This window comes from Mustela putorius, unplaced genomic scaffold (assembly GCF_011764305.1).
Source record: "Mustela putorius furo isolate JIRA1106 unplaced genomic scaffold, ASM1176430v1.1 tig00003834_pilon_pilon_pilon, whole genome shotgun sequence".
Lineage (NCBI taxonomy): Eukaryota > Metazoa > Chordata > Mammalia > Carnivora > Mustelidae > Mustela > Mustela putorius.
The window spans coordinates 45271667-45415845 of record NW_025421987.1 but is presented as its reverse complement, the minus strand read 5'-3'; the positions used below and the strand labels follow the sequence as shown (position 1 = coordinate 45415845).

Below are 144179 nucleotides of genomic sequence, written 5' to 3'. Positions count from 1 at the left end.
TTCTATTTTCAATGACAGCCCAGCTGTATATAGTATTCTTGGCTGCATATTTTTCTCGTTTAGTGTTCTGAATGTATCATGCCAATCCTTTCTGGCCTGCCAGGACTCTGTGGGTAGGTCTGCTGCCAATCTAATATTTCTACCATTGTAGGTTACAGACCTCTTGTCCTGAGCTTCTTTCAGGATTTTCTCTTTGTCTCTGAGACTTATAAGTTTTACCATTAGATAATGGAGTGTGGACCTATTTTTATTGATTTTGATGGGGGTTCTCTGTGCCTCCTGAATTTTGATGCCTGTTTCCTTCCCCAAATTAGGGAAGTTCTCTGCTATAACTTGCCCCTGTATACCTTCTGCCCTTCTTTATCTTTCTGCTTTTTGAGGGATCCCAATTTTTCTAATATTGTTTCATCTTATGGTATCACTTATCTCTCAAATTATCCCTTCATGATCCAGTAGTTGTTTATCTCTCTTTTTCTCAGTTTATGTATTCTCCATCATTTGGTCTTCTATATCACTAATTCTCTCTTCTACATCATTTATCCTAGCAGTAAGAGCCTCCATTTTTTATTGCACCACATTAATAGCTTTTTCTTAATATCAACTAGGTTAGATTTTAGTTTTTTTGTTTCTCCAAAAAGGGATTCTTTAGTATCTTCTATGCTTTTTTCAAGCTCAGCTAGTATCTTTATAATTATCATTCTGAACTCTACTTCTGACATCTTACTAATGTCCATATTAATTAGGTTTCTAGAAGTTGGTAGGACATCTTTTTCTTTTTCTTTTCTTTTTCTTTCTTTCTTCTCCCCCGCCCCCCAAGGTGAGATTTTATGTTTTGTCAAAAGAAGAATAGATGAACGAGAGAACAAAATGTTAAAAGGGCAACAATGGCCCCAGGAAAATATACACTAAATAAATCGGAAAAGAACTTCCAGAAAGTGGTTGCTTTTCTGTTCATAGAATCACTGCTATTCTTTTCTTCAATCTCCTATTGAGTTTGTAGGTGTTCAGAGTGGTTTGACAACTATCTAACTGAATTCCTGGGACCAGATGAAACTTAGATCTCCTACTCCTCTGCTGTCTTTGTCCTCCTGGAAAACTAATTTAAAAAAAAAGAAAACTTGGATGGTATGTTTGGGGTTTTGGGGAAGGAATGCTAATGGGGTTTATTTTGTCTAACCCACCTAAATCATCATTTTATACTGTTTCTCTTCTTTCTAAAAGCTACCCCATGCAACCCCACCTGATTCCTTTACTCTGAATTTCCTTAATCATCCTATATGTACCATCATGTATAATATTGGATGCCTATTTGAAGATTGCCTTTCTTAGATGATCACATCCTTTGCTTCCCAAATTAGTTGTGATGGTATTTGAGAGTTGGTACAGCTTTCTATTTGTTTTGTATAGTCCCATGACACCTGATACATACTCTACTCAAGAAATACTTCATGACCGTGTTTCTTGCTTCTTAGATATGTGGAGTGAGGTAGCCCATCATATAGAGGAGTGGAAAGGGAACTTAGACATCTTCTTAGAAGAAATAGATTGTCAAACATCCATGGGGAATATACAGTGGGCACTTCAAAATAGAAAATATGGCTGGGAGAGTAGGAAGGAAATAACCAAGGCAGGTATGGGGACAGAAGTGGTTTGGTTAGAGATACTGCATGAATGGGAAAGGGAATGTGTAATCAGCAAAATGACCATGTCTCTCCTTCAAGTGAAGCTCAGGTACTGCAATAGGAATAGTGCTGGCAGAAACACCATCACTATTATTATTTAGATCTTTAAAATGTGCCCATCACTGAGCCCTGAGGCACATGTACAGAAACAAACACATGTTTCAATATTTACTCTCTAGAGCCTGAATCCATGGTGGTACAGTTGTCGATCCTCCCACAGCCATCAGGCACATGCTTGAATAAACAGATGGCCTTGCCAGAATTTTTACTTGGGTAGGAGGGTGGAGGCTTGTACAGCCAGAATTCTTAATTCAATATGTCTTCCTGAGTATATTCTCTGAAGAGTCTACCATAGAAGTATGGTGTGGAATGAGGAGGGCCCTGAGTGTAAGGGAGAGGCAGCAAGGGAAAAGGGTAGCAACCATTTCATAGCACACACACACACACACACACACACACACAAAAAAAAAACCAACAACAACAGAATTTAAGGAAAGAAAATTCTAGTTTTAAGTCATTTCTTGCTACCAAATTGCTATGAGTATGCAAAACTTTTTTTAGTCTCAGTTTTCTCATCTGTGAAACAGGAATAAGAAAGTTTCTTCATTTAACTCTCATACTTCGTAAAGATTAAGCAAGTTTAATTTGTGTTAAAATACTTTGTGAACTGCAGAAGATGATATCCTCATGTCATGATATCCTAATATCTAAGACAACTCTAAGGGAGAGGCAGCAAGGGAAAAGGGTAGCAACCATTTCATAGCACACACACACACACAAAAAAAAACAAAAACAAAAACAAAAAACCAACAACAACAGAATTTAAGGAAAGAAAATTCTAGTTTTAAGTCATTTCTTGCCACCAAATTGCTATGAGTATGCAAAACTTTTTTTAGTCTCAGTTTTCTCATCTGTGAAACAGGAATAAGAAAGTTTCTTCATTTAACTCTCATACTTCATAAAGATTAAGCAAGTTTAATTTGTGTTAAAATACTTTGCGAACTGCAAAAGATGATATCCTCATGTCATGATATCCTAATATCTAAGACAACTCTTTTAAACATCTTTTTTCCCAAAGGAAAAATATTAATGCGTTCTTATTTTAAAAACTTGGTTAAAAAAAATTTACTTATGTAACAAAACATTTATTTACTACCAAATAGTCTTTAAATTTCCACAATTGTTCAAGATTAAGGAGAAAAATAATTTATTTTTAGAACTTAGGATGATGCTCTGAATATTTTTCAAAAGGAAATAGAACTGGATAAAATTTTGTATAAGACAGAATTTTATTCCTATTTCAATATTTTTTTTTAATTTTTTAAGGTCTTGTTTATGTATTTGGCACATAGAGAGAGCACAGCAGGGGGAGCAGCAGGCAGAAGGAAAGGGAAAAACAGGCTCCCAATGGAGCAGAGAACCCATCGTGGGGCTCAATCCCAGGACCGCAGAATTATGACCTGAGATGAAGGCAGATGCCTATCTGCCTGAGCCACCCAGGCTCCCCCTTACTTCAATATTCTTATAACCTGGCCCTTTAAATTAGTGAAAGGTCTATAGGTAAACATTTTCACCAATGTAATTATTTTTAAATCATCTTTCAGCTGAACATAGAAATGAAAAGATTGAGGGAAGAAAAATAGGTAATGAAAAACTAAATGAAATTGGGAAATATCAGGGAAAAAATTATAGGAGAGAAAATGAAAGACAAAATATCCTTGTAAGAACACATTTTTTTTAAAGAAGCACCTTTTGGGTACCATTTATCCTGCTATGTATACTCACAGTTCTTTGATAATTATACCTAGAATTGTAAAACTGAAAATAGTTTTCTATTGTTCTATTCTGTGCCCTGAACTGAGCTGAAACTAGAGACTTAAAAATAACGTATGACAATGTGCATCACATATTGCCCATGGATGCCCAGCTGGATTGCCCGGGGCTCTAGTTACCAACTCACTTCATCAACTTGAGTGAGTTATTTCACCTCTGTCTCCTCATCTATATAATGAGGAATTGGGCCCCAGTGATTGTTGGAGTTTTTCTACCTAGGACTACTGACAGTGTTTCTTTTGACTTCTCAGAATTTTTTCAGCTAATTGGAAAATAGTAACAACATTTATGTTAATGCTTCATTTCTAGATGGAAAATTGATCATCCAGATGTTTCTGAAGGTTTGGTATTCTGTAGACAAAAGAGCCAGTTGGGCTTTTTCATTTAGAAGCTATAGGCTGACATCCCAGGAATAGACAAGAGCCATTACAAATCAACCTATACATCTCATCCTATACATCAGTGATATCTGGGCTCAAACTATTGAACTCTGTTTTTTATCTGTGGCTTAACTCAGCAACCCCACTCAGGTCAGTTTTTTCAGGCACTCAGAAGAGTCTTATCAGAGAGTCATTTTTAGTTTTATCTCCTGTAGGCCACTGAAATTTTTGAGAATAAAAGCAATTCACTTACATAAATACTGTTTGAAAGAGAGATAAGATAAAATCTGGTAGTGGTATTGGAAGAATAAGTAACTTTAGTGTTATTGCTTATGTTAAGGAATAAATGGAGAACTTGTATCTAGTTTAAATGTATTTGAGTTGAAAACTATAATTAATGCTTTTTATTGAGTGTATTCCCCAAAGTGGCTATTGAACAGTTAAATGATGAGAAAATAGGTACAATTTTCAAAGAGTATACAGGTAATGAGCCTCACTGAAGATGGTGATTTCCTTTTCTTCTTTTTACCCCTTCCTACCCTTCTTTTCTTTTTCTTTAATCCATTCAGCCATGGCTTCCTGACAAAGTTCCCACAATTTGGCTCCTCTATGGTACTGTGTTAGATAAGCTAAGGGAAAAAGGTAGGCTGTCTAAGCAAAAAGGTCTAGTAGCTCAGGTACCAGAAGGGAGTAATAAGAGATGGCACTAAGTGATGGGATTTCTTTTCTCTTTTCTTTCCTTCTCTTTATCTTTCTTCCTTTATTTCCTTAAAAAAAAACAAAACACACACACATACACACACACACACACAAAAAACATACACACAAAAAAACTTTCTTTGATTCTCACTCTTTTCATTTGCATTTGGCCATTTAAATCACTGTTTCTTGTTCCTCTTTTCTCTTTTAAATTTTCAAGATAACAACCAAAATGGTTGAAAGCAGAAGGAAAAGAGAGTAATAATTTGGTAGTTGGGAAAATAGAGCACCCTTAGTCCGCAAAGAGAACTACCTTTTAAAAACTTATATATAATATATAGAAAAGTGCATATACTTTTCACAAATTGAATACACCATTTAAACAATAACCGGATCAAGAAACAGAATATTAGCAGCATTCTAGAAACCCTAAACCCCAGTGCTCCTCTCCAGTCTTTTCTCTTCAAGCATGACTGCTATCCTGATTTCTAACAGCATAGATTTGCCTGTATTCATATTTTATATCATTGAATCATATCATATATACTCTTGGTGTCTGTTTTCTTTTGCTCATTATTACATTTGTGAAGTCTTATATTGTCATGTACAGTTTTAGATCTTAATTCTCCAGCGCAGGATAGTATTTGTTTATTTTTTTCATTCTATTTTTTTGTTAAGATATTTGGGTAGTTTCCAGTTTGAGACTACTATAAGTAGTGCTTCTATATACATTTCAATACATGTTTTTTGGTGGATATACATATGCCTTTCTATTGGATATATTCTATAAATGGGATTGCTGAGTCATATGGCATGTACATACTTGGCTTTAGTTCAAGAATCTCTTTTGAAGTTGTAATGGTTTCACAGTCCAGGAAAAGAACGACCTTATTTTTCTATGACAGAAAAAAAACGACATTCTTCTTCCTCCCCTCTTATAGTCATATTTACCCACATTCATATATGTGTCATTCTTTTACATGGAGCTTATTTGCCTCTCCTGGGTTTAATAAAGTTGAACAGTCTAATCCTACTGGAGCTATCTTCTGAGAACAGAGTTTGAGAATGCTACCTATAAGCCTTCACTATGTTCCTGTTTTCCTTTTTCACAACCATGACTGAAAAGTGGTTTAATTTTTTTCAGTGCTATTTTCAGGGAACTCTAACCATTTACTTAACTTTTCTAAAATTATGCAGAGTTTCATTCCTTAATCATACCATGTCGTACTTCTCTCCATTCACTTCTTGATTCACCTAGAGACTTCAAATCTGTTTCTTTAAATGTACTGAAAAAAAAAAAAAACCTCTAAAAATCAATAGGGGATAAACTTTTCATATACAGGAACTATAACAAATAATTTAAGGGCAGAGAAAAAAGAAGAATCTTTCAAGGGACAGACTAAAAATATAAAATATAAATGTCTTATATCAGCTTTCAAACCATTTGAACAAGGAGGCACCATTAATCCTTTGTCTGTTAATCCACTAATTGATCATGTTTGATGGTCTCAGGGGGGATTTCAGTAAAAACTAGGTCAAGAGACCAGATGTACTTGATTGCTTAGTCTTGAAATCTGTCTGGAATCTCTAGAATTATAGAACTCCACCTGACTCTACAGCCTTCCCATTCAGCCTTTTTCAACTCAGAGTTTTGGACCTCCATCATCACTGAGAGGCTCTTAAAGCACTTTTTTGGTTGAGTTAATTCAGGCATATTTGTCTTCTACCAAGGTTAGATCCAATTTAAGTATCTATTCATCAAGTATTTATTGAATACCTACAATATAACATGCTGGTTTATATATTTATTTAAATCAGTATGCTGGTAATTTTGGCTAACCAGACTCAGTTCCTGTGTCCCATAGAATTTATAGCCTACCAAATAGATTAAAAAAAAATTAACATGATGAGTAAATATACAAGTTCAGCTTGTGATTAGGCTATGAAAAAGATAAGAAGAATAAAAGATGAAGCAAGAAGTTGTAAACTTCTTAGATAGAACTTTAGGGTCCCTAAAAGTTTATGTTTAAGCTAAGACATAAACGAGAAGAAGAAATGAGCCATATAAAGAGCTGGGGTGGGGGAGAGCATTAAAAGAGAACAGCATATGCAAAGGGGCCAGTGCAGCTGAGGATTAGTGGGTCAACTTTTGAAGAAATGCATATTCCCTCTCAATTTACTTTGAATCTATAATATGAAATTTGGATTTTCCAACATTCTTTAAAGGTAACAAAGACAATTTATTAATAGTCAGTCATGTACAAATGTGAGAGTTGGCCCTAACTACTCTATGCTAAATACTTGTTGTTTGGCAACAGGTCTGTGAACTAGAACGAGAATATGAGGATAGAAACAAGAACTCCAAATTCAATGGCAGAAAATAATCAGTTCAATGGCATGCTCAGGCAGTTGACAAAGTCATAGTGCTAACAAAACTGAGGTCCAAAGTACTTGTCAGGAGCCAGATCTGCAGTCCAGGGGAACAAAGTCAAGTAAGACTGGCAAAGTCAGCATTCTAAAACACCTAGAAGATTGCTGTCAAACCAACAGGGGTTTCCTAGTTCTTTCACTCGGAGGAAGCAAAATGGTGAGTTGGATAGTTTGGAGCAGGAAAAGGACCAGTGTCATGAGAAGGTGGGTCAGATATTGGAGAGCAAACAAGAAGGGAGATCACAAAACCAAACAGGGAGAGGTGATTGGCAGGAAGTACCCAGAATAAAGTAGGACTTTGATAACAGAGGGAAGGGATTTTAGACATTCATTTTACCATCTCATGAGAGTTACAGTTCCAAAACAGGGACCAGGATTTTAAGAGTTTAAATCTCTGTAACTTCCTTATGTTTATAATTTCTTTCTACAAACATAGTAGAAAAACAAAACAAAACTGTTTTACCAAAACAGAAAGAACATCCTAAAACCAATAGTGCCTGTGGACCTTAAGAGACTGTGAGACTAAGGAGCTAAGAAGTCTGTGTCCCAACCTGTAGCCAAGCTAGGAGTGAAACAGATGTCCAAGGATGGCAATAGCTACAGAAAAAAAAAAAAAACCAGGAAGACATAGAGAGCTGCTTTGGAAACCTTGGAGGGGAGTGGTAGAAGCACTTATGTGAAGTTCCCTGACATTTGGTGACCAGACATGAGGTTAACTGCACTTGAACCCATGTTGAGTCCCCCAAGAGGTGTAGCTGGAAGATCAGGGATCCAGGAATGCAGTGAAAGGAAGTATAACTAGGGCAGGCAGATGCAGTGGTGACCACCATTTCATTTTCAAATGAGGTAGCTTACTTAGACCAGAGCTAGGGTAGATCCCAAGAAGTAAGTCTTCGGAACCCTACTACTTAGAGTGTGATCCATGGACCAATGGCTTCACCTAGGATACTGTTAGCAATTCAGAATCTCAGCCCCCAGATCTACTAAATTAAAATCTGTGTTTTAACATGACCCCCAGATGATTCCTATGTAATTTAAAGTACAAAAAGCACTGGTCTAGGATATCTCTGGAGAATTGAAAAGAGCATTATCAACTACATAAAAACAAGACAAGAGAAAGGGGTTAATCTAAGGAACAGGAGGCAGATAATGAGTTGCAGTTTGAAACAAAGATAGACTTGGGAAAACCTGAAAATAGAGAGCCAACACTACTGCAGGGGGCAGGATGGCACCTCTTGGGGAGAGAACTGATTCCTTTCCTCTGCCAGCAAAGCAAGCAAAAGTTAAAAAAGATCAGGCAGCTCTAAGGACCCTCTCAGGAGAAAGTTCCAGAACAGTGATCAAGCCTAAAAGTAGAGGACTAGGAAATTACATGCCTATGAAGAACGCGAGAGAAACTGGTGACAGACTCTGTTACCAGACAAAAAAGATGAGAAACAGAAAGATGGAGAATCCAAAAAAAGCAAATGGCAGCATTTCACACACACACACACACACACACAACAAACAAACAAACAAACAAACAAAACCTGCCAGTTCAAACCAAAAGATTTCCAAGTGTGCAGAAGAACAAAGAGATTTTTTTGTTTTCATTCTTCCTCTGAACAAAGTTCTGTGGAATATTCCTATGAAGACTAGGTCACGTTTTATAAAAGCAAATTATGAAGAAATCTTACAGAGGCCAGAGAGATCCACTATGAATATTTGACTTCTTGTTTGTTCAGCTTTATATCCTACTAGGCTTCACTCCATACTTTATATTCTAGCAATACTGAAGTAGATTTAGATCCAGGATTTTCCACATACCCTAGTATATAAAAGCAATGCCATGTGATAACTGAGAGAAAACATGTGGCCCTTCTAAGGGATCCTAAACTATCTTGGAGGATTTTGAAAAGGCTGGGTTTTCTGCTAAGTAGATTGAAGACAGAGTTAGAGACAGTTTCATGATGAATTTTGTACCCTAAATTTTACCCTCAAACAAGGATAAAAGTAAGGTTTCATTAGGTTTCACTGGTAATTATATTTTTTATAACTATTTGTTTGGATAACTACTAAGAGGCCATCTTTTTGTCTTTGTGTTTATAGCACTCAGCATTATTTCTAACACAGAGAAGGTACACAGTTCATATCATTTGGATAAATGAATAAATGAAAGAATAGCCTTGGCTGAGAGGCTCATACAGGTTTCCTATAAAGATAGAGGTCAGTCTACAATTTAGTCCCAAGCCAAAACATAAAACAAACAAACAAATAAACAGAAAATCATTCCTAGAGTAGAGAAGCAATCAGGCTGAGAGGAAGGAAGACTCATTAGTCAGCTACTTCTAGTTGTATTTATTTTAATGACACTAAAACTTAACAGGTCACTTTAAAATATTACATTTTCCTAAGTTCTCCTTTATCATTAATGACACATGTATTCTCAATCTCCCCTTACTCAGCTCAAATTTACTATTTTTTTTTCCTTGCTTTGTTCCATATATACATCCTGGTACGAAGTTCTGTGGTTTGTTTTACTAAACATCTTCCATTTTTCTTTTCCTATTTGAGCCTGTAGTCATCCCTTACAAGCCCTAATCACTGCACCTTTATATCATTACAGTATCCTCCCAGCTGGACTTTTACCTCTGGTCCTCAATTCTTCTTGGCACAATGTTTTAAAACAAAACAAAACAAAACAAAGCAAAAAACTTTTCTTCTTGTAATTCTCTTGCTCAAGAACCAATTTCTTCTAATTGCCTATTGACTCAAATATAAAGGGATATGTAGATAGGGGTATGTATTAATATTTCATCATTTCTTAGTATTCTCTGCTTGGTGTAAGTCAAATTGATAGTCTAACTATTTTCCTTCCCACTCTAGTTAATTCTTATTTTTGTTCACTTTTTAATAATTTTCCCTTTGCCTAGGTGGCTCTCAATATCTCTCCATCAGTTCACAGCCATCATTCAGTTAAAATCAGATTCAAGATTTACTTGCTACAGTTAAACCTAAGTGACACTAATGATAACTGTGATTTTCATTTTCATGTATGATCACCTATATACATATATATATACACACCTCTATATCTAAATGAATATATATAATGTATTATATATATCTCTTTTTACATATTAATATTATTTATCTTTCAGACTAACTTACATAAAATTAGGGGGCTTTACTACTTTAATGTTTCATCAGTATAGACTGGAATAATACATAAACTATGTTATTATTCATATATTTGGAAGAACTAAGTGAATAATTTTGCTTTGAAATATTGGTATTGCTACTTGGTTTTTTTTGTGATTAAATAGATGACTTTATTCATTCATCTGTGGATCCATACATTCACTCAACAGTTACTTATTGAATACCTTTTGTTCTGAGCCCTGAAGTTAGACCAAGAGATCCCAAAATGAAAAAGACATAATCACTACCATCAAGGAGTTTATACACTTGTGATGAAGACAGTGAAAAAAACTAGGTAACAGCAATTTTATCAAACACCTGGAATTGTCATCCACTTTTGTAGCAATTCTCCCCTTTCCCACCCACACAGTCAAAAAAGACAGTATTATCTACTGTCTACTCCCAAGATAATTGATCCATCAGTAAGCAATTAACTCAGGAGCATTTTACATTTTTATTGAGGCAATGATTCTTTAGATTAATGGAAAAAGTTATCTTTCTCTCAGAACTTTTATTTTGTTTTATTTTATTTTATTTATGTTTAGAGAGGGGTGGGCAGAGGGAGAGGGAGAGAGAATCTTAGGCAGGCTCCATGCTCAGTGCAAAACTCGAGGTGGAGCTCAATCTCAACGACTCTGACATCATGACCTGAGCCAAAACTAAGAGTCAGATGTTTAACTGATTGAGCCACCCAGATGCCCCTCAGTTAGAGTTTTATTTGGTGCCCAGCAAAACAACAGCAGTTAGAATGAGTAACTCACTAGTGGTGATATTGGTCTACAAAGAATTACTAGAATTTAGAACCTAAACAAGGTTTATTCTCCATTGATCTCAAAGAACAGTGCTCTAAATAAAATCACATAAACTGAATTGTTTTAAATTGGATGAGCAGGGGATTTCTAAATAGCCTGTTAATTGAGATAATCCAGATTATATAATTTAACCCTGGCTACTTAAGAATCATTTTATTTTCAGTAAATTCGTCTTTTCCTCTTCCCTGGTGCTCTGTGATAAATGGCTCCTCTATGTTTTTCAATTACTGAAATTCTCATATCACCTTCTTTGTTCTTTCTCATCTATGTTTTTCAGTAGAACCTAGTTTCTCTTGGTTCCCTTTTGGAACATATATTTTAGTAGTGCCATTGTTTATGACCTTCTCATACTATAGATTCAGGTATACATCTATTTGGTAAGATGAGGTGAAGAAAAAAAAATTCATAGTGACCTTGATAAATGAGAAAATAGAACAACAGGATTAAATCCAATTTTAAAAATTCAAGTTGGTTTATAAGACAGAGCCACAAAAATATAAATGTAAGGTAGGGAACAATACTGTGCAACTGTGTAGAACTTTGCAGCTAATATAATGATTCTGAAGGGAAGAAGAAAAGAGGAATTAATTGCATTCAAACTATTTATATACTTGAAAATTTTTAAGAGACTAGTTGTTCTCCACTGACAGAAGAAAGAAAGAAATGAAGAAAGAGAGAGAGAGATAGAGAGAGAGGAAGGAAGGAAGGAAAGAATGAAAAGAAAAGAAAAGAAAAAAAGGAAGGAAGGAAGGAAGGACGGGCTCAGATTAAAGAATATTATATTTGGTTATATACCATCAAAGCTCTTTACTATCAGATTAAATACTAAGATGGGTTCCTAAGGGAGACTAGGGAATCTCTAGTCATTCAACAACTGTGGCTATCCCTGGGGAATCGTCCTAAAAAGAACAGAAGATTTCCTATGTTGGAGAATTTAGTTCTTTGCCTCCTTAAATAAAGATAACTGAACAAACTTTCAGCATTCTCCCTGGGTCTAAAACACTTCCAAAAACATGATTAAGGGAAGCTCGGCATTTTAGAAATAAACCGTTCAGAGCTGTATATTGATTTGACTCCCATCTATAAACTTGCTTTCTAAACAAACAAACAAAATAAAAAACAAAAGAACACAAAACAAGAGGTACCTGTATTTTATATAGGCCTTTCTTCTAATTTCAAGTTTAATTCTCAGTGGCTTATTGACCTCTGAGGCTAGCTGTGATTTGTAGAAATGGTTTCTATTTTATACAAGCACTCCTCTCATTCACCACTCATGACCGCCATCTTTTTCTATCATTAAGCTCAGAATGAAGATTAAAGATAGAAATAATTCTTTCTAATTAGTATAACAACCAAATCAAAATAGCCTGTATTATAGTTGCTCAGACTTGCCTTTGTATACCATGTTCTATCCCAGAATCTAAATCCTTTTTCTCTCCTGCTTCTACCACATTGAATCTTGATTATGGTCCTGAAGTATTCTGAATTCTAGAAATGTGAAACCTGTGATTGCATTCCTTGACCCAGAAGCCACAAAGGGAAAACTTTTGAGGAATGCCAAAGGAAAGACATTCAGCAAAAAGAGAGATGACTTACCTAGCAAAGCAAGACTGACATTTACTCTAACAGCAAACTCCCCATGTTCCACCTATGAGTTTCCCAATATAAATGTAATGTGAACAATATGCATTATTTTTAAAATTGCTGATAGCTACACTAAAAAAAGTAAAATGCAATTTTAAAATATATTTTATTTAACCCAACATACACAATATTATTATTTCAACTTGCAATCAATGCAAAACATTAATGAGCTATTTTACACTCCTCAAAATCTGTTTTGTATTTTGTACTGACAGAATATCTCAATTTGGACTAACTGCATTGCAAGAGTTCAACAGCCACATGGAGCTACTGGCTACTCCTATATAGGACAGAGAAGTTCTAAGTCATATATCTAACTTTGGCTAGGAAGGAAGGAAAAGAAGCAAAGGAAAGAAAGGTTGAACCATCTCTGTGGTGTTTGCTAGCACTTTTCTAATTCTTTCCCTTCTAACCACATAGGAAAGAATACTTTGAGAGAGCATTGGACAGGGCATTGTCAAGTCTTTGTTTAAATGGCATTTTCTCAGTCCCACCTGATCATTCTGTGTAGAATTACAACTTCTCCCCATTCCACATTCCTGATTATACCATAGCATTACAACCTCCTAATATACTATATTATTCATTTATCATATTCATTGTCTGTCTTTCTCCCATATAGAATGTCAGAGAAAAAGAAGGCAGAAACATGTGTCTGTTGATGTCACTAAGGTAGCCTAAGTAACTTAAACAGTGCCTCACATACAGTAGGTCTTTTAAGAATAGCTGATGAGTGTTAGAGGAATGAGTAGAACTCTAATGCTTGGAATGTTACAAATGAGAATACTGGAGCCTAGAGAAATAAACTACTTGTCAAGGTCCAAGAGACTGGTCAATGGCAGAGCCAGTCTCAAGACCCAAGTTTTTGAACCACTTGTCTAAACCTTGAAGTTTAGAAAAAAAAAAGCAAAGCAAAAAAAAAAAAAAATCGGTTATTAGATATGAAATACAAACTATGGAATTGATAGTGTAAGAAATTTTTTTGGATTATGAGTTCCTTAGATAACAGAGACTGTCTTATTCAGTTTTGAGCTTTCTTTCCCACCCCCATAATTACAAAGAAGGTTTTATACTCTGTAGGTGTTAAATTAATAAAAGAATGGTCTGATATATGGCTTGTGATATAATGTGTGGTTTTTCTTTTATTGGGAAGACAGTGGAAAGGAGTTACTGTATTCACAAGATTATTAGCTTTTGATCATGGCTTGAAGAGGAGGTTAGCATCTTCTGCTACTATTAGCAACTAGCCTCTGATACTCAAACACTAAAATCCAAGAAAAGAGAAGAATATTCTGAGGTAGATTTTCACAACTGCCTAGTTTCTAATTCTCCTCAAAGTTCTGTCAGGGCCATCAGTATTGCTAGTTTGAATCAACTTTGATATATATGTTTCTGAGAAATTGAATCAACTTGATATTTATGTTTCTGAGAATCTGACTTTTCAAACTGATATAAATGTGGTGGTGATGACAAAATGCAGCTGACTAAATGAGTAACAAAAACTGCTCATTGTATACACAATGTAATAAAATTCATCTATTGCCATAATGTGATTATATTCATGAGATTTTTATGTAATAAAATATAACCTCTTTTTTAATGATGTTCACAATATCCTTAATCCTTTGATACCCCTGGGAGAATGGAAAGAGACAAGTGTTAGTTTCCTTCATTAGAAAAGGAAATGAAGATGGAGGAAGACATCTGTTGGTTATTCAGCAAGCTTGCATCTTACAGCCAGATCACAAATACAGATCTCTGCATTTTAGGGACACCTAAGAAAGACTTCGGATAAGAGTCTAGTAATCTTTGATATCTGTTTAAACTAAGAGGTCATGTCTCGATCTAAAAGCAACACTAACCAGAACTCTGAGAAATCCTATTTGCATAGGAAATCTACAATCGAAAGTTTACAGAAACATACTATTGGCATCCTAGTAGCTTGCTCAGCTTGAACATATGCTATCTGATCCTTTTTTAGACTCATAAAAAAAAAAAAAAAAACAGTGCTGGAACTTTGGGTGCAGCTTAAAGTACAAACCTAGGACAACTAGGAGCAATGCCCCTAATGATTTAATATAAATTTGGAGAATTTCAGTAACTTTGAAAAACATCGTGAGCAACCCACAATCATTTTTTTAATGTTAAGTTTTAAGTTTTCTTTAAGGGATGAAAAGCTATTAAAATTAATTTTTCAGAATAATTTGGCTGGGTATGTCAAAATGTCTTCATTTGCCATGGCTAGGGTCCAGTATAAGGGAGACAGTCTTCAGAGGCTAATGTCCTGAGCTGGTAGTGTTTTATTATCAGGCAGACACCACAAATGTATTTTGGATTTCCATCTATGGATTTTATCCTGTATTAATCTGATTCTGAAGCCAGCAGTTGGGGTTAAGGAAAGAAAAGACTATCCTGAGGATCAGAAGAATAGGTTTAAATCCACTCAGTCACTTGCAGTACAACCTCAAGAAAATCATTAAACTTCTCTGAGGCTTGGCTTTTTCATTAAAAAAACAAGGCGGGGTGAGAAAATTCTAGATGAAGAGAACCTTATGAACAGAAATGTAGGGGTAAAGTGACAGAAGATCCTGGGCTTGATTAGGGCAGAGACAACATATAGGAAAAGGGGGGTAGTATGGATAAAGTTAGATAAGTAGAGCCTGAATAAAAATGTGGACTTAATTCAGTGGACCATTAACAGTCAGAATAATATGAGAAAAGGGTGTGTAAAAGGTTGGCCAAGGGTGGTAGCAGAATGAATCAGAGAGAAAAATGCTTGGAATTGAGATGCTTCCCCAGAAGTGAGGTGCATTAATTTGTATGTGAGATGAGGAGATCTGAAATAGCATTATGGTGGAGGCAATAAAGGGAAGAAAATCAGTAGGACTTGGTGAGTCTTCTTCATGTTTATATATGAAAGGAAGAGAAGGATGAGTCAAAGATGACTGCAAATTTTAAACCGGGGTGGTGGCAAAGACAATGATGTAATGCACAGAGAAAGAAGATGGGAGAGGAGAAAAGAAAGGGTTTCCAAGATATTGAATTAGAAAGTGGTGATGGCAAGTCATCCATGGGGAAATATTGATTTAGCTTTTGGAATGTGAACCTGGTGATGTGGACATATCCAAATTAAGTGTGATGGCGAAAGTTGAAGCCATTGAAACAGATGAGCTCCCCTGGTAAATAGAGAAAAGAGAAGCATAACTCAGGATTTAGGATGGAAACTTGGATAATTAAATGTGAAAAAATATGTAAAATACTTAGCACAGTTGATGGCATATAGTAAGAGATCAATAAATGACAGGTTTTACTATACTTCAGAACCCACAGATTTGAAAGATAGGGCAAGCGAGGAAGGCACTTTTAAAGGAGAGAAGCTTGCATAGTGAACCATACTAGCCTGGATTTATGATTGAAAGTAGTCTTCATGGTAAGGGAGCCAGGGCTCACTGCAAGTGTACTCCAAGGCTCCCAAGGATCATCTTCCACAAAACTCTTTACCAACTATAAAAGAGAATTGAATATTAATAGCTTTGTTAGTGGGTTGAATTCTGGAGAAATATATTACTTGATGATTCAGGCATTAGCTGGAAGTGATATAAAATATGACCTTCAGATCTATTCTTTTTGTTTTGTTTTGTTTTGTTTTGTTTTGTTTAAGCAAGAGTTTCTAAGAGTCTTCCACTACTCTTCTCCTAATCAGTTAAGTATAGCTCAAACTATTCTTGTTTGGGTTGAATCTGTGGGCACTTAGCATCACCTGAAACAGGGACTTCCACTTTGTAGTATCTCTCAAACTTCATGATCACTTGACTTCTGCTCTGTACACCTGAACATCTCTCTAATCAAGCAGCTCTAACCTGAGCCCTCTTGAATACCATAGCACACATGGCAGATATTCTAGAAAATCATCGATTTATTGACTCTGATCCATGCATAATGTCACTTATATTCAAAAAAAGGAGGTTCTAAAAAAGAGTAAGTCAACGAACAGTAGAGGAGTGGTCGAAAAATGAAAAGTGAGGACTAAAGAGATATGGGCTGTTAATAAAATGCCACAAAACATTTGACTCTTCACCAATCTTCATAAACTCTCTCCACATTATAGCATAGAAGATAATTAGATGAGCAGGCTACTCAATCCTAATTTCTGAATTCAAGAAGAAATTAATGTATCCCAAAAGAGAAGTTTTTCTACTTTTCTTGTATCAATCCAGCATGAGCACAAATGTATCTCTGTTAAGGCTGGAGGGATAAAGTGAGAGAGAATATGATTACTGCCAGAGCAAGCTCAACAGACAGGAACAGAAAAGAATTTTACTGGCAGAAATTAGAAATTGTTCTTTCTCACTCCACCAACACATAAGTAATAAACGCAGAACTACCTTCTGCTGCCTTTATAAGCTGTGTTACAAAAATGATGCCTCAAGAGATACAAGTAGAATCTGCCATGTGACAGAACTGCACCACCCCACCTAGCACACCTGAAACTATTCTAAAAATATTTAATTTTTGTTCATACTATTTTTTATGGACCCAATAGTCTAAGTTAGTTCACAAATGAGGATAAAACTTTTTGGCCATGGGCCTTTGCAACCTCTCCAGAACAGATTGAAAAGTGTATGATGCAATCTTTAGAATAAAAACTATCACACACACACACAAGTTAAGTGAGTATTTCATGCATGAGATATGTAATGTTTCAGAGAGTCCCAGACATGTGTAATGAGATGTTAAACTGAGACTCTGTCTGCCTTTGGCTAAAGCCACTAGGGTAATAAATGCCAGCTATTTCTATATTCCAAAGTGAAGTGCTAGATTTCCTAAGTGGGACTTGCTGTTTTGTAACCATTTGTTGATCACCCATTTTCTGCCCAGAAAAGTAAGTTTGAATATGCTGAGACAGTTTTGGGGAGACTGAGAAAAGGATTTCTTCTAGAGTTAGTTGTAGAATTGTGATAGCCTGCAACTGGTTAGAATAGTGCCCAGGAGGGTTTTCTGTGAGGGACAAGACAACTTTCAGCAGAAGGAAGTTCAGAAATATCAGTGGGTATAGAAATTCTGGAAAGGTGCAGGGAAGGATTGTCAGCAGCCAGGAGAATGGGCTACAGCTCACTATCTACTAGGAGGGATCATCTCTGAAGAGGCAACAAAACACTAGTAGAGAGTGTGCTTGCATCTCTGCCCCAGTCATAAGAAATTAAGATCACTATAGTGGTGCTAGGAAGACTTTTGCTGTTCCACATCTCTCCTGCTTCCCCACACTTCAGTAGTAAAGGAACCAGAGCAAGCCTAGTGAGTGGGGCAGAAGAAAAGGAAATAATCCACACCCACCTTCATAGCAAGCTTCCAGTTGAAGCAGATCCAAGTTAGGGGAAAGAAGTTGTAACTGAATGAAGTTTAGAATTTTTACTGTTACAGTCCTAGACATACTAATTACTAAATGAAGACGGTTTTAAAAACTCAAATAACCAGAGGAAACAAGACTTTATTATCTAATTGTGAGTGTAAAAACTATAAGATCTTCTTAAGATTTCATTTGGGAACAGAGGAAGGTATAACTGCACAGAGTGTAGGCAGTGAAGGAAAAGTACAAAGTTGTTTTCTGATTTCACCCCAATTTTTTCTATATGTCCACAGCTCCTACTGAAAGGACAGCCCCTAGAGAGTCATGTTTTGCCCCTTTTGACTCCATTTCACTCCCAACTCCTGGCCATGGTTAATTACACCAGGGAAGGATATCCATCTGATCAAACTGGGCCAAGAAATAGCTCATCCAGAAACCTGTGACATGCCTTTGAGCAAAAAGACAAGTCATGAAAAATAGTTTCCTTGCATGGAAATATAAGAAAAAGAATAGTATGAATATACTTAATCATGCAACTTGAAGCTAAAATAGCATTTATTCTTTCAACATATATTTAATAAGGGCACTAAATACTATGTTATAATAAAGAATAAGAAACATAAAATCCTTGTTCTGAAGGACCTAATATTCTAGTGGAGATGCAGAAAAAAAGCAGTTTAAAAAATGAGACTATTACAGATTATTTTGCCACAAAGAAAGTAAATAAGATATTTGAATAAGGAATAACAAGGGAGAGAGATCTAGAGTAGGTCCCTAGATAAGGTGGTCTGAGAAGGCCTTGCTGGGTGTGTTATCTGAACCAAGACCTGAAGAATAATATAGATCCAGATTTGTGAAGAGTCAGGGAAAGTGTTCCAAACAGAGAAAAGCAAATACAAAGACCCTGAGGAAGAAAATTGCTTAACACATTCCCAGGACAAACAGCCAAGGCAACTAGATCAGAGTGAGCAAGAGGGAAAGAAGAGCTCAGGACAGAAGATTGGGTTCAGATTATGCTGAGGTTGGGAGGCCATGATGAGTCAATATGACCTGATGAGACAAAGTTGAGACCAGTGTGGACTGACATGGGAAACAAAAGCAAAAGAAAAAAAATTAAATTTTCTTACTGCCTATAAACTATTGACAAGTCTTTGAGATAGGCAGAGTGACTCCTCTGAGAACTCAACTACCTGGATGTTAATACTTTGCTAAGAGCAAAAGGCAATCTTATCTTAACATTATCCCTATCCCCCATGGTCCTGTAAGTCTACTTTAATATGTAAAAATTCCTTTGAAAACTTCCTTTATCTCTACTCCCAAGATGTATGTTGGCAATCATCCCCCAAGCATATACATATCCACCATTATACATCTGAAAGGTTCTCGTGACTAAGGTTATATTAGACAATAATAAATGACCTTTTCCTAATATCCAGCCCCCTGCAGGTTGGAAACCTTGCTTCCAAAATTCCTTAGAGACTTATGCTATCCCTAACACCCTTCCATCTTGAAAGTGGGCCACTCCTCATGACCCCAGTGCAGGTCTTTGAACCCACAGGTCCTATTCCTGTGCTTTAATAAAGCCACCTGTTTGTACTGAAGACATCTCAAGAATTCTTTCTTGGCCATCAGCTCAAACCCCAACAATTTCCTACACCGAGAACTATGTGAAATGTACTTTTAAAAAAACAGCAGACACTTAACAGTAACTTTGAGCTACCTAGTAAAAATTATAGCTAATGATTATTGAGTTCTTTCATGCCTGACAATGTATTACATTAGAAATCCACAAACTTCCTCAAAATAACTAGATAGTAAGTATTTGAAACTTTCCAGACCATAAAGACTGACCACACTATCAACTCTGCTGTTTTAGTGCAAAAGCAGCCATAGATAATATGTAAATGAATTAGCATAACTATGTATCAATAAAACTTATTTATGGACACTGAAATTTGATTTTCATACAATTTTTATGTGTCAGGAAATATCCTTTTGATTTTAAAAGTATTTAAAAATGTAAAAATCAGGGCATGTGGGTGGTTCAGTTGGTTAAGTGACTGTCTTTCACTCAGGTCATGAACCCGGAGTCCCAGGATCCAATTCCGCAATGGGCTCTCAGCTCCACAGGGAGTCTGCTTCTTGCTCTGCCCTTCTCCCCTCTCATGCTCTCTCTCTCTCTCTACCAAATGGATAAATAAAATCTATTAAAAAAATTTTTTTAATGTAAAAATTTTTTAATGTAAAAATTGAAGAAGACACAAAAAGATGGAAAAGCATTCCATGCTCATGGATAAGAAGAATAAAAATTGTTAAAATGTTTGTCTATATTGCCCAGAGTAATCTATACTTTCAATGCCATCCCAATCAAAATTCCACCGGTATTTTTCAAAGTGCTGGAACAAACAATCCTAAATTTTGCATGGAACCAGAAAAGACCCTGAATTGCTAAGGAAATGTTGAAAAAGAAAAACAAAGCTGGGAGCATCATGTTGCCTGATTTCAAGCTTTATTACAAAGCGGCGATCACCGAGACAGCATGGTACAGGCACAAAAACAGACACATAGATCAATGGAATAGAGTAGAGAGTCCAGTTATGGACCCACAACTCTATATAGGGTCAAATAATCTTCAACAAAGCAGGAAAAAATATCCACTGGGAAAAAGGCAATCTTTATTTTTATTTTATTTTATTTTATTTTACTTTATTTATTTGAGAGAGGGAAAGAGCACATGCACAAATGGGGTGAGGGGCAAAGTGAGAGGGAAAAGCAGATTCCCCACTTAGTAGGGAGCCTAGTGTGAGGCTGAATCCTGGAACTTCAGGATCATGTCCTGAGCCAAAGGCAGCTACTTAACTGACTGAGCCACCCAGGTACCCCCTTAAATTTTTTTTTTAGATTTCCTTATTTGAGAGAGAGGGAGAAAGAGCATAGGGAGAGGGGTAGAGGGAAAGAATCTAAAGCTGACTTCCCACTGAGCACAGAGCCAATGTGGGGTTCGATATCATGACACATGAGATCATGACCTGAGCCAAAATTGAGTCAGATGCTTAACTGACTGAGCCACCCAGGTGCCCCCATTTTTAACTTTTTGAGGAACATCCATACTGTTTACCAGAGTGGCTGCTCCAGTTTTCATTCTCACCAACAGTGTAAGAGGGTTCCCCTTTCTCCACATCCTTGCCAACTGTTGTTTCTTGTGTTCTTATTTTTAGCCATTCTGACAGGTGTGCTATGGTATCTCATCATGGTTTTGATTTGCATTTCCCTAATGATGTGTGGTGTTAAACATTTTCTCATGTGTCTGATAGCCATCTATATGTCTTTGAGAAAATGTCTATTTATGTCTTTTGCACAGTTTTTAACTGGGTTATTTGTTTTTTGGGTTGGGTATTGAGTTTGAAAAGTTCTTTGCAGGTTTTGGATACTAAAAGCCCTTTAACAGATATCTCATTTGCAAATATCTTCTCCGATTCCATAGGCTGACTTTTAGTTTTGTTGATTATTTCCTTTGCTATGCAGAAGCCTTTTATCTTGATGAAGTCCCATAGTTCATTCTTGCTTTTGTTTCCCTTGCCTCTGGAGACATGTCTAATAAGAAGTTGCTATAGCCAAGCTCAAAGAGATTGCTGCTTGTGTTCTCCCCTAGGATTTTGATGGTTTCCTGTCTCACATTTATGTCTTTCATCCCTTTTAAATTTATTTTTGTGTATGGTGTAAAGAATGGTCCAGTTTCATTCTTCTGCATGTTTTTGTCCAGTTTTCCCAACACCATTTGTTGAAGAGACTGTATTTTTCCACCAAATATTATTTCCTGCTTTGTCAAAGATTAGTTGACTATCGCCCTCGGCCCGCAAGGACGACAAGAAGCCCCAGTTCAGATGCATCTTTGCTCTCTTTATTTCCACAAGTCTACACACTTATATACGCTTACATGACCAATCAGCGAGCAGGGTACAGGAGGGTGCGAATCAGGCTGTGCACCTAAACGAACAACTTCGCTAGCAACCAATGCTGTTTACTTCCTCTTTGGGCGTTCCGCTTAGTCTCACGAGGCAATCCTAAACTGGCAACTAGCCAGGCACCATCTTTTAATGGCAGAGGCCACCCTGGCCAGGGGCCTGCCTCCGACAGTTGACCACATAGTTGTGGGTTAATTTTTAGGTTTTCTATTCTGTTCAATTGATAAAGGTGCAGAAATTAAATAGCATGCTCATAAATACCTTGTAAATCAAAGGAGAAATCACAAAGTATATTATTGGTACTTTGAGATAAGCAAAATGAAAACAAAATATACTAAAACTTATGGGATGCAGCTAAAGTAGTATTTAAAGCAAAATTTATAGCTGTATGTGTGTAGGTTAAAAAAGATAGGAGTGACATCACCCAGATGGTAACATAGGAGGTTCTTGAATTTTCTTCCTCCCATGGGTGCACCAAATAGATAGTTATATAAGGATCGATCCTAAGAAAAATTGAGAACCTAGACGAACAACTCCTACACATTAGGTGACTGAGAAAATACACACATCAAAATAGGTAAAAAATGCTGAGACACAATTTTGTCATAAATTGGTATAATACCTTATAACCATGAGGGAATGTCTAACTCTCAGTATCTCCCTGAGGAGTGAAGGGTTTGGACCACACATATCATTCCCTAACTTTTAAGTCACCCTCCCCAAGGGATGGAGCCCAAATCACCTATCTCTGGGACCCAGTGAGGTTTGCATTCATAAGTCTAACAGGACAATAGCAATCAAAGAAAGAGTTATCAAAAAGGCGCATGAACTATCCTCTCAGGCTCAGCACAGAAGGAGCAGACAAAAACACCCACTTCCCAGTTTTCCCCTGGAAGAGATTTGACTGCATAATTTACTGCTGCTACCTGAGAGTCTAGCCTCTAATAAGCCCGCATCATGATGCTGACTGGAATCTTCTCCAGAGCCTGAAAGAACCAGTTGGCATTCCCTCACCTTCTCTCTCTGGCTCTTCCCAACAGCAAAAACCAGCATCAGCTGGAAAGGAGCTAGTCCACACATCTAGCATCCCAACTTTTATGGCTTCCAAGTGAAGGACAGACCCCCGCCCCCACAAATTACCTTGCTCTGATAACCAATAGTGTTTGAATTTAGAGTCCCACAGGATAGATAATAGCAAATAAAGAAGAAGCTTTTAAAAAGGCATATGAGCTCTCCCTGTGGCTTAATACTCAGGCTCAGCATAGAGAGAACAGGCAAAAATGCCATCTCTGTTTCTCCTTAGAAAAGGTTTACTGCATACTTAACTAGCTGTTGCCTGAGGGTCTGACTTCCAATCAGCTTTGCATAAGTGATGACTTGGATTGTCCTGGGAGCCCAAAAGAGCTGGTAATTATCCTACATTCTACCTCTGGCTCACTCCAACAATGGAACAAGTCTCCAGCTTCTCCCTGGAAGAAGTTTGTCCACATACAGCATTTGAACTTTTGCATGTGCCCACCATCCCCCAAAGGGATGAGCTGTCAAACCACCTAGCTCTTTCTGATAGCCAATGGAGTATAGTATTCACAAGACCCATGGGACCAAATTAAACAAACAAACAAACAAAAGTAGTTTTCAAATGGATGTACAGACACTATGCCTTCACACACCCCCAGGATCAGCACAGAGAGAGCAGGGAAAAATGCCTATCTCCCAGTTTATCCCTGGAAGGCTTCTGACTTCATATTTTACCAGATGCTGTCTGAAATTCTGACTTCTAATCACCCTGCATGTAGAAGCTAATTGGAATCCTTCCAGAAGCCTAAGTAGACATGTTTCCCATTGCCTCCCCTGTCTCACTCCAACTAACTCCCACCCGAAGGACTGACTTCCAAATCACCTAGCTGTAGGAGCTAACAGGGTTTAGTATTCATGAGTCCCCCATAATCACCTGCTCCTGATTTCTCCTGCTCCTGATTTCTCCCTGATAGGGGCTAGATTACATATCAAAAACCTGCTCCTGATTTCTCCCTGATAGGGGCTAGATTACATGTCAAATATCCTGATTTTCCAAGCCACTGCATGAAAGAAGGTCAAGCTTCCAATTAGCCTGCATCATGTAGCTGGGTTGGGTGTGGAGGGGAGAAAGGAATAAGTAGTCTTCTGGGAATCAGAACAGGCACGCATATGGGCATTTCCCATGCCATCGGACCACCAACAGGCCTCAGTGCAACCTCATCTACTGGGAACAAAAGAACAAAAATAGCAATGGACAAAGGCTTGATAGGCAATCAGGAATTTGGGCTGGGCTGATTGATGAGGTTCATCTCTTACATTAGAGCAATCTATCAAGGCTAAGAAAGGTGGCTTTATTATTTAATGGGCAAAAACCAACACAGAGTTTCAAGTAAAATGAAGAAATAGAGGAAAATGTCCAAATAAAAGAATAAGATAAATCTCTAAAAACCAACCTTAATGAAATGGAGATAAGTGATTTACATGATCAAGAGCTAAAAATATTGATGAAGATGTTTACTGAGGTCAGGAAAATAAATGAGGATTTCAGCAAACAGAATATATTTAAAAGTACCAAACAGAAATCATAGAACTAAAGAATATAATAACTGAACTGAAAACTTAAGTAGAGGGTTCAACAAAAAAACAGACCAAGTAGAAGAAAGAACTAGTGAATCTGAAGACAGAACAGTGGAGTTATTCAATCAGAAGACCAAAAGAAAAAAGAATGAAGAAGAGTGAAAATACCTTAAGGGACTTATGGGACATCAAGGAGACCAATATATACATTTTAGGTGTCGCAGAGGGCATAATACTATAGAGAGAAAACCCTAAAGACTCCACCATAAAACTACTAGAACTGATAAATGAATTCAGTAAGTGAATACAAAATTAAAACATACAGAAGTCAATTATCTTTCTATACGGTAATAATGAAGTAACAACAAGAGAAATTAAAAACACAATCCCATTTACAATTGCAGCAAAAATAATGAAATACCTAGGAATAAACTTAACCAAAGAGGTGAAAGACTTGTACTCCAAAAACTATAAAACACTGATGAAATTGGAAATTATACAAACAAATGGAAAGATATTCTGTGTTCATGGACTGCAAGAATAAATATTGTTAAATATCCATTCTACACAGAGTGATCTCCAGATTTAATACAATCTTACCAAAATAGCAATGATGTTTTTCACAGTACTAGTACAAATAATGCTAAAATCTGTATGGAACCACAGAAGACCCCCAAATAGGTAAAGCAATCTTGAAAAAGAACAGCAAAACTAGAGATATCACAATCCACAATTTTAAGATATACTACAAAGAGGTAGTAATCAAAATAGTATAGTACTGGCACAAAAACAGACACAAAGATCAATGGAACAGAATAAAGAGAGTCCAGAAATAAACCTATGCTTATATGGTCATGTAATCTATGACAAAAGAGGCAAGATCTCACAATGGGAAAAAGATTAGTCTCTTCAACAAGTGGTGTTGGGAAAACTGGACAGCTACATGCAAAAGAATGAAACCACTTTCACAATACACAAAAATAAACTCAAAATGGATTAAAGACTTAAATGTGAGAGCTGAAACCAGAAAATCCCTAGAAGAAAACAAAGACAGTTATTTCTTTGACATCATCTATAGAAACATTTTTTTTTCTGACAAGAAAAACAAAATCAAATTAAATCAAATTAAACTATTAGTAGACTATCCCCAAATAAAAATCTTTTGCATAGTTAAGAAAGCCATCAAAAAGACATAAAGACAACCTACTGAATGGGACAAGATATTTGCAAATGATATATCGAATAAAGGGTTAATATCCAAAATATGTAAAGAATGTATACAATTCAACACCAAAAAAAAAACAACTAAATAATCCAATTAAAAAATGAGCAGAAGACCTGAATCATATTTTTCCAAAAAAGACATACAGATGGCCAACAGACACATGAAAAGGATGTTCAACATCACTAATCACCAGGGAAATGCAAATAAAAACCACAATGAGGTATCACTTTACACTTAACCAGAATGGCTAAAATTAAAACACACATACACATACACACACAAGAAACTAGTGTTGGCAAGGATGCAGAGAAGAGTGAACTATTATGTGCTAGGTTGGTGGGAATGCAAACTGGTGAAGCCATTCTAGGAAACAGTATGGAGTTTCCTAAAAAACTAAAAATAGAATTACCATACAATCCAGTAATTCCAATATTGGGTATTTACTCAAAGAAAATGAAAACACTAATTCAAAAAGATACATACACCCCTATGTTTATGGCAGTGTTATTAACAAAAACCAAGTTATGGAAGCAAACCAAGTGTCCATCAATCGGTGAATAGATTAAAAAAGATATGGTATATATACACAATGAAATATTACACAACTATAAAAAATAAAATATTATCATTTGCAACAACATGAATGGACCTAGAGAGTATAATGCTAAGTGAAATAAGTCAGTCACAGAAAGAAAAATACCAAATGATTTCATTAACATGTGAAACTCAAGAAACAAAACAAAAAAGTAAAAAGACACAAGCAAAAAACCAGACTCTTAAATACAGATAACAAATTGGTGGTTGCTAGAAAGGAGGTGGTGGAGGGGTGGAGAGCGTAAAATAGGTGAGGGGGAATTAAGAGTATATTTATTGGGATAAGCACTGAAGAATGCATAGAATTGTTAAATCGTTATATTGTATTCCTGAAATTAAAATAAAATTGTATGTTAATTATACTTGAATCTGAATCTAAAAAAAATAAAATAAAAAGACCAAATAAACAAATAAATAAACTGATGGATGTTTTTATTAACTTGATTGTAGGAATTTTTCACAATGTATACATATATCCAACTATCATGTTGTGTACATTAAATATAATACAATTCTACTTCCCAATTATACTTCAATAAACTTGGGAGGAAAAGTTCTAAAAATCATAAATCAGTAATCTAATCTTCTACCTGATGAAATGAGAAAAAGTCTACCTAAATCAAACAGAAAGAAGAATATAATAAATATAATAGAAGAAATAAATGAAATAGAAAAATATCAAGAAAATAAAAATCGATTCTTAAAAAAATTCACCAATTCATATATCTGTTAGACTGACCAAGAAAAGAAAAAGAGAGAATATCCAAATTCCTAAAGTCAAGAATAAAAGAGGGCATTATTAATGACCTCACAGAAATAAAAAGGTTACACAGAAATACTATGAACAGCTGTATGCCAGGAAAATACATAATGTAGATGAAAATGGACAAATTCCTAGAAGGACACAAACTACCAAAATAACTTGAGAAGAAATATAAGATCTGACTACACCTATAACAAGAGTTGAATTATTTATTGACACACTTTCTCCCCAAAAAGCCCAGCTTTCAATATTTCACAAATTCTTCCAAAAAGGAAAAGGGGAGAAACAATTCCTAACTGATTCTATGAGGATATTAGTATCCTAATACAAAAATGAAACAAATAAATTCCAAGGGGGGGATAAAAACTACAGACTAATATCACTTCTTGGTACAGACACAAAATTCCACAGCAGAACACCAGAAAATAGAATTATACAACCCAACCAACTGGGATTCATGCCAGGAATGCATTGGTAGTATGACATACAAAAATAAATGAATGTGATACATCATATTAATAAACTAAAGGACAAGACCACATGAGGTAGTAGAGCATAATGGTAGTAGCATGAGGTGGGACCAACTATCCAGTTTTCTCTAGTTACTCTGGCCATTTGCTATGTGACCCAGGGCAAGTCAAAAACATAATTATGCCTTTTCCCTTGATTATTTTGAGGACTAATTTAATAGAATGTAAATGACTTAGAAGAGTGCTTAGGAGCTAGGAGCTAACAGGGTTTAGTATTCATGAGTCTTCTGCTCATAGTACATAGTGGTAGTAAGTACTGGTCAAATATTTTATGTTATATATTTTATGTTATATATTTTATGTTATAATTATATAGCTACTTTAATTTTTTTTTTTTTTTTTTACTAAACTTGCTAAGGATCATAAAATTTTTGACTTATTTAACTCCAAATTGTATTTTTGGCTGTGCCACAAGTCTCAACTGACATGTTCAATTTACTATCTTTAAATGCTATAGAAATAGTTCTCAAGGAACTAGAAAAAGATGAGCAAAGCTCAGAGGCAGTCGAAGTAAGGAAATAACAAAGATTAGAGCAGAAATAAATGAAATAGGTGTACCTAGGTGGCACAGTCAGCTAAGCTTTGAATACTGGTTTTGGTTGGTTTTGTAATCTCAGAGGGAGTCTGCTTGGGATTCTCTCTCTGTCCTTCCGCCCCTCCTGCTTGTGCTCCCTCACTCTCTAAAATACATAATTAGATCTTGAAAAAGAAAAAAAAAAACAAAATAAAGATTAAATAGACAAAAAAAAAGATCAATGAAGCCAAAAGCTGATTCTTTGAAAAAAATTAAACAAAATTGACAAACCTTTTGCTGGGCTCATCAAAAGGAAAAAAGGGAAAGGACCTAAATAAATAAAGTCAGAAATGTTACAACAGATAACAAAGGATCATAAGAAACTATATAAATAATTTTATGCCAATAATTTGGACAATTTAGAAGAAGTTGATAAATTCCTAGAAACATACAGCCTACCAAGACTTTCATCTTTCTCATGATGAAAGAGAAAATATGAACAGACTGATTACTAGTAAGGAGATCAAATCAGTGATAATAATAATAAAAATTAACAAACAAAATTCTAGGACCAGATGACTTCACTAGTGAATTATACTGAACATTCAAAGAAGAATTAATACCAATCCTTCTCAAACTCTTCCCAAAAAGAAGAGGAAGGAAAGTTTCCAAACTCATTTTACAACACCAGCACTAACCCTGATTGATACCAAAAACAGACAAGGATTTCACAAGAAAAGAAAATTACAGGCCAATATCCCTGAAGAACATAGATCTAAAAATCCTCAACAGAATAGTAGCAAAATAAATTCAACAATATATTAAAAAGATCACACACCATTATAAAGTGGCCTTATTCCAGTGATGCAAGGATGGTTCAACATCCACAAAATCAGTTAATGTGATATATCATATTAACAAAATGAAAGAAAAAATCATATGATCATCTTAATATATATACAAAGGCATTTAACAAAACTCAACATACATTCATGATAAAAACTCTTAATAGAGTGGGTGTGGAGGGAGTATACCTCAACATAACAAAGGCTAGTATATAACAAGCCCACAGCTAACATTATACTTAATGGTAAAAAGCTGAAAGCCTTTACTCTAAGATCAGGAATAAGATAAGAATGCCACACTTGCCAATTTTATTCAAAATAATATTTGAAATCTACCCAGAGCAATTAGGCAAGATAAATAATACATACATACATGCATATATACTATTCAGAAGGGAGAAGTAAAATCATTACTATTTGCAGATAACATGATATTATATATAGAAAACTATAAAGGTGGAATCAGAAGAAAACTGTTAGAACTAATAAAGGAATTCAGTAAAGTTGTAGGATACAAATTCATACATAAAAATCTGTTGTATTTATATATCCTAATAAAGGACTATCAGAAAGAGAAATTAAGAAAACAATCTCATTTACAATTACATCAGAAAGAGTAAAAAACACCTAGGAATAAATTTAACCAAAGAGATGAAAGATCTGTATATTCAAAACTACAGTATATTAGTGAAAGAAGTTGAAAGAGACACAAATAAATGGAAAACTATTCTACACTCATGAATTAATAAAAGAATTAATAATTTTAAAATGTCTATATTACCAAAAGCAATATACAGATTCAGTGCAATCTCCATAAAAATTCTAATGGTAGGGGCACCTGGGTGACTCATTTAGCTTAGCAACCAACTCTTGGTTTCAGCTCAGGTCATGATCTCAGAGTTGTGAGATGGAGTCCTGCTCTGAGCTCCACACCCAGTGTGGAGTCTTCTCAAAATTCTTTCTTCCTCCTTCTCCCTCCCCTTTGCTTCTCCCCCTGCTTGCACTCTCTCTCTCTCTCTCTCAAATAAATAAATAAATAAAATATCTTAAAAAAATAAAAGATTTCTAATTTTAAAAAATTCTAATGATATTTTCCAAAAAACTAGAACAAATGATTCTATAATTTATATGGACCATAAGAGACTCCGATTGCCAAAGTAATCCTGAGAAGAAAGACCAAAGTTGGAGGGATCTTGCTTTCTGATTTCAACCTATATTTTAAAGCTACAGTACTTAAGCAGTGTGGATTAGCATGAAAACAGACATATAAATCAATGGAACAGAATAGAGAGCCCAGAAATAAAACCACACATATATGGTCAATTAATCTTCAACAAAAAAGATAAGAACATATAATGGAGAAACATTAATAAATGTTGCTGAGAAAATTAGCTGTATGCAAAAGAATGAAGCTGGGCAAGTATCTTATACCATACACAAAAATTAACTCAAAATGGATTAAAGACTTGAACAAAAGACCTGAAAGCATAAAACTCCTAGAAGCAAACAGAGGCAGTAAGCACTTTGACAAGCATCTTAGCAATGATTTTTTTAATCTGACATCAAAAAAGCAACAAAAGCAAAAGAAACAAGTGGGGCTACCTCAAACTAAAAAGCATCTCCACAGCAGAGGAAACCATTAACAGAATAAAAAGAATAGGAGAAAATATTTGGAAATGATATACATAATAAGAGGCTAATATCCAAAATATATAAAGGATTCCTACAACTCAATAGCAAAACAGCAACAACAAAATCCAATTAAAAATGGGAAGAATGTCTGAATAGACATTTTTCCAAAGAAGACATACAGATGGCCAACAGGTACATAAAAAGATGCTCTACATCATTAATCATCAGGGAAATGCAAATCAAAACCACAACGAGATACCATCTCATACCTGTTAGAATGGTTATTATTTAAAAAAAAAAAACTAGAAAAAACAAGTATTAGTGAGAATGTGGAAAAAAGAAAACACTTGTGTGCTGTTGGTGAGAATGCAGAGTGGTACAGCCATTATGGAAAACAGAATGGAAGTCCCTCAAAAGTTAAAAAACAGAACTATCATATGTTCCAGAAATTCCACTTCTGGGTATTTATTCAAAGAAAACAAAACCACTAATTTGAAAATATGTATGAGTCCCCATGTTTGTTGCAGCATTACAATAGCCAAGATTTGGAAACAACTTATGTCCATCAATGGATGAATGGATAAAGAAATTGTGGCTATACACTTACACACACACACAAAGGAATATTATTCAGCCATCAGAAAGAATGAACTCCTGTTATTTGTGACAAAATGGAAGGTCCTTAATGGCATTATACTAAGAGAATACATCACAGAGAGAAAGACATACACCAAAAGACCTTTCTTATAAGTGGGATCCAGATAAAGGTGTGTCTCTCCAAGCTCATAGATACAGAGAACTGATTGGTGGTTGCCAGAGGCAAAGGGTAGAGGTAGGAGAAATGGGTGAATTGTTTTGTTTTTTTAGTTTAAATGATTTTTTCAAAGGAATGTTATTGAGAATTAACAAATGCTTTCAGAAATTAAAATAAACTTATCAATATAAAAAAATTACTATAATCAAAACCTTGATATTCCCCTGCTTAAACCTACTTTTCCTCAAATATTTTCCTTCTTAGAAAATGACACCATAGAGTTTCTGAGGCCAAAAATAATTTTAAGATTCTCTCTGATTTCTTTTTATTCTCCCTCATATTCAATAGTCAATGCACAAACTTTTCAAAAAATCATCCCAATCCATCCACTTTCTGCCTCCTCAGTAGCACACTAGTCCAAGCTGTTCTCATCTCTGTTACTACCGTACTAGCCTCCTGACTGGCTTCTCTGCTTTCACTCCAGCTCCCATACATGCTAGACTCCACATGACAGCCAGAATCACACTTTTAAGCTGTAAACCAGATCATGACTGTTTTTTACCATGCCTTACCTCCATAATCTGGTCCTTGACTTCTAATATTAACTTTTCCTACTTTCAAAACCAATGCTGATTTCTGTGTTGATCTTTTAACATGACATCATATTCTTGTTTTAGGGTCTTCTCATGTGCTGTTTCCTGTGCAGGAACACCTTTCCCTCATGGCTCCCTCTCTCAATTCACTCAGATCTGTACTCAAATGTTACTACCTCAGAGAGGATTTCTCTGACCAGTCTATCTAAAATAGGACCCTTCTATTCAATCTTTTTACCCTTGTTCATATTTCTTCATAACATTTACTGCTACTTGACATTGCACATTTATCACTTGTTTATTGTCTGTTTCTTCCCATTCAAGTTTAAACTCCATGATTTTGTTGTTTAGTTTATTGCTGCATTCTTGGTGCTGAGAGAATTAACCAGCATGTGGTAAGTAATCAACAAATACTTGGCAAATGAAGGAAGAAACAGCCAATCAGGAGATCAAAAAGAAAGTAGCAAAGACAATATAATTTAGAGAAGCCATATGTTTCTCAGAGAATTGGAGAAAGCAGCCAGTCTCCAGGACAGCTTTGGCTCCCGCCAGATTTCCAGACTCAATTATAGTCCAAGTATATCCTCAGGATAGCCACCCCTCTTCCTCACTTGTCTCTGTTCCTTACAATCAAAAGAACTTAACCTGAAATTGTTGCTAGGATTGGAGTGTCAAATATTAGGCATGAAGAAGTGTTACGCTGGATTACTGGCTCTGGATTACTACCAGGGTAAGAAACAGGGGCAACTCCCCACCTTAGTATGAGAAAGTGGAAGTGTGAAATTTGGGGAGATAAGGCTGGAAAGATAAGCCATGGGCTGGGATATCTTGGGTCCCTGAAAGACAAATTTTTCAGTAACTTTGTGGTCACTGCCTTAGAGCATTTCTGGGGAATAAAGTAAAGAATAGTAGTTTATTACTTTTCACTTTCTTAAGTAAAGTACAGCAGGAAAGGAGTAATCTTTGTTTCCAGGCTGCCCAGCTAGTTGCATAGGGAGAAAAACAGGAGTAGTGTGTAATCTTTTTGCCTCTGTCTTATGTCTTACAAATCAACATGGTAGGGATAATCCACACCAATGAAAGAAGAGACAAATTATTTTGCCCCACATGGGAGTATCAGGCAGAACAGGTCTGCACTGCAGGGTGTTCCCTTACAGGTAACTCCTGCAATAGTGTGAGAATTCAGGCAGTATGACTGGTATCCAAAGAACAAACTCCTCTCCAGATAATCGAGAGTATAAGCTGATACTTATGGGGACCCTGGTTCTTCTCATGTATTCTGTCATCCATATAAAGATGGCCTTAGAGTGCAAGCTTGTGAGGAGGGAGCAGGCATTGCTATAGATTGACAACCTGGAGTGCAAGTAGGCAATGGATAAACTGTATATATACCCACAGGGTTTTTCCTAGAGGCACTGCTCTCTTCAAGCACCCTGATGCTGTAAATTTAACCTGGTTATAAAGCATAACCTTTGCCCTGTTGCCTTAACAATTGTTGCTGAGCGAACCAGGCAGGCTTCAGATCCCATGATTGTTTAATATGTTAGTAAATGTTTCCCAGTTGCCTCTCTTTGTTATCTCAATTCATAAGAAGAAAAGAAAGTTTACAAGCTATAGTAAAAACTTCAATAAATTCAAATAGACACCTGCGTTCTCTTCTGCCACATTTAACAACTGTGAATATTCAGCTATTTAAATATTAAAATGATCATTTTTTTAAATAGTCATTTTAAACATTACAAAAAGGGGCACCTGGGTGGCTCAGTGGGTTAAAGCCTCTGCTTTCAGCTCAGGTCATGATCCCAGAGTCCTGGGATTGAGCCCCACATTGGGTTCTCTGCTCAGCAGGAAACCTGCTTCCCCCCCCCTCCTCTCTGCCTGCCTCTCTGCCTACCTATGATCTCTGTCAAATAAATTTTTAAATAAATAAATAAATAGACATTACAATGAAACTCATCTTAGTTTTTGTTTCAGAAATTTTTTTCTTATTCAAAATTTGAAACTCCAGATCTATTCATTAGGATTAGGTATGCCAGTCAGTAACAGTGACTTAAACAAGGTAGAACTTTATTTCTCTATCTGGTAAAAGTAAGGTGACCGAGGCTACTATGAGAATTGACAATCCTCAATTTTAATTAGGTATTAATTTTCTTTCCAGCTCACTGTTTTGACATTCTTCTGACAAAGTCTTTGTCTTCAAGGTCCAAGAGACTAGCTAGAGTTCAGTCATCACCTTATTTTTTTCAGATAGAATTATGGCGAAAGGGATGAAGATAAATGGGAGAAAACATTGACCAGATGCCTTTAAAGATGGTTTCCTAGAAGATGCTGTACAATATTTCTTTTTATTTCACATTAGCTAGGATTTAATCACTTGGCCATCTCAGCTACAAGGAGACCTGGAAATATCTATACTCTGACTGGCTATATACATTGATAAATATTGAGAGTTATATTATTAACAAGAGAATAGATTAAATATTGAGGTTAATAACCAGCCGTTTATGCCACTCTTCAGGCTAGAGCTCTGGAAATTCTGTTTTCAGAGCACGTTAGCCACAGTTGTTGCTAAGGATGAGAAGATTAATCCATGTAATTATGAAGATATGCCTAGCTAGAGGTAGAATGTAAGTGGAGGTGAACAAATAGGTTAGAAAGCAGGGATAGAATGTTTTGAGTTTAAAATATAAAAAGGAAATTACTAATAAAAAGTACAAATGGGGGTTGAAAAGGAGGGCTATGCTCTTAATGAATATTTCAACTGCTCTTCATGCTATAGAAGGGAGAGGGTAGCAGGGTTGAGAGAGGGTCATGTTAAAATGATGACTAAAAGCAGGGGTTGACAAATTGTCCATGGACCAATTCCAGCTCACTGTTTTTGTAAATAAAGTTATTAGAACATAGCCACACTTGTCACTTACATTTTTTTTATTATTTTTGTTTTTTTTTATTTAAGTATAATTAACACACAGTATTATATTAGTTTCAGGTATACAATATAATGATTCAACAATTCTATACATTATTAAGTTCATCACCTAATCACTTAATCAGCCTTACCTATTTTACCCATCCCTCCATCAACCTCCCTCTGGCAACCACCAGCTTGTTATCTGTATTTAAGAGTCTGGTTTTCTGTCTCTTTTTTCCATTGTTCATTTGTTCTGTTTCTTAAATTCCACATGAATGAAATCATATAGTATTCATCTTTCCCTGACATATTTCATTTAGCATTTTATCCTCTAGATCCATCCATATTGTTGTAAATGGTAAGATTTCACTTTTTTACAGCTTAATATTCCTGTGTGTGTGTGTATGTGTGTGTGTATTACATCTTTATCCATTCATTTATAAGTGGACAGTTGGGTTGCTTCTATAGGTTGGTTATTGTAAATAATGCTTCAATAAACATAGGTGTTCATATATCTTTCTGAATTAATGTTTTCATTTTCTTTACATAAATAAGCAGTAGAGGAATTACTAGATAATATGGTAATTCTATTTTTAATTTTTTGAGGAAACCCCATACTGTTATCCATAGTGACTGTACCAATTTATGTTCTGTCAATGGTGCATGCAGGTTCCTTTTTCTCCACATCCTTGCCAACACTTCTTATTTCTTGTCTTTTTTATTCTAGCCATTCTAACAAGTGTAAGCTGATATCTCATTATGGTTTTGACTTGCATTTCCCTGATGAGTAATGAGCATTTGAGTAATGAGTAATTGAGCACCTTTTATGTGTCTGTTGCTCATTGTATGCCTATTACAAAACATAGAAAGAACTCTACAAGTAGAGTTCTTTCTATATTTTGGATCTATATCTTATCAGATGTCATTTGCAAATATCTTCTGCCATTTAGTAGGTTGCCTTTTTGTTTTCTTGATGGTTTCCTTGACTATACAAAAGCTTTTTTATTTTGATGTTTAGGCCAAATAGTTTATTCTTTTTTTTTTAATTTTTTATTTTTTATAAACATATATTTTTATCCCCAGGGGTACAGGTCTGTGAATCACCAGGTTTACACACTTCACAGCACTCACCAAAGCACATACCCTCCCCAATGTCCATAATCCCACCCCCTTCTCCTAACCTCCCTCCCCCCAGCAACCCTCAGTTTGTTTTGTGAGATTAAGAGTCACTTATGGTTTGTCTCCCTCCCAATTCCATCTTGTTTCATTGATTCTTCTTCTACCCACTTAAGCCCCCATGTTGCATCACCACTTCCTCATATCAGGGAGATCATATCAAATAGTTTATTCTTGTTTTTGTTTCCCTTGCCTGAGAATATGTATCTAGAAAAAGGTTTCTATGGTTGATGTCAAAGAAATTATTACCTATGTTTTCTTCCAGGAGTGTTAAGGTTACAAGTCTCACACTGAGGTCTTTTAAGTCATTGTAAGGGGAGGGATTGTTTTAAAATTTCTCTTTCTGCTACTTCATTATTAGTGTATAGAAAGGTAACTGATTTCTGTATATTAATTTTATATCTACCAATTCCGTTAGCTTTTTTGGTAGTCTTTGGGGTTTTTCTATGTACACTATCATGTCATCCATAACTACAGAAAATTTTATTTCTTTCTTACCAATTTAGATGCCTTTTCTTTCTTTTTCTTTTTCTTTCTTTTTCTTGTATGGTTGCTACAGTTAGTACTTCCAGTACTATGTTGAATAAAAGTGGTGAGAAAGTACATCTTTGTCTCATTCCTGATCTTAGGGGAAAAGCTCTCAGTTTTTCACAATTGAGTATGATGTTGGCTGTGTGTTTTTCACATATAGCCTTCATTATGTTAAGGTGAGTTTCTTCTAAGCCCACTTTGTTGAGAGTTTTTATCATGAATTAATGGACCAATATAATGGTCAAATGTTTTTTCTGTATCTATTGAGATGATCATATGGTTTTTATCCTTTCTCTTGTTAATATGATATATCACTTGATTGATTTGCAAAGATTAACCACACTTTTATTCCTAGAGTAAATCCCACTTGGTTCTGGTAAGTAACTTTTTAATGTGTCATTTGATTTGCTTTGCTAATATTTTGCTAAGGATTTTTGGATCTGTGTTCATCAGAGATATTGGCCTGTAGTTTCTTAGTTTGGAGGGAATTGGGGGTTGGTTCTGATAGTGTCTTTATTTGGTTTTGGTATCAGGGTAATGCTGGCCTCAAAGACTGAATTTGGAAGCTTTTCTCCCTCTTTTATTTTCTGGAATAGTTTGAGAAAAATAGGTTTTAACTCTTAAAATGTTTGGTAGAATTCACCTGTGAAGCCATCTGGTCCTGGACTTTTGTTTGTTGGGAGGTTTGGTTTTTTTGGTTTTTATTTTTTATTGTAACTGATTGAATTTCATTGCTAGTAATCAGTCTTTTCAAATTTTCTATTTCTTTCTGATTCAATTTTGGAAGATTTTATGTTCCTAGGAGTTTATCTATTTCTTCTAGGTTGTTCAGTCTGTTGGTATATAATTTTTCATAACATTCTCTTATATTGCCTCATATTTCTGTCATGCTGGTTGTTATTTCTCCTTGCCTATGGCTGCTATATAAAGGCTAAGTTGGGTAGCTGCAGCAGAGACCATGTGGTCTGCAAAGCTGAAATGAAAGTATTTGCTATCAGGACTCTTACAGAAAAAGTTTGTTGACCACTAGTTAAAATACCTGAATGAGGCAGCTCAATCTCTGACCTCAATACTTGGTGTATTTTTAAAGCAGTTTCAGTGAATTATAAATAAGATCTGAGCTATTATCATAAGGAGGCAATAGTTGTATATTATTGAAGAATGGGCAGTATTTCTTTTCTTAAATAATGTGTTGTCATTTGCTCTGGAGAAGTTCCTATTTTGTATTGTAGCTTGTGTTCTCTCTGGACTGCACATTCTCTCATTTCCATTAGATTCTTTGAATGGCTATTGGAACAACTGAATATGGACCAAGGCTCTTATATAATAATATCTATATATATTATATAGATATATAATAATAATATCCCCAAGGAGTCATCACACATATTGTTGCAGCTGTTGGTTTAATATAAAATGAAGATATTTAATTTTCTTAAGTTAAAAAATTGACCCAATAAGCAAAATATTAAATAAATAAATTTACCCAAATAAGCAAAAAACCAATGTGCAGAACTTAATTAAATAAAAGGAAATCATCTTTCAAATTCCAGATTAAATGTCACCTCCTCCATGAGGGTTTCATGATCTACTAGATGGAACTAAGCTTAGCCTCCTCCATCTTCACTAGTATGCAGCTTGTACTTCTATTGAATCTGTCACATTATGCTTTGTTTTGATATTGTCAATCTATCTCCTTCTCTAGATGTGAATTCCTTAGTAGTTAGACTTTCATCTTGTTAGCTTGAATGCCCAATGCCTGGTACAATGCCTGGCACCTAATAGGTGCTCAGTAAATGTTGGTTGAGTTAAAATGTGACAAGAGCCTCTATCACATCTCTTCTCTTTCTTCCACATTGTAGAAGTTGTCAGATTTGCCTCCAGCCCATATTGTTTGGTCCATTATATTCTTTTTCCCTTCTCATTTTATTGGCTCATTAATGGATCTACATAAATTACATATTGTGCAAAAATGTGGTTTTCACACAGAAATTTTGAAAATATGGCTTTTCTTCTATCCCTAGAACTTTTCACTCTTTAATACTTTTCTTCTCTGGACAATATCTTACCTCACCTCTTTCCATGTCCTGAAATTATATTTACCTTCACGCACTCTGCCAAGCAATGAAAACAGAAGAAAGAGAAGGGGCTTTATTTTCCTATATTCCCTACCTCCATTACTCTTGCTCTATCAATCCAAAATACTTGGACCTGTCTTGGCAAAAACTGACTGTGGTAAGAAGTACAGCATCTTCCCTGCCCTGAATTTTAAGCTTCATAATAGAGAAAGCTTCTCTCCTTACCTCTACTTCATCAAAACACTGCTTTTGCTACAAAGACATATTATTCCTAAGTTTTAAAAACAAACTTATGAAAAACTAATCATGATGAAAATGGGAATCCACAAGAATAGTTACTGCCATGATGCCTTCTGTAGGCCATGGAATGGCTCTGTCTTTATTAGCAAAGAGCCCATGACAAAGGCCAAAGAATGGGTTCCTTTCCGGCTCTAGTCTACTGTCTGTGAGCTCTTTTGCCTTTTACTGGTGCTGCTGCCAGGGCTGTCTCTTAGTGTTACAGCTTCCTAGGCACCCACCAGATACAGCTGCCAGGCTGAAAGGAAAGAAGAATTGATTTCTGTTTCCAACTTGAGAATGTCCTCACTGCTCTGACCTTGAACAGACTATTTCACTTTCTTGCCAGTCCTCGATACATAGCCAGAATTTTGCCCTCAGCACTGTTTTGATGCATTTCCCCAGGATTTTTTTTCTTTGCTTCTTCTTTGTGGACTCTCATCTTGGCTGGCCCTGTGCCCTGACCCTCTCCAAACCCAGCAGGTCCTCCTCGCCAACCAGGATAATAATGGGCACTAAGAGAGCTGCAGTACTGGCTCTTGGCAGGCTGACAGGCACCAGGGAGGACCAGTGGCTGGGAGAGAACCAGGGTTACCTGGTCCATCTCTCCTAGTCTGAGAATCTCCTTGACCTTTGTAAACAAAGAGAAACTGGTCCTAATATCAAGGTGTTGTGACCTTTGACAGGACCTATTTTTGCCTCCTTTCTTCATTTATGTATAAGATTAAAATAAGACCAGGAAAGCACAAATATTCACCTAGATACAATCAATGTCAGAGTAGTAGCAAGAGCTTCTTGGAAAAAAGCAGGGATTGTTTGGGGGCTAGAACTATTAAAGATTTGAGGATGTAGTGCAGAAGCACTCAAATCCTGCCAGACTTTCCTGCAGTAAGGTCCAAACTGGATTAGGTAGCTATGTAGTCAAGTAATTATGCTTTTCTTTCCAGTGAGGGTATCTTATTTTCAGAAGTCAGACTTCTGAAATACTGATTCTTTCATAGTACTGCTATTCTAGAACGTTTTATGCATATCCACAGTCCATTCCTCTGCCCTTGGACCACATTCCATCAAAAGGTAGCAGGGTGACTTTCTGAAGCAAACTTTAGCCTTACTGCTAGGAAACAAAATGGAGATTCTTAGTTTCCTCTCCAAGCTGGAAGTCAGAAATAAAGAGACATGATCTGGTACCAGTTCTATCTCAGCTACTTGGGCAAGATGCTTTACCTCTCTCAGTCTCTCTTTCTTTTCCCTACAAAGTAAACAGACTAAATCTTTCTCTAAGTTGCCTTTTAGACTCTGCTGCAATAATTCATTCTTAACTGCATCAAGTGTATCACAGCTCTGAGGGCAAGAGGAAAATGACTCTCAGATGCACTGATTTCTCTTCACAACCCAAACAGAACCTTTGCAGAGGACATTCCCAGGTAACCTTAGACATGGGGGGAAGAGAGATATGATTAAAGAAAGTTATACTCCAGAGTCATTGGACATCGATTCCTCTTGAGAATCTGTAGCGTTAACTCACTTTCCTCTACTGGTGCCTACAGAGGCAGCAAGAATCGTCATCATCATCATCTTCTTTTTTTTTTTTTTCCAAAGATTTTATTTATTTATTTGACAGACAGAGATCAGAAGTAGGCAGAGAGGCAGGCAGAGAGAGAGGGAGGAAGCAGGCTCCCCACTGAGCAGAGAGCCTGATGCGGGGCTCGATCCCAGGACCCCAAGACCATGACCTGAGCCGAAAGCAGAGGCTTAACCCACTAAGCCACCCAGGCGCCCCTTCTTTTTTTTTTTTTTAAGAATCATCGTCCTTAAACATCATTCCTGACCTCCACTGTCCCTCTAGTTTAGTACACATGAAATGAGCACTTTATGTGCTGGGCACTATGAGAAATGCAAAAAATAATTAGGTAAGATGTTTTTTTTTTAAAAAAGATTTTATTTATTTATCAGAGGGGGGGGAAGAGTGAGCACAGGCAGACAGAATGGCAGGCAGAGGCAGAGGGAGAAGCAGGCTCCCTGCTGAGCAAGGAGCCCGATGTGGGACTCGATCCCAGGACGCTGGGATCATGACCTGAGCCAAAGGCAGCTGCTTAACCAACTGAGCCACCCAGGCGTCCCTAGGTAAGATGGTTTTTTAAATCAAGCTCATGATATACAGTAGGAACAAGGACCCAGCAAGGCAAAAACCCAAGGGTCCTGGTTGAAGAGTCATTCTGATCCTCTTTTTCACATTCTCAGGAAGGGAATTAAGTAGAGGTACAGAAGGCTTTGACATCACACACACTTGGATTCAAATTTGAACAAATTAATCTCTGTCATTCAGTTTTCTCCATCTTCAAAATGACATAATAATAAAACCTCTCTCAAAAGATTAGTGAGATAATCCATGTAAAAGTTCTTACTGTCTCGCCACAAATGATTTTTGAAGGCTGTTATGTACTTTGGAAGATACTTTGGATATAATTTTGAGTGGACAAGTGGTCTCCTCCCTCATGAATTTTCTGTGTGGGGAAAACACTAATTAGATACTATACAAATATATATGTTTAAATAGTGATAAGTGGTATGTATCATTTGAGTCCTCCAGGGAGCAGATGAGAAGACAGAATTAGAAGCATAAGAGATTTATTGGGGTTAATGCCTGAGGACCATTAAGAGCAGAAGAAGCAGAACTGGGCAGGAAGAGCTTCAGACTGCAATGCAGATCTGTCAAAGGCTTGGCTAGTTTGAGAGGGACTTAGAAGCACAATTGCCTATTTGAGGAATCCCACATTGGACAGAAATGACCAGGACCACCCACTAGGACCACCCACTGTGTCCAGTGGTTAGATTCAGGCTGCCCAGGAAGAATGTGGCCTTCGCTAGAAACCTGAGGCATGGCCAGAAGGCACTAAAAGAAGGCAGTCAGTCAACTGCACACTTTGCAGCTGAATAGCAAATTCTTGGAGGGAGATCCACTTGGTATACCTCCATGAATGCCCATACTATGAAGGAAAGCTGTAAGAAAGGTTAATGTAGATCCTAACTGAGGCTTCCTTGACAGTGTTATTCAAATGGAGATGTTTAGGACAGGCAGTATTAGCCAGACCAAGAAGGGCAGGCAGCAGTTGTCCAGGGTAAGAAAGAACCCCTGTGAACCATGAAGCCAGGAGAAGAGACCAAAATAAGGACACCTGGGCAGCTCAGTTGGTTAAGCAGCCAATACTTGATTTTGGCTCAGATAATGATCTCAGGGTCCTGGAAATGAACCCCATATTGAGCCCCCCATTGAGTCCCATATTGAGCTCCTCACTCAGCAGGGAGTCTGTCTGAGGATTCTCTTCCTCCCCCTCCCCCAACTCATGTGTGTGCACATGATCTCTCTCTCAAATAAATAAATCTATTTTTTTTTTTTTTTAAAGAGTGACTAAAGAGAATAAGACTTGAAGCTTAAGAGGTTTGAGCAAGATCTGGCAGGACCTAGAAGGTAAAGTTAAGGATTTGGTCTTTATCATAAGAGCAAAGAAAAGCTGGTGAATGGGTGCCTGGGTGGCTCAGCGGGTTAAAGCCTCTGCCTTCGGCTCAGGTCATGGTCCCAGGGTCCTGGGATCAAGCCCCACATTAGGCTCTCTGCTCATCAGGGAGCCTGCTTCCTCCTCTCTGCCTGCCTCTCTGCCTACTTGTGATCTTTGTCTGTTAAATAAATAAATAAAATCTTTAAAAAAAATAAAGAAAAGCTGGTGAAGGATTTTAAGAAGGGTAAGGGAGAAGCCAATAACATGATCAGATTTGCATTTTTAAAAACTACTGTGCCTGCTATATTGAGGAAAGAATTAGCAGAACAAGAGGAAATAGAGGGAGACCATTTAAGAGGTTCTTGAACAATACCTTGTATATAGTAAGCCCTCAAAAAATAAGACTGATCATCATTGTTAATAATTACAAGTCTCAAAGGCATAGTATTACTTTTGCTCCTTGCATTAAATCTAGACATTTTTTCATTTCCTTTAAGCTCTCTACCAATTACCTTTGGCCTAGTCTTCATTCATCACAAATCGTATGATTTAATAACCTCACGTTTTATTGCTTTGTTTTAAACATTCTGCTTCTTTATAATGACCTTACTCTTGCCTTAAACAACTTATACATTTTTATTCCAAATCAGAGTTCATGCCCATCTGAATGCCCTTCCCCATTCTCTGCCAAAAATTATTATTTTTTTCTTCCCAATTCTGATAAAGTCTTCCCAGTGCACTCTGCCTAGCTTGATATTCGTCCCATTGCACCATCCTTCTGGCACTAACAGAGCTCTCTGTGAGGCCATGGTACATGTATTACAATGCATTCATTTCATACTGTTTTTACCTCTTTTCAACTCCTAGGAACCAAAGACTTTAGGAGATTTTATGTACTTAGAATAAGAAAATGTAGAATATCTTATCTTTCCAGAAGCTTATCATTTAAAATTTTTTTTTAAAAAGGAAAGAATAGTTATAAATTGTTGATATAGATTGTTTTTGATAGGGAATAGGAGCAAATGGGAAATAAAAAACTGCCAGAAAAGGAAAAATAAGTGACATGCCAGGAAAAAGTAGCTAATAATAATAGAAACAAATTGTATTTAGCACTTACCTTGTACCAGTCACTATTCTAAGAACTTATATATATCATCTCATTTAATTTCTCACAACAACTATATGAAGCATGATTCTTGTTCCTATTTATAAGGTCGAATGATGAAGATCATCCAGTATCCTGAGCTCTGAAGAGAAAGAACATTTTCTTCAGCAAATTGTTATTGAGCTTTAGTTGTACCATGTGGTGTGGAGGAGAGAGGGTCGCTGGAAAAGCTGATGGAATCCAAATGACTTCAGAGATGAAGTTGAAGAGGGAAAGAAGGGTTGTAGGAAGCACAAGGAGAAGATGCAGATAAAAAGGAAGTAGGAATTGGAAAGGAGAAGAGTTCACAAGATATTTTAAAGATGTTTTGCTTATCTCTTCTTCAACTCCTTAGGAAACTTTAGGGAAGATCTACATTGCCCTTTACAATTTTCTGCCTCAGGTTTTCTTGAGTCTCTATGAATGTGCTAAGTCTGGCCTTGTTGAGAGCCTGATAGCCCAGCTCCTTCAGATATTGGGAGGTACGGTCTCAAAGAATTTTGAGAAGGTGTGAATTAAAGAAATTAACTTTAGAGAGAGAGGGACTTCTTTCCCTGGATCTGTAGGGTTAGATGAGGAACTAAGGATGGGGAGCATTTTCTCTGTGTCAGTAAAGGAAGATTTTGAAAGAGCAGTTTCATGGAATGACGTCAATGCCATGTGCTAAAAATGAAAGTGGAATCTTGGAGCAGAAACCTTAGAACCTCCAAGTTTATCAAAGCAGTCTGAAGGCTTAGGGAGACCAAAGAATAGAGGTGACATTGAGGCCACAGTGAAGGTGAAGAGCCTAAACTACCACTGATTACGGGCTAAGTCTTCCCTGTTCTGCTTCCTCTTGCTTAACGTTCTGCCCATTGACTTTCCCCCCACCCAGGAAACAGACTTCACCTCTTATCTTCAAGTTGCTGGCAGGAAGAATGAGCAAAGCTTTGCTCAAAGAAGAGCTACGTAACTAAATAATCATAATTAGTGTGATAGTGCAGGGAGAGAAACTCCATTTCTTTTGTAGCATTCAGGACCTTATTTGCATTTGAAAAAATCTCATTAGAGCAATATATTAGATTATAAGATATTTCCCAGGAAAATATTTTGGAACAGCCACAGTAGTCTGCTGCATGTGCTCATGCACATACACACACACACACACACACACACACACACACATACCCTTCATTTTCCAATTAAAATTACATACATACTTTCTCAATTAAAAAGCATTCAGAAAGATAAACTGATCACTAGATGTTCCTAAATTTAAAGAGGGAACGACTTGTGAGGGTTTAAAGAGAAATAGACTGGGAGTTTAGAGGAAAAGACATTAGGGAAAGCTATATGGCAAGGTTAAGAAATTTATAGAAATTAATGCTATTTAAAAATCACCCTGTTAAACATATTTCTAAGGGAATTAGTCCATTTCAATGAGTAGGTGGTTGTAAAAGTAATTTCTTGTTTCAGACATTTTAATTGGATGACCATTGTTCATGGGGATCCTCTCCTGGTGCTGGAGTTGCAATCAGCATGTTCAATTCTTTGACAGGGTCTGGTAAATCCCCCAATCCAAAGGGGTTCCATATAGCTACCATGCACCAAAAATCACCCCCAAAGAGTTTTTACTCTAGGCTAAACCTCTTTCTATCTTAGGCTATTTACTTGGTTTTCATTCTCCCTTACCCTTACCTTGAAATATACTTCATAGTTTTCTCTTTGTTCAACAATCACAGAAAATCAAACTAGGATTGCCAAGAACAATAATGGTCATCTTGTCCTATTCTCTCATTTTATAGGTAAGAAAATGAGAACAAAATAGGTTAATTTCCCTGGGATCATGCAGCGGGTTGAAGGGAGGGGTGGTGAAAGCCCTAGAAACAGGGTCCCCTCCCACAGGCCTCCTGCTATGCTAGCTGCTCTTCAGTAGCTTTCCTGGGGCAGTTCTCTCATCTTCTAATTTTCCCTCCTGGGGGCCTTTGCCAGCTCATTATGGCTCCCCTATGACACGGAACTCACCATGACTCATACACACAATATGTTTATGCAAGGGCAATCTCAAATGCCCTGATTTGTTTCCTAAACACATTTTGTGGCCTTTCGGCCTACTTTGCACATCGGGCATATGTCTCATTTTAAGTAGGCTGGGCCAAATGGCTTCCTTCTACAGGGAGTCTTAAAATAGGAAAAAGGAACTTAACAGAAAATCCTGTCTTTTAAAAGAAAATTTAAAATAAAACAAATGTACAACAGAACACTAGAAAAGTCATGATACTATTATTTTACTGTCCACTGTAAAGATCACTATGATGTACTTCCTCCAGGCTGTCCTCCTAGGCATCATAGTTTAATATCCTTGTACCTAATCTTCAACTTTATTTAGCTCATACAAGTATTGAAAAAAACAGAATACAAACTATCTTTCTCTTCCTCAGGATAGTGAAAGGACATCCAGAGAACACCCATACATCTAGAGCCTCACCCAACACATAACTGGGAGTTAAAATAATTTTTTTCTCTCATCTTATGGTTGGGGGGGTTGTGGCAGAGAATGCTACTTCTTACTTAATATCCATATTTACCTTTTACCTTACACCAATTTTATTTAAGGCAACTAGCTGTCAAGCTTAAAAACTATATTTCTACAGGCTATCTTTCAATTAGGATAGGTCATATGAAACAGATTTGATGAAAAGATGTCGGCAGAAATAACAGGGTATCAAACTGCAGAGAATCCTCTTCAAAGGGGACATTGATAAATGCCTGTGCTCTCCCTTCTTCATCCTACCTGCATTGTAGATACGATGGCTGGAGCTGCAGAAATCGACTGTGAACACGAGGCAATCTTGAAGATGGAAGCTACAGGCTAAGGATGTTGGCATCTGAAAGAATAAGACTGGGACATCAGTGGCATTGTGGTGTTACTATACCAGCTCTGAACTACCAACTTCCCAACTTTATGTTATTTAAGAGAAAGTATATGTCCATCTGGCTTACGTCATACTTTCATCAGATTTCTTTTTTCTTTCTTACCTTCTTTCTTTTTTTAACTTAAAGCTAAACATCACTCGCTGATACAGTGGGCGGGTGGAGGGGGACAGTCAGCAGACAACCGTGGAATGTTTCCAGGGAGAGTTTCCCCTTAAATGCCTTTTTTGGATGCCTTAATGGTTCTTCAAAGTCTGGATCTTTTGGTTACTTGGGATCTCCCAGTCCTCCCTTTGCATCCTTACCACCCACACTGGTGCCTTGGCAAGGCCAGACCCTCATACCTTGGACTCTTTGGACTTGACTCTCTGGACTCGCCTGGCTGGATTCTTTCCCTCTTAACTTCACTATTTTAAGTTGCATTCCCAGAAAGTGTCTGGCTTTACCTGGGAAGCTGCTATTCCCTCTAAACCCCACCTCCCCCTCACTCCTACCTTCTTCTTAATTTAGTTTGTGCACCTGCTACTGGTCATTCTGACCAGCTTTCCACTAAATGCTTAACAGAAGATTTACATGTAGCATTTCTTTGTAGGACATCCTATAAGGTCTTCTTAAATTTTATCTAGAATTTCCAGACTTTTCTTTTCCCTTCCTTACAGTCTCTATCAAACCGACTAGTACCCAAATAATTCCAGCAAGGGGTAGTCATGGCTGATTAGACCCATCTGAAAATCTATCCATAGGTGGTTAATGAAGAAGCTTCTGGCTCTATGAAATTTCCCTCTGAAGGTTAGCCATAGAAATAAGGAGGTCCTTATTTCATTATTTTACCCCTTAATCTTTTTCATTGAGTTATGGTTCTGATACCCCAGGATCTCAATCCTTGGGGTCCAGGTTTACTTAATGGATAGTGAGAACTTTCTTTAAAACCTGTGGCTATAAATAAACAATGTAAAGCAGAGAAGTAAACAGTAACATAGTTGCCTAGATTTTAGTGCTAAGTAAAATTCTTCCCTGAGCTATCACTCAGTAACATTAGCTTGTGATTATAAATTAGTCTGGTCAAGTATTTTCTCCTTGGATTTTCCACCCATAACCCAAGCCCTCAGGGAAGTGATCTTTCTGGTCCAGGTTTCCTACTAATAAAGCACTCACAAGAGTGCTTTATTAACTAATGTGATTTAAATTGGCTCATGTGTGTTCCCATTTCTATAAGAGCATGACTTGAGATAAGGAAATAAAGAGACCTTGTTGGCTGCCCCTGGGGGGAATGAGTCAGAGAAGACTGAATTGGAGGAGGTGGAGGGCTAGAGCAGTGGCTCTCAGCACAGCTGTTTCAGGCTTGGCTCTCAAAAACTTACCATTGCATCATTGATCTCAATGAATTGAGAATTGGTGTAAAAGACATCACAAAGGTAGCACAAGGGCAGTTGTAAAACTTAGGGCCCTCTATGGCTTCCTTCTCTGTCTATAACAGGGACTGCTCAGAAGAGCTAATCCAGAAATTAAATAATTTCTTCCCTGGGGAATGTCATTTACCTCGCTGTATTATGCAGAGTAATTCTACATACACACACACACACACCCAACTTTTAACCCTGCTACCCATCATGACTTGACAAGCAGAGAGCATTCTAGCTACCAGGACCCTCTCTCAGAATTATAAATAGTGGAACATTATTTTCTCTTACACACAGATTAAAAACATGATGAAAATGGCTCCAAACCAATTCAGGTCGTGGAATTATCAGTGGTATCTTTTTTCTTTCATCTTTCTACTTTCAGTTTCATACTTTCTTTGATTATATTACATATTAATGAGCCCTAACATTTCCTGAGTACTGACTTTCCTGAGCCAGGCACTCTGCTAAGCACATTATATATTTTACTTTATTTATTCTTCTTTACAAATCTATGGGTTTACATGTAAAGAAACTAAAGAAATTAAGTAACTTATCAATGGGGAGCCTACACCTGAATTCAGGTTTATCTGATATTAAAGTCAAGTCTCTTAGCTCCTACACTATTACTTTTATAATGGAAAAAGTACACATTTTTTTAAAAAGATTTTATTTATTTATACATTTGAGAGAGAGGAAGAGTAAGAGAATACAAGCAGGGAGAACTGCAGAGGAAGAAGGAGAAGCAGGTTCCTGGATGATCAGGCAGCCCAAGGCAGGGCTCCATCCTAGGACACTGGGTTCATGACCTGAGCCAAAAGCAGATGCTTAACCTATTGAGACACCCAGGCACCCCAAAAGTACACATTTTTAGAATCGTTACAAGATGTTGAAACTAGAAACTTAAGACATGGATTTATCTTCAGGTTTGATAGTATGTATAGTATGGTGGTTAAGAGCGTGGATTCTGGAGCCAGAACTTGTGAACTCCCGGCTTTACATCTTGCTAGCTTTGTGACCCTGAGCAAGTGACATAACTTCTCCATGCCGTATTTTCTCCATCTATTAAATGGAGATAACATAACACCTACCACAGTGTTATTGTGAAAGTTAAATGAATCATATTTGTAAAATGCTTAAATAGTTCCTGGCACATAGTAAGTATTTTGGAAATCATTTGTTATTGTTGTTATTCTTGTTGTTGTTTATTATTACTGGTATTTTATTCCAAAGGATTTTGAAGCCAGGCTTGTATTCTTTTGAAAAGAAATTTGGGCTGTAATTCTCCTAAGCTCCTAGATCAAGGCTTTTAAGAATGAGACTGCCTACCTTTCCCTATGGGATAACTATAAGGTAAGGAATAATGGAGGATGGTGATCAATCTCTTTTGGGGCTGAACAGAAGCACTTGGCAGGAAGAAGTCTCCTGGTATCATTTTAACTACATTTTAACTGATATCATTTAACAGAAACTTCCTGTTCATCTTTTTATTTTTTCCTTTGTGTAATCCATTTAGCTAGTATCAGAATTATATTACAAGAGGTTTATCCATCATTTTTAAAAGCAGAAAAGAAAGTTTCTAGGATTTATCAAATAAAACTCAAAGAAATTAAGGCCCAATTTGTGGAATAGTAAAAATATTTCTGCAACAAGAACGATAATTGCCTAATATAGGCTCAAAAATTAAAGTGAGTCTTTCCATTTTAAGGTAAATGTATGAGTACAAAAGCTGGAGTGCCACTATGGGGAGAATGACTGAGGGGCTCATGCTTTCCAAGGGGGAGGTCCTTACTCAGAAAGTCACAGGCCTTGAATCTTCAGGCCTGCTCCTCCAGCTGATGTCAGGAGCTTCTGTATTGAGGCCCAAGGAAAAATATGAAATATCAGGTGAAATCAGGGAAATGAATCCAACTGGGGAAAAGACAGAGACAATGGTGGCTCCTTTGGTATAGGGAATATAAATTATACAAATAATGCTTCCTCACCACTCACCTGGCCTCCATGGAAGATCTCCTCCCAGGTACCCTTAGCCAGAGTACTTCTAGAATCTGGGAGATCCCTCTCTTTGGGACAATGTCTCAACTGTTGAAAAGCCCCTATGCTAAACTGACACTGTCTCTTTAAGTTTTACTCCTTAGTCTAGCTCTTCATCTTGACAGGGAAGAACAAATTTATTTTGCCTGTCACAGAAAAACCTTTGAAATATTTGCAGACAATGATATGGCGTTTTGCAGGTTTGGGTTTTTTAAAAATTTGTTTATTGTTGTCTTTTTGGTTAACTTTTTTTTTTCTGTCCATACTAACAGCGATCATTTCTATGAACTATCTCTGATTTCCTGACTCTCCTTATCCTATTTGCCTTACTCTGGATGGTCAATATCCCCCAAGAATTGTGGTCCCTACCACAGAACCCAGTATTTGAGTGTGGTCTGACCACAGCCCACTGCAATAGGACCAGGGCTGCCTGTTATCTCTACTTCAATTCCATTCATGCAGTCAAATATTGGGTTGTTTTTTTTCCCAAGAGACACATCATGGTTTAGGCAAATATTCAATTTGTGGTTAAAATTCCCAGTTCTTTCATATAAATACTGTCCAGGTAATCTCCTCCATCCTAATCCTAAATAGCTGGTTTTCTTTCTTTCTTTCTTTCTTTCTTTCTTTCTTTTACTCTAAATATAAAATTCTGCAGTATTTCTGATACACTTCATCTTATTGAGATAGACAAAACACTCCAGACTGTCTAGACAATTTTGAATTCTGATTTAGTTCTGTTACTCTGCTTTCTAGCTTTGTGTCACTTGTAAGCTTAGTAAAAATGCTATAAACTATTGATGCATTGCAAAAGTAAAGAAAACTTTTCTGACATTATTGAAAGTGTAGGCTTGGGTACACCGTGCAGAAAGACTTCTAAATTAGCTTGAGCAATTTATAGACAGTCTTTTTTAATTCTCTCCAGCCCACCTGCATGACATATAATACAAAGAAGAAAAAGAGGTCTTTTTAGTGTGGGTAGTGAGCAAGGAGAATAGGAAAGTAGTAGTGACACTACCTGTACTTTCTTCCCTATTCTCCTATTTTTGTCTCAGGATTGGACATCCTTGTGGTCTGATCCAGGAATACTCCCCTGGAGGTAGATGGGGCCAATGATGAGTTCATAATTCCTCCTAGACCATGGCTCATCCTCGTCACCCTATTTTCCTGTACAGGAAGATCAGAGGCAACAGGTTGGTATCATTTGAAGAGAATGGATGTAAATGTCCTAGCCCCAGTCTGTACAAGATTCAGCCCTCTAATTGGTCCCATCTTCCTGACAGCAATCATCACTTCCTCCTTCTTCCCTTTACTTCCACAAGATTGGTACCAGACAGAAAAGGAATTTTTCCCTCATTGATTTATTTCTTCTTAACTAGACCCAGTCAGAGGAACCGGAGCCTCGCTTTTATTAGCTTAGTGCTAGGAAAACAAAGTGTATTAATAAAGTTAATGAACAGAGCGATTTTATGGCCAGGGACTGCTGACCAGTATGTTTTCTTTGATACTGTTGAAACGAGAACATACTCTGAACCTAAACATACTCAGTCGAACATTTACTCCCCTCCCAAAGAGAAATAATCATAACAATCATCTCTAGGAAGTTCCTTACCTGAGCTGGGCTCCTTTTTCCTCATATTCCAAAGTCAGATAATTCAAATGTCCTCCACATCGGAATGGGAGCCATAAAACAATAGTGTACAGGGAACAGGATGATATTAGGGAGCTGGCCCAGAATCAGGTCTGGATTTCAGTACCAGCTTCTCTATCCACTAGCTATGGGATACTGGGTAGATAAAAATACAGTTGATATGTTAAGACTTATTCGAAAGTTTGTAAATTAGTACAGTCCCTGGAATCTATGAAGTGCTTAATAAATATTAGTTATTTTCTTTTTTTTAAGATTTTATTTTATTTATTTGACAGACAGAGATCACAAGTAGGCAGAGAGGCAAGCAGGAGGAGGGGAGGGGAAGCAGTCTCCCTGCTGAGCAGAGAGCCTGATGCAGGGCTCGATCCCAGGACCCTGGGATCATGACCTGAGCTGGGATTATAACCCACTGAGCCACCCAGGTGCCCCAATATTAGTTATTTTCAAATAGTTTTCTAATATATATGTTCATTTCTTTTTTTAAAAAAGATTTATTTATTTATTTGAAAGAGAGAGAGAGAGAGAGAGACCATGAGCAAGAGGGGCAGAGGGAGAGGGAGAGAGAATCTTAAGTAGACTCTGTGCTGAGCACGAAGCCCAATGTGGGGCTCGATCTCACACCACCAGGATTATGACCAGGATTATGAAACCAAGAGTCAGAGGCTTAACTGACTGTGTCACCCAGGCAACCCCAGCTTGCTCTTTTCTAGTATTCAGTTGCTATGCTTTCATCTAAAATAGTTAAGAAACACAGTAATAGTTGTCACCAGCTCCTTAGAATCCTAGCATATTATTAGAGACCTAGTATGACCCTCCTTTTGCAGATGAAGAAATTGAGGCCCAGGTAGGAAAAAGGACTTTTTCAAAGCACACAGTCAGTGAATAGTAGAGCCAGGCCTCTGAACCAAGTATTCTGGTCCCTGACCCCCAGTCCTATCCCCAGTTATACACTCCTTTTTTTTTTTCTTTTTTCTTTTCAGGAAGGAGTAAGAATTAGCTGTATAACCAAATGCAGATTTAGATACTAGTATATATGATATATAATTATATGTATATAATTCTGTATAGAGAAATTTAAAGTATTATCTACAGTGCTTTAACAAATCATAGCACAGTGAAGTTTATGCTGAAAACTCTCACTTCAAAACCCTGTTCACTAAGTAATATGGAATCATGGAAAGAACATAGAAATGAACTGAGTAGGCTTAGATTCAAATCCCAATTCTACTACTTAACTTCCTGCATGACCTTTAGTGATTTGTTCAGCACCTTTGAATTTAATTTCTTCATCTAGAAAATGGGGATGTTAACCCCTATCAATGGTTTTTGTGAATGTCAAGTACGGGGGCACAATCCCCATCATACATTGGCACCCCTCTTGGTTCCCCTGATTTTGGTGCTCTGCGGGAAGCAAGACACTCTCAGAAGCTTGTGAGATGGGAACTATGTTTGAAAGGAAAGATAGTGATCTATTTTCTTTGCCACTAGTGGAACCGGAACATGGTACTTGGAGTTTCCCCTCAAATTTGCTTGTGAGCCTAAAGTTGTTTTGTAGAAGACATCAGCTCAGGAAGTATGACAAGACCTGGGGTTACTTACCATGGGTTTATTGTATCTAGATCGTTCAATGCTGGGTCTTGGTTTTATTGGCTGGACATAGAGCCACCTATGGACCAGGATTATATATATCCTAATCCTCACAACATTCCCTTGGTAAACCTTCTTATGCATTAAGTATTTATAAATATTTATATTTATAAAGAAGGAAGGGAGGAAGGAGGGAGGGCGGGAAGGAAAAGAAGAGATGAAGGAAAGAAGAAAGGAAGGTTGTTTCAAGGATGCAACAGTGACTGGCTCTTGAGAAGTAGGAAATAATGTTTTGAGAGTTAATCTATACAATCAATCCATAATGGATCAGATCAGTATATGCAAAGTCATCTTAAAGAAATAGTATAGATTCTTAGGCAAATAGAACTTGAATAAAATCAGTTGTTTCCCAACCTGGCTAATGATCCTTGTGAACATTCAGATTCCTAAACCCTTCCACAGACCCAATAACTTAGAATTTCTAGTAGATCCACAAATGAAATTTCTTTATTTCATTATAAGTCTACAAGATGCTTTTGGGGCAATCAGCAGCCAGCAGACTGGCTTTGGGAACTATAGTTCCACTTTAAGAAGTATGAAAATGAGAGGCACCTGGGTGGCTCAGTGGATTAAGCCTCTGCCTTCAGCTCAGGTCATGATCTCAGGGTCCTGGGATTGAGCCCCTTCATCTGGCTCTCTGCTCAGCAGGGGGCCTGCTTCTCCCCTTCTCTCTCTCTGCCTACTTGCGATCTCTCTGTTAAATAAAAATCTTAAAAAAAAAAAAAGTATCAAAATGATTAACACATATAAAGAGCAATGTGTAGGTAAGAAAAGCGTTGTTCAGCAATGGAAATGAAGGGAAAGGGCACACTTGGCACACTCTAAGGCAAGCAAGATCCTGGAATTTGATCCCCTGTCAGAAACATCTAGAACATCTGGAGGGTAGATTCCTGTTAAGAAGATGCAGAGATGAGCAGAGCTTGACATTATTGAACATTCGAATCATCTAAATCCCCTTGTCAAAGTTCCTTGCTCACTGAGCAACCTTCTGTGATCTCTCTTCCCTTGCAACTGGCCTATAGGGAGAAAAGGAGATAAGGTCAAATGTTTCCAACTGTAAATTAATAAACCTGCATTCTGGTTATATATCAGTCTCTTGTGAGTTAGTATGAGTCAGCATCCCTGAGTCTGACCAACTCAGGAGCTCTGCCAAGATTGAGTTTCTTTTTTTTTTTTTTTTTAAGATTTTATTTATTTATTTGACAGACAGAGATCACAAGTAGGCATAGAGGCAGGCAGAGAGAGAAAGAGGAGGAAGCAGGCTCCCTGCTGAGCAGAGAGCCCGATGCGGGACTCGATCCCAGGACCCTGCGATCATGACCCGAGCCGAAGGCAGCAGCTTAACCCACTGAGCCACCCAGGTGCCCCCAAGATTGAGTTTCTGATGCTGCAAAGCTGAGAGCCTGAACTGGGACCCCAGTGGATTCACGAGTAAAAGTATCCCATTCAGGCCCCACGAAGCCAGCTGGCTAGCCTCTCCTGTGGAGAGGGCGTGAAAAGGAGCCCAGTTCCCAGGGAAACACAAGATGAAGGACTTTCTTGATACTGCATGTGCTTTACTGGGTACATGAATTTGAGAGAAAGGGTTAGGTTCTTATAATAAGAATCTGTTTCTCGGAGATGAGGAATCTGAGCATAGTCACTTACCTCAGACCAAAAGTAAATGACACAGCTAGGACCAGAATCTGGATCTTTTGACTCATATTTTCCTCACTTCCTCTCTCATTTAATAAAGAGAATACCCTAAACAGAACCCTAAAGGAGCACTAGAAACACCTGAGTAAGAGTAGGGCTGTGTTTACATGCGTGTATGGGGGCTGGGTTAAAGACACAGATATGCAGGGGCAAGTTGAGAGAAGAGTAGTAGAGAAATCAGATCAGTGGTGATAAGAAAGTGCACCAGATTTTTTTCTTATCCAAGAGGACTGAGAAATGATTTAATTTAATTGAACATATTATTTGTTGAGCACTTATTGTGTACAAGGCCTTTTGTGTTAGGTGCTACCAAGAGGAGCAGAACTCAGGAAAGAACACTTTAACATGTATTTTGGTGTGATGAAGATTGAACCCCAAATCTTTTTTCCTTCTTTATGATAGCATCAAAGAGTACAATCAACCCTGAGGGTGTTTAAAGGGAGGTGGGAGAGGGGAGATTGTGGTAGTTGAGAGGCTGGTAATTGGGACTCTGGCAGCCAAGATCATTTGGAAACCCGGGCTTGATAACATCTCATCAGGGTTGAATGCTTGTGTAAAATCCTTGGGCCTGAGCAGGTGGGGAAGATGCAGCTTCCTCAACACTTTTTCATCATTGTATTTTATCTTAGGTCTTTAAGTCCTTGGTAACTTCACCAGTGACAGTTCCCAAAATAAGTCCTTTTTTTTTTTTTTAAATGCTTTTTATAATCACATGAAAACAAAATCTAGATTTTGGAGGCCCAGGAATTATGCAAGGGGCAAGTCTCTGGGCTCCTCTTTCTCCTGCACTGACCCACAGTTGGGACAAGGTGCTACAGCCAGACCTCTTTTAATGAGCCCACAAACACTGCCCTGTGGCTTGCTTCAGTTCTCATATTTTGCTAACTGGTTGATCCATTTTTCTCTGTATAAATCTGCACATTCTGTGTGAGCAAACATTATGGGGTGGCAAAGGGAGAGAAAGCTGCCTGTTCCCCACCCGATCGGTTCATGTCTGGCTGGATCAGCCTCCCACCTCTCTGGCTGATTCATCAGGCTCAGTCTATTCAAACAGATGGGACTTCTATTTAGGTATTTTAATAGCATGTATTTAAGATACCCTATTGAGAATTTGATCTTACAGAGGTTTGATGAAGTGTTGATGTGTTAGGCTTACTAGGCAAACAACTTCTCAAACCAGATAATTTAAATCAATTCAATCAAGTATGTAACTAAAGGCCTACTGTGTGTCAGTGTTTGCCCAGCATTGAGTTAATAGAGCCAGAAAAGAAATAGAATGCTTAGCAGACAGGCCCTTGGGAGCTTCTTTCTCTGGGGAGAAATAGCGCATACATGGATGTCTTGGTAATTTTATGAACATTTTTGACTACCTACAATGTGCAAGAGGTTTACACAAATAAGCAGCTAAATAGGGTAGTGCCCACACCTCTTTTACATCAAGGTTACATCAAACATTTCAAGGGGGAAATGGCTCTTTTGTGTCATGATGAGAAAAGCACCTAAATTGAAGGTTCTTCAATGCATCATGTTCCTTCTTGACACGATGCTGTTGCTTTTACTGAGCTAACTTTAAGTGATATCCACTCTTTCACACTGTTGTGCTTATCCAAATGTCATCTTGTTTTTTTTTTTTTTTTCTTTTCTTTAGATCAGATCTGACCTTTTCCAAAAACTTCTTACTCCTAAATTTCAGGCAATAATGGTATCTCTTCTTCACAACCTTTGTTAGTAACATGTGTTTTAGGACTTCAAATTTAGTACCTAATAGCTTACACTGTCTTATATTTGTCTCTAATCTTTCAGGTTTGTGAGACTTGGATAATCAATACTATAAGCTCTTTGAGGGTAAAACTCAATTCATACTTATTTAATCAATATTTGTTGAGCAACTACTTTGCCCCAAATCACCACTGTAGGAGAAACAAATATAAATAAGAAAAGTTCTTGCTTTCAAGGAGCTTATATATGTTGGCTACTGTGAAATGGAATCCGAATCTCCTTCTGTAAAGTACTTAGCCTTGTGTCAGATATATAGTAAGTCTACTAAAAATGGACACCATTATTAATTATTTTTTCACTGAGACTGGATGGGAGACTGGAAAGTAGAGATAAGAATGGAGATAGGAAGCTACAACTGTTAGGTTTGGAGGTGTGTAACAGAAAACCCAAATCAAATGGCTTAGGCAGCAAAGGGAATTTATTGGCTTTTCTAACTGAGAAAGACCAGAGTTACAATAATGATTGCTTATGATTCAGTCAGGGCTTTGGCTTCATTTCTTTATGACTCCTTTTGGTACTATCCATGTGTTGGCTTTATCCTGTCTGGTTGCAAGATGACTGTAATAATTCCAGGCTTCATATTTACACATAACATCTAGAGGAAGGGAGTATTCATCTCTTCTGGTGGCTGTCTTAAAAGTGAGGAAACTTCTTTCCTCAAGACCCCAGCAAATCTCCTTTCTTATCTCAGTGTACCAAGTGAGTCACAAGCCCCAACCAGTTCCTTGACCAAGGAGTGTCATGGACTGCTTGGCTTAGGTTAATTAGGTTCCTTGTGCAGACAGGGTGAGATTACTGTGAGTTAGAATGGCCTGCTTATACTGTAGTTAACAGCCAACTCCCAAACCTCAGTGGCTTAATACAGCAAAAATTTATTTCTTGCTCTCTACAGGCCATTGTAGGTCAGCAGGGGGAGCTCTACCATTATGGTCACTCTGGGACCCAGGCTGATGGAGGCTTCACCTTGACAAATGATTTAGCATCACTGTAGCAGGGGGAAAGTGACCTAGTGAAATCCTACACTGGCTCTTAAAAGTCTTCCACCAGGAAATTATGTAGATCACTTCTATTCACATTTTATTGGCCAAAGCAAGTCACATGGCCACACCTAACTAGGAAATGCAATCTTACTAAGTGTCTAGAACTAGAATATTTACAAATAGCCTGAATCATGACTACAAATACTCCTGGCTCAATCAGGATTGCCTGTATGTATGACTGTAGAGTTAGCTTCTCCTTAAGTACATGTACTTCTTTGGAAAGGAGATCCCTTAGCAAAAATCAGGTACTACTAGGAAGGGAGCAATGGATGTTGAATAGGCAACCAGTAATGTTTATCACAGAGGTTATATGCAGGCAAACTGATCTCAGACATCAAAGAAATGGAGAAAGCAAGATAACATATAGTTTGGCAAGGATCAAGGAGAGAAGCAACCACTGTAGGAATGTTGCCATCCAGAGATCTGCACCGCTGGAAGGGCCCAGATGAAAATAAGCAGCATAGCCAGTAGGACATGAGTTAGTATCTTTGCTGCTGCACAGTCAGAAAACTTGAGTTTGAGGTCCAAGGGTGAATATAAATACAATATGGTCAAATCAATTTTTTCAACTTGTTTCCTTAACTGAAGAAAGAAGGTAATAATCTCTCTTCTACCTTCCTGAGAGCTTTATGTGAAGATCAAATGAGATAGGAAAGTGACTTGGTAGACTATAAAGCCCTGGATGGATTGTGTGTATGGGACTATAACACTGATGCGGATCAGTGGGAATAGTTAAGGAGGTTTAGGATTTAGGTGAAATGCTATCTCCAAGTGAATAAGACCCAAAGGGAAGTACAGAGTGAAGGTAGAGATTATCAGTGGGCTGTCAGGCATTGTCTCAGACTTTTTTCTCTTTCAAGATCTTATTTAAATGCAAGATAGTTCACATATAGTGTAGTATTAGTTTTGGGGATAGAATTTAGTGATTCAGCATTTGCATGTAACACCCAGTGCTCATTACATTAAGTGTCCTCCTTCATGCCCATAACCCAGATACCCCATCCCCCCACACAACTCCCCTCCAGCAACCCTGTTTGTTCCCTATATTTGAGTCTCTTATGATTGGCCTCCTTCTGTCTTTATCTTATTTTCCCTTCCCTTCCCCTATGTTCATTTTGTTTCTTAGATCCCACATGAGTGAAATCATAAGGTATTTGTCTTTCTCTGACTTATTTCACCTAGCATTATATACTTTAGTTCCATCCACATCATTGAAATGGCAAGATCTCATTCTTTCTGAAAAAAAAAAAATATATATATATATATATTTTTATATATATATATATATATAAAATCTTTTTTTTAAAGATTTTATTTATTTATTTGACAGAGAGCACAAGCAGGGAGAGCAGGAGAAGGAGAAGCGTGGGGCTCAATCCCAGGACCCTGTGATCATACCTGAGACGAAGGCAGCCACTTAACCAACTGAGCCAACCAGGCTTCCCTCATATCTTTTTCCATTCATCAGTTGATGGACATTTGGGCTCTCCATGTTTTGGTTATTGTGGATAGTGGTGCTATAAACATTTGCGGTGCCTGTGCCCCTTCGAATCAGTATTTTTGTATCCTTTGGATAAATACCTAGCAACGTAATTGCAGGGTAGTTCTATTTTTAACTTTTTGAGGAATCTCCATACTCTTTTCCAGAGTGGCTGCACCAGTTTGCATTCTTACCATATCCTTTCTCTGCATTCCTGCCAACATTTGTTATTTCCTGACTTATTAATTTTAGCCATTCTGACTGGTGTGAGGGGGCATCTCATTGGGGTTTTGATTTGTATTTCCCTGATGATATGTGACTGAGCCAACAAATTAGGAAATCTGGAAGATTATGGATAAATTCCTAGAAACATACAAACTACCAAAACTGAAGCAGGAAGAAATAGAAAATCTAAACAGACCCATAGCCAACAAAGAAACTGAATCAGTAATCAAAAAATCTAAGGCCAGCTAACTTTCCAAGGGAATTCTACCAAACATTTAAAGAGTTAATACTATTCTTCTCAAACTGTTCCAAAAGACAGAAATGGAAAGTAAACTTCTAAACTCATTCTATGAGGCCAGTATTACCTTGATTCTAAAATCACAAACAAATACCCTTGATGAACATGGATGCAAAAATTCTCAACAAGATATAGCTAATCAGAGCCAACAGTATATTAAAAAGGATTATTCACCACAACCAAGTAGAATTTATTCCTGGGCTGCAGGGATGGTTCAATATCTGCAAATCAATCAACATGATATACCACATTAATAAAAGAAAGGATAAGAACCATATGATCCTCTCAATAGATGCAGAAAAAGCATCTGATAAAATACAGCATCCACTCTTGAACAAAAACTTCAAGGAAGCAGGGACAGAGGAAACATACACATCAATGTCATAAAGGCCATATACAAAAGGCCCACAACTAATATCATTCTCAATGGGGAAAAACTGAGAGCTTTCTCCCTAAGGTCGGGAACAAGACAGAGATGGCCACTCTCACCACTGTTGTTCAACATAGTACTAGAAGTCCCGCAGCAGTCAGACCACAAAAAGAAATAAAATGCATTCAAATAGGCAAGGAAGAAGCAACTTTCACTCTTCATAGACATGATACTTTATGTAGAAAACCCAAAAAAAAAACCCACTCAAAAATTGCCAAAACTGATAGACAAATTCAGCAAAGTCACAGGATTTCTATATGCCAATAATGAAGGAGCAGAAAGAAATCAAGGAATCGATTCCATTTAAAATGGCACCAAAGGGGCGCCTGGGTGGCTCAGTGGATTAAGCCGCTGCCTTCGGCTCAGGTCATGATCTCAGTGTCCTGGGATCGAGCCCCGCATCGGGCTCTCTGCTCAGCAGGGAGCCTGCTTCCCCTTCTCTCTCTGCCTAGCTCTCTGCCTACTTGTGATCTCTCTCTGTCAAATAAATAAATAAAATCTAAAAAAAAATTAAAAAATAAAAAATAAATAAAATTGCACCAAAAACCATAAGATGCCTAGGAATAAGCCTAATTAAAAAGGCAAAAGATCTATACTCTGAAAAGTACAGAACACTTCTGAAAGAAACTAAGGAAAACACAAAGAAATGGAAAAACATTCCATGCTCATGGATTGGAAGAACAAATATTGTTAACATGTCCAAACTTCCCAAAGCAATTTACACATTCAATGAAATCCCTATCAAAATAACACTAGCCTTTTTCAGAGTTGAAGCAAACAATTCTAAAATTTGTATGGAACCAGAAAACACCCCGAATAGCCAAAGTAATGTTGAATAAGCTAAGACTTTTAATTGCAAGGGATAGAACGCCAACTAAAATTGACCCGAGAATAAAATGTATCAACCCACATAACAATTACAAGAGTAAAATGGCTTGGAGTGTGGCAGGACTCAAGTGTTACGGTTAGAAGTCTTTCTCCATTTCTAGTGTCTGCCCTCATTTTCAGACAGGTTGTCCTCAATTGGTGACAAAGGTTGTTGCCATCAACTACCAGTTAAGTAACTCTAGTAAAAAAAGAGAGTGCCTTTTTCTCATTTCAACAAAAATCCTGAGGTAACTCTGTCTGGCCTGATCATATGCTCCTCTCTGAATCAATCACTATGACTGGAGTCAATCCCAGCTGAATCACACGGAAGGAGCATGGGGGAGTAAATGAAAACCACCCACTCCTATCATAGGAAATAGGCTAAAAGGCTTGTTCCGGAAGGGATGATTATGGAGACACAGGACAGAGGAAGGAAGAAAAACAAGGGAGAATTCAAGGCAGAGGGAAAAAAGCAAGTTTGATAATGGACTCACCAAGGGCACTTGGGGATGGGTACATAGTTTAATAAGAGCTGCGGAAAAAGAGATCTGTCCACCAAAAGGACGTATTTAAGAATTCCCAAAGTGGCCCATTGCACTCTTTGAGAAAAAGTACTTGAGGAGGCAAAAGTAGGCACTGTTATAGACTTACGGTCAGCTCTTTGCTTAGTAGGTGCTTTTGTCCCTGTTAGGGGTGAGAGAGGGAGGGAGGGAGGGAAAAGATAGTGTCTGTCTTATGGGAGGTAACCTAATGCATGAGGCATGGCCATAGATGCCCATAACACTGCCATAACTTTGTAGCTCAGTAGGAGAAACAGCAAAGAAATTATCACTAAATTTACTAGAAGTTACAGCCTGTCAAAGAGATGTGAAATATGACTGACACACAAAGCACAGTAGGTCCTCTCCACCCACCCACAAAACATAAAGGCCCACCCTGTTGTGCCTTTTTTCCACCCTCCTACATACACATTACACCTGCACACAGGCACGTAACAGCAGGGAAGGATTCTCCTGAAACACTATCAGAATCACTCTTTAGATCTCCCAGGTAGATCACTACCCTGAAATGAAAAGCTGCCAGCCTCCCATTTTTGAAGCCAGTGGAAGAGGGCTGATTAAAGCTGACTTCACACTGAGCAAATATTTGTGAAAGGCAATTTAGTTCTGGATCCCTCATCGGGATCTTAACAATTGTCTCACCACCACCCCTGACTGGTACACTTCCAAGCATGTTCAACAGAAGGACCTCACTTCATGTTTAACCAAATGAAGACATTAGCCCACTTCTGACCCTGGACTTAAGGCTTAACTATGTGACAGAGAATAGGAGCAAAGAGATCACAGTTCTAAGTGATAGTACTGGGAGGCCAGGATAAGTGTCTCTTATGACTTAGAGTCTGAATACCAGAAATGGATGTAAAGAGGAACTCAGAAGCTAATTTCTCCAGGAAAGAAAATCCATGACTCCTGAATTCTTACCTCATATGTAGCCCTTCTATTACTCTGTCCTCTGTAGCTGCTGCCAGGAAAGGCTGTCTGGTTAGAAACCCTAGAATTCTGGTATTCTCTGCTAGCCCTCACATCCAAAACAGACATCTGGGTTATAAGCTTTTCTATATTCCCCAATGAGTGACATTAATTATCACACACAGTTCTGACAAATGTATCACTTTAGAAACAAATGGCACAGAAACACAGAACTATTATATGACCCAGCAATTTCACCCTAGGTATATAACCCCCAAATTGAAAACAGGTACTCAAATGCTTATACACAAATATTCACAGCAGTATTATTCACAACAGACAAAATGAGGAAACAATCTAAATGTCCATCAACAGCTGAATGGATAAACAAATTGTGATATATATATATATACAATGGAATATATTCAGCCATAGAAGAGTGAAGTACTGAAAACATGTATGCCACATGGATAAACCCTGAAAACACAATGCTGGAGAAGGGAAAGACTTTTGCCAGACATAAAGATCACAAACTATACAATTCCATTTATACAAAGTATCCAGAATAGGTAAATCCACAGACAGAAGATTGGCAGTTGCCAAGGACTGCGAGGAGGGGAGAATGTTGACCAACTGCTTGATGGGTATTGAGTTTTCTTCTGGGATGATGAGAATGTTTGGAAACTAGGCTGATATACTGAGAAGGAACTAAATGCCAATGAATTGTACACTTTAAAATGGTTAATTTTATGTCATGTGCATTTTACCACAATAAAGACATCCCATAATAAGGAGTGAGGGATACTGATCAGTTGGTATATACCTTTATCCCCTTACTCCTTCCGTCTTTCTACCTGAAGGTGTAGGTGGATCAGCCATTAGGTGCCCATGAAGCAACAAACATTTGCCAAGAATGGGTCTTCGATATCACGAAGAAAACCACAGTAACATCAATTTTATTATGAGACAAATAATACCCCCAATTGAAGAAATAGCACGTTCTTTGTTCTTACAAACTTCCTCTTCAAAAAATGACCTTAACACAGACTAAGTGAACAAATTCACACGTAAGCCTTAGGTTAGATTTAATTGTCATATGTATTTTTGGTTGGATGGTTTCACCAGTTGCCGGGAAAATTCCCTTTGCTATGCAGATCAGCACTCACCACCTGTAAGCATTGCAAAAGGGAGACAATAAATACAAAACAGCATCACAAACATTAGGTATACAAGTAACAACAGAAACTGAAAATAACTATCTTTTATATAAAGGCCACAGTTTACCCCTGGCCTGAACAAACATAATTGTGTAGTCCTTCAATATGTATTGATGACTACTTACTATGTGCCAGGCACCGAGTCAGAGATGGGAGCCAGAACACTACCATGAGCAAGAAAGATAAATTCTCTGCCCTCACGGAGCTTACATTCTAGCAAGAAGGTGATGCAAACGATAAACACATAAGCAATTTCGCATACACTATATATTAATACAATGCATAGGAAGAAGCATAGTGGGCTTCCAAACCTGACTTAGGACCAGCTCTTAGCTCCTCCATCTCTGGCACAGCTCTGCAGGGTCCTCAGTTCCCTCAGTCCCCTAGGAGTCAGCAGCACTTTCAACACCGCAGCTTTCGTCTCAAGTAGTCAAAAACATCTCAGTTCCCCATTGCTGACATTATCCCCACATTTTATCTAACTTCAAGAAAACAAAACAAAACAAAAAACAAATAAAAAACCATGCCTCACCCCAACCAATCCCAAACCTAAAAGGTGAAAAATTAAACCCAAAGCAAAATCCATTCTTGTTCCCAAGGACAAAGATCCTACAAACAAAACAAAGCTTATCTTTCTGGTAGAGAGCCAGGGAGGAAAGGAGGGTGGACATAGCATTCAGGTAAAAGACTTGTAGATGGGGGTGCCTGGGTGGCTCAGTGGGTTAAAGCCTCTGCCTTCGGCTCAGGTCATGATCCCAGGGTCCTGGGATCAAGCCCCGCATTGGACTCTCTGCTTGGCGGAGAGCCTGTTTCCTCCTCTCTCTCTCTCTGCCTGCCTCTCTGCCTACTTGTGATCTCTGTCTGTCAAATAAATAAAATAAAATCTTAAAAAAAAAAAAACTTGTATATGAGGAAAAATGCAACTAATAACTAAGTACGAAAGATGTAACTCTAGCACCTGAAGAAAATGCCCTTGACCAGTGCTGTCCAATAGAAATATAATGCAAGGTACAAATGAGAGTCATTTTTGCAATTTTAAATCTTCTAAAAGTAAAGAGAGGTAAATTAATTTCAATAGTATATTTCCTCTAACCCAAATATCTACAGTATTATATTTTCAACATATAATCAATATAAACATTATTAATACGGTATTTTACATTCTGTATTCATTCCCATACTGAGCCTTCAAAATTTGGTAAGTATTTTAAATTTATATAAAATTTATATATAGTACATCTCAATCTGGACTAGATACATTTCAAGTACTCAGTAGCCACATGTGGCTAGGGGCCACCTTACTGAACAGTGTAGCCCTAGAAAAAAAAATTACCTTTTCATGAACATTAAAGCTAATGGTTCCCCAGAATTGAAGCTTTTAGCTGTCTTTTTGGCTGTTCCTAAGAAGCTACATACTGGCACCCTCCATTCTTAGTCCTGGGGACATAGTTTTGGTACTATGAATCACAAGTTAACATAATTAACTGATTAAGAGACTATACATATATTTGCAATTCAAGTGAGGAACAAAATGATCAGCCTTGGCGGGGGAAAAAGGATGTGTTCACCTTGCCCATTCATCTGTCTATCCATCCATTCAACATTTATTGGGCCTACAATATGCCAGAATTAATTCTATATGCTAGTATCCTGCCTGCAGGGAGTTTAGCCTTTTAGAGGAAAAGTTGAGAGACATAAATAATTAAATAATAAACAAGTTCATTTCAAATAGTAATTTTTCTAGGAAGAAAATAAAACTGGAAAATAAAACTGGAAAATACCATCATGAATGGAAGAGGAGATTACTTTAACTAATAGGGCAGAGGCTTCTCTGAGAAGGTAGCATTTAACCAGAAAATAAATTAACAGGGACATGAGGGGAGAAGAGTGTTTTACACAAAGAAAATCAGGCAAAGACCTAAGGCAGAAAGAAGCTTGGTATATTTGCAAAACAGAGAGAACGTCAATGTGGTTATAGAGTAGTTAACAAGAAGAAATAGCAGGATGTCATAAAAGTAGCCAAAAGCCAGATCACTTAAGGCCTAAAGAAAAGGGTATGGGCTTTAGACATTATTCTAAGAAAAAATCAATGAGGGGTTCTGAGTGGGGGGAGAATCATCTGACTTACATTTAAAACAAGACTGTGTGGGGGGAATAACCAAATCCTTGCATGTTTGGGGGATGGTTTAAGAGTGAAAGTGGGGAGACCAGTTGGCAGGCTGCTGCAGGAGCCAAGGAGCGGTGACGTGGCATGGAGTAGGCTGGTAGTGGTGGTAGAAGTTGTGAGAAGTCAGATTTAGAATATCCTTTCAATTTACCAGCAGTTCCTGTCAGCTCTACCTTCAAAATTAGATTATATAGATTGTATTTTGAATCTACAGAACATGCTGATAAATTACATGGTGAGATGAAAAAAGGAAAGGCTGGCTAACTATTAGAATTTTGCCTGGAGTATATAGTTGGAATGATGATGTCACTTACGGAGATGGGGAGCTGAAACAGGAGCAAAACATGCCCCTCCTTCTGAATTTCCAATCTCAGTAAATGGAACCACCATCCAGACATCTGAGCTTCATCCAAGGTACTGCCCTATCCAGTCACCATTATCCACTAATTCTGTCTTCCCAGTTTCTCAAATCTGTCCCCTCCTTCCCATCCCTGACTTGGTTCATTAGACCAAATTACCTACCAACACTCTGAAACTGCCTTAACTTAACTGCCACAGTTTTAAATTCCCAACTTAATTTCAGGGCTACAAATTATTCCCCTGCTAACAATTCTCCAACAATCTTTATGAAGAGTAATTTGGCATTACCTATCAAAGTCTAAAATGGACAAGCCCTCTGATTGGCTCTCCTTTATGATTCCATCTTATAGAAATACTCAAAGAACAAAAATATGAGGGCACTTTAATAGTGGAAAACTAGATACTACCTTAATGCCATTCAATAAGGAAACTGTTACATAAACATCACACAACTATATTATAAAATTCTATTTAGTCCTTTATTTATGTATTTATTTAAGTAGACTCCACACTGGGTGGAGCTTGAACTCACCACCAACCCTGAGATCAAGACCTGAGCTGAGATCAAGAGTCTCAAGCCCAACTGACTGCACCATCCAGATGCCCCCTAGTCCTTATTCTTTTAATTGAAGCAGATCTAAATATATTGATATGATAAGATATCCAAGATACTTGAAAAGCAAATGGCAATGTATACATGGTTGCATTTATTGGAAAAGCACCACAGTGTATCTAAAAGTTCGGTGTGTATGTTGTTTCTAAAGGCCTAGAGAAGGTCTAGGATGACACACATCAAATTATCAATAATGGTTTACCTCGGGGTAGTGAGATGGGGATGGGTTGAGGTGGGGGTTCTTTTTTTAAAACTATATATATTTATCATTGGATGGATTTTTAAATATTTATATAACAGCAACAAAACTATACAACCATCCTGTATGCCCTAACGTGATTCAAGGTACTTTAGGACCTTGCACTAGCCTTCTCTTCAGACTAGTTTCTCAAACTTATGTACATTAGGTAGGTGAGAGTATGTTTTTGTGTGATGGGAAATGTGGGTTGATTGTTGAAACTGGTCGTGTACTAAGTCTATCTGCTTTGCACTGGAAGAAGAAAGGCATCCTCTAGCACTCAGTATGAAAAGCTCTTTCTAAAGAGAAGTTAAGGGGTGCCTGGGTGGCTCAGTGGTTAAAGCCTCTGCCTTCAGCTCAGGTCATGATCCCAGAGGTCTTGGGAGGAAGCCCCACATCGGGCTCTCTGCTCAGCAGGGAGCCTACTCTCCCCCTCCACCACCACCACCCCCCGCCTGCCTCTCTGCATACTTGTGATCTCTGTCAAACAAATGAATAAAATCTTTTAAAAAAATAAAATAAAGAGAAGTTAAGGTACTCATATCTCTCCTTGAGGGCACAGCAGAATCAGTTTATTCCTTTAGTTCTTCAAAGGAAGAAATAAAACTTCATGACTCTTTTCTCAACCCATTTGCCTTTACGTGGTTTAAGAGTACCTGTACTTATCTTGTTCAGTTTGCTTCTTTCATAATATAAAAGGCCAACAGAATAGACAGTAAATTGACCGTAACACCAGTTCCTTTCTAAAAATATTCATTTCCCCAAGAGAGTTTTAGGTAATTAAAGAAAAACTGATAGCATTCCAGCTAGTGATCCGCTAGAGATAACACATGTGAAATAGCTTTGGTGGAAACAAAAAAATGCTAAACAAATAGAAGGTGGAATTAGACCTATTTCTAAATTCTAAAGAGTTTCATATTTATTTTTGATTTCCACTTCTTACTTTTTTAGACTTAGGAATAAAGAGAACAAGAAAATATATATTTAAGTCTTTCTATTGTTGTCCTGGCTGGGAATCTAGCCATAGAACCAACTGGTAGAAAGAAAAGGAACTGCTCTTCCCAATCTTGTTACCATTCAGTATCCAATTCTCTCAAAACAGTACCAAAAAGAGTTATGAAATGTTCAATTATTTCTTCCTCAGTCATTCAGATAGAAATGAAGCACCTTGGCAAGATAGGAAAAGAGAAACCTAATTAGCAATTGTTTAGGTGAAGTTTGCTGCCTTACAATCCTAAACCTAAACCTATAAATAATCCTAAACCTAAACCTATAAACCTAAACCACCTACAGCAGTCCTCGAATGAAATATCCTTCACCTGGTTTAAATTGCTATTGCACATCAGAAAACTTGTCAGCTGTGTTGTTATTATTAGGCCGCATTTACCTCCATAAGACATCAGAGCAGAAAGGAATCAGTGTGATTCTAGCATAATCCTCTCCTTATTGACAGCTGAGAAACTGGCCCAGAAAGACTGCATCAGGTGTCATCCTGCAAGTGTCTACTTAACTTGGAACTGGGACCAGAACCTAGTCTTCTGAGCTGGAGGCACGCCAAACTGGATAATTTATTTTTTTAATCATCTAAACTTAACACTCCTTAAGTAGTGGAAATACTCTCTAAGTATTATTTTGGAGAAAGGGGGCAACTAAATGAGAAAAAGTCTTCCACTTCAAGGGCAGATAGAATGAAAGCAGTTTTCCACCAAATATAAGGTTATGTGGATCACCTAAAGGCCTAGACTGTTTATTCATCACCTTACTTTTGGCAAAGGATAATGAATAATATTATTTAGTGGCATGGGAAGAGAAAAAAATTCCTTTTAAAATCCGTTAACCTCTCATGCTGATCCTGTAGAGTGGGAAAATGGCTCTTTGGTTAGGGAAACATCTTGGATAGGTCACTTTGGACATAAGAGCTTTCAAGGTACTACTTGAAATAGAAATAAAATAAAGAAATGTTCTTTCCTCTAGTACATTTATAACTTTCCAAGGTCTTTGGGGAAAAAGGGTGATGAAGAGAAGGAAAAAGGAAGCTGAGGCTGAAGTTTTAGCAAGATTTGAAAGCAGGACTCTACTTGGGATGAAACGTGAGGATGATAGAATAGAAACTCTTTAAGAACAAGGATCTATATGATCTACTTTTGTATTTCTTGACTCTGCAATGCCTAGACAAGATGGCCCATCGCTGCCCACCTCCTCCCCACTACTATAAACACTTCAGTGAATATCTGCTACATGGGTCATGGGAGTTGGAATAGGTGGTGTGGAAGAGGTAGAGAAGCCAGGGAAGCAAGTAGGCAGAGTAGGAGGAGCCCTTTCCACAACTCTCCCCACTAAAGAAAAGAGAAATGAAACTGGAAGAAGTATCCCATGATGTGAAAAGTGTTCTATTTAAATCTTACAGGGGAGTGAAAGATTGAGACACCTGGGCGGCTGATACTTGAATAATAATAACATAGCCAACTTCGGAGATGAGTTCCTGGCCATCCCTTATTACAGGCTGAAAGTAGTAACAATTCCAGCCACCCTGAGATCCACAGACACTGTGATTACATCTACTGACCAACCTCCTGTGTGAGCTTGCCCTTACTAGAGCTTCAGAAGCAGACAATTGGCAGGGTTCCCATTTTTAATCATTTTTGTCACTGACTGGCTTTTCTCAACAGATTATAGTGCCATTCAGTAGACATAAATCTGTCTGATGAAGTAATTTCAAACTCTATTGAGTTCTCAGGTATGTTGTTGAAGTCCAAAATTTTACATACTGAATTATATTTTCCTATTAATTTTGAAAATCAGAGACCTTTCTTTAAGGAAATGATGAACCCAGGGTTTTTAAAAAGTACCTAAGTCACACCTACAAGCCCTAGTATTAATATAAAAAGTTTGCTTTTGTTACCCTATTTCTTTAATGCTACTGCACATTTTCTACATGCACTTCTTCAAATATCTATTGGATCCTTTTTCTAAAACAGGAGTATCTTTTCCATTATAACACATTAAGACTGTAATTGTCATCTCTAATTATATATATCTTTAAATACAAATATCTACCTCACAGTTTTGCTTATACAGGAGTAAATGAGTCAATATATGTAAAGACACATAGTAAGTACTATCAGAAACTTTCTTCTTTACACACACACATGTGGAAAAACAATCCTTCTATACTTAACACATAATGGATATCTTTTCCCATCAATATATTCTTTTTAATAGCTACAGGACTACATGGAAACATAGTTTAATTTCCGATCAATACATATTTAATACATCCATGTATCTATATACCATTTCAAACACTGTTGCAATAAATACTTATTCATACTTGTATCTTCACTCACGACATTCTTCTGTAGCACAAATTCCATACACATACACACACACACAAAAAGAGAACAAACCATGCCTTGAGGTATGCTCATATGTACAGCAGAGGAAGAAATAAAGCCTGAAGACTGAGAAGGAATAGCCAATGAAGTAAGGAGAACCAAGACAGCATAATGGCTAGGATACCAAATGAAAACGTTTCAAAGAGAAAGCATGGATTGATAGCATCAAAAACTGAAAAACAGCCAAAAAGACTGAGGAGTAAAGGTTTGTTACATAGGACACTTATGACTGGAGAAAGCTATTTCAGTGTAGTAATCAGGAAAGACACAAACTGCAAACAGAGAGGAAAGAAATATGCAACTAGTTTATATGATTCTCTGAGAAGCTGGTAGATAACAGAAAAAGAAAAACTAGAACAGTAGCTCTAGGAAGTAGAAGATGCAAGTTGTCAGACTCCAGAAAAAATATCCAGAAACATTTATTGACTAAAATAAAGAGCTTAGAGTTCTTACAACTACTTTTTTTTTCTTTTTTAGGATTACTTATTTGAGAGAGTGAGCAAGCAAGTAGGGGGAAGGGCAGAGGGAGAGAGGGAATCCTGAGCAGACTCCCCACTGAGTGCAGAGCCCAACGTAGAGCCCAACCCTGAGATCATGACCCAAGGTGAAATCAAGAGTCAGAAGCTTAACTGAACTAGCCATCCAGGTGCCCCTGAAACTATGTTTTTAAACACCTGATTCATGTTATTTAAATGAAGTTCTTTCTAGAACTATGAAAGTTTAAAAACAATGTTTAAAAGTTGAATAGGTCCATCCAAACAAGACACATACATAAAGTCTTAAGGCAGCTTATTGCCAGAAAAAAATTACACCATGTAACAACTGCATCTGTTATTTGAAACATGACTATTAGGAGAAAGAAGTCTGAAACATTGCTTTAATGGGAAGAGTATTCATTTTAATTATGCTCCAAGATGTTACAGACCTAGAAATTAACAAATTTCAGTCAGTATAAAATAGATTTATTGTCAATATTCAGTCATGAATACAGCCTAGGTAAATGAAACAATCACTTCATACAAGGATCAGATACTCTAAAATCTATCTTCACACATGTACTATAAAATGATAAATACTTAAAAATGACAATGCAAGGAAAAAATATTATAAAAAATACAATTGCTATAGCCCCTTGCATGAAAGTTCTTTATTTTTAAAGTTCTGCTTTAGGGGATAATACCATGCTACAGATCAGAACCAAAAATAAACTGTTCCTTGAGGTTACAATGTTCAACAATGTACTGGATGCACTCTAAAACATCATGTCTGTCAAGAATCAAAAAGAGAGACAAAGAAGGACTTCAATGATGTTGAGAGAAAAGAGAGAAGTTATCAATTGTTATATGCTGATTTCTGCTGGAATGGCCTCATTAGACAATTTATAGCACTGTAGAAGACAGGAGAAGGAAAGGGACCAGTCTTAGCTTTCAATAAAGGATTTACAAATCAGCACAAACTCAGACGATTCTAAAAGACACTGTTCCCAATGCTCTCCACTCTTCAACCCTGTAGGAACTCCTTGTTCCTATATCCATGTTTTTTTCCTAATTTCTTCATAAGCATTTACCAAGTATACTTTCTGTTTTCTACCATCCAACATCCAAACCAAAAGGCATTAAGCAAAACAACAGACTCTGTCAAGTCAGTTCGAAAGACATAAATTTTGGTTTAGATATTAATCAAGAGATTTAGGCATACCTATCCCTCTTCCTCCCTCACATATTGACTCTGATCCTCAACCATGTGACAATATGCAATTTTAAGATTTTTTTTGTCTCTCATCAATAATTTGTCTGTTGCCAAGCTGCTTGGCAGCAATACTGGGACTTGTTTAGAATGCTTGGTCAGAACAGATTTTTAAAAGGATGTGATCAGTGAATTAGTGATCATAGTGGGCTTCTACAGGGAGACGGGAAGAATTTACTGCACAGATCTCACTCATTTTAGAAGGGAGAAAAATGGGTCTCAAAAAGGAAAAAGATTAGGGTAAATTTGAAATACAGTAAGATATTAATACTGTAGTAACAGCAGGGAAGGAAATGCTTATATAGCCAACCTACCTGTGGGGAAGCTTCTGGCATAAAAATCAAACCTTCTCTCCCATTACTGTTTAGCTGCTTTACTTTGAGAAGGGCAGAATGCCACTTAAACACTTTCCTTCAACAGTAAGGAATTTCTTTTTGAAATGAACATTAGAGAAAGGAAGAAAAGGTAGGGAAAGCTCACTCAAAAAGGTCCTCAAACATGCGTTGTCCCATTGCTATGTATGCTTCCTTCTCCTCTGGTGTCATCTGGGCCACCAGCTCTGGCCGCTGGCTCACTTCACTGTAGGAGAACGGACGGCCAGCCACCATAACAATGGGATCATCTGCTACTTCCTCAAACTCATCGTCCTCCTCCTCATCCTCGTCCCGATGATGCGCTGCCACAGCTGCTGGTCGAGGTGGGGAGTCATCGTCTGACTCACTGGTCTCACTTTCTGAGTCACTGCCATTGGCAGTGGTCACGGGAGCAGCTGCCCCCACTGAGCCTGCTGTGGCTGAGGGGGTCTTCTTCTCATGAATGAGTAGTGCTCGCATGACCTCTTCATTATCATCTGGCCCTGCACGGCCCTCCTCACGCTCTTGAAATGCGTCTATATCTATACCACCTGGAAAGAAAAAAACAGAATGTCAATTTCCTTAAGTAGAAAAGGCATTTCTTTATAACTTATAAGACTTCACTAGTTCCAGTTTTTGAGGAACTGTCCATAAGATATTAAAAATACTTCTCACAAACCGGAACTTAAGTAGCATGGTTTAAACACATGTGTTTTAAGAATAAAAAAGCCTGAATTTGAATCTGGGTCCTTTCAGATATAAGCTGTACTACTTTGGGCAAGTTTTTAGTCTGTGAATTTCAGTACCTTTTCCTATAAAAAGGAGTGGTAAGAACATCTACCTTACAGAGCTCTGGATAAGAACATATGTAATTATGTCTAAGAAGGACCAAGTACTGTAGCTGGTAAAACATGAACTCAAAAAATGGCTCCTCATCTTGCTTCAAGTAAAAGCCAAAAGCTTTACAATGGCTTAGAGAGTCCTATAATATTTGGGACCCCTCTTGCTCACATGCTCACCTTACTTACCTCTGCTCTTTCCCTTTGCTTATTCTTCTCTAGTGACAGTAGCCCCATGGTATTCCCTATGTATATAACATTTACTCCAACCTTAAGGCCTTTGTACTCCCTGTTTCCTCACCTGGGATATTTTTTCTCTATGTTACATAGCTAACTCCCTCACATCCTTTATGTTTTTATTCAAATGTCACCTTCTTATAATTCACCCCACCCTATATTCCCAATGCTCTATTTTTTTCCCCCATAGCACTTACTTTCTAACATAATAATTCTTGTCTACAGTCTCTGTTACCTCCTTTCCCAAGAGGTACATTCTCCACAAGCAGATATTTCTCTTTTTTTTATTCAATGATATATCCCATGTACCAAAATAGTGCCTCCCACTTATTAGGCACCAAATGAATACATGAGTAAACAAATGCAATTTTATTTTCCTGAAACAAATTACACATACTTTGAACTCTTTATAAAAAGGAATCTAGTATCAGGAATGAAGGTTCTCTCACCGCACACCTCCTATCATTTTGCGTATATATCACGCCTGAAAAATTACAGATGAAATTTTAAGAAAAACACTTATATTCTGTATTCTGAGTACCAAGTATACTGCTATTTAAAACATATAAAAGGATTAAAAATGTTGTTTGGAACCTAACTCTTTGATTCAAATCCTGATTCTAACACCTATTAACTATGGTTTTGGCTACGTTACTTCATTTTTCTGCTTCAATTTTCTCAAGTACAAAAAGGTGGGAAAATGAGTACATATGTCACTGGATAATTGTGGGGATTAAGTGAATATCTGTGAAGTGTTTAGAATGAGTCTGGCACTTAGCTTAGTGTTATCTATCATCAACATCGTCACCAAGAAAAGGCTCAGAAATGACCAATTCCAGCCATGAATGAAGTGAGAGCATCTTCTCATTCACATATTAGAATGGATTAGTGTAACACTGCACAATTTAGAAAGTGCAGAACTCCTGAGATATGAGATTGGGCAGCTTAAGAGACAGAAAGGAAACAGGAATTAAGAAGTTAAATGTTCAAGTCAGAGAATATAGGCTTTTGATAACATGGATGTAAAATCAAAGTTTACTACTTTAAAACATTGCTAAAGGCTGAGGCTCCTTCCAAGAGTCCTTACTGCCAATGCAGTATTGCAACAGGGGGTAAAAAAAAAGGAATTGTCTCTAAGGCAATCATCACTCCTCTAAGAATTTTCCAATAAGCTTAATATTATCAACATAGCACTTTGATTAATGTTTAAAGTAAACATAAAATAAGGGGAAAAGCAATTTAGTTTTGTAAACTAAATCATATCTCAAAGATTTATGACAAAGGTCTTGAGAGGTTTGGGGAAAAAAGGAGCTGCTCTGCTACAGATGAAAACACACAACAAAAAATGAGGATAAATGAGCAAATAAAGTAAAGTAGAAACACTAGTTCTAGGAACAGTCTTATTTAAGTTATAAGTTACAAAAAAGACATACATAATGGGAAACTGTCAAGTTCACTGATGATGCTAAGCAATTCTGGATGCTTAAATAAGGCCAAGCTGATGGGGGAAAAAAAAAAAAAAACCACAGGAAGAGCTGAGAGTGGGCAGAAAACTGGCGGATTTATTTCTATACTGGCAAGGGTAAGAAAATCTGCCTATAGAAAAACAATCTAAAACATATTGAAAGACCTGGTCCAAGTTATCTGATACAGAGCAAGGGAGGATCTTTAAAAATCCCTGTACATGGTTCCAAAGTTGTTGGTCTTAAAATATTGCTTCTTGACCCAAAGTAACAAAGTATTAGATAAAAACCAGAAGGATATTTTAAGTAAAACTCAAATCATTTATGATGGATCCATGCATAAACATATATTGTTCTGGTTACTAGATCTAAATAAAGTAAAGTATATTATGCTTGGAGAAGGTCCAGAAAAAGACAATTTAAATAAAACCAAAAAATGTAGATGTAGGTGACTTCAAGAAAGAGGACTATTTGTAAGGAAAGTAGAATGAAAGAGAATTAGAATAGATCACTATGCTTTCAGTATAGTAATGAACACATGATTAAGATCTGTAAAATTCTAAAAATATTAAAATAACTTGAAGTCTGAGGAAAATTAAGTGTAGGACAAACAAGACTCTCTTCACACATTCACTAGAGCCTATCCTATCATAAAACTTAATACAAATTTAGACATGAGAGTATACTATCCTATTTTATACAGAAAGAAAATATTCACAAATCAGAATTAGGTAGACTTGATAACTTTTTAAGGGCCCTTATGATTCAAATTCTATCATTCTAGGAATTGTAAACATTGAATGTTAAGCTTATAAACCTAACTGCATATAACATGGGCTAACAATGGTTTCATTTAATTCAATTTTGTTTCTAAGTTCAAAGAAAAGGTTTGGTAGCTTTAAGAAAAGGCAAGAAGCCAAGTTGGGGAAAACAAGCCTACTAAATAGTTAACACTATCACTCCTATATAAAGTGAAACAATTTGAATCAAATATAACTAAACATCATAGCCAAGCTTTTCAGTGCTAAGGAGGGTGGGTAAAGTAAGATTGCCAAAGAAAATTTTTTTTCTGATTGAAATCAAAACACCAAGAAGAATCCTACTAGAAGTATTACCTGATTTTATCATCACTACCCAACTCCATACTACTACTTAATTCTTAGGATACATAGTTAAAGAAATGCTAATATAAAGGGGGAAGAGGTTAGGAGAAATACCAAAAAACAGGTAGCTTTCAGTTTCAGGGATTAAAGAACCATACTCAGGTGATGTCTTAGAAATGATACCTACCTAACTGGGTGTAGGGCCATGCAGACTCTACTGCCAACAAAACCTAACCAGAAGTACTAACTCCCTTTCATCTCTGCTTCCCAGTTTCCGAGCAATCTCTGTCCAGTCTGAGCCTCACATTTTCTACTTTTTTACTCCCATACATCACCACCCAAAAGTCTTTGAATCCAGTAACTTTACAGGTTTAAAAAGTAAATTGCTGCAGTGCTCAAACTGCTGGTTACTATGTAATTCTTAAGTCTTTGGGGATCACTGAGAGTTCTAAAATCTTCTAATATGGAGTTCTGTCAATCTTCTTGGATGATAAGAATCCTTAATCCTAGGGCGCCTCGGTGGCTCAGTGGGTTAAAGCCTCTGCTTTCGGCTCAGGTCATGATCCTAGGGTCCTGGGATCGAGCCCTGCATCGGGCTCTCTGCTCAGCGGGGAGCCTGCTTCCTCCTCCCTCTCTCTCTGCCTGCCTCTCTGCCTACTTGTGATCTCTATCTGTCAAATAAAAATAAATTAAAAAAAAAAAAAAGAATCCTTAATCCTTTAACCAGGTGGCTCCTTTTTATATATTTCAGGTAGCACAAACACACTGGTATTTATGAGGAGACAATATAAACAAGTTTGGACTGTATATAGTTTTGGTTCCCAATTCAGAGAAATAAAAAGGAATATAAGTTAGGGTAACAGAAGAATAAAGAAGAGGTGAATTTGGCCACTTTGAACATAATAGGACTTTTCCATGAAATTAAGACAAAGAAATGGTAATTTGTTAATTCTAAAAATGGAGATTTAAAATTTACTTATTATTTCAATGAAGTTGAAGGCTAATATAAGTATATATTGGTTAGTTTTTGTTGTTTTTTAAAGATTTTATTTATTTATTTGACAGACAGAGATCACAAGTAGGCAGAGAGGCAGGCAGAGAGAGAGAGAGAGAGAGAGAGGAGGAAGCAGGCTTCCCAGTGAGCAGAGAGCCTGATGCGGGGCTCAATCCCAGGACCCTGAGACCATGACCCGAGCTGAAGGCAGAGGCTTTAACCCACTGAGCCACCCAGGCGCTCCTATATTGGTTAGTTTTAATGCTTATTAATTTCTTACTACCTGGCATAACACAACTGTTTTGTAAAACAGATATAATGAATTACCAATAAAACTAAGAATTGCCCACTAAGTCCATTTTCCACTGAACCCAAAATAAATTCATTTTAATGACTTCTACTCTTACCTTCCTTCATCTCTTCAGAACTATATGCTCCTTGGACAGTGCTCTCTCTCAACCAAATGGGTCTCTCTTTGGCAGATTTCCCCTCCAGTGAGGCTCGATGATCTTCTTGGTCATCCATGTTAATGACAACATTCTGAGTGTATAGGTCCTCATAGGAGGGACCTTTGGTGGCCCATGCTTCCCGGTGGTGCCCACCTGGCAGGCCAGCAGCTCCTGCAGTAGTTGCTGCCCGGTCCTTGCTATAAAAAAGATGAGAAGAGGGCAAGAAGAAGAAAAAGTAAAGTCTTGGTGTTGGAAAAGAAGCACAACTGGGGAGGTGGTTACTGAAGAAATAAATGCTATCTAGCAATCATATACACACGCTTTAGCAATTCTGAGAAATCGCTTATAACACAGGGTATCATATTTGTATTTAAGTTTCTCAAACACTGGGTCCACTGGCACGTATATAAATGAATGAGGTTTCATAATTTAAGATGTCTCAATAAATCTACTTAAGAGGGGAGAATAATAAAGGTGACATAATCCACTTAAAGACACTAGCTTACAAAAATCTCTCAGTCACACCTTTCATGAGTATTCCGTTTAAAAACAAAAAAACCCCAAACAAACAAAACATGTTACCTTTTTAAAAACCTCTCTCATCTCAACCAAGGATTCAGAGTGGTTCTGTGAGCTTTTTTCTCTTTGTGTGCTGAGAAGCTAAAAAAGTATTCTATAAAACCAGGCCTCAACTTAGAATTAATGTTTCTCTCCTGCTATTCACCATACAAGGTATATTGTTATGCACAATTAATCTCCTTTTTACTGAGTTGTATTGTCCCATTTCTGTACTTACACTGACCCTGGTATCTATCCCCAACCATTATTTCCACCCTGCAGTAACCATGATCTATTTTTCAGTCTATTTTGCTTTGCTTTTTATCTCTACCACCCATGATCTACTTGCCTGTTCTAGGCCTGATCATTCCTTATCTTTCCCTAGTTACTTATGTTTCCTCATCTCTGTTAGTTAAGTCAGGTTTTCAGTCTTTGGCAGTTCTGTGTCTTATCTACTTGTTTCACTTTCAATCTGTTCTTCATTCTTTTTTTTTTTTTTTAAGATTTTATTATTTATTTAAGAGAGAAGACAGTGCACTAGAAAGAGAGAGAGCAAGCACAAGTGGGGGGAAGGGGCAGGCGGGAAGCAGTCTCTTGACTGAGCAGGAATCCCACCATACAGCTCCATCCCAGGACCCTGGAATCATGACCTGAGCTGAAGGCCTTGTCTTTCTCTGCCTGCTACTGATGTGTTCTCTACATGAACTTCTATGCATAGCTCTTCCTTAATCTCTATGTTTTATCCCATAAACTATCTCCATGTTTCATGAACTATCTGCTTACTTAGTGCCCGCTCTGTGTCTTTCTTGATACCTTTTGTTATATTCCTTTAAGTGTCTACTAACTCTCTTGGCCCACTTCTCCTTTACTTCCTTCCATTTTTCTCTGAATCTCTTCCATGGATCCTACACTACCTTCTGCATGGAGACCTGTCTCATTGTGCCTAATGAATAAACACTCATTTGGCTTTATGCCCTGTCCAACTCCACTCTCTCAGAAACCATTCACTATTTTCCCTTTTCTTTGGTCCTACTTCATCTCTGCTTACTCCATTGCTCTTCACTTCTTCCTGGGACCACTGTATCTACTTGAGTTTTTGGTCTCATGCTTGGTTGAGGTTTCTCTGAGGTACATCTCTGTCCATGTATCTGACGGGCCAATTACATCTCTCCCTGAGAATACTATGTCTGGTCATCCTCTGGCGGTAATCATGGCTTATCCTATCTCTCCTGTTCTTCCTCTGGATATTTACAAGCCCCCTCCCACTTCTGCTATTTAAAAAAAAAAAAAAAAAAAGTGCTCTTTCCAGTCATCCAAACCACAATGATTTATGCCTCTAGTGGTACCTAGAGCTGCTCTATAAACCATTCTTTCCCATAGCCTTTGTATCATGTCAACTCCTGCCTCTAGCGGTACCCAGGGCTGATTTGTAAACCATTCTGTCACATAGCTTTTGTACCAGTTTATTCTCCCATTCTGAGTCTAGGCCTACTAGGCATCTCTCCATATCCCATCTAGCTATTTGCACATCATATTTTAAAAGTCTTATGTTACAGATGCAAATAACTGGTTTCTCTCTACCTGTTCTTTCTTTCTACAATTATCTAATGTTACTTTTTGCCCTATTACTGTGTCTGTCTCAATTTAATCCCTATCTGTTCCTAGTCACTTTCTATCTCTATCCTGTTCCATGTTGTCTTCTAAAAGGCTGTGTCACTGCCTTCACTAGAGTCTTGCTGTTTGCACTTTGGTATAAATTAGCTTTTTGAATTCAGATCTCCCCTGAGCATTCACTTTTCTTTCTCTTCCTTTCTCTTTCAATCTGATCTGTGTTTGTTTCTGTGCTCACTCAACATTCTGACCCTCTCCTATCTTACCCAGTTTCTCTGACTCCTTTTCATGTCTCTTCCATCCTCAGTCAGCATCCTTATCTTGCTGCATTGAGCCTGTCTGCCCCAAATATGTCTCCCTGAGCTAGCCTTATGCCTTTTCTGTCTCTCTACACCCACTCACTGTTTCTGTAGCTCTGACCTGGCCAACTACATCTGTCCTTATCTTTCTCTCCTTCATCCAGACTCTTAAATGATTTCCTCACTCTTTCTGATGCTAGTTTTTCTCTCTATATAACCTAGAACACACTGTTTTCACCTATGCTCCATCTTTAGCATTAAATCTGAAAACTATATTCTGAAGGTCAACAAGTATTCAGTACTTGAGTAGAGAACAAGAAGAGTAAAGAAAAAGAACAGGACATTTAAAATAAATGTTAACATGGGATTACTTTTAAAAGTTTTAGTTTTCAGTACTCCATTATGGAAACTCAAGATCAGTTTTACTCCAGTTTGAAGCAGGAGGGATTTCACCCCAAGTCAAACAAAAAAAAAAAAGTTTTTTTTAAGATTTGTTTACTTATTTTAGATGGGGGAGGGCAGAAGGAGAAGGAAACAGAGAATCCCAAGCAGACTCCCCGCTGAGCAGAGAGGCGGACACAGGGCTCGATCCCATTACCCCAAGATCACCACCTGAGCTGAAATCAAGAGTTAGATGCTCAACTGACTGACCCACCCAAGTGCCCCCCTAAAAATCTTTAAATGTGGAAGAACTTTTTAAAAAGATAATCCAGATATCAACCCTCAACTCTACGGTCAAATAATCTTTGACAAAGCAGGAAAAAATATCCGGTGGGGGAAAAAAAAGTCTCTTCAATAAATGGTATTGGGAAAATTGGACAACTATGTATAGAAGAATGAAATTCAACCATTCCCTTATACCATACACAAAGATAAACTCGAAATGGATGAAAAACCTCAACGTGAGTCAGGAATCTATCAAAACCCTAGAAGAGAACATAGGCAGTAACTTCTTCGATATCGGCCCCAGCAACTTCTTTCAAGACATGTCTCCAAAGGAAAAGGAAACAAAAGCAAAAATGAACTTGTGGGACTTCATCAAGATCAAAAGCTTCTGCACAGCAAAGGAGTCAACAAAACAAAGAGGCAACCCACAGGAAGGGAGTAGATACTCACAAATGACACTACAGACAAACGGCTAATATCCAAGATCCATAAAGAACTCCTCAAACTCAACACCCAAAAAACATATAATCATGTCAAAAAATGAGCAGAAGACACAGACACTTCACCAAAGTGTATATCTTCACCAAAGAAGATATACAAATGGCTAACAACACATGAAAAAATGTTCATCATCATTAGCCACCAAGGAAAGTCAAATCAAAACCACACTGAGATACCACCTTACACAAATGGCAAAAATTAACAGGAAAGGAAACAAAGTGTTGGAGAGGTTGTGGAGAAAGGGGAACCTTCTTACACTGTTGGTGGGAATACAAGTTGGTGTAGCCCCTTTGGAAAACACTGTGGAGATTCTTCAAAAAAATAAAAATAGAGCTACCCTATGTCCCTGCAATTGCACTACTGGGTATTTACCCCAACAATACAGATGTAGTGAAAAGAAGGGCCATCTGTACCCCAATGTTCATAGCAGCAATGGCCACAATCGCCGAACTGTGGAAAGCGCCAAGGTGCTCTTCAACAGACAAATAGATAAAGAAGATATGGTCCACATATACAATGGACTATTACACAGCCATCAGAAAGGATGAATACCCAAGTTTGTATTAACATGGACAGGACTGGAGGAGATTACGCTGAGTGAAATAAGTCAAGCAGAGAAAGTCAATTATCATATGGTTTCACTTACTTGTGGAGCATAAGGAATAACATGGAGGACATTAGGAAAAGGAAAGGAAAAGTAAACCAGGGAATATTAGAGGGAGAGACAAAGCATGAGAGACTGTGGACTCTCAGAAATAAACTGAGGGATTGGGAGGGAAGTGGGGTGGGAGATGGGTGAGCCTGGTGGTGACTATGAAGGAGGACATGTTTTGCATGGAGCACTGAGTGTGGTGCATAAACAATGAATCTTGGAACTGAAAAAATAAAAAAATAAAATTAAAAATAAATAAAAGGTACTTTTAACTATGGACAGTTGAGTGTACAGATTTCATTTCTACCTTTACAACAGTTACAGACAAATCTAATAGCAAATGTGACACTAAAGATAATCAAGATGAGAGACAGGTAGGTTCACTCCTTCTGCATATTTAAATTTCTTCTATGGAAAGAATGTACACATTCTACTTAAAGATGACAAAAGTGACAATTCAGTTTTGAATTTTTTTACATCATTTAAGAAATTTTAGAACTTTTAAGACCTATAACTCACTCAGGGGTGAGGGAGGAATATTTCAAAATTAAAATTTTAAAGATCTTTAAGGTGAGTTTTAGGTAAGAGATGACAAAAAAGGAAGAGATTGCTGACAAAAAAAAAAAAATTCCATTTAAGAGAGAGACTTTTTAAATATCACCAATGGGTTGACTTGCTGAAAGGCTGGAACTGTCCATCAGCTCTTGAGTTAAGACTACAAAGAGTTCTGCAGAGGCAGCCTCTGGTTTCTAATCTAGGGATTAGCTAGAATTTAATTGGTTACAGATCAGTAACCCAAGTAACAATGAAGCCACTTGTTTCTTTTTTAATCAATTAATTACTATCATCTCTGAACTCTCATGCTATCCTATTTGATGTTTTTCTTCTTATACCAGGAGCAAGACAGCTATTATACAACTGTTATGCTCTGAAGCAGATCCTACAGTGCAGAAAGGCTAAATCAATACCATTTCCAGGATGTCATATCCAAGCAGTGGAGCTTGTCAAATGCTTGGTGAGACCATCTCAGCCAAGGTAACACCTTCTAACCCAGTTCCAATAGTCCTTCTCCTGACCACGTGAAAGCAACTGGACTTACTTCTGGCTGGCAGCTCCAGCTACTCCATTCTAGCTCTCTTGCCTGCCTCCATTTCTGCCTTTCTTCCCTAGTGACCAACCTGTCACCCTTTCCTGATCAGTCTGTTTCCTCTGTTTCCTGATTCTTCTTCATCCCTGGAGTAACCATCATTCCTAATGAGAATCCAGGTGACTAGATACAGAGCTACTGTCATGCCTCTAGCATTGCTATACCACCAAGACTTGTCTCTGGCATGGAGTGAGGGATATTTTTATAAATACAAATCCTTGAATGGGAGATGAACTGTGTAAGGAGGAGAATATTAGAGATGGGATGTTGGTGGTATGCTGAATGAATGCTATTGTAATGGGAAAGCATCTTTATAAACAGAAAAATAACTATATTTAGAGAAGGAAACACAAGAATAATTCACAGATACTATTACATTGTGTAGAAAACAATCAGAGAATGTTGAAGCATATTTCAACATGAAATAACCCAGAGGCTTGGAAAATTATGTTTTTGTAAAATCAATTTCCTCATAGGCTTCTATGTCAGGGTTATGGTATTACTTAAGCCAACAGAGATCTAAAAAATACTTCTTGATAAGAAACCAAATGACCAGTACAAAAATTAGAAGGTATCTGTGATGTGGATGATATTAGTTGCCTACCAATTGTGGTTTCTTTCTTTCTTTGCTTATTGATCTTATTCAAATACCAATGGCTATTTGCTCCAAAAGACTCAGGGGTCTTCTCCAGCCCTAAGAGGTAAACCCTCACTAGAGGGTTTACTGGAGGTAAACCCTCACTAGTCTAAGCAGCAATCATGTGATCTCACTTCCTTTGCCAGATGCTGGTTTAGAAATAAACATATGCAGCAATTCTGATAGACAATGGGGGATAGAATAGGATGAAGGTTGTCCTCTGGGAAAGCCTTCTTCAAACTTCAAAGAGGACAACAGGAAGAAGCAGTTCCCTTTTCTACATTTGGACTTGCAGAAAGAAAGACACAGCCATCATAGGCTAGCCCCTCTTGTGGTCCCAAGAGGAAAACCAATAGGCTGAGTTCATCAGAGCATAAACATGGAACAAATCTAGATCCTTGAGTATGTAACTGAGCTGTGAAATTACTTCTGAACTATACTAACTCAGCATTTCTGGTGATAGCAGGCAGGTTTTTCTTACTGTTTAAGCCACCTCTAGTTTGGTTTTCTGTTATCACAGATAAAGGCATCTAACTAATCCATGACATTAGGCTAGAAAATTCATAACAACTTATATAGACATAAAACTTTCCATACAATTGGATGGTTTTTAACCATCCAAAAGAAACTCAAGTTGCTCAGGACTGCCCAGAATTGGCTTTTCTATAACATCAGTACCACAGCATATACAATACTGAGAGTGCTCCTGAAAACCATACAGTTACAACACTAGGTTCTATGGAAAGGTATAAACTGTAAGCCTCAATGTGGCAACTCTAAGCCTCTGCCCAGAAAATGGGCAGAGTAGAACATTCCCTAACCCAATTCACATTTATGTTTTCCAAAAAGGAATATAAACAACTTTCTATGGCACACCAAAAGCAAGGTTACTTTTGTAATTTAAACTTTAAGGCACACTAATAAAAACAGGGAACCACAGTAAAAAGTATTAACTCATATGTAATAACTACTATACTTTACTTTCAAAGAAGTTGCACTGAAAACTAAGACAAGAAATGTACAGTTAAAGCTTCAAAGTAAAGACAAAAAAGAGAGAGAGAGAGCACACAAATGCTTTATTCCTCAAAGAACTTCGTCCTTCAGGACTTGGCTAAGAAAATTCAAATATCCCCAAGAGGCATTTCCAGTTTAGGATTAGCTAACAATTGGCTGATTTGCAGTGGGTCTAAAGTCAAACTTGACTATTTGAAGATTTTTGCCCAAGGCCCACACCATTCTGCTTTCAGTACAAACAAATTTCATCACAGGCACAAGTTAATAAGACAAATGTGGTAAAACTGAGAAACTCTGTAACACCCGCTTTTAGTGTCGGGGGTATATTATTTAACTCACTACTACTCTCAAAAGTACTGGGAGTTAAAACAAGGGTCAGTTTAAAAGTGTTCTTGGTGAGAGCACAGGTCAACACTAACCTTTGTTTCAAAGCTGGTATTTCTGTGGGTTCTGGCTCAAGTATCTCATAGGCCAAGTTCACATCTTCTGTTTCCCGAAGCAAAGCATAAATGGGTTCAATTTGTTCATTAAATCTTGCCAAAAGTGTGCGTGCATCTTTTTTGGGCATTGCTGATTCATCTTCTTCTACCTCTGTATGGCAAAAAGTACAGCGGAAAGTTCCTACAGAGGAAACAAAAGTCTCAGGTCAGGCAAGAGAAATTCTCAAGACTACTTTTTTACCAAAGAGTTGTATCTTTATCCTCCTCTAACATGTTATTATTGAAACTTCAAACGCAGAAAAGTTCAAAGAATTTTACAGTGAACATCAATGTGCCTGCCAATGAGATTCTACAATCAATACGTATCACATACCTGTCCATCTATCATTTTTAATGCATTTCAAGGTAATTTCACTTCTACCTGCAGCACAGCAAAGTTTTTCATCATATTTCTAACATACTTATATTTAAATATACTTAAAACCAAATTTTTTACAACTTACCACTGAAACCTGTACCCTTCTCCAACTGCTTTGCTTTTTGTACATTACAAATTGGGACCTGCATTATAAGGAAAGCCAAACAATACCTAAAGCCAAGTCCCTAGGCATCCTGTACATTGTCACAAGGCTGTTTTTTCAAACTTAACCATTTATACCTAAACATACTTAACCAATCCATTTCTAAAGTTAAAGTTCAAGAAGTCTTTATTGTTCTTACTTCTATATCCCTCACACTTAACTCATAACTATATTGTAGTAATTCCTTAGAAATATCTCAGATTTTTCACATCTACTGTTCTTTCACTAATCCAGGCCACCATTACTTAGCCTGAAACAGCTGCCTCAATCTGATCTTTGAACCCCTAGGTTCTCCCTCTCCAATTCCAGTTTCCTATGCCACCACTTTTGTCCTCTCATCCCCCTGCTCTTAAGTCTGTCTAGCTGAATTTATTTTTTTCTTTAAGACTTTATTTATTCATTTGACAGAGAGAGAGAAAGAGAGAGAGAGCAAGAGAGCGCACACAGCAGGGTGAGTAGCAGACAGAGGGAGAGGGAGAAGTAAGCTTCCTGCTGAGCAGGGAGCTCAACATGGGGCTTGATATCAGGACCCTGGAATCACGATCTGAGCCAAAGGCAGATGCTTAACCAACTGAGCCACCCAGGCACCTCCGGTGGCTGAATTTCTTAAGTCAACAACATTAAATCTAAACTTCTCAGCCTAATACTCTATAATTTGGCCCAAAAACATCATAACCCAATCACAGTCCTTTACCTGTCAAGTAAATTCAAATACTTGAAAGATAATATCCTAGATATTATATTTATTTGTATAGTGCTTTCTGTTTATAAAATACTTCCATGTATACTTTTTGATCCTTATACCAAACCTATAAAGTGACATCACAACTGAGGCTCTAAGGAGGGGTTTTTTTTTTTTAAAGATTTTATTTATTTATTTGACAGACAGAGATCACAAGTAGGCAGAGAGGCAGGCAGAGAGAGAGAGGAGGAAGCAGGCTCCCTGCGGAGCAGAGAGCCGGATGCGGGGCTCTATCCCAGGACCCTGGGATCATGACCTGAGCCGAAGGCAGAGGCTTTAACACACTGAGCCACCCAGGCACCCCTCCAAGGAGTTTTGTGACTGGTTCAAAGTCACAGAGCCAATAAAAGCAGTTATAGCAGCTATTGTATATCTTGTACTTACTAAGTTATCACTAACCCTCAGAGGTTGGTATAAATACAGAGGTCCTAAGGGGATAAGTAAATTGCTTAAGATCATATAACTAATAACTGTCGGTAGGGAGGAATCAAACCCAAACTCACACTCTTAAACATTACTTAATAGTCCATACCAGTAGCCTCACTTGGATTTCCAGTTTGGTTCCTAATGCCAGAGATATGCACATTTCATTTCTAACCCAATCTACCTGAGGGATTAAAAAAGATAATCTACGTACTTAGTGCCTGGCCCACATTAAGCATGCAAACATTTAGCTTTAAAAAGCTCTATATGTAATTGATACATATGGATGAGACATGCTCTAAACCCCTCTTTTCCTGGTAAGGAGTAAACAGAGTAGGCATCTCTAACTCAAAGTAACACTAGATCCTATTGATACATTTCAAGTAGAGTAAGTTTCACTGCCACTTCTCACATAAATAGCCAATATCATGCAAATTCTTTGCCCATATACCCTGTCTAAAATACTCTTCATTCATCTTCTTGCTGCCAAAATGGTACCTGACATTTTATATCTATTCCAAATAAGTAAGAAAGAGAGAAAAGCAGCCCCTTACAGCAAGGAGGTGGCCCAGCACTCCTAGCTAGGCTGCAGTGTTTTCCTGTCAGACAGAATCTCACAGGTTACCAACATCAGCTGAAGTCTTCTGTGTACATGATGGAAGTGAGGCAAAACCAAGCCTGTCTGAGTCTGAGTCTGACAGAGTACAAGCAAAAGCAAGGTCTCTGTGTAATCACATAAAAAAATCCCACCTGCCATGAGTGATTGTCACTTCTTTACCAATTACAGTCCTAGTCTCACCCTGTCCTCATCCCCTAGATAAGATTTATTAAGACACCCAAATCCTAGAATTATCCCCATTCCTGACAGTACCCAATACAAAACAAACCACCACCATTTCCCTGAATTCTCTCCAAATTACCTATCAAAACCCAAATTCTCTAAGTCTGTAAAGCATGGTCTTCCCAAGAAACTCCATGGTACTCCATGTGGCTTCCTTTGCTGCAGAAAGCATCAATAAACCCAACTTTGTTTACCTATGGGTACAAAGTACCCTATGGTCTTTAACTACTGGACATCAACATAAAAACTCTAGCTTAAACAACTAGATAAGGATATTATTTACCAAAATAGAGAAAGAACAAGTTCTTTTTGCTTTGCAGAGAAAAGATGAAAAGTTGCTTTAGATATCTGAATCCATATTGCCCACTGGCCATCAAAATGGATATGTTAGAAGCCAATTCTTTTTTTTTTTTTCAATTTATTTTCAGCATAACAGTATTCATAATTTTTTGCACCACACCCAGTGTTCCTTGCAATCCGTGCCCTAATTCCCACCACCTGGTTCCCTCAACCTCCCACCCCCCCACCACTTCAAATCCCTCAGATTGTTTTTCAGAGTCCATAGTCTCTCATGATTCACCTCCCCTTCCAATTTCCCTCAACTCCCTTCTCCTAACTCCCCATGTCCTCCATGCTATTTGTTATGCTCCACGAATAAGTGAAACCATATGATAATTGGCTCTCTCTGCTTGACTTATTTCACTCAGCATAATCTCTTCCAGTCCCATCCATGTTGCTACAAAAGTTGGGTATTCATCCTTTCTGATGGAGGCATAATACTCCATAGTGTATATGGACCACTTCTTCCTTATCCATGCGTCCGTTGAAGGGCATCTTGGTTCTTTCCACAGTTTGGCGACCGTGGTCATTGCTGCTATAAACACTGGGGTACAGATGGCCCTTCTTTTCACTACATCTGTATCTTTGGGGTAAATACCCAGGAGTACATACGGAACGTCATAGGGACGTTCTATTTTTAATTTAGAAGCTAATTCTTATAACCACTTAGAGTTCAAGAATGGGATTTACAGAAATTCTGATGGCGAATCAACAATATAGAGGTAACCAAAGCTAAAAAGTAAGTCAGAGTATCTAAAAAGGTAAGAAGAGTGAATAGCACAGGCAATCAAGATATAAACCCAAATAAGAGGAAGCCTTGAGATAAAAGGTACAACCAGAAAAATAGGATGTCTCAAGGAGGAAATGGGATGGTGTTAATTTCCAAGGCCAACAAGAACTGAAAACCAGCTTTTACATTTAGTAACAAAGGATAATTAGAAAACTTGGCTGGAGAGGTTTTAGTTGGTATGCTCTCTTATTCTCTAACTATTCCAGGCTGCCTCAGCCTCTTCTCTTCAACAAAAACATAAAGAATATAATCCACACAAAAGTGAAAAAAATAAATCATATGAAGTCTAAATCAGAGTCCAAATACCTGCTGAATTAAAAAAAAAAAAAAAAAGCCCACACTGATGTGGGATTAGGTTCACTATTGAAAGATGGATGGGCACTTTCAGAGACCATGAATGAAAACTAAAGAATAATGCAGAAAAGTTATCTAATTCGTAGTTTTCAAAATTATTTTTAAAGGAAAAAAATCCCCTTCCTCAAATGAAATACCTAACAGATAAACATAAAAAGCAAAAAGTAAATGTTCTCTTGAGGCACACAGAAAGACAGCTAAGACAAACGGTAACACTATAATCCTCTGAACATAACGTGTTCAAAGCATTACAGCCCAGCCTCCTCAATGTCTTGCACCACACAGAGACTTTGCTGTAGAGCCTTTGTACTGACTATTCACTCTGCTCAGAATGTTTTCCCTTCAGACAGTCAAATGGCTTGTTTCCTTACTTCAGTTCCTCACTCAAACGTCCTCAGTTAGGCTTCCTTAGCCAACAATATCTAAAATTTTAGCATTGTTGTCTTCCCTTTATCCCCCTTAACATTTGTCACCATCCAACATATTATTTCATTTATCAATTTTTCAGGTTATCTATCATTAAAATTGTCATGTTACAACCAAATTAAAAAAAAATCTTCTCAAATATCCCATTTCTCTTTTGAAGACAGCATACATTCCAAACTTCAGCTAAGTAAACAAATCAACATGCTTGTCAGTGTAGTTCCTCCATATAAAATAGCAATGCTTTTATTTTGGAAAAAGAGAGAGAAAAAAGGAGATTACAGTTAACATCATCATTTGACAGAAGGAAATCTCAGAATAACAGTCCTTTAACTTGACTTGATCTGATTTTACGAAAAATAAAAGAAGGGGAAGAGAGAAGATAGTATATAGTCATAAGAATTCTAACCTAATCCCAGTAAGCTTCCAGAGACCCAGGCTTACTTTAGATTTAAGATTTAACAAGTTATTTACAGCAAGGCCTATTTTGCCATTCTGAGAAGAGTAGCTTTTATACTACTGTCAAGAACTATGGAAGATCTGAGATTTTTATCCTACTTGTAAGTTAACAAATTATCCTTGCAGTTTCATGGATGCTAGAGAAAGACATAAGACTCCTAGGTCAAAAATAAAGAACTTTATTACTCATGGCAATAGCTGTAGCCAGTGTCAGCTTTTGTGCCAGTTCTCTGAGCCCCAGTTCCCACTGAGTGATGCAAAGAGGGCTGGGTGACAACTGTACATGCAGTGGGTTACGTTACAGGGGACCCTGAAGTTAAGGAACACAACTTTCTTATAAAGAGCATAAACATGCCTATCTTTGCTCTAGAAGGTAATGTTGTCTTTACGATACTGGACACTAAGAAAACGTGCTCTGGAGGGAAACTCTATTTTTATTATACTGAACAATAAGCAAACTCGCCCTTTGCTCTAGAGAGAATATATCTTCTGAGGCTCCTCGTTAAATAAACATCCATGAAAAAGAACAGTACAGAAAAAAGGCAGTCACTACCTCTGCTTGCAAGACATTCATAACATGTGACAAATCATGAAGTACTGTCTCCCAACAATCATCACGTCTGGGTAACATTATAAAAGGAAAAGACAGCTTGACATCTTAAGTTCTATGTTTATCACAAAAACACAAATTGTAAATAAGAACCATCCTGTCAAAAGAAAGGTCTGATATCCAAGAAGAAAAATAAGAAATTCTACATTTTACAGAAAAAGACTTAAGATGACCTTAATAAACCAGAGCATTTTTTTTTTTTTTTTAAGTTTCAGTGAACATTAAAAAATGAAAATCAGTTTGGGGTGCCTGGGTGGCTCAGTTAGGCATCTGACTCTTGATTTTGGCTCAGGTTATGATCTCAGGGTTGTGAGATCAAGCCCAGTATTAGGCTCTGTGCTGGGGGCGGCGCCTGCTTAGGATTCTCCCTTCCTCTCTGGAAAAAAAAAAAAGGTTTAAAAAATGCAAATAACCTTTCTCAAAATAAGAGGTGGCAGTGGAGAGGGTAGGTGTGGGGGGGGGCTTAGCACACACTATGTACTAAGTTCCCTTCTACTGAGTAGGTGGTGGTAGAACACACAAAGACACAAAATACATCAGCAAGAAGCTTAAAGCTTAGTAGAGATGAAAGGTATCTAGAGACTAATGTGAGATCAGTCCAAAAATAAAGTATGTTAAGTGTTCGGGAGTTCAAAGAAGGAATAAGACTTCTAGCTGAAAGCAACTGTTGTAGAGCTCAAGGAAAGGGAGAGGAGAATAGGACATTCTAGACCATCACAAGAAAAGTAGTTGAAAATAATGCTTAACTGCAGTTTTGGTGTAGTAGGAATAGAGTTATCAAAAAGAATCATAGTTAACAGGATAAACTAGGGTGGTCACGGTGAGGCTTCAATGCCAAGCCTCATTTTGATTTTGATTTTTGAGTAAAAGAAAAGTGATTGAAGGATTCTAGGAAAGAACATGAGGCCATCAAAACTACCATTTGTAAATATTGATCTACCTTAGTGGATTGAGATAATCTTCCAACAAGCCAGTTCTTCACTGAGTGTAAACATAAAAATTACTAGTGGAACTTTTAAATAATACGCAGGCTCCCTTCCAGAGATGCTAATTCAATAGGTCTAGAGTGGGGCTCAGGAATGTAAATTTTAAAAATTCTGCAAGGAATTTTAACAAATACTTCTGGTGGAGAGCTGCTGTTAAATAATCAATATGATAAATATCCCAACTTTTCTTGTAACTAGACCACTCTGTACTATGTAGTGTGCACTGATTATACTACGTAAGTATGAGAGAACAAACAAGCTGAAACTCAGAGGTCTGTAACATCTTTCCTTTCAAGATTAAGAAGGCAAAAACCGGAAACAGTGACCAAGCCACCCAGAGGGGAATGTGCAAATTAGATGTAAGAATGTGGCAGCAGGGAGAAAATGAGTCTACAGAGACTCAGACAAAAAAGGACAAATGATGGGATTAGGAGAAAAAAAGAGTCAAAAAATAACACATCTGTTTGATTATCTACACTCAGAAACCACAAAAGAACTAAGAAAGCTATTCACAAATATTCCCATGTGTTCTTCACAGCCAAGTCTGTACCAACTGTATTATCCAAATCTAACATATGAGGGAATAAAACTCAGAGTTTTAAGTTTACCAGGTCATAACTTAAAAACAAAAATCAATAAGCTTGGATGCAAATATGAATCTTTCTAACTCAAAAACTAAATGCACTTCACTACCCTGAGTTACACATTCTTTTCCCAACCTATCGTCCCTGCCAGCTACAATTTAGCAAACTTCCCCCATGTATATACATAGGTTCTAATTTCTTAAAATATAAAACAGGAGAGAGGATTTGTAACAAGCATTACATGCCTATTACATGCCCAGCATTTATTCAGCTGAGTCTTTATGCATCAGAAGATCAAAATACACCCAGTTGTAGATAACTAATAGGTATTGAAAGTAGGGAGAAAAAATATCTTTTACAAAGAGATATTTCAAACTATATTTTAGGGTTTTCCTTTCAATAGTATATGAATGCCCCAACTCTATGACTTGGGACTCTTGGGACTCTTTTCTCAAAAATGAGAAAAGAAATGGAGACCTAATTGTTGGCATGAGAGTAGGGAGGAAGAAAGAAGTGGTTTATATGATTTTAACTTTCTCCCAAAATTTAAAAAAATGCAAAAACAAAAATGAAACTGAGGGCAGGGGTATGGAGTGGGGAGGGGAGAGAAGGGCTAGGAACAAAAGAATAAAAAAACAGAAAAATTCAACAAAATTCAAACATTTTTCTTTTGCTTAACACAGAAGGAGAAAATTTATTATGCTGGCCAAGGTATTCCACTTCACTCTTTCTAACATGCTATTCATTTTAGCAAACATCACACTTATTTTAATTATCTGCATATTCAGTCAAGGAAAAATAAATATAAATAAAACCAAAGTGAAAAAATGTTTATCTTCCTTACTTTGAGAAAAGGAAAATGTTTTGGAAGTTTATCAAAATTGAGGAAAAGGGCAGAAGATAGGAGTCAACTCCCTAAACAATTAGACATTATTTAAAATTATATTTTTTCCCTTTCTACTCCAGTACATGCAATGAATAGGTCATCAGCTAATGCCCAGAAATTCACTGTCAAAGATTTGCAAAGAGTATTAATTGCAACTGGATTACTCAGCCATTTTCCTACCAAAAAATAAATAAATAAATAAAAATAGGCCCAATTGCTTTGATATGGCACAGGTGCTGTAGTACTGAAGCTAGAGCCATGTTGCAGCCCAAATCCTCAAGGCTAGCCCAGGAAACAGCAAAAGGCAAATGTCTGCTACCACAAAACCCTCACCCTAGTGTAAGGGCCTATTTAGCCAGAGTGATTTCACCTCGGTTGAACAGCCATTTTGTTGTTTATGCAGTAAAACTTAAACTGACCCTGCCCACGCCAATCCCCCCCACCCCCCGACCCCCGCCAAAGGAACTTACTTAGAAACAAGTCTGGGAAACCAGTAAAATATGGCCGACCAGCCCCTGATAAAAGAGCCCATATACCAGGACATGTCAGGTCAGGAAGAGATAACAGAGCCCAGATGCAAGGATCAGTCAGTCAGGCCAGGTAGAGACATCCAATCAGTAAAGCACCATACTATCTCCCTGACTAACAAAGGATGTGGGTCCGGCCTTTTGGGCGCCAATTCTGACCAAGGTGATAGGCTAGTTCAAATAGGTACTATGGGGTGAACTGTAATTCAATTGGCCACCCATGTGTGACCTAGTATGACTGTGCAGCTTTCTCTTTATGTTGCAATTGCATTGGCCACCTGTGTATGGCCAGGCTCAACCACATGGCCTTTGCTCTATAAAAGTTAGTCTGTGAGGTTAGGAGGGGTCCCCTCTCTGAAAGAGGCGGCCCCAGCTAATTGGTTTGGTTCTCGATGCTTGGCACGAAATAAAGCCCTGCTTTACCTTCGCTTTGTATTGGTCTCGTCCTTTTGTCCACAGACTCTTCACTAGCACAGTGCAACTGATGTCCTAAAATTTCCCACCTTCTACGTCTAACCCATCATCTTCTGAGATGTTTTTGTAGAGCTTACTTTCTAGTGGGAATTAGTCAAGACAAAAAAATAACACCAGGTGTTGATAAGTACAATAAAGAAAAAGAGGATAAAGGAGAAGAAGCACAATGGAAAGGGGTATGCTCTATGGTGCAAGAAACTTGGGGAAGGCCCCTCTGATAAAGCAAGTGAGAAGAGACTTGATGGAGTCAGATATTTGGCAAGAAGACAAGGCATGTAAAAAGTCAACTAAGTGAAGATATGCTTGGTGCGGGCAAGGCAAAAGTAAGATGGCCAGTACAATGGTTGTGGAGAGAACACGAGAGAGAGAGAGAGAGAGAGAGAGAGAGAGACTCTCTCCAAAACTGGGGGCAGATAAAAGACCTTATAGGTTCTATTAAAGACTTTGACTTTTTTGAATGATGGGAGAGGCCTCTGGAGGGTTTTGAACAGAAGAGTGAAAGAGTCTAATGTGCTTTTTAAGAAGGGTCACTGGCTACTGTGACAAACAGTCCATATGGGCAGCAAGAGTGAAAGCATGGAGGCTAGTTAAGAGAACAGTGCAAAATCTAAGCAAGAGATAATGGCTAAAATATCTTACCTGGACAATCCTGTGAAAAAACTGAACAAACTCCCCTCACTCAAAAACTTCAGGAAAAACAAAATAAAACAAAAGACAATTGATAGTTCCATGTTAAAACCAAGTAACTAGGACTAGAACTCTGAGGATTTTAATGTGATAAAGAGGAAACTATAAAATTTCAAGACATATCACTAACATATGGGATTAATTTTACCATACTATATAAATCCAACCACCAAATATACCTTAGGAAGCATATTTGGACATTGTTTCCCTTCTCACTGAATATTTCATGCATTACATATACATGGGGAAAGGGAGTGACTGGAATCTTGGGAAAATAAAACTGACAAAAAATTGTAAATATTATTCTCCATTATGCCACAAAGTGTTCCTGAAGATGGCCTAATTAAATAGAGCATAATTCCTACATAAATACTACTACAACCAAGAGTTTCAATTCCTAACCAAGGCTTTCAAATTAACCCCAAATGACTAACATCATCTTCTAAAAGCAGTGATAAAACCCTAGCCTAAAATATCTACTATTTCCCAAAACAAAGGGTGTTCTGAAATTAGAGTTGAGAGAAACCATATATGGTATAGAACAAACTGAACTTATCATTTTACACATGCTAAAAAAAGACCTAGAATGATTACAGGATTCACCAAAGGTGATAATTACTAACATAACCCAAGACTAAAAGTTAAGACTCTGGAATCCTAATACATCGTCCCTTTACTGTCACAGCTATTGCTTAAAGAAACAAAACAAAACAAAACTTCTGAAAATGACATGTGCACTGAATACAATGATTATGCAAAAGGACTCAATTGTAGTTAAGTACCCTAAAAATCCCTGACAATACTATCAGAATTAATCAAAATTTAATATTTAAAGCTGATATAGCAACAACATATTTAATGACAAATCACTTTGCTTTCTTAGACTTCAAAAGGGCTTGGGTACAGTGAGGTGGGGTTGGAGAGATAAGATAGGAGAACTGGAAGAATAACCACAAAACAATAGTTGTTAATACAATGAAAAGCGGTGAGAACCGGAACTAGGTTGAGTGGGAGAGCACAGAGTGGAAAAACTAGGTTTGCCATTTGAGTCCTTAATACATCTACCTTAATACATTAGTTATGTATTTTTAGCACAAAGAAAACAAATGTTAATTTGAATCCTCCAAAATCACTCAACTCTCTCTTAACTAATATTCAGAAGTCACATAGTCATTCTTAGTCTATTCTTTGAAAGCATCATCATGTTCTTTGTAATAACTTTTATAACTTAAAATATTCAGGGGCTTATATATTAAAATGCTAGTCTCAAAAGTCTCTTTTTATTCTAATTTCCCAACTATTTCATAAAGCAAATTTCTTCAGTTTAATTGGCAAGGGGAAACATACAGGAAAAGGAATTGTTATTATAAAATATCAACAGACATGACAAGAACATAGTAATATATTTCCATAATTATTTCACTGTAATAAAGTTATTTGAAAAACTATCTTTTAACAATTCACTGTAGAACACATAAGACTGTAAAATATTCACCTGTTTGCATGCAAAAAAAAAAAGCAGCCTTTTATGAATTTTTCAACTCAGAAGAGCTCAAATGTATTTGTGAATGACACACTCTAAAACTCAACTCAAATAAAATTGGCTTCTGTCCTCCCTTAAATGGACACATCTGTATTTGGTATAATCATACAACATTCCCAGATTCTGGATCTCACTATAAAGGGGAAGAAATGTACTATGACTGGGAAGCAAAACAACAAACTGAAATATAGTACTTATGTAAAAATTAAAGACTGCAATAAGTTCTCTAAATTAAGCCAAAATTGAACCCATTTCAACATGCACTGAGCAGGCAAAAAACAAAAACAAAAACAAAACAAAAAAACAAAAAATGTGGCTTTGATATAACTATTTGAAAGACAATAATCAAAACAATACTGTATGTCAGCATCAAGCTAAAAAGCAACCTTTCACAAATTAGCTTCTATGTAATCAGCATCAAAATACAGAAAGGATTAAACACACAAAAAAATTTATTTAAAAAAAAAGTCCTCAAATCCTCAAGATTAAAGCAACAATATTTTTTAAAACATCAGACCTAAAGATTTTAGACAGGTAAAAGAGGGAAGGCACTTGTCCCTTAAAATCTTTCCCTAACTTCTTTTTATTTTCTAATTTATTCTAATAAGCACCCCCCACCCCAAAAAAACATATCCACACCTCTGAGCTTTCTAGTATGATGTTGTAATGAATCCATCCTGGGCAAGATTCCAAATTAGCAAAATGAGCAAAATAATCCTAGAAAGATTTTTGTGTGTGTGGTTGTGTTGTTAGCATTTCAGGAACTGAAAATACTGCTTATGAGACATCTCCTATACTAAGTAGAAAGAGATGAAGACATGAAAAAGGAGTGTGATATATGAATGTAAATATCATTAACAAGTCTTTAAGAGTCTCACAAACACAGGACCCTAACAGTTTAAAAATATTAGGTTAAGGAAATTGAGGAATTTTCATGATATGGGGATTAAGAAACTGACCTTATAAACCAAAAAGTTTCACCTGCAGTCACAAGGCAAGAAAGGACTCCTGTGATTTAACCCCAAATTTATATATGATATCCCAAGTAGATATGGAGTTCACACGAAATTTCCAAGTAACTCAGAACTAAGCAGTGGAAGAGTTACAATATTGTGGCTCTTTTTAAGAGTCATTTACGCAGGCACCTGGGTGGCTCAGTCGATTTGGCATCTGCCTTCAGCTTGGGTCATGATCCCAGGGTTCTGGGATCAAGCCCTACATCGGGTTGCCGGTTAAGTGGGGAGCCTGCTTCTCCCTCTCCCCCCACTCATGCTCACACTCACTCGCTCTCTCTCAAATATATAAATAATTAAATCTAAAAAAAAAAGAAGAGTTATTTATGAGACACTTATTTTCTTTTGCAGTAAGTTATTAAAGACTTCTTTTATACTAATCCTAAAATCTGTCTCTAAGTCTTTTCCATGGATCCAAACAAAACAAGCTGAATATTCTTTCTTAATATTCAATCGTAAACATCCTAGCAATCTATATAGCCCTACCTTCATTACGTTGTAGGATCCTCCAAACCCCAGAGCAAATCACAGGTATGTGTAAGTGTACCCACCCAGACATCAGTTGATGAGTTAAACTAGATAAAATAATCTCTAAATTCCTAAGATCTTATTAAATACTTAGTTAAAAGACATTTTTTTAATTATTATTTAACTAATTTAAAAGTTTATTTAAAATGGGATTCTCAGGGACGCCTGGGTGACTTTAGTTAAGCATCTGCCTTCAGTTCAGGTCATGATCCCAGGGTCCTGGGATCAAGTCCCACATTAGACTCCCTGTTCTGTGGGGATTCTGCTTCTTCCTCACCTTCTGCCTGATGCTCCCCCTGCTTATGAGCTCTCTAATAAATAAATAAAATCTTTAAATAATAATAATAATAAAATAAAATAAAATGGGATTCTTGTGTCTCTAGGTAAATTCAGTAATGGGGCTCCCAAACTATTTCAAAATCAAACACCTAATAATTTATCTCCCCCACAGCCCTGGATGAAACTAAGTATCATATATGCCTTTAAAGAAATATAAAACTATATTCTTTCATCCACTATTCCCACTGCTGAGAATTCTTAAGGAGAAACTTAAGCAGGAATAAAATGCTATCTATATACACAGAAGTGCTCAAAGCATCATTATCTATACCAACAAAAAATAGATAAAATCAAAGTGCCCAAAAAGGGTAGAAAGGAAAACTAAGGGGGGGAAAAATACACACACACCTATTAAAACATATTTTGAACACTAGATAAAAGCAGGAGAGTTTGGTACATTAAGGAATCAAGAGATCACAAAATATCTTTGGCTATGATTTTAATTACAGGTAATATGCAAAAGGATAATGGTTCTGTGGGTAATTTTTTTCTCTTTTCAAAATTTTCTCTGGCATTATGGCTGCATAATTTTTAAATGAAACATGAAAAACATAAAGCTATTTCTATATCATCTAACCTTGACATCTAAAAAAGAATATGAACTTCCCCTTTTGGGGAAGCATGTTGCTGAATTTAACTTATAAGTGCCATTAACTAAATCACCCACAGTTAAGACTACCAAAGTAGAAGAAATACTAAGTCTACCTACATGGTCACAAAGCTTGCTAAATCTAGAACATGCACTTATGAACCACAAGATGCTATTTTGCTGATCTGAGACATTTCATGTCATGTGGTCTTTGTTTTGTTTACATAAAACTCCCATATTTCATTAAAACAGTTTTTGCAGACCACAAATATGTGGCGATTTTACCCCCTGCAATTCCCTGTGACACCAGCTGGGTGTCCTAATGTCCGACTTAGTTATGACTACTTGGAGATAGCATCAGACTCCACAAGTTGAGGACTTGGTCCCACAAGACTGCCCCACCCCGCCCCCGCAACCAGTCACAAGCCCAGGTTATCATGGGTGCTTCTGACCAACAAACTATAGATGGGAGGTTCCAAAGACCTTCTCCTTGGATTCAGCTGATTTGCTAGAGCAGCTCACAGAACTCAGGAATATATTTACTTACATTTACCAGTTTGATAAAGGATACAGATGAATATCCAAATGGAAGAGATGTGTAGGGCCAACTATTTAGGAAGGGGTGCAGAGCTTCCATGTCCTCTCCAAGTGTACGGCCTCCCCTGAACCTCCACATGTTCCCCAACCTGGAAGCTCCCTGAATCCCATACTATTGGGATTTTTATGGAAGCTTTCTCAAATAGGCATGATCACTCAACTCCACTTTCAGCCCTTCTCCCTTCTCAAGAGAATAGAAGGTAGGCTGAAAATTCTAAGCTTGGTCTTGGCGTAGTCTTTCAGGTGACCAGCCTTCATCTAGGGGCCATCCAAGAACCCACCCAGAGTGACCTCATTAAAACAGAAGACACTCTTCTCACAAGGGTTTCAGAAGCCAGGGTCAAGGACCAAATATTAGAATAAAAGAGGTTATGAGTGCTCTTATCACTTAGGAAACTATAAGAGTTTTAGGGGCTCTGTGCAAGGAACTGGGGTGGAGACCAATATGTTTTTCTATTATCTCACACATACCAAACATAAAATATTTGGAGAGAGTTCAACCCAAGAACAGCAATGGCAAAATCTAAATGGAAAGTATAGAAAAAATCCACAATCTTTAGAGAAAAAAAAGAGATGGGGTAGGAAAAAGCTACAAACTGAAGTAGAAAAATCACTGGCTTCTGTCAATTAATGCTGTTAAAACAATTCTTGCTGAACTCAGAATTTCCTTTGCCCAGAATTTCTGGACACTCATCAGTACCCTTTGTCCAGTGGCAGAAAGCTGCCATACACTTGAGTTAAAAACTTTTTATCAGGTTAACAGCAAAGTCTAGAAAGCTTTAAATCTAATTCCTGAATGCCCACTAATTACTAAGATAAACCACAGTTCAACCCAGTAATTGTTGGAAATGGAAATGAAGATAGATGCCCATCAAATGCCCCCATCATTTCGTCAGAAATATCAATTTCCGATAACAACCAGGAAGTAGAATAGCTTTGTACAAGACTGGGCTTAGAATGAAAACTATAATTCTGTCGATTTAAAGACAGCATAAAGATTACAGCAGAAAAAGTTCCCTCTTTCTCCTCTGATACACATACCAAATGCGTTTTTCCCATCTTCTTTAAAATAGCAGGGGAGGGCACAGTAAGGGAACAGAGAGAAAAAGACCAAGATTTCTAAAGGGAATGTATAACCGAGGGATGGTGTCAAGGCATTAATAATGAAAACACAAAAACACCAGAAAGGACACACAGACTGGGGCCTGATATCACTGAATCAGTACATTCTCTCCTTAAGGGCAAAGTCCAAATGAAAAGCCAAATTATAATCAAAAGGCAGGTATATTCTCAGAACAAAGTTTCCCAATGACTAAGAATATTCAATCATGATACCATAGGCTTCACTGTATGGACAGAAATTACAATTAAGTTGACTTTTAGTGTTGGCTGATCAGTGATTCAAAAACCTTGATTCAAATAATCTTGACTATATTTCAGCATTAGGCCACTTCCTATACAGGCCAACTGTTGATGACAACTAGTTTCATTCAGACAATAATCCTATGTAAAACACAAAGAGCTTCATGGATCCATCTACTAAATACTGATTTATTAGTGGAAATATTTCCCTTTACAAAGTCTCATGAAATTAAGTAAGAATCAAATGAATAAATGCAGTAGAAGCACATTACTTTAGGTTACGCTCTCTGAGGGACTGACTGAATTACACTTTCCACTGTAGTCAAGAGTGAAGACAACCACTGTAATACTAACATCCCAGAGAATCAGAAAACCAAAACCCAGAGTTCCTTTAAGAAATCTGTTAGGGCGCCTGGGTGGCTCAGTGGGTTAAGCCGCTGCCTTCGGCTCAGGTCATGATCTCAGTGTCCTGGGATCGAGTCCCGCATCGGGCTCTCTGCTCAGCAGGGAGCCTGCTTCCCTCTCTCTCTCTCTCTCTGCCTGCCTCTCAGTGTACTTGTAATTTCTCTCTGTCAAATAAATAAATAAAATCTTTAAGAAATCTGTTAGAGTGGGGGCACCTGGGTGGCTCAGTGGGTTAAAGAAATCTGTTAGAGTGAATGGCAAAATGATGATACTTTTCTAGTCTATTCTCCAGATATATTCTACAACATTCCACTATACCAAACTCAAGCAATTCTTCTACTCAGGATGGTTAAAATTTTCTTACAACCAAGATCTCTTCCTAGTTAAGCCCTTTTAAGGTGAACAGTGAGGTTCTGACAAATTAAATATTTAATACAGACATGAATTCTTTAAATAACCTTTCATCTAAAATGACTCTTCAAAATAAATAAGAATCATAGGCTTTTCTAGCTCTTTAGGTCAGTAACTTTAATTGGTATTGGGATTATTTCCCATTAAAAAATAATTGTAAAAGTCTTTAAAATATACAATACACAACATATACAAAAATTAGAAAATTCTACATACATAAATCATTAACTTTTTTTTGCAATAAAACATTTCGTGTGTGAAAGTTTAAATTACATTTTTCAGATAGTTTTTTAAAAGGCAGATCTATGAACTAAAGTTCACTCGAATCCTGCCATAACAAGGGGCCCAATCTAACTTTATAATATTGGCTCTCTCTAAAGATTTTTGCCTCTAGAAAATATTACAAAAATGATACACTGAGTTATTAGCAAAATTGTAGTCTCTTTTACAGTTTACAAATAACAAAACAACAGCCTAGCACTTTAAAGTTTCTATTAATACTAGACATACTGCACTTTTAGAAAATGCATGTTTTACAATCCTGTGTTGATAAGAAAAAAAATCCTTAAAACTGAAGCACTGAATTAAATGAAGCAATTATAGATGATGTTGACAATTATTTTCCACTAATGAATGGCTAAGAGACTAAATATCTACTTGTTAACTTGGAAAAGTTGTCCATCTTATTTCATGTGGCTAACTCCTATCTTTTAGCTCTCAGTCTTACTTAACTTCTTCCAGAGGCCTTCGCCAAAGGCAGATTAGATGCCCTAGTTACAGATTACCAATAACGCTTTGTACTTCCACTAACAAAGCGTTTAAATACACTGTATTGTACCTTTCTGGCAGTGACTGGCACAAGCAGGCACTCAAATAACTGTTGAACAAAGAAGTTAAAAGTAAACATGTCAGAATGACTTCAAAGTGGTAGAGAAGTCATCCCTTCAGATCAGGCTGTGGCTGCAAATAAGGGGTGGGAATGGGAGCAGAGGTAGGAGGGTCATGGGTGGGAAGGTACACTCCTTTGTGAATGAGAAAGGCTGTGAAAAAGCTTCTAAAAGTAATATGGTGGTCAAACATGACAGTAAGACTAAGAATGACCATAGGTGGACTTATACTAATCCATTCACCTTTATAATTATCTACATGATTGGTTTAAAAATTAGATGAATCAATTTAAGGAAAACAATACATATTTTATTTTTAAGTCACTTCAAAGACTCATAAATTGGTAAAAATCTCACCTGTCATGGGATCAAAGAGCTGATTAGCTTCTAAGTCTGTAAAAGTACTACTACAGACAGGACATTTGAAGGAAGCCCGGTTGGTGGAATCTCTCTCATCAGTTTCAATCCTCCGTCTCATGTGGTCCAATTTATACTTTACCACATTAACAAGAGTGCGATAATTAATAAAGTAGTAGTTATGGCGAGTGGTTTTCCCATCTGCAGCAGTCTCTACCCTCATTCTGCATTTGATGAACTTGTCTCCCTTTAAATTATTCAAAACTGATCGAAGTTGCTTCCGATCAAACTTGAGCAGCTCCAGCATATCCTCCTCTTTGACACAGGGGTTCCGGATCAAGATGTCCAAGGCCAAAGCATGCTCAATGCCATAAAATCCCCGGATCACATACTTGGCTAACCTCTTCAATGCTGCGGGAACCTCGGTGAGGACATCAGGATCTGCCATCTTTAGCAGCGAACTTCAACTTTAAATAAACCAAATTCAGAAAAAAAAGAGATTAGTTAAGCATAAGGACATAGTAATCGTTTTAAATCTAGAATAATCAACCCATTAGGTAGCTGGCAGCTACCACCTTTGAAATGCCACAAAAGGTACTCAAAGTATTGTTTTAAAAGACTCACAATGTCTAAGTGTTAAAACAGAGAATAAGACTTTTCTCTAGAGTACAAGGATTACACTTAAAAAGCTTGACGTATTTCTTAAATGTTAATTTTTATGATCTACAGTGCTTGATTCTAAAAAGTAACTTACTACCTATAGCAATGATATATTGTATCAAGCCCACTTTATTTCAGAAAGAGGAATAAAAAAGATAAATGAGGTCTCACTACCGTTAATGCTGTAGATCTTCAGGAATGCGGTAAACCCCTGAGAAACTTAGCAGATAGCATATCCTTAAAGTGTCTTTATTTCTTGAGTAAAATTTTTCTATCAAAATCTATTCAGGGTCTTTTACATAGTCATGCTCTCACAATAAAATCACAAAAAGCCAATAAACACATAAGTAATCCCTGGATGAGTGTTTGGCAAAATTACTGTTATAAATCTGAAAGAAATTAACACTTAGATCCAGATAGCTTTACCAATCTTGCAAAGTTAAACCTGATGACCAATTAAGTAAACAGTCCTTAAATTAAAAAAAAAAAAAAAGCCCAAGATACCCTTAAGTATTGGATCCCTTCGTGCAGGACAAAGCAGAGGCTAACTGCACCCAATTCTCCTGTCATGACCCAGAAGACTGTCTTCTACAAGTTCAAACTGGCATGGGCTAGACTCACGTGGCTGTTTAAAAAAAGCCTGTGCTTTGGAATTCAGTTAGCCTGCATTTTAGCAGCTATATGATCCTGAGCAAATCCCTTAAACAACTTTACATTTTACTCTGAGAAATAAGGATAATATCAATTACCTAAATGAGGCCACTGTGGTGAATAAATGAGAATATTAACCAATATGCTTATTAGAAGTACTTGTTGATATCTTCCATACTGATTTAGTATGTCTCATACTAGAAGTGACTAAGCTACCGACACACACTACAGCTAGTGAAATTTCCCTACACTATAGAGAAACTCTTAACAGAGACATCCCACTGAACTATTTCAGTGGAGAATTATATTGTTATTACCACTAGGTTCTAAGGAAACTTTTATTTATCATCAGTGGTTATCAATGAAATCAGACTTAATAGCTTTTTTAGAATATTTTTAGATCCACAGTACTATACTATCAAGATATTCCTAAACAACCAATCAGGAGATAAAGCAGCACCTAGATCCTGAGGTCCTAGACCTTCCTGTCATCCTAGCACTTAAGGATGCTGAGCAAGTACCTGGATTCAGCACCGGAATAGCATCATAGCAACAGGGTACACTTTGTTCTTCTTTCTAATTTGACCTATACATTGTACTTGATCCCAGTTTTTTGTTTGCTTGTTTTACCAAGTCAACAATTGGCAGAACACAACACATAACCTCTGAAATATCCAAAAGACCAAATATGGCACACATATGTCAAAATAAATTACTTTTTCAGTATTATTTCCTACAGTTATATTGGCCTCCCTGGCCTCCCACCCCATACATTCCATTTTCTAGACCAGTGATTTTCAACCCCGGCTGTAAAGCAGAATCATCTGGGGAGCATTTAAAAATACCCATACTGGGCCCCATTCCCAGAGATTCTGTTTCAGCTGGTCTGGGAGAGCCAGACTAGGCATCATGTTTTGTTGGTTTTTTTTTTTAGATTTTATTTATTTATTTGACAGACAGAGATCACAAGTAGGCAGAGAGGCAGGCAGAGAGAGAGAGGAAGGGAAGCAGACTCCCCGGCAAGCAGAGCTCCCAATGCGGGGCTCGATCCCAGAACCCTGGGATCATGACCTGAGCCAAAGGCAGAGGCTTTAACTCACCGAGCCACCCAGGCACCCCAGCATCATGTTATTTTAAAAGCTCTTTAGGTGACTCCAATACACAGAAAAGTCTCTGACCACTGTTTCAGACAAATTTGGTGGGTCGCTATTACGTGTCCTGCCAATGCACATTATCATTTCGCCTGTTTCCTTTGCCTGAAACACCTGAGGGGGCCCTAAAGATTTGAGCAAGGGAGTGTTATGAGGCACCCTGCAGGGCAATAGTTCTGGGTTTTGAATCCCAGTTCCACCATTTCCTAGACTGTGACCCTGGAAAATCCTCAGTTTCCTCATATACAAAAGTGACTGACAGCACCTTCCTCACAGATTTGAAGTACGGATTAAATGAGATAATTCAGGTAAAGTGTTCTGCTTTCATGGCTGGAATCCTAAGAGTACCGTTAAATACTGGCATTGATAATAAGACCCTGTATTAGGAAAGTGACTCTTAAGAACAATAAGAGAAATGAACTGAAGTATTGAAGATGGAGGCACTGAAAGAAGTATTAGGAGCCAAAGTAACCAAACCTAAAGTAAGGAAGATAGGGCAGGATGAATGAAATTTATTACAGAAACAAAATTAAAAGAATCTGGTAATATGTTGGAAATGGAGTAACAGAGTAGGAAAATTTTAAGTAGTAATTCGGGTTTTTTCTTTTTTTATAGTATTTTTTATTTGTAAACTACAAATAATGTATAATTTATCAATTAACCATTTTTAAGTACACAGTTCAGTAGTATTAAATACAATCATAATGCTGTACAATCACCACCACCCATCTCCATAACTCTTTTCATCCTGTAAAAGTGAAACACTATACCCATTAAACAATGACATATTTAATATTATTAAATAATAACATATAGCTATTTGCTTTGAGCCAGTGTAGCTAGGAAGAGAATACTGCTACTGTGAAAAATGGGCTAACACCCGAAAAAGGAAGAGGTTTGTAAGAAATGAGGCATTCACTTTTAGATGTTTGTGTCTCTGAGGAAATAGAAAAGGCCATAAGGATGTCGGGCAGGTAGCTGAACAAAAGAAAGTGAAGCTCAAAGAAGGCAGCTGTTCAGCTTATCTCTAAATTCTAAAATCATCCTTCCTGACCATTTTGTTCTCTCCTCTACAGACCTCTACTTCCCCACTTACAATGAATCTCCTACTCAGTCTTTGGATTTGTTATGTTACTAAAGTCAGAGGTCTCAAACTAGCAGCCTCTGTCACATTGTTTGACCCAAAAAACATTTTGAAAATTTTCTGAATTAGTTGTCAACATTGGAAAACTGATAAATTTCACATAAATTTCCATTCTTAGCTTGAAAACTGGAAATATCTAAGGAAAAAAGTGAGACCACGTTCCCACACGAAACAGTAACCTGAAGCTGAAGAGAGCAGTTGAGTTTTAAACACGGAAGGAGACTGGATGGTCTCTGCAAACTTTTGGAAGTATGACCTTATAGCACCAACTTCTGCTTCTTCTTTTTAGACTCAGAGTCCATCAGTCAACTCCTAGCCTCACCCACCTCCCTACCCATCCAGACCCCCAAAGGCAAGTTGGTTTTGTTTTTGAACCATGTTTTCTCATCATACAAAAATTTAGACAGGCACAGGCACAGAATTGGAGAAACAAAGGTGAAATGAATGCTTTCTCTGCACTGTTTATCCTTGTCAGCCTCATCTCCAGGCACACTGCTATTCTCTCAATTCCATGAGCCACGCATGGTTTCTCCATCACCAGGCCTGAAAGAAACAGCACATGCTGTTCTTTATGCCCACAAAGCTAAGCTCAAACTCCCTTCTAATCAACCTTCACATATAAAATGACATTTCTCAGGGAGACCTTCCCAGATTCTCCTTAGTAGCTTAAAATGTTCCCCTTTCACACAGAACTCTTCCCCTTTCTTCCTTGAAGTGAGTAGATTTGTACTTTCTTCGTGTCTCTCTCTTGTTCACCACTTCGCAACACCCAGCCAAGCTAATCAAGCACTTTCATAAAACTTTCCCTAAGTCTCCTAAACACGTGTTCATCCAATATGCCCACCCCGCCAGCTTCCGCCCTCCCCCCACACCCAGTTCACTTCCTTCACTGCTGCTTCCAGAGTAGAAAAAGACAGGCTACTGAAAACCCTCACCTTAAACTTCAAATGGCTTTAAGCAGGAGGTGACAGGCTCAAATTCGCTATTTTAAAAGATTATGCTGACTACAGGATGTGAAATAAAGGAAAAAGGAGTAGATGCGGGAGTCCAGTTAGATGATTTCAGTATACCACTATTCCAGTTCTAGAAGAACTTGGATCCTCTAGGACTAACTGTGATTTTTCAGTTACCATGTTTCATGGTATTTTTCACACCTTCACACACAAAGCAGCATATCACCACAAAACCTGTGGACCAGATGCCCTCCAAGAATTCGGTTCAGTAATGTTCTCTCCTTCCCACTGACAGACCCCGAGCCCCTAAATTCCCTCGGAATGTGCCAGGTGAGTCCTGGGGCCACACTCGGCACATCCAAGCCCGTCCTACCCGAGGTCGCACACTGGCCGCTCCGGGGTCAATGGTTCTTTGGAGGACCAAATCAAGAGACCAGCTAAGGGGAGGCGGGTAGCTAAAGAGAAAGAGGGGGAAAGACAGGAAAATCCTGAAATGCGACGGGGACTGAGGAATCGAGAACAAGGAACAGGTAACAAGGTTTACCAAAACGAATCCTCGAACACTCCCACTAGAGCTGCCCTCAGCGCCTCAACTACCGGCTTAAACGAGCCACGCCACTTGTGCGACAAAGAAAACGCCTGAATCCTGCGACCGGCTTTGGAACCCCCTCACCACTTTTTTAACCACGCCGGCCAATCAGCACAGTGAGGCCTTCAATCAAGACAGTCACGCCCTGACTAGCCAATGAAGTTGAAGGTTTTCCCTTCCATACCGAGCTCTGGTTGGCCTACCATCCCGGAACAGGCGTTAACTCCAGGCAGTAGCAAGATGGCGTCCCTGGATCGGGTGAAAGTACTGGTATTGGGAGACTCAGGTGAGCGATTTAATCCACCTTTAGGGCTCCTGATACTTTTTGAGCTATCCGATAACCCTCTTCCTTCACTATTTTTCCGCTCCCGCAACAATCTGGCTCCGGCCACTGCTGAAAGCCCTCTCAAGGTCTAAAAACTACACTTCCCAGAGGACTTCTCTGTACTTGAGGAAGGTGGCGTTGCGCGCGGGGGTTGGGGAGGGGGGGATGCGCGCGGAGGCCCGGCCTTTCTCCGCCTTCGCAGCTTTCCAAGTCCGTCTCCCTGGCGACCACAGTCTAGCTAGCTTGTATTCTCAGTTCCTTTGTTTTAAAAGATATGCGGACATTGAGTATTGTATCAGGCGCTGTGACGTTGGGGCCCTGCCTTCAAGAGATTTTGATCACTAAGGAATTCAAACGTGCACTAAGAATGATACTGTTCAAAATGCTTTACATATATCAATTCTTTTAACCTGATAGCAGCCCTATTAACCCCGTTTTACAGATGAAAAAGTGAAGAGGAGAGAGGTAAATGACAGAACCTGCCCACGCACTCAAAACACTGAGCCATATTATGAAATGAAATATTGGGTGGTAGTCCTATTTTACTCTCAACTGGGTTTCTTGATTTTTTTGTTCTCTGTAATCCTAATTGAAAACCTATTATGTGCTAGGTTGTAAGGAAGAGCAATTAAGATAAAGACATATTATGAAACAGCTGGGATTTAATGCTGAGCTCAGTTTAATCCTAGTGTTAAAATTCTTCTTTTGACACCTTGGACTTTTGAGAACTAAAATTGAAGTCTGTATTTCCTCCTCCTGCCTGTTTACCTTTTTTTTTTTTTTTTTTAACCATAACTTACACTTTTGTGCTCTTTAAGAACTTGGAATAAATGCTAACCTTGCATTTCATAGATGTGATTTTCTGGAGTTGACCTGTGAATGTGTTCTGTGAGCAGAGACATTGTACCAGAGGCTTGAAGGTGGAGAGAATATACCCCAAACAGCTTGAAAACTAGCCTTACAGACTGCGTACAATTGTGGAGAGGAGGAGATTAAGAACATTTCCACATTGCCTGAAGATTATTTGCATTGCAAAATATTTTATAGATAGCATTATTTAATATTCCGTTAAGAAAGTTGCATTATGAAATTCTATGAATATAATCCAATTTGTCAACTCCAGTTCTTTAGCTTGAAGTGGTGCTGAAATTGTTTTAAGGAAGTCACTCAGTTTTATATAAATGAATAAAGTAATGATGATCTAAAGGACTTGGCAAGAGTATCAGCAAGTAAAATTCGAGACTGGAATCCAGCGCTAACATGGTTCATGATACCTGAAGTGGTGTTCTTTCTCACTTTTAATTCGCTTTTCTATTACATCTAACAAGCCCTTGATGTTACATATTATTGGAACTAGTCGACTTTTTCTTTTTCACAAAATTACTTAAGTACCTGCTACACAGCAGGCACTATAGTAAGTGCTGAGGCTGTGGAATCAATGCATTACATAACAAGGTTGAATTGGCTGCTGCATTAAATGTGGAAAAGTGATCAGGCAATTAGTAAGCTTTTCTTTTTCCTTATAGTTTAGCTGTAAAATGGAAGATAGTCATGCCCACTTGATTGATCTTGTCACACATTCATGGATGTTAGGTATGTGTGCTGTCAGTTATTACCTTTTTATCAGTTCCCTTTTAACATTAATTTACTGACAGGTAAGGATATACTTTTTACACTTCATCTGCCTTTGTATTTAAACTTCAAAGTTGGCTTTTGAATAAAGGCTTATTTCCCCTGTGAAATTTTGAGGAGTTCATAAATATATAAAAGGATGACTTGAGGGGCACCTGGGTGGCTCTGCCTTCAACTCAGGTCATGGTCTGAGGGTCCTGGGATTGAGCCCCGCATTGGGCTCTCTGCTCAGCAGGGAGCCTGCTTCCCCCTCTCTGTCTGCCTTTATGCCTACTTGTGATCTCTCTCTCTGTGTCAAATAAGTAAATAAAATCTTAAAAAAAAAAATGACTTGAAATTTAGAGACGTGTTTTGTATCCCCTAGAAATATTTGATGATTTAGTAAGGAATCCTGAAAGTCTCACTAATACACACATATTTTTTTCCCCTTTTTGTTCTTTCAGAGACAGGGGATGAGCTTAGCACATTACCAACAACTATATTTGAAGCTGGTATTTATTTAATTATTTAGGACCTTTTTCCCCCATGCAAATCAAGTGCATTCTTTTGATCTAATTTGGTTGTTTGGTGAAGACAGAATTAGTACCTCCCAAAATTCTTAAAGAAATTAATAGTTAGCCAATTTTCCTGGCACTTCCATTGTTCTTACTCTTGACAGTCTATCCAGTGTCAGTCAATTCTTACCATTCACAGCAGTTAATTCGTGGAGAACCATACAGTGTTATTGCATAGATCCATTTACTGACACGGTTATGCTTAACTGAAAGTTCAAGGCTTGCATCAGACTGATAACTAAGTTCTTAGATACATGCCTCCATCATAAACACCCTATATACAAACACGGAAATTAGTGTGTCCTAAGGTCACAGATATTAGATGCAGTGCAGTAGATACAAAGAGCCAAATTTGAATACTCAGAAATCTTAAATGTCGGTATTGAAAAATATAAAAAGAATTAAAAGGAAACCTGGGAAAATACTGGATTCAATTACATGGGACAGCTAATATAGAAAGAAGTTATGTAAATTGATAACACCAAAAGCCATTAGATAAATGGGCAGAGAACATCAACAGATAATTCATAAGAGAAGAAATATAACTGATTAACAAAAGTAGTTGTAATGTAGATCTTTAACAGAAGGTAAAGAAATTCAGACTAAAGCAAGATGTCACTTTTTTGTCAAATTAACACAGTTGAGAAAGCAACTACATACACACTGTTGAGGTGCAACAGGACACGCAGGCTTATATGTATGGCTGGTAACAGAGTAACCAGATGAAAGTTGTTAACATATATCAAGAAGTTGAAATATTCATTTCCTTTTACATACTAATTTTGCTTCTGGTAAGGTATACTAAGGAAATAATTTGAATTTGAAATGAAAATTGAAACAGTCCTCTCAGCATAACAAAAAATGTGAAACACCCTAAATATCTAATAATGAGAGGGAATGGTTATATAAATTGTTGTCTACTCTCTGAACTACTGTGGAGACATTAAAAATGTTTATGAAGATTCTGTAATAACATGGAAAATTTTGGCTACTAAATAAATACTAATTAAGGCCCTGTTCTGAATACTGGAGATAAAAATGATGAGTAAAACCCAGTCCCAACCCTCAAAGAACTTAAAGACAGTGGATAAAACCTTAAACAAAGAAGTGTAATAATGTGTTTTCAGTGCTTTGTAGGAAAATGTACAGGGTACAGTGGAGACCCAGAGGATGGTGGATGGTGTTCTTAGTTCTATCTCTGTGGAATTCAGAAGGACTTTATAACTAGAAAGATGCTGAGTCTTGAAAGATTAATTCACCAGGCCAATGAGGAGGGGGAAGTGAAGGGGGAGGGTGGGGAGGATATTCCAGATAGATCCAGCTATTCAAGCAAAGGCATAAATTGTATTGTTTTTAAGTACACCATGTGTGTATTCATAGTAACAATGTGCTTTTGGCGAAACCCTGCTTGTGGTATTAAATAAACTTACATGTTCCTCATGGGGCTCTTCAGGCAATTTTTTCTTTTTTAAAAAAATTCTTTCCAGATTGTCTCTAAATACAACTTTTTATAATAAACATAACTTGTAGGTTCATACACAGTAATGCACACAAAGAGATTGTCTAAATTTTTGATACAACTAGTATTGCATAAAGAATCACCAACTATGCTTGTTATCATGGCACCCCAAGATGCTGTTAATTCATTGAGTGACTCTACATACAGGTATACAGAAGAACTCATTCTCTTCCGTATTCACACAGATGTCCTAATGCTATATCTGGCATTAATAACTACATTAATGGGATCTACAAGAAAATAGGGTACCACCTTAGAGGAGGGACTGGAGTGTTTCTCTTTTTCCAAACAGTTAAGTCTGAGCCAAGTTGTTGGCTGCCTTTTAAAAATCAGTATATGAGAAAACTAGAGTGTCCATAGAATTGTGAAATGGTGAATCCCTGTCACTGACTGTATTCAAGCATAATTTGAGAGAACCACTGTCTTTAATTCTCTTCCTTTTATCATTAAAGCTTATTAAATGGTTGGTACAATGTAACCATCCTTTAAACAACCATACTTTCTTTATATATCATTTTTACTGACATATGTTCAGACTTACTTTTGTCATAGTAAATATTTCAGCATATCTCTTGTATGACTAGAGTTCTTTTATCTTTTACAGGTGTTGGGAAATCTTCACTGGTTCATCTTCTGTGTCAGAATCAAGTACTGGGAAATCCGTCATGGACTGTGGGCTGCTCAGTAGATGTCAGAGTATGTGTTTCTGATATTTCAGTTTTTCTGTAGTTGTATTAAAGATACGTCCTTCAAACTACATGATCAAATTACAGTACTGTAGTCAAAATTAATAATAATAGCTGGGCTTTATTAACTATCTTCTCTGTTCTAGATACTATGCCAGGTGCTTTACATGTCTTTTCTAACTTAATCTTTTTAAACTGTGAGGTATAGCTGCAGAAACTGAGGCATAGAGAAATAAAGTACCTCAATCAAGTTGACTCAATGCAAAAAAAGCAAAATCAAGATTTGATCTTAAGTAGTCTTAATCCAGTCCACAGCCAGTATAGACCTGGGTATATACCCTGAATGGACCTGATCTTGTCTAAATAGTGTTAATCCAGAGAGTTCAGTTTTCACTGCTGTGCTGTATATCTAGAGTTCACTTAACACACTCCCTAAATAATTCTATCTAATTCTTTGGCATTAAGACAAACAACTTTTGGCTAGAAATATATGTAAAGGCAAAAGCTTCTGGAGCCTCAGGTTTAGGTCTTCTGTTCCACTTCACATTTGGGAAACTCAGGTGCAGTGTCCACCAAATTAACCATCTTTGCAGATACTGTTGGTCTTTGCTAATCCCAGCTAGTCCTTTTCCAATGTCTCTTCTGCTATCATAATCTCTCCATTGAGTTAAGAAATAAATAGGGAAGGAATGATAATTAGCTCAATTGACAATTAGTTTCTTTTAGTTCTTTGAAGCTCTTCCACAGATTGTGACTTACATTGCTGCTGATTGGAAATCTTTTGTCAGCCTAGTTATTCCTTTTGAAGGTAATTTCTTCTATTTGCTTTTAAAAGATTTTTTTGGATGTTCTGTGGTTTTACTAATATATGTCTAGATATGGGTTTGTTTTTAGTCATCCTATCAGAAGGTTGTGCCTCTCAACAACTGTCTTCATTTTTCAGAATTTTTAGCCATTATCTATTGTCTTCCCTCATTCCCTTTATCCCCTCCTTTTGCACTTCTATTAGATTTCTGTCTTTTATATCTTAATTGTACTTCCATGTTTTCTGTTATTTATCTTTTGTGTATTCTGGATCATGTGCTCATATTTGCCTTCCAGTTAATTAAGAATCTCTTCAACTATGTCTAATCTGCTTTTTAATATATGCACTAAGTTTTCATCTTTGTAATTGTAATTTTTTATTTCTAGATACTCCTTTTGGTTCTTTTTCAAATGTCAAGATTTTTTTACAATATCCTGATCTTCTAGATATTCTAACGTGCTGTGTATGCCAACCATGTTTCTTGAAAAATGTTTCTCTTTGTATGGTTTATAATTCTTTGAAGATGATCACTTCTTCAGCAGAATTTTTTTTCCCTCTTTTCTGTAGAAGTTCTGTGTGCTGTGTTGTGGAAGTATGGTACTTTTTCATTTCTTTTGGTTACAGAGCCCTAGGAATTTCAGTGGTTCTTGAAATTTCAAAGCCAGGAGTTTCCATTCCATCTAGATAATGCATATTCTCCAAATACTTGATTGGAGTACTGGCCTGTGGTTTCCATTTTTTGTGGACCCTTTATCCTGTACCAACCCTAACTAGGGTCCCTGACAGAAAGTTTTTCCTGCTTTCCTGAGCCAGTGAATGGTTTTCCCTACTCTCTTTCACTGCCTGGGCCAGATTTCTTGATGGGAACTATCATCTGGTCTTTCTCACTCACCTATGTATAGTCTTGCCTTAAAAGCCAGAAAACAGATCTCTATTCCTGGATGGGCACTAAAACTCCAGGGACTGGCCCCTGAAGCTATCTCTAAATCTAGGTCAGTTCCTACTTCTCACTCTGTTTTTAAGTTCTTTTCTAGCATCTGAGTATTTTCCTTTCTTTTTCTTGAGCTTGTCCTCTTTATTTTTAAAAAACATTTTTATGGCATTTCTATGAATTTGAAGTCAGAATGTCTGTGAATGTCTGTGTCATTTCAGCCTGCCACGTCCCCAAATTCTTAGCAGTAGAAGAAAACAAATACTAGATAATAAATGCAGTTGGCAACTTGTCAATAGCAAGTTCTGGACAAAATTTCCTTATGGACTTTCCTAAATCCCTTTCTGTGAGAGAGCACAACATTGAAAAGAAGAGAGAAATGAAAAGACATTTCTCCAAAGAATATATACAAATGGCCAACAGACACTTGAAACATCACTCAGCCTCAGAGGAATCGAAATCAGCACCACTATGAGATACCACCTCACACCAGTCAGAATGGCTAAAATTAACAACTCAGGAAACAACAGATGTTGGTAAGGCCTTGCATAAAAGAGGGAACCTTCGTACAGTGTTACTGTGAATGCAAACTGGTGCAACCATTCTGGAAATCAGTATGAAGGCTCCTCAAAGAGTTAAAAATAGGGGCACCTGGGTGGCTCAGTGGTTAGGACTCTGCCTTCAGCTCAGGTCATGGTCTCAGGGTCCTGGGATCAAGTTCCACATCGGGCTCTCTGCTCAGCGGGGTGTCTGCTTCCCCCTCTCTCTCTGCCTTTCTCTCTGTCTACTTGTGATCAATCTCTCTCTCTCTCTCTCTCTCTCTCTGTTAAATAAATAAATAAAATATTTTTTTAAAAAAATAGAGCAACCCTACAACCCAGCAATTGCACTACTAGGTATTTATCCAAAGGATACAAACATAGTGATTTGAAGGGGCACATGCACCCCAATGTTTATCACAACGATGTCCACAATACCCAAAATATGGAAAGAGCCCAGATGTCCATCAACACATGAACAGATGAAAATGTGTTATATATATATATGTGTATGTGTATATGTGTGTGTATTTATGTGTATATGTATATATGTGTGTGTATATATATATGTGTGTGTGTGTGTGTGTGTATACATGCACACACACACACACACACAATGGAATATACTCAGTCATCCAAAAGAATGAAATCTTGCCATTTGCAATGACATAAAAGGAACTAGAGAGTATCTGTCGTGTTAAGTGAAAAAAGTTGAAGAAAGACATATGATTTCACTCATACATGGAATTTAAGAAACAAAATAGATAAACATAGGGGAAAGGAAGGAAAAATAAAATAAGATGAAGAGAGAGGGAGGCAATCCATAAGAGACTCTTAACTTTAGAAACAAACTGAGGGTTGCTGGAAGGAAGGTGAGTGAGAAGGTGTAATTGGGTTATAGGCATTAGGGAGGGCACTTGATATTATGAACACTGGGTGTTATATGCAATTGATGAGTCACTAAATTCTACTCTGGTAATTGATAAAACAATATATGTTAACTAAATTGAATGTAAATAAAGGATTTTTAAAAAAAGAAATTCAGAGTTAAACTCCCACTTCTGGGGCAGTTCCCATATTGCCTTTTGCTTCCTCAAGAGTGACCTTAGACTAATCAGTTTAATTCTCTGAGCCTTAGTATATCTTCTGCAAAATAGGGGTAAATTATATCTGCTTTAGCTAGCCTATAGGTTTGTAGGTGATGTTATACTGTGACTGATTTTACCAGAATGAGTATGGCACTCACAGACTCCTGTAAAGCCAGCTGGCCTGAATTGCATTATTGTCAAAGAATGGGGCATATGGAGGTGAAAGTTACCTTGCTTTTGTTAACTTTTCACTATATCTTGGGCTTGTTGGTCTCTGTCCTCTATCTTTGAAAAGAATGCATTTCTTGAATGACAACATGAATAAAAGGCATTTTTAAATGATAATCTTAAGGAAAGTTGCCATAGACATGTAAATTGTTTTAACTATTGCTATAATAAAGTGAACAGTTCTTTCCTCTAGCAAAAATGATTAAATCTGATAAAACCATTACGTAAATAGCTTGGAAGAACACTTTCTTCTGTAGCAGCTTTAAATTGCAGTTACAGCTTCTGTGTTATTGAAACCTGAGAGAAGATATCTCCAGAATCCTTGTAGATCCATGAATACACTCTCTTCAAAACTCTTAGGAACAATTGCCCCATTTAGCTCATTTCACATCTAAGAGCCAACTAAAAATAGAGCTGATAAAGGTGATAATGTAATTGTTTAATTTGAAGTACTGGGTGAACTAATGAGCTTAATGTATATACTCAGTAATTACTACCATTTTGGATTTAGTATGTAGTGGAGAGGTGTTCATACTGAATTGAAGGGGAAAAAGAAAAGTTTTATTTTGCAGTATTCCTTATTCATTACTCTTCTAATTTTGTTGCCCCAAGTCTAATGGGACTAATATAAATGCATGGCTACTCTTAATTATAAAAATAAGACTTACAGAAACTAATCTTTTCACAAATTATAAATAAGGAAATTGACTTGTCGTTTCTAGTTCACTTTAACGGGATTTTAACTTTCTAATTTACACATTGCATACAATCAATACTTATTGACTTTCTCTTTGGGCAGCATAGTAATGTGCAAGCACTGAGGAGAAATTAAAAAAAAAAGATAAGAATGTGAAGTAAGGTCTATTAGCTGGGATAAGGTTTATATATATGAATGATTTTAGAAATAATAATACAAATGATAGCTAATATTTCTTAGTGCTTACTTTGGCTAGACACCCATTTTACATACTAGTTTATGTAATTCCCACAACAACCTTCAAGGGAGGTACTAATATTGCCCCTATTTGATACAGTGGTGGTACGGACAGAGGCATTAAATGTCTTGCTCAAGGTCACATCGCTAGTAAGTGATGGGGTTGGGATTCAAACTCAGTCAGTCTGGTTAAAGAGCCTGTGCTCTTGGGCACTGCTCTGTACTGCCTCTTGTTCCAGAGTGGTATTAACAAAAAAGTATTCCACTGCTATTACATACAATAAGCACTAAAGTAATGTAGCAATTTAAATTTAAATTAACTGAAATGAAAAATTTAGCTCCTCCGTTGAGCTAACCACATTTGAACTGCCCAACATCACATGTTGCCAGTGGTTACTATACTGGACATTTCTATCATTACAGAAGGTCCTGAGATAGCACTGATAGAGAATATAAGTGTTACAGCAGCTCAAGAGAAAAAGTGATGTGCATATAAAGAATGGAAAATTATAGGGACACCTGGGTGGCTCAGTGGTTTAGGCTTCTGCCTTTGGCTCAGGTCATGGTATCAGGGTCCTGGGATCAAGTCCCACATCGGGCTGTCTGCTCAGCGGGGAGCCTGCTTCCTTCTCTCACTCTGCCTGCTTGCTTGTGATTTCTCTCTCTCTGTCAAATAAATATATAAAATCTTTTTTTAAAAAAAGAATGGAAATTATATTAGGTGTTAATGACTGAATGGACTATTCCTCAAGAACAGGGATATATATATTATAGGTAAAGAAGAAGGAAATGATAATAAATTTAGTTCTGGACATGATGAAGGGAAAGATCTATGAGCTATCCAACTGAAACTGTCCAGAAGGCATTCAGAGATGAGATAGGGAAGCTCAAGAGAGAATTATGAGTTGAATCATCTGCATGGTAATAATCCCAGACCTTGAGAGTTGATACGTTTTTCCAGAAAGCAAATTTAGAAGGAGAAGAGCTGAAGGAAAACCTTGGGGTATAATTGGAGAGTTGTAGATGGGAAGAGGGGTCAGAGAAAGATTGGTCAAAGAGGTAAGAGGTGATGAAATACCAGAAGAGCAAAGGGAGATGAGAATTTTATGAAGGAAGGATTGAGTTTTGATAATGAAATGCTATAGACATATGAGGAGTTAGAGAGAAAAAAGAATTGGTAGTAATGAAGTCATTGCTGACCTTTGAAAATGTGTTGGAATAGAAGTAGCAGAAACCAAATGATGTGAATAGGCAGTGAGGAAATAGGTTTAAATCAATTTTGCACAAAGTAGAGGTTAAATAAAGGAGTGAATGGGTACAGAATACAAGAGAAAAGTAACTTTTAAAAAAATAGGGGACATGAGTTTGGCTAAAAGCAAAATAAACTTAATGGAAAGGAAGAGGCAATCAGCAGTAACCGTTATATTATTCATTCATTCATTCATTCATTTAGTACATATATTGCCTACCTGCTAGGCAGCAAATTAGATGAGTTCAATTCCTACTCCTCTAGTACACTCTCCTAGTTGCTTTTTTTTATTCTTGTTTCTTTTCTACCAACTCTCTCCTAAGACCTCCTGCCTTCCTGCAGGCATACATACTAAAACCATACTGTTAGAGAGCATCTACAGCATCCAGTGTTCTTTCTGGATGTGTATCATTTTCTTTACTAAATTTCTTTCTGCTTTTTATTTACTTATTTTGGGAAGGGGTACAGTATACTTTATTGATGTCACGTGACCCTTCTTTAAGGGGTCTGGGATGGAAACTGTAAAGAGGTCAGGAGATTCTCCATGTGTTGGAGGATGAGGTAGGGCAAGGACTCCTCATCAGCTGAGGGCCTCTCTCTTCCTGTTGCTGTCACTGGGTCTGGTGGTCCAGGGAGCTCTTATTCCTTAGAGGCCATATGGACCATAAGATCCACCACCCCACTGCTATAGCCAAATTCATTGTCATACCAGGAAATGAGCTTGCCAAAGTGGTCATAGAGGGCAATGCCAGCTCCAACGGTGATACATAGTATGAAAGGTGTTAAGGATCACTCTTAAGGTGTTGGCCCTTTAAGTAATTGGAAGGATGAAGTTGCCTTTTACTAGGAGAAAAACAGGCTTAAGGGGGAAGATCCGGAAATTATTTTCAGGTATGTTAACTTTGAGATGCCTATTAGACATCCAAATTCTTGTCTGGTGGATATGGTAGCCTGAAGTTCAAGGGACTAGTCCCGTCAGGATATAAATTTGGAATTCATCAACATAATGATCACATTTAAAATCATAAGATTAGATGACATTGTCAAGAGAGTCGGTAATAAAAGAGAAGAGAAGAGATCCAAGAACTCAACCTTGGATTACAATTAGAGGTCAGAGAGGTAAAGACAACCCAGTGGAGACTGAAAAGGATTAGGCTGTGAAATGGGAAGAAAACCAGGAGAGTGTGATAACGAGGAAGCTAAGTGAAAAAAGTACTGCAAGGCATAGGAGTGGTTAGTTGTATCAGATGGGAGAGTAAGATGAAAACTGCTCATTGATCACTAGATTTAGTAACATGGAAGCCATTGGTGACCTCCATAAGGAATGTTTCAGTGGATAATTGGGGCACAAGTGTGATAAGATTGAGTTCAAAAGAGAATGTAAGGGAAAGAATTTGAGACTGTTGAGAAGAGACAACTCTCTAGAGGGCTTTTGCTGTAAAAAGGAATAGAGAAGTACTATATTAGCTGGAAGAGGACATGAGGTCAAGAGAAGGTTATTTTAAGATGGGAAAAAATATGTTCGTATATTGGAGGAAGTCCTTCAACAGAGTAGGAAAACTTTGATGATAAAAAGGAGAATTGATAAAACTACACTTTTGATAAGAAAAAAGGTGATGGGATCTCATGCATAAGAAGAGGGTTTGGCCATGGGGACACAGTTTATCTGTAATGGCTGAAGGGAAAGCAGATTATATGGGCACAGATGCAGGGAGGTGGATAGATACATGAAGAGCAGGTTGTAGAAATTCTCTTCTGATTGCTTCTGTCTCAGAAAGCAAGGTTCTTAGTCATTCTTAAGGATGAGGAAGAGATATGGGAAATTTGAAAAAAAAGAAAATATGAAATCATTATGTAGGAGAGGACAAGAGGAAATGGACTATGAAACTGATTAAAGGGCAGTTCCAAAGGGAGACTTGAATTTAAAATGAATCTAGTTAGCTTAAATACATATTTTTCTGAGTTTCTCATCCAGCTAGCTGGTTTACAGACCTGGAATTGGGGAAAAGGTGGATATAGTCAAGGTTGGAATTTTGTCAGTTGAATACAGTGTGACAGAAGGGCAAAGGAGTGATTAAAATGATGAATCATAGCATTTATACTTAGGAAGGAAGTGAGGATTTGGAAGTGGAAGGGGAGCTGTAAATAGTGGTAGGATTAATATAGAGCTGGAGTATTAGAGGGAGAAAGCTTGAAAGACAGGAGACTATCAGAGTCAAAGGTAGTATGGGAATGATATGAAAGAGTCATGCAGATATGGCATGTCCAGTGCTCTAAACTAGAATGAGGGTGCTACCAGTGTTCCTAGAGGCCAAAATAATTATTTTGATGGATTGATTTGTTAGGTTCATGACTACAAAGAAGGAACCCCAGAAGAGAAGACCTACTATATAGAATTATGGGATGTTGGCGGCTCTGTGGGCAGTGCCAGCAGTGTGAAAAGCACCAGAGCAGTGTTCTACAACTCTGTAAATGGTAAAGCATTTTTTATTTCTACCACATATTAATGGCTTAGAAGTATAGATAGTCTCATATAGAATGCTGTGGGACACTAGCCACATCTTATTTTAAGAAGGCTCTAATATACACACAACTCTTAATTTAAATCTGCATATCACATTTGAATTTGTGTTTCTAGATTCTAACCATGTTATTCAGAACATTAAATATTTTCTTTATCTAGGTGTTTGTATTGATATTATTGTCATAAACTAAATAAAACTTTGTTTTGGGTACTTGACATTTCTCCAGTCAGTGGAGTACATCCAATAGAAGGAACCATTAGGAGTCCTATCGTCTAAGCCAGATGTCACAGAGATAGAGGGATTTCTTTCATCTGCCCCTTACAAAGAATCCTATGTAATTATAAAGCGCTGCCTAAGAGTGTTATTAAGGGTGCAGATAATCAGGTACCTGGAGCAGACTTCCAGATGAAGGTGTGTAATAGAGGACATAATTGGGATTCATAGAGTTCCAGGGACTATACCACCGATACCTGTTATTTGCCTATAGAGGGTTTTTTTTGTCTTCTGCCCCTTGTTGAGTTCATTTTTAAAATGCCTTTTTTTTAACTGTGTAATGTAATTTCATCTTGTCTCTGATTGATGTCCAAGATTTGGCACCTCACCCTTTTTCCTTCTGGTAGATGCTTAGCTCTTAATTGCACCCCATTTACACTATGCTTAGATCACACTCAGTGTCAGATAAACATTGCAGTTACTGAGTGCCGTCTTCATTCCTTGTATTCCTCTTTCAATATCATAAGGTGTTGTGGATAATACAAAATGAAGCAGAGAAGGTACTTGGCATTGGATATATAGTATAAAATACAGTATGAGTTATATTAGTTCAGACCTGTGCCCCATTTAGCTCAGAATTCTACCTGAATGTGTCACAATCTGCTTGAAGAAACAAAACATTCATAAGTGGAACAAAACACAGTTATAAGATGGTGACACTAATATATGACATTGTCATGCAAGAAAGTACATGATAAATAGCATATATTAATAGAATGTATTTAAATGAGAAAAATAGTAAGACTGGTATAGTGTTCGGTGACTTCTTAGAGAATAGGAAAGAAAGAAATGAAGCCTGGTTTAGATCTAGAATCAAGTGATAAACTTGGATTCTATCAGTCAAATGACTTGTCAAAGCTGTTATCAATCCAATCTGACAGAGAAGTTTGTACATGTAACACTTTTGCTATTTAGATCTTTTTGAGAAAGAGTTCAGATAAAAATTATAAATAAATAATAAACTTAGCACTGAAGGTTCTTTACTCCATCTACCATCTTTAGTTTGCTAAGAAATGGAGCATAAGGATCACACCATTCAAATGTGCAGACTTTATTCTTAGCAGTAACTTTCTTCTCTTAATACCCTGCCTTCCTTCCTCCCACTGTGATGAGAAAGGCTGGCAATCCCTAAAGGAAACCTGTGAAGTGTCTCTACCTCTTTCTAAGGTCAGAACATACTCTGATCAACCGTCTTTCCTTTGGGCCCCACTATCGCACTTCTAGCCCATGGTCTACAAAGCAAAAACTCTCAGCCGAAATGAAAGTGGGAAAATAAGGGAAAAGGGTGCTCAGATGCCCTTAAAAGCTCAAAAGCCTTAAATAGAGATCCTCAAAAAATAAACTCCTCCCTATCCAGCCACTAGCTCATCTAGGCCTTTGTAATCCTTTAATCTCCCACCCAAAATTCTCACCCATAGTTTTTTTATATTTATGTTTGGGAAGTAGAGGAGAGGAGAAAACATCTACCACTCTTTGGCCTTAAAGTGACTTATTCTGCTTTCACCCAATCTTTTACTGTCAGATTACATGAATTCAAATTCTGGCTACCTCACTTACCATGTGACTTCAGGCAAGTGACTCAATCTCACTGAGCCTTAGTTTCCACATACGTAAAAATGAAGATGCTAATTCTTTCTCATAAAACTGTTCTGAAAAGCAAATTAGATAACAAATGTAAGGCATAATGTATAGCACCTAAGTGCTGAATAGATGTTAGCTGTATTCTTGAATGGTAGCTCTTTATTCCTTTTTTAAATCTGTCCTTTATCTTGTATCCTTATTGCCTAAGAGAAGCCCTTACTGTGGAAAGTAGAGGGAGTACAGTTGACTGTAGGGCAAGTAGCAGATCTCTATTTCTCTGTCCCAGATGCCAGGGAGGATACAGATTTATCTGAGCTAGCTAGACAAGACAGCTGTAACTTGCACAAGCACCCTATTTGCACAAATGTCTCTAAAAACCAGAGGAGCCAACTCTTATGCCCTTCTTTTTTGAAATGACATATCTCACATCTTTTTTTTTTTAAAGATTTTGTTTATTTATTTGACAGAAAGAGACACAGTGAGAGAGGGAACACAAACAGGGGGCATGGGAGAGGGAGATGTGGGCTTCCCCCTGAGCAGGGAGCCCAATGCAGGCTTGATCGCAGGACTCTGGGATCATGACCTAAGCCAAAGGCAGATACTTAATGACTGAGCTACCCAGGCCTCCCACATATCTCACATCTTGAAGGTAGAAGAATCCTCAGTTTCACATCCTCTCATCACAGTAGAATCTAGATAATATAGGGAAAGTTTGGGGGTTTGAAAATCTGTAGTCTTCTGACCACAAGCTAATACTCTAAATTCTACTAGGCATTAAAGCTTTTCCTCTTTTGTCTATAATACTATAGTAGTTATCTGCTTTGTTTGTCTGCTATCTTATTTGATTCTATTAATTGTATTTCTGAGCCTCATTACATTTTGTTATTTTTCTCAATCTCTCAAAAGTCCATATATTTTCTACCATTCATACTTTTTGACTATCTTTTCCTACCCTCTTCTAGTGACATACTTCTTTTGCTTTATTGACTAAAGTATTGAGCTTTTTATAGCTAGCCATTAATTCAAAGAACTAAAAAATTTAGATTTTTTGAGTTGATTGGGCTCAGGTGATTTGTCAGCTGAACAGTAAGCAATTATATCAAATTAAATCAATATCTTTTTAATAAATTTTTATGATTTAATATTTTATTGAGTATAAGTAATAGTGTATGTGTGATATCTATGACAGTACTATGCACAGTGGAGAAACAATTAACTTTGGTAGGAATATAATTTCTTATATACTTGATTCCTTTTATCGATGAGGTAGTTCAAGTAGGACCAGGCAGAGCAGGTACTCATTAAGTGTTGAATGAAGGAAAAAAAGACAGTCTAAAATGACATTTTGTCAGCCCTTGTAGAATTAAAAAGAGTTATATAACTGACAAAGAAAACTCTGTTATTAATTATTTGTAGAAATTTGTAGAGGAAATTTTAAATTCATTGTGTGAGTTTGTTACTAATACTTAAATGCTAGATTTATTCTGCATCCTAACACTTGTATTCACTAAGCTTCCCTTTGCCAGTGTGAAGTGAAGAGGAATTGTTCAGGAATTGTTCAGTACTGATATTATTTTCTTTGATTGTTTTAGGTATTATTTTAGTACATGACTTAACAAATAAGAAGTCATCCCAAAACTTGTATCGTTGGTCATTGGAAGCTCTCAACAGGGACTTGGTGCCAACTGGAGTATTGGTAACAAATGGGTAAGCCCAGATTTCTTCAGTTGCAGTGTGAAATGGTACAGCAGTCTTGGGAATGTACCCTCCGAATAACACTTTGTAACACTTTGTAAGAATAACACTTTGTTTGATTTACAAATTTTTTCTCCCAGTCTGTAGATCATCTTTTCATTCTCTTAACCATCATCTCTCAAGCATTAGTTTTTCATCATGATGCGGTGTTACTGTGCTTTTGGTATCAACTCTGCCTATTCTCAGATCATGTAGATTTTCTCCTGTGTTTCTTTTAGAAATTTTATTGTTGAAGGTTTACTTTTAGATCTGTGATCTGTTTTGAGTTAATTATAATGTGTGAGGTTTTGGGGTTGACTCTTCTGTATGAATGTCCAGTTGTTCTAATACCATTTTTTAAAAAGATGATCCTTTCTCCATTGAATTGCTTTTACTCCTTTGCCAAAAATCAGTTCATCATATTTATATGTTTCTGTTTTGAGACTGTAATTCTGTAGAGTTGATCTGTGTGTCTGTACCTTGACTAATATGACACTGTCTTTTATATTGCAGCATTATTGTAAGTCTTGAAATGAGGCATTGTGCTTCCTTCCTTTTCAAAATTGTTTAGCAATTCTAGTTCATTTGCTTTTCCATATAAATTTGAAATCAACTTGTCTGTATTGATAAAAAGTCAGCTTGGATTTTGATTAAATTGCATTAAGTCTGTAGATCAAATTGGGGAGAATTTTTGTTGCCTCTTCTAATCCATGAACACAGTTCGTCTATCCATTTATTTTTTAAAGCAAATCCTAGACAATTGTATCATTTCATCTATATATATTTCTGTGTATTTTTATTAAAGATAATTGTATCTTTGTATCTGTGTAATATTTGTTACACATATTTTATCTGTGTAATTTAATTAAAGATAACTGTATCATTTCATTTATATATATTTATGTGCTTAACTTTATATGATAAGGACTTTTTAATATAACCAAAATATAATTGTCACACTTAAAATTTGGTAATAATTCTTCAGTATCAAATATTATTTTAATTTCCCAAATGTCTTAGAAATGTTGGTTTGTTCAAAATAGTATATAGATGTGGTCTACTCATTGTATTTAGTTTATTAAGTTTCTTTTTAATCTTACTTTCCCCTCCCTTTTTTTTTTTTTTTTCTTTTACTCTCTGGCAGTTTGTGAAAGATGGTTTGCTTATCCTACTAGTTTCTTGTATTCTGGATTTTGCTGACTGTATCCTTGTAATGAGTGTCTGCTTAACTTGTTTCTCTGAATCCTAAGTTTTCCCTAAAATGGTAGTTAAGTATAAAAAGAAGGTCTAAAAAATGCAGGGTTTTGGGTTTTGTTCTTGCCAAGGCAGTATTGTACTTATAATTACAATACCTGGTTGTCTGTCTCTTTGTGATGTTATCATGTCACCAGCCTTATTATCCATGATAAAATTCACCATCAGTTTTTCACCTGTTGTTTTAAAAAAAAAAAAAAGGATTTTTGAGATCAAAATTCAAATTGGATGTAAGATTAATGAAAAAGTGAATAAAAAGGAAAGCTAGAGCAAATTAAATATATATGGCAACATAGATATGATACATGTGTAATAAATATGTTGATGTGCAACATATGTATCATGTGCCATGTCTGTACATATATATACAGTATATCAGTAATATATTTATTAACGTGTGAGAGGTTATATACAGGACTATAAGTGACAGAGATAAATGTCTATCAAAGATGATGGTTGATAAAATATATATACAAAAATTTGTATGTGTGCCAGAGTTAGTGAGTATATAGGAAAAGGAAATAGTCCTAAAGGAGGACACTCTCAAAACTTTATTCTCTAATAAGGCAAATTTCAATTTTAGACAATGTCTCCTAAATTAGTGTTGATATTGGTAAACAAAATCAAAGGCCTTGAACTCACGTTGTCATTGACTTTAATGCAATAAATAGAACGATAATATTTTTAAGAAATGGGGGTTAAAAATAAAAGAAATGGGGGTTATATAGTTCAAAACACCAGTGTTCCAAGGCTAAACAATAACTGAGGCTCTGTAAGATAATTGTGAAGGGCAAAAAGATTTGGTAATTTTGCACACACCCACTTACATACCCCAAGTTTAGATTATTCAAAGAGAAAGAAAAATAATGTCAAAGGAAGAAGAAAAGCTAGCTCAACTGGGTTTTATTGACTGTATTGTGCAGTATTGATTTACTGTCATAAGGTGTTTGCAGCCAGATTTTGCTGACTATTATAAATTGAGCTTGTAACATGCCAGAAATCCAAATGTGTTTTATTTCTCATATGTGAATAGAATTTAAATTAATTGATCAATATTGGGCTCTATCTTTCTTTCAGTAATAGAAGGAACACTGCTGTGTCCTTTAGTTAAAAATAGGGAGAGAAAAAAAAAAGATTGTAATAGCCAGTGACCCAAGGCCCCTAACTTGAAGTGATTTATATCGCCTGTCCTCTGTCTCCCATGGCTCTTATGTCAGGACAGACAATTATTTGGCACTTAATTCTTTCCTTTTACTATTCATTTTGCATTTCAGCCACTTCTTTTCCTTTCCATTTGTTGAATCCACCTTTCCCCAGGCTATAGCATCGTCTATGGTTGATTTTTCTGGCCTTCAGCCTCCTTGTTTCTTAATTTCCTAAAATGATCTATTTTTCTTTATTATTCATAGACCGAAATGTAGGTATAGAACTTAGGCATACCCCAGAAGCTTGCCATTTTTCCCTCTGGCAAAAGGTGTGAGTGCCATGCCAGGTTCTTGTGTTTTTGCTCTACTGAGGTTTGAATCCAGTCTTTCTATCTACTTAAAAAAATTCCTGAGCTGTTAGCCTCCAAAGACAGAGCTTTAGGAGAAGTCAAGTCAGCCTACATTCAGATACCTATTGGGCATTCATTTATTCAAATAGTCTATAGACTCAAGAAAATAAAATTTGAGTAGTTAGATGAGTAGTTGGAACTCCGTAGATGGCGAGGATGGGTTGATATATGAACAAGTAAATGGAAGAAATTGGGACAAAAGTAAGTTTATAGGTGGTAGATGAGCAAGAGTCAGTAAAATAGTGTAAGCTACCTGCATTTAAACATTATGCATCTATATCAAAGTAAATTCTATTCAGCTGTTTTGTTTTTAAAGATTTTATTTATTTATTTGTCAAGAGAAAGAGAGAGAGAGAGAGAGAGCGCAAGCAGAGGGAGCAGCAGGCAGAAGGAGAAGCAGGCTCCCTACTGAGCAAGGAGTCCAATGTGGGACTCAATCCCAAGATCCTGGTATCATGACGCTTAACCAACTGAGCCACCAGGCGTCCCTTAGTCACCTCTTCATTATTATTTATCACAGGGATTATGACCGGGAACAGTTTGCTGATAACCAGATCCCACTGTTGGTAATAGGGACTAAACTGGATCAGATTCATGAAACCAAGCGCCATGAAGTTTTAACCAGAACTGCTTTCCTGGCTGAGGATTTCAATGCAGAAGAAATTAATTTGGTATGTATTCTCACTAATCATTAGGTAAAGGCAAAACCGAAGACTTAAGGAGTCACAAATTCTTTTTTTTTTTTTTTAAGATTTTTTTTTTTTTTAATTTATTTATCTGACAGAAATCACAAGTAGGCAGAGAGACAGGCAGAGATGGGGGGGTGGGGGCGGAAGCAGGCTTCCTGCTGAGCAGAGAACCCGATGTGGGGCTCCATCCCAGGACCACAGGATCATGACCTGAGCCAAAGGCAGAGGCTTTAACCCACTGAGCCACCCAGGCACTTTATACTAAAATCAGGCATTTGGGTTCTGGTCCAAAATGTAATAAAGATTAGAATCAACATAGACTGTCAGATGGGGACAGTCAGTTCAACTTCCTTGAATGCTGATCTTTTGGAAGGTTTAAACTTTATCCTATCAATAATATAAATCTTGGGCTTTTTCTTAAAAAGATTTTTTAAGATCACACCAAAATAATTAAATTAGGGTAACAAATAAAGGTCACTGACACCTTAATTATTCTTGCTTTAGAAAAGCCTCTTAGTTTCTTAAGCTACAGAATTTAACTTAAAGGGCAAACAAATAGATAAATGAGAAAACTACAAATTGTAAAGTAGGAGTGCTTCATGAGCATAGTTTTTTCCTGAGATATGTAGCTCAGTTTGAACCAAACACTAAAAAGGCTAAGAAAAGTTCTCACATAAGCCAGATAGTGTTGCCCAGAGAAGGATCCTGGCCAACAGCCTCGGTCACCATTTAAATGGTATTGTTCACAAGTTGGATTTCTGCGACATATTCAGTGCCCTGGCAATTCCAGACATATGGTAGTAGTGGCTGTTTCATAATACTAGTGCCTATCATATACTCAACACTTAATTTGTGCCACACACTGTTCTAGTGCTTTATGTACATTATCTCATACTTGTCTTCACATCAACACTATAAGGTAGATGCTGTAAGTATTTCCATTTTAAAGATGAAGATTAGAACCAGAAAGAGGTAAGTAGGCCATGGTTATACGGGTCAAACCAGGCACTCTGACTCCCAAGCCAGTGCTCTACAATTAAGCCTATTTTCCACTTAATTATTGTCCAGCTAACATTTAGAACCTCAGAGTTGAAAGAAGTCTTAGAAATCATCTAGATCACTAATTACCCAAACCTGACTGCATACTCATGTTATCAGTGTAGCTGTGAAAAAATTTGAATAAGTGCCCCACAGCTGGAGCTTTTCATTCATAAGGTCTGACAAGAGGACCAGGACTGTAATTTTAACTAATGACTCAGGTAATTTTGATGCCCTTAACCCTGTATATCAACATTTGTGAACACTGCTTGCTTTAGACCAACCTCTCCCCCATAACTGCATCAACTTCTGCCTGCCATTCCATTGTTTTTTACATTCTGCATTGCCATGGGGGGGGGTACCTTATTTTTCTCACCTGCCACCATGGAATATTCAGTGTAAATGCCCTAGCTGGTTGCACTGGACCATAGTATTCCAGAGGACTTCTATTAACGTAGAATATATCATAGCTTTGTTGAAGCAGTGCTGAAGTTACTTTGTTCAAACATTATTTGCAGTGGGAAATTACCATTGAATACACTTAATTTGTTCCAGAAATTACTTTCAGTGTATTTTGGAATATATCTATTTGTAGTACTCATGCGTTTCTGTGACCATCACCTGGGTATGTATTTTTCCTATTTTCCTTGCAAAGGGAGGGCCATCTTTTAATTGTTAACAAGGTATAAAGGTACTCAGGTGGTGGTACTTTGGCACACATGGTTTCCACAGAGTTCACATGCAACATACTTTTGACCTGTTATCAGTGTACAGATTCAAGAACACAGCAGAAACAACAGGAGGGTTTTGAGGATGCAGGGGAAGAAAAACTGAGGAGGAAAATTTGATACGAGTTTCAAAAAGAAATAGCAGTCAGAAAGACTCAGCAAGTAAGTATAAAGCGTCCAGTAAAAATGTAACGTGACAATATTAGTGTTAGCATCTTTGGTTACTATATGAATTTACTTAAAACTATTTAAAAAAAAAAAACATAAGAATCAACATAAATGTATATACCAAAGATGGAATCAAAGTTACCATCTTATGCCTAAACAAGTTGGTTTAAATTATAAATAGGGAGATGATTACTTATTTTTTAAAATCCTCTTAGGCTTATTGTGTCTAGGACAGATTTTTCTCTGTTTACTTCAAAGTGATTATATTGAAGCATCTTCCCTAGTTAATATTCCTTTCACAAGCTTAGATAAGCTATTTAAAGCTATTAATCTTCAGTCTTTGCCCTCAGCCATGATCAGTGGCAGATGGCTCTTTAAACTCTAAAATTCTTATCCTAAGATCATAGGGTTTCTCTGGCCTGGTCAACCTGTAACTGGGAGCCCTAGAATTAAGTTTTGGGAGGTTCTGCTTGTTTGCTGTTTGATTTGGTTTTTATATTTAGCACTGTAGCTCTATTTGGAGTCATCTCTGAAGTGTTGACATTGTGATGACTAATCAATATCCATTTTGTAAAACATGTCTAACACAAGTCTACCTCAGGTTTGTCTCTTATGTGCCCCAGTTGCCGTGTAAATGTGTTCAGACATTATTTCAAGTACAGCAGTTTATACATTGATGTTTCAGTCTATTTGATCCATACATGGAATTAACTTTTATTATGTTAGGCACTTTTGTGCCTGAAAATTCAATCTGATAGCATTTTCTCAGCATGAAAAGAGAAGGAAACTAATATTTCAGTATCTGCTATGTATGTGCCAGAAGGGAACTAATCTGCTATGTATGCATTATCTTACTTGATTTTCACAAAAATCCTGTGGGATAAGTATTATGTTATCCTCATAACACAAAAGAGTAAGCCCAAATCTAAAGGCATAGTAATCTAACCAATGTCACATAATGTAGAGATACTATGACGGATATTCAGATTCAAAACTTGCTGGCTTCAAAGACCTAATTTTTCTAGTACTCTAATGATTTTTGTAAAGTTTGTTGTAGTCTCTTTTTTGTGTGGTTTTGGAAAATGTATTCCAGCGTCCAGCCAAAATTAAAAATGTGAGCCTCAAAATATTGTATGTGGATATAATAGGTGATTGTTAGAAAATTTACCAGAAAAGAATTGTGTGGGCTTAAGAGATTATAAAACAGAATAAATGCAACAGCAGTGATTTCAGTAATTGCCCAAGGGACACAGACCATCTGCAACTGAAAGACAAATACCATCTTTGTAAAGGAACCTACACGGTATCTTCAGAGTTTGGTCTTAGGTGGCATTTGAAGTAAAATTCAAAGTGCTCTATCTCTTAAGGTGGCGAGTTAATTATTACAAGCAAAAGCAACTTAACAGTGAAATTCCAGGAAAGGATAATAAACCCTTTGAGATCTTTACTGATCATTGTAATTTACTAGTTATCTCATTTTAATGTTGCACATTGTTTGTTCTCTTCTGGGCCCCATTTTTTTCCCTATTTTTCAGAATCCTATTTAATAGGATATATCTATCATTCATTATTATTTATCATTATTATTATTTATCATTATTCATTAAAAATAATACTTAATGATATTTAATAATAAACTTACTTTTTATTGTTTATTACTATCAAAAAATATATCATTCATTATTATCTTTATGGCCTACCAGTTGGTGTAGTACTTTGCATTCAATCAGTGAGAAATCCCTGGCAGCTGTTTTGTGTGTTCTTTGCTCCTCTAACTCCTTATTTTCATGATTCCTGCTATTGATATGAACTGCATAGTACTTAATTAGATGATGCTAGTGGGTAACTAGTACTAAAAAATTAAGTGTTAACAGTTTTTAATGGCTCTGTTTCTGCTTTTAGGGTAAATGTAGGTGAGTCACATGAGTAGTGTCTTGGTTTTGTTATTAGTAAGATTAGCAATCCTGTCTTCCTTTATGAATTATTTGATGATGAATACCTTGGTTCAGTGTCTTTTAAAATTCAATAAATAACAAAAAGTGGCCTTACCTTCCCTTAGCACTTTGCTTTGTGCGTCATAACTTGAAAATTACTTGAATATTTTATGAGAGTATTATGCCTAACATTTTTATTATAGAAATACGCAACAGGAACAGTAATGACTAACAAAGAGCTTATGTTTCTTAACTTTTAGTGGCGCATCTTGTGTTTTATCTTCTAGGATTGCACGAATCCACGGTACTTAGCTGCAGGTTCTTCCAATGCTGTCAAGCTCAGTAGGTTTTTTGATAAGGTAATAGCTTCAATTAAGTTATTTTTAAACTTAATTTATATATTATGAGAGTTTAAATTCTTTGTAGAATGCTTTGTCTTTTTATTCTTTCATCCTGAACTTCATAGCCTGAATACTTGTTTTGCTCTCTCTTATCTGTTGGTATAATTGCTCAAGTCCTGCTGACGTATTTATTTTATCAGCACTGTTCTCTAAGCAAAGGATGAAAGCTACCAGATTTAAATGAGTTATTTTAAAAGTTACCTGATTTCCCTCCTTAAAACAGATTATATTTTCCTATTTTCCAGCTCTTTTTGTACTTACTCACATCCCCTCAACCCCCACGAACCCAGGAGTTTCTGCTTAGTTGAAGCCCTGAGTTCTTTTTCCTCTCTCAGCTATTATTCTCCACATAAATGTTACCTTTATTTTTAAGGTTATGTCATCTCCTAGATTCCCTAATTTTCCTTATCAGAAAGCTTGTGTTCCAAATATTGACTCTTGCTAGCATCATCTTATGGCCTGAACTGGAATGAAAATGTTGAATGACTCAGCATACCAGTGATTTTGAGCACTGTTTGTCTTTCCTTCACAAGGCCGTGTGGCTGCACATAGTATTGACCAAGTTTAAGGTGTTTGCCTAATGTTTACATGACATAGTAAAGTGAAAGAGAACATATTTCTGTATGTAGTATTGAAAAAGATTAATTTCTGTATTACATTTCCTTTTAAGGTTATGAGAAAAACACAGCCCTTCTCATAACTCTTCTTTTTGAATCATTTTTCTTTTACCATTTAGGGATCTCATATTTCACCTTTTGTCCATTATGTCATGATAAGATAAGCCCCACACCCCTTAGACCACTGGGAAATTTTGCTTCATTGCACAACTTCCCAACTGGAGTGTGGCAGAGACAGTACAGGTGTGCCGACATAGTCCCTCAGTTCAAGCAGCCAGAGTCCATCGGGCTGAGTGATCTGCAACCCCCTTCATTTAACCCAGTGTGCGGTACAAATATTAGTATTTTCTAAATGTGCCATGACGTGTAAAATGTTGGGAAGCACTGCAAGGGACCAGATTTTCTCTCCACATTTTTTTCAGAATTCAAACATAAGAACTTCTGTCTCATTTAGGCCCGTGTCTCCATCTGATACACTCTTCTGTGCCCTGAGAACAACAGCTTGCAGATCCTTGTCTGACTCAGAAAGATTCCACAATATATTGCTTAAATTTGTTAATAACTTGTTAATTTGGAAGTTGGTGAAGGGAATAAAAAGGTACAAACGTTTAGTTATAAAATGTATAAGTCACAGGAATGAAAAGTACAGCATAGAGAATATACTCAATAATATTATAGTAACTTTGGTAACAGATGGTAACTGCATTTACTGCATTTTGTAATGTATATAATTGTCAAATTACTATGTTGTAATAACCGGAAACTAATATAATATTGTATGCCAACTATACTTCAATAAAAAACAAATTCTTTAAAATATGTAGTGGTGGGGCGCCTGGATAAGGTTAAGCAACTGCCTTTGGCTCAGATCATGATCCTGGCGTCCTGGGATCGAGTCCTGCATTGGGCTGGGCTTGCTGCTCAGCGGGGAGTTTGCTTCTCCCTCTGACCCTCCCCCGCCCCATGCTCACTCTCTCTCACTCTCATTGTCTCTCAAATAAATAAATAAAATCTTTTAAAAAAAATACATAGTAAGTTAGATCCTAGAAAAACAATGGGTTATAGACTCCGGTTGTGACCCGAGTTGTTCGGCAAGACTTGATTTTAAAAAAATCAGAGGGAGCTTGGTTAGTTTTAAGTTTTAAGAAGAGAGTAAGATTTGGTAAGACAAAGACACTGCAAGTTCAAAGTATGGAATTATAAGCAACAACAAAAAGGTACCTTCTCTCTTCATCACCTAAATCTCAGTGAAAGTTATGTGGATTAGGAAGTTGGCCAGACCTCCAGACTAAGGTGGTTGCCTGAAACCATAGGACCCAGCAACTAAATTTTGCCCAGTTTTCTATTTTAGTATAAAGATTTATTTTCCAAGAGGGAACCTAGCTCCTCCTCCAGATTCCTGTTAGGAGTGATTCCTCCCTTCTTTAGAATGTTAGGATTTTCCTGGCGTATTTGGAGGGAAAGAAAATCAGCCTCTTCTTGGTTTTTGTAGGATCGAGCATTTTGAGATGTAGGCATCATAAACCAGCTTTTCTACCTTTGAGACAAGCGAATGCAACCTTACCCTCGGTCTCCTGGGGCTAAAAGTAACCCAGCCATAGTCTCAAAGAGAGAAAGAATCCAGATTTGGCCATCAAGCCAGTGAAAGCAAGGTAGTATAGCCCTGGAAGAAGATGCCATGCTCTTATTTAGGGGAATTCTTAGCTTCATAATTCTGGATTCCAGTGTCTTAGATTTAATCTGCGGCTAATGGCTTTTCTTAGCCACAACAATTCTGTGTAAAGAAAATCATACTGTGTCTGCAAACATGACAGTTTCTCCAGTGTTAGAACAGAATTTGTCATTTTTTAAAAGATTGATTTATTTGAGGGAGAGAGCAGGCATGTGAAGCCAGGGGGATGGGCAGAGGAAGAGGGTAAGAAGCAGACCCCCCCCCCCCATTGAGCAAGCTCCTATCACCACCCTAAGATCATGACCTGAGCTGAGACCAAGACTTAGATGCTTAACTGACTGAGCCACCCAGGCACCCCTCATTATTTTTTTTTTAATTATTTTCTGTCATCTGAATTTTAAACTCTAAACACATTTTAAACTCATTATATTAGGGCATATATTCTGAGAGCATTTTTTCAGTAGTAGTGATGGGTTTGTGCAGATACATCCACTGTTTTACCTCATTTCTCCTGCTGACTGAATACAGACAGTTCTGAAACTACTGAATCAACAGTGTGGATTCAGACCATGCAAAGAAGCTCATTGAATGCTTCTGATCTCCATTGAGGACCTACTGAATTTATCACTGTATTTACCCTGGGGATGTGGCAGTTCACTATATTTTACAAACTCCTTTGTAAGGAATAGCTGGACTATTGTAGTAGTAAAAGTGCTCTGTTTTTATCTTGTGGATTCTGTTTTGTGTATCTGGGCTGACTGCTGGGAAATTTGAGCCAGATTTGCTTTCATACACTGAGAACTGCATGAGTTATTATTATGTCATTCTCTGATTATTTAGTCATTTTTGTGTGTTCATTTATTTTTCGATCTATTAATACTTTGGGGAAAGAGGCAAGCTTTTATGGAAATACACCTACAATCCTGATCTTATTAGCTCTAGATGTAACTCATTGTACTAAATGTCCATTAACTATTGAAAAGACTCTTAATTTAGATAAATGCCTTTTAGTCCCATTAGTGGCAACTGCAGTGAACCACTTTTCCAGGGATGGTTGTTAAGCCCTAAAGTCTTTATTTGTTTCTCACAGGTCATAGAGAAGAGATACTTTCTGAGAGAAGGTAATCAGGTCTGTATCTGTTCTTAATAAAGTGGGTTATTAAACTCAGGGAGAGGTGATTTCCAAATTTAGTTTCAGAAGTGGTTGAAAAAGGAGGGGGGAATCTTTTGTAGGTACAAGCGGTTTCTTCTGTCCTCAGCACAAAAGAAAAAAAAAATCAGATCAAGGGAAAATAAGGTTCCAAGAAACAAAAAGAACGCTAGGATAAGGTTATATTATAATATAATAGAAGGAAATCATTTGCTTACGACTCCAGAAGTATATATGCAGAACCCATCACGATGCAGGGAATTCTGATAAAAGTGCAACTGGTGGGTGTTATGAGATTGACCTTCATCTCCCCTGATTTAGACGACAGTACCACCAATTTGTTGGCAAATGTTTTCCATTTCGGTAGAATTTATTTTACTATTTGATCAGGGTAAAACCTCAGAGAGACGGATCTTTAAGGAACAACAACAGGCCAACATAGAGACACAGAAAATAAGGGAGAAAATGGTAAAAACTATTAGCATTTGAACTCCGCATGCTGATTTAACGTGATTGTCTTTCTTGCTGACAGATTCCTGGCTTTCCTGATCGGAAAAGGTTTGGGGGAGGAACATTAAAGAGCCTTCATTACGACTGAATCGCACTCATCGTCTGGAAGAGTGAGCTAGCCGTGGCAGTCGTGCATAGCCTTCTTCTTGCCGTGTTGATGATTATTGTTGCAGCCTTTTCACAGAATCATCTTAAAAGGCCACCCTTCAGCCTCACCTTTCAATGGAAAGCTGAAAGGAAGTGACCGTGTGGGAGGTCCAAACTTTATCCCTGTCCTCTCTGTTCCTCACCTTTCTGTCCCTGTTTCTAGATTATGTAAAAGCCCTGTGGAAATAGGAGATGTTGTCAAAGTGATGCAGTAAATGAGCAGTGACAGAGTGCTGCAGAGAAAATTTACTCTTCCCAGAACTGGAAGGTTTTTCTAGGTCTGTAATTTTCCCCACACTCCTTGCTGGAGGCTTAATTAAGTACTTCAGAAATTTATCTCTGTTGTTTGACCCTCTTGAGGGGAAAGGTTATGTTAACCAGCCCTGGGTCATGCAACGCAAACAGTCTCTGTCATTTTCAAGGAAGCAAAATGGTGTTATTTAATTGTGGCCCCTCTCATCGCACACAGGGATGCCTAAGAATAGCAGCCCTAGTCTCCCTCTCCTATGCTTTGCAAGTGGTTTGGTGGCTAGAAGAGGCAGACTCAGAGCTGGAGTTAAATATAAATAGATTAATAATACATAGAGAATGGCAGTACCAGAAAAGAAGAATTCTCCGAGAGATGGACAGCTCACTCACTAAAACCTTCACTCTAGGTTCCAGATGTCTGCACTGTCTTAATTGTGTTCTATTTGGAAATAGATGGGGTGAGATCTCAGATCTGTATGAGGGCACCAAGAGAGAATTGCGGCCTCTTTGGTTTCTGTGGTTTGTTTTTTTTGTTTTGTTTTGTTTTGTTTTAAGGAAAGTCATCTCCTGAAATGCCTCTTAACTGTAGTCAGTAAACTAAGAATTTTATTCTCTGTGTCAACAATGTATTTATGGAGAGAAGTAAAAATAAGTTCCACAGCAACACATTTACATGAATTATGGACTAGGATTCTTAGATTTCATAATCCAACGTTTTTTGAGGGTGGTGGTGTATATGTGCGTATGCATAATTGTTCATCGTTACTTTTTTTACCCATCTTTTCTGCTTGTTTAATTCTCTCTGCCCTGGTTCTTTAATATATAGACCTCGTTTCCAAAAACTGCAATTTGCTGCCTTATTCAACACCCATTTTCCTGGTTTGGCTCTGCAGCAGGTCAAAAATCACTCCTGATTTTGTTCCATATTAACAAATAATAAGCCCACAGTTTCAACTTTGCAATTTAAAACGAGGCAAAAAACACTAAATTTACTTTCTCTTGCATTTTAATTAAATTTCAGAAGTCCTTTGAAAATCCAGGTATGCTAAAAAGAGGTACTTAAAATAAGAACATTAGGCAGTGCTTTTAGAAAAGCAGTTGTAGGAATTTGGAAAAGGATTTTTAAAGCACTTTTTGTCAGCTAGAATATTCTCCAGTCTTTCTTCGCATCCTCAGCCACAAGAATTAGCCCTGATTTTTTTCCCACAAAAGGGAGCTATGCAGATCAGGCTCTGTATGTGGAGTTTGGCACAAGCCTGTTGTGACAGAGATGTGCAGGAAGCAGGAAGTCAATGCATAGACAAAGACCTGAGCCAACTAAAGCTCTTTGTGTTCCTCTTTTAAGAAATAAATTTTTTAAAATTAGGTTATAAAAAAATAAAATACAGCAACACAAGAACAAAAATTACCATATAACCTTTTCCTCCTCTCCCTCTTTCTTCCTCTTTCTTGCCCTTCATTTAAAAAAAAAAAAAAATTCTCAGTTTCTTTATTTTCTCCATTATGAAAAAATAAAAGTAACCCATCCCTGATGGCTTCAGCGTCAGCCTTGGAAACAGAATAGTATTCTTCAACTCCATTTCTTCTTGCTGTCAGGCTTGACTCCCTGGATTATAGTTTTCTGGGAAAAAAAATGATTTTTAATCTAAGGTAAATTTGCTGCAAATATTAGTAACAGCAAAACAAGGCTGCTTGCCAAAATGAATGTTGTTATGTTATTAGCCAAAGTTCTTCAAAAAGAAACATAATTTTTCCTAAGATTTCCTGAGACTTGCTCATCAGAATTGCTTTTGGATAATCAACCAATGTAAATACTGAAATACTTCCTTTTCAGTGTTAATTAAATCTTTAATTTTCTTGATGAAACAAGTGACTGGCAATAGAGAAAGTTTTTTTTTTTCCCTGTTGTGATTTAGATGTCTAACAAATGTTACTTACGGTGGAGGCAACCAGAAGTGAAGGCATATGGTCACTCCTCTGTCCCTGAGGTGGCAGGGCCCTCTGTTGGAGTCCAACTAAAGATTGGATTGGCCTCTCCACATCCATGCTCTGAAAAGAATTGCTGCTATCAAAGGGGTCAGTCCATATCAGCTATATCTCCGGTTCTCAGAACTCCCTAGAAATTGAGGCATCCATGGTGGATTCTGAGTGCCTTGACACTGCTATTTATCTGTCCATTCTGAAAATGGACTGTGTGGAACTGATGTGCTGGGCCATCAGACTGAGATGAAGAGCTTCTAATTGCTGCCATGACCAGAGCTTCTGCGTGTCCATTTCAACAGTATATGCCAGAGCACCCAGCCTAGGGAGGACCTGCTATGTGTTTTTAATAAATGTTGGTTTAATTGAAATTTTTAAAGCATGAGTAGCATCTATTTTAAGAAGTTTGAAGATCTAAAAGGATGTCTGCATTGACTTAATATCTGTTAAAATTCCAAGGAGGATACTGTTTGGGGGAAGGAGGAGAAGAAAATAAAAAATTCATTCCTCTGTAGTCCCCAGACTGAGTTAAATCACTGTAATAGGAGAGGAAAGTTTCTGGGAGATCTAGCCCTGAGAGAACCCCAGCCCTTCAAATATTCCCTGGTATATTTTCCTGAGGCAAAATTTGAGCTTGAGCCTACCAGGGCTGCTCAGTAGAATACGAAAGGGGTCCGACTTTCAGTAACTATTAGCATCCCCATTAAAGGGCTCAGAGCAATGGCTTTTAAACTCAAATGTGCATTAAATTCCTCTGAAGTTTTTAAAATGCAAATCTTGGGATTTCATCTCTCTCACTTGGCAAATTCTGTGTACATAGGACAGAGCCAAGGTTTTATATTTTTCACAGACAAACCAGGTGATTCTGATGCAGATAGTCCAGGAGCCACACTTTGGGAAAGATGATAAACTCTTATCACAAAGCAGAGAATACATCAATGTAGGCTCTCTACTTAATGGCACCTTTACAGTTCATCAAAATTCACCTTGGGCTTCCTTTCCGTGATCTCACCTTAATGAACTGAGCTGCTTGTCCCTCAGGGTTATACATGCCACAGCAATCATGAAATGATGGTCACATCCTCTATTGGCAAAACAGGAAATGATTGTTTCTGATGTACTGCTACCATTTTTATTATTACCATGTTCTATGTTCCAGGAATATCTATTTCTAATAAGATGACCTGCCATCTTATCTGCAGTCTCTTTCCTGTACCACATTTGTTTTCTCAGCTGACTAATCACTAAACTTTACCAAGGTCACCAGTAAGTACTGATCAAAGACAAAACCCCTGAACTCCCACCAAATATGTAAAATCTTGCTCAGTACACCTACCAGTGCCGTCTGTTTCTTGGAGAACCTCTAACTGTAACTCCTCTAAGTCCATCCTGGAGTGATTGCTCTGCAGGCTTGTCACACTCCTTCACATTGCCCTGTAATAATCCCCAGCTCCCAGGATGTAATGTTTTCCATTATCTTGGTGTGGATCAGTGGTCATCCAACTGGGATGGGTATAAATATCCTCCCCCACCACAAGACTTTCAGTACCACCAAGAGGTACATGGGCCTAGATAAGTTTAGGGTAATCATTTTCCAAGCCATCAATCTGCACGTGTATGCTAAAGTTGATCAGCTTGTGAACACGGCTCAATGCCAGTTACTTCCCACTTGTGCGTGCTTTCACAATTGTCCTTTTCCCACAACAAAAAAGATACCTCTTACATTGGAATGTGATATATTGCCCCAGGGAGTATATGTCTTAGGATGCCAACAAAAGGACAATTCTAAATATTTTATTTAAGGACTTTATTCCACTCACACAATTACTATTAAAGAAAAGTACAGACCTCTTAAGGAAGTGTTCCTGAGAGCAAAGCAAAGAATTTTGGTAAGAAACATCCAAGGCCGGGGCGCCTGGGTGGCTCAGTGGGTTAAGCCTCTGCCTTCGGCTCAGGTCATGATCTCAGGGTCCTAGGATCAAGCCCTGCATCGGGCTCTCTGCTCAGCAGGGAGCCTGCTTCCCTCTCTCTGCCTGTCTCCCTGCCTACTTATGATCTCTCTCTCTCTCTGTGTCAAATAAATAAAATCTTAAAAAAAAAAAAAAAATTTCAAGGCTGTGGCACATTCTTTCATGGCAAGGCTTCTTGCTTGATCTATCAAAATACCAAAATAACATTTTTGTGAAAAATAATTATACAGCCAAAGGAGTATAAAATTAATGTATTTTCGCAACTCTTTCTGAGTAAATGAGTTAGAAAAGGCCCATCCAAGTGAAAGGGTAACATTTAAAGTCTGATTCCAATAGGTGAGTAACCAAGCCTCGTCAGAGCAAGCAGTTTTCCAATTATGTCCTTGTAACAAAATTAAAGGAGAACCTAACTCAGTTGTTGATAGGTCATTAAAAATTATGTTTAATGATACATCACTATTTGATTTTTGATATTTAATTCAGAAGGAGCAGTGATATTGTAATAAAATTCCTTGTTTATGATGAATTTTTTAACTCATCTGTAAAACCAAAAAATAAGATTAAATGATGCTGAATCCTGTCTTATTCCAGAAATAAGAATTACAAGTGAGAATTATTAATTCCATGGATATATGAACTAATGGGGGAGGCATCCACCTTATTAAAAGAAATACTTCCAGAAAAAAATTACCTTTTATTTTTATTATTTATCAAAATATATAATATGTCTGGATTACTGTCCTAGAGAAGAATCTTCCAGTTTCCTAACTGGAGGTTAAAATACTTCCTGATATTATTCTCTTGAAGTACAATGAAAGAAGGGGTCTGCAGTTTTAGTCAATCACTTCTTACACTTGGTTTGGGACCTACTCTCCACTCCCTGTTACTTGTGAGTCTGGAAGTTCTCTGACTTTTCTTCTGGAGCTTTTGTGGAGCGTAAACAATTTGTACTAGAATCTGGGAGAAGCAGATATCTGGTTTCTCCGATTCCTGGTCCTTTTCAAATTCTCCACCTCACATACTCCCTGTATCAGTTCACTGACTATCCTCCTCTGCCTGGTTTTAGCATCTTTGTTCTTGTTGCTCACAACTTTGATACTCTGACTCTGTCTGTCTGGTTCAGGATTTGTTTGCCTAGTCCTACACGATGTGCTCTTTCCACTGGGTGTCTTTTGAATGCTAAAAACTACACCCTGCCCAGAAGGCAGGCCTCTTCCCCAGCTCCAGTTGTCTGCCAAAACTCTCCCCTTCCAGATCTTTCCCTCACTAGACACCTCCATTTCTGCCCTAAACACGGTTCTTTAAAGACACTGCTCTTTTCCCCTTGTTTGCACACACTCTTTTCCTCTGCTCATGCCTTATCCGATTAATTCTATGTGACTTGGCTCAGATATCATCTACTATGGGAAGCCTTCCCTGCCCTCCTATTCAGGACTATGTGCCCCTCAATCCCTCTAATGGCACCCGGGTCCTTCCCTGTCACAGCAAGTATGGTTCTGTTATAAAAGCCTGTTTATTTTAGTCTTCTCCAGCATGTGCTCTAGTGAGAATAGGACTACATTAGTCATCCTTGTATCCTCTACCTCTCAAAGGATCTGGCACATAGCAGGTCCTCAAAAATTGTAAAATAAAGCAATGAGTGTGTGATTGCATTAAGAAAGATGAAAAATCATCAGACATAAAATCAGATAATTCCTGAGTTTTATTTATTCTCATATCCCCTGTGTATATAGCACAGTGCGTGGCACATAGTAGTTACACAAAGACATGTTTTATTGCGTCACAATCATAAAAAAAGAAAAAGGAAATACAGTTAAGTCAGTTGGGAGAAATCCATAAAGTTCAGGGATAGGTTGTTCAATTTTCAAATATCTTCAAGTCTCTCAAAGTAATTTTCATCCAGTCAGGGATCTGTGACCACTTTCTTACACTTTTGGAAATCTCCTGCACCTTAGGAAAGAACTTAGACACTTCTTAAATCTGGTTTCACAACTGATTCAGTGGAAAGAACATAAGAATTTATGGAAAAATAAAGCAGTAATGCTTTTCCCTTGTCTTTTATTGACTCTCATTTTTTCCCCCCTAACCATCAAAGACGAACTTCCAGGATCAATAGATTTAAGATTCAAAGAACCCATAAACTCAGATGTAAGAAATATGTTTTCTTAAATTCATTTTTGATTTTGAGTTTGCATACTGCAGTAGTAACAAAAACAGATTCAGTAAAATTGGGGCCTCTCTCAACACACACCACTTCCTCCCAGGTGTGTATATAAATTCCGGGGAAGCTTGCATAATAACAGTCATCTGTCTATGCTGACATATGCTGAGATGTCCTATAACTGCCTGGAACTTAGGCTTCAAGCCACACAGTGTGCTACCAACCTGTCATTTATTGCGTTAGTCCTGCCCCCTCCCTGCTAATGCCTCATACACAGTCAAATCATTCTGCTGCAACCTCAGTATGCTGGAGCCTGGGGACCTCTGAAGGGAACTTAGGGTTCCTGGGGCAGAGGGTCTAAACTGGCAGCCCATATTTTCAAACCTACATGCATGTTCTTTACATCATTGTATCTGTTATCTCCCACTGTTTAACAAACCACCCCAAAACTTAATAGCAAAAAACACACCATTCTGTTTGCTTACAATTCTATGAGTCAGCAATTTGAACAAGGCTTTGCTGGTGGTTCTCCTGCTGTTCTCACCTGGGATCATTCCCATGTCTGTCATTATCTGGCAGACCAACTGCCTCATTCACATGTCCAGCAGTTAGTGCTGACTAACCTGCCCAAACCTCTCTCTTTGTGTGGTTTCTCATTCTCAAGGAGACTAACCCAGCTTCTTGGCATGGTAATTGCAAGAAGTGGACAAATCCCGAGGCACAAGCACTTTTCAAGGCCCTGTGTGTGTTGTGTTTGCTCTTAATCAAAATTTAAGATTTAAGGAGTCTCTCTCACTGGGGAGAGCAGCAAAGTCAACATTACAAAAGAGCATGCATAGCAGGATGGAAGAAAATTGTGGACATTTTTGCAATCTATCACAATGGTTTTATTCATTCATTCATTCATTCATTTCTGGTTGCCAGTGTTTAAAAATTAGAGCTTCATAAAGAAGTCTTAACTTGACAAACCATCTAGACTACCTTTCCTGCCTGGTCTGTTGCATTAAAGTTTGTGATAATAAAACTTAGTACAAGATTGTTTTTGTGAAATTAAATGAGATAATGTCTGTGGAAAAATCTGGCACAAACAGGTACTTGATATATGGTTTCTTTCTTCCTGAATACAATTAGCCAAGAAGTGAATGTCTGACCATGGCTAAGGAGAACAGCCAAGATGAAGGATGAAGGAGTCATAGAAAAGGTAGCTGGAA

The 144179-nt window shown here is 37.4% G+C and overlaps 2 protein-coding genes across 11 annotated transcripts; one reads left to right on the top strand and one right to left on the bottom strand.

The window, feature by feature from the left end:
- Window positions 1-63498: 63498 nt before the first annotated feature.
- GTF2E1 (general transcription factor IIE subunit 1) lies at window positions 63499-108614 on the bottom strand. 8 transcript variants are annotated; one of them, XR_200840.3, is made up of 7 exons: window positions 108098-108255; window positions 102995-103461; window positions 85237-85438; window positions 77691-77929; window positions 72775-73198; window positions 64087-64257; window positions 63499-63727 (listed from the first exon to the last, which is right to left on the bottom strand). XR_200840.3 is itself a non-coding variant. In XM_004772784.3 (6 exons), the coding sequence occupies exons 2-6, from the start codon at window positions 103440-103442 to the stop codon at window positions 63721-63723; spliced, it is 1320 nt and encodes a 439-aa protein (XP_004772841.1). In that variant the 5' UTR covers window positions 103443-103461; window positions 108327-108614; the 3' UTR covers window positions 63499-63720. The 8 variants fall into 8 exon arrangements, 7 of the variants coding, with proteins under 7 accessions (XP_004772841.1, XP_004772839.1, XP_004772840.1 ...); XM_004772784.3 differs by lacking the exons at window positions 64087-64257; window positions 108098-108255 and adding an exon at window positions 108327-108614; XM_004772782.3 differs by lacking the exon at window positions 64087-64257.
- RABL3 (RAB, member of RAS oncogene family like 3) lies at window positions 108362-139208 on the top strand. 3 transcript variants are annotated; one of them, XR_006609105.1, is made up of 8 exons: window positions 108362-108428; window positions 112777-112868; window positions 120978-121107; window positions 124604-124718; window positions 128075-128225; window positions 130049-130171; window positions 132399-132470; window positions 135892-135930. XR_006609105.1 is itself a non-coding variant. In XM_004772778.3 (8 exons), exons 1-8 carry the CDS (start codon window positions 108383-108385, stop codon window positions 136547-136549), a joined length of 711 nt encoding a protein of 236 aa, XP_004772835.2. In that variant the 5' UTR covers window positions 108364-108382; the 3' UTR covers window positions 136550-139208. The 3 variants fall into 3 exon arrangements, 2 of the variants coding, with proteins under 2 accessions (XP_004772836.2, XP_004772835.2); XM_004772778.3 differs by lacking the exon at window positions 130049-130171 and adding an exon at window positions 136484-139208 and having other exon boundaries at window positions 108364-108428; XM_004772779.3 differs by lacking the exons at window positions 130049-130171; window positions 132399-132470 and adding an exon at window positions 136484-139208 and having other exon boundaries at window positions 108363-108428.
- The last annotated feature ends 4971 nt before the right edge of the window (window positions 139209-144179 follow it).

Coding starts and splice junctions, on each gene's coding strand:
- RABL3 (XM_004772778.3), top strand. CDS start 108,383: ATGGCGTCCCTGGATCGGGTGAAAGTACTGGTATTGGGAGACTCAG. Junction 112,869..120,977: donor GCTGCTCAGTAGATGTCAGA/GTATGTGTTTCT, acceptor TTGATTTGTTAG/GTTCATGACTACAAAGAAGG. Junction 132,471..135,891: donor TCAGTAGGTTTTTTGATAAG/GTAATAGCTTCA, acceptor TGTTTCTCACAG/GTCATAGAGAAGAGATACTT.
- GTF2E1 (XM_004772784.3), bottom strand. CDS start 103,442: ATGGCAGATCCTGATGTCCTCACCGAGGTTCCCGCAGCATTGAAGAGG. Junction 77,930..85,236: donor ATACCAGCTTTGAAACAAAG/GTTAGTGTTGAC, acceptor TCTTTTTTATAG/CAAGGACCGGGCAGCAACTA. Junction 73,199..77,690: donor TTCTGAAGAGATGAAGGAAG/GTAAGAGTAGAA, acceptor TTTTCTTTCCAG/GTGGTATAGATATAGACGCA.